The 102,390-nt window shown below is 41.8% G+C and overlaps 7 protein-coding genes across 7 annotated transcripts; 2 read left to right on the plus strand and 5 right to left on the minus strand.

The window, feature by feature from the left end:
- Positions 1 to 4,822: 4,822 nt before the first annotated feature.
- Positions 4,823 to 9,599, minus strand: LOC129163937 (extracellular calcium-sensing receptor-like). The gene is made up of 9 exons (XM_070543257.1): positions 9,298 to 9,599; positions 8,675 to 8,969; positions 8,265 to 8,554; positions 7,267 to 7,562; positions 6,358 to 6,563; positions 6,026 to 6,247; positions 5,800 to 5,923; positions 5,301 to 5,721; positions 4,823 to 5,216 (listed from the first exon to the last, which is right to left on the minus strand). Exons 1-9 carry the CDS (start codon positions 9,597 to 9,599, stop codon positions 4,823 to 4,825), a joined length of 2,550 nt encoding a protein of 849 aa, XP_070399358.1.
- Positions 9,600 to 10,250: 651 nt separating this feature from the next.
- LOC107374571 (extracellular calcium-sensing receptor-like) lies at positions 10,251 to 15,533 on the minus strand. The gene is made up of 8 exons (XM_054742512.2): positions 15,382 to 15,533; positions 14,748 to 15,042; positions 14,358 to 14,647; positions 12,637 to 12,932; positions 11,764 to 11,969; positions 11,428 to 11,649; positions 11,219 to 11,342; positions 10,251 to 11,149 (listed from the first exon to the last, which is right to left on the minus strand). Exons 1-8 carry the CDS (start codon positions 15,531 to 15,533, stop codon positions 10,251 to 10,253), a joined length of 2,484 nt encoding a protein of 827 aa, XP_054598487.2.
- Positions 15,534 to 18,662: 3,129 nt separating this feature from the next.
- On the minus strand, positions 18,663 to 25,461 carry LOC107374572 (extracellular calcium-sensing receptor-like). Its single transcript, XM_070543588.1, has 7 exons — positions 25,201 to 25,461; positions 24,819 to 25,108; positions 24,059 to 24,354; positions 21,248 to 21,453; positions 20,712 to 20,933; positions 20,490 to 20,613; positions 18,663 to 20,411 (listed from the first exon to the last, which is right to left on the minus strand). Exons 1-7 carry the CDS (start codon positions 25,459 to 25,461, stop codon positions 19,486 to 19,488), a joined length of 2,325 nt encoding a protein of 774 aa, XP_070399689.1. The 3' UTR covers positions 18,663 to 19,485.
- A 6,114-nt stretch (positions 25,462 to 31,575) lies between these two features.
- Positions 31,576 to 35,070, minus strand: LOC129163755 (extracellular calcium-sensing receptor-like). Its single transcript, XM_054742226.2, has 7 exons — positions 34,810 to 35,070; positions 34,338 to 34,627; positions 33,567 to 33,862; positions 33,231 to 33,436; positions 32,914 to 33,135; positions 32,714 to 32,837; positions 31,576 to 32,638 (listed from the first exon to the last, which is right to left on the minus strand). The coding sequence occupies exons 1-7, from the start codon at positions 35,068 to 35,070 to the stop codon at positions 31,734 to 31,736; spliced, it is 2,304 nt and encodes a 767-aa protein (XP_054598201.2). The 3' UTR covers positions 31,576 to 31,733.
- Positions 35,071 to 37,861: 2,791 nt separating this feature from the next.
- Positions 37,862 to 42,816, minus strand: LOC129163797 (extracellular calcium-sensing receptor-like). The gene is made up of 7 exons (XM_070543589.1): positions 42,556 to 42,816; positions 42,085 to 42,374; positions 41,318 to 41,613; positions 39,381 to 39,586; positions 39,062 to 39,283; positions 38,870 to 38,993; positions 37,862 to 38,802 (listed from the first exon to the last, which is right to left on the minus strand). Exons 1-7 carry the CDS (start codon positions 42,814 to 42,816, stop codon positions 37,892 to 37,894), a joined length of 2,310 nt encoding a protein of 769 aa, XP_070399690.1. The 3' UTR covers positions 37,862 to 37,891.
- A 14,775-nt stretch (positions 42,817 to 57,591) lies between these two features.
- On the plus strand, positions 57,592 to 65,576 carry LOC129163796 (extracellular calcium-sensing receptor-like). Its single transcript, XM_054742509.2, has 9 exons — positions 57,592 to 57,626; positions 58,658 to 58,864; positions 59,274 to 59,568; positions 61,402 to 61,691; positions 62,868 to 63,163; positions 63,464 to 63,669; positions 63,835 to 64,056; positions 64,135 to 64,258; positions 64,334 to 65,576. Exons 1-9 carry the CDS (start codon positions 57,592 to 57,594, stop codon positions 65,230 to 65,232), a joined length of 2,574 nt encoding a protein of 857 aa, XP_054598484.2. The 3' UTR covers positions 65,233 to 65,576.
- A 17,976-nt stretch (positions 65,577 to 83,552) lies between these two features.
- Positions 83,553 to 90,015, plus strand: LOC107372768 (extracellular calcium-sensing receptor-like). The gene is made up of 8 exons (XM_015940972.3): positions 83,553 to 83,626; positions 84,061 to 84,355; positions 84,433 to 84,722; positions 85,440 to 85,735; positions 86,129 to 86,334; positions 86,936 to 87,157; positions 87,259 to 87,382; positions 88,898 to 90,015. Exons 1-8 carry the CDS (start codon positions 83,568 to 83,570, stop codon positions 89,794 to 89,796), a joined length of 2,391 nt encoding a protein of 796 aa, XP_015796458.3. The 5' UTR covers positions 83,553 to 83,567; the 3' UTR covers positions 89,797 to 90,015.
- Positions 90,016 to 102,390: the final 12,375 nt, after the last annotated feature.

The raw sequence follows: 102,390 nt of genomic DNA on the forward strand, positions 1-102,390 counted from the left end.
CATCAAATGTGAGATTTACAAGGAGGGAAACCAGGACACCTCTCTGAACAGTGTCTGGGAGGCTGTGGTTGCTGCTGCACGCAATGTTGATGGTGAACAGATCAAAACACTGACAGAATCCATGGATGGCAGGCTTTTGAGTATCCTTGCAAAGAAAGGTGGCTATATTGGTCGCTGATTTGTTTTTGTATTGTTTTTGAATGTCAGAAATGTATATTTGGGAATGTGGAGATGTTTTATTGGTTTCAGTGGTAAAAAATAAATAATTGAAATGGGTGTATATTTGTTTTTTGTTAAGTTGCCTAACAATTATGCACAGTAATAGTCACCTGCACACACAGATATCCCCTAAAATAGCTAAAACTAAAAACAAACTAAAAACTACTTCCAAAAACATTCAGCTTTGATATTAATGAGTTGTTTGGGTTCATTGAGAACATGGTTGTTGTTCAATAATAAAATTATTCCTCAAAAATACAACTTGCCTAATAATTCTGCACTCCCTGTATGTACCCACACACACGTTGAGGTCGGCTAACCTTTTGCCGCTGTGTACGCTGCGGATGCGATACAAATCGCGGGGTGAACGAGCATTTGTGTATGCTGCCCCAAAGCTGTGGAACTCGTTGCCCATTGGAGTTCGGCAGGCTCAATCACTGGCGGTTTTTAAATCTCGTTTAAAGACCCACTTTTACGATTTGGCTTTTAGACAGTGACTCGTTTTAGTGTTTTATTCTGTCATTGTTTTAATGTGTTCTTAGTATTCATCAAGTTTTATCTGCTTTTGACTGGTATTTTTATCTTCTGTTTTAGTTCCTTAGAATGGTCGCGTTTTGTTTTAGCCTGTGCAGCCCTTTGGGCAGCTCCCATGCTGCATTTTAAACATGCTTTATAAATAAACCACGGCATGGCATGGTATTTATTAAATTTGTCTGATAACTCTGCCATTGTTGGCTCATCACAAGTGAGACCGACTTGCAGGATTTTGTGGACAGTTGTCAGTAGGGTTGTCACGGTAACCGGTATAGCGGTAAAACCCGGTAAAAAAGTTGACAATAAAAATAACCGTCCAGTTTTTAAAAAAACTAAATTATCTCGGTGGGTTTACCGTGGCCGCGGTTTCAGCGCGGTGACCCTTACCAGCCACCGTCGCTTCAGCTGAAGTTCCCGCGGCGCGCACACGCACTTTTTAGTTTGCAACGGCACAAAAACTTTGAAGCTGAAATAATGGCGGAAGGAGGAGACGGCAGCGCCCAGGACATCCATCAGCCCTCAAAGAAGACTAAATGGGAAGTATGGGCATATTTTGGATTTCTGAAAAACGCTGAGGGACAGTTAACAGAAGACGGCTATCCCGTTTGCAGAACGTGCAGGAAACAAGTGTCTGCAAAAGGCAGCAACACTTCGAATCTAATGGCACATCTGCGTGACCATCACCCACGTCTCTACAGCCAGTGCAAGGTAAGTTAACATGAGCATTTTAGCTTAAATGCATGACGTGAGGACTTTTGGTTGAGGGAGAATGCAACGAGTCACTATAGACTGCAGCCACAGCGTCCTCTGCCAGCATTTAAACCGTGTCACGGACACCCTGTTGCTGGATGAAGCATCTTATTTGTTGATGATGAAGAGAAATATACAATTAGTTCCTTGTCATTGATTTGTTTACTTATTCATGCCATTTATACTTGAACATTTGGATTTGATTACACAGTGTAGTAGTTATTTTAGTAATTTGTTTAAAGTGGCTATTTATTTTAAATACATATTTTTTAAGGTTGACTTGTACAGTACTCAAGTCAAGTGTGGACTGGAGTTTTAGATTTTCATTTTGATAATGAAGAAAACAAGTATATGAGAAAACAAGTGGTGTTTCTTTGATTTGTTTACATATTGTTTATGTTTTGAATGTTTGGATTTGTATAATTTAAACCTGCACTGACTACTGTAACACATCCAGAAAAATAAGCTATTTGTTCCTTTACTTGTGAAAAGTTGCACTTTTGCTAAGGCTTTGTGTTATTTTAGGTTTAATAAACACTGTTAAACCTTTTCAGAACTATTTCAGTTTGTGTAGAACAGGACTATCAATGCTTTCTGAACATATGCAACACCGTTTAAAAAATACCGCGATAATACCGAAAACCGTGATAATTTTGGTCACATTAACCGTGAGGTTAAATTTTCATACCGTGACAACCCTAGTTGTCAGCAGAACCACCTCCAGATCAACATAGAAAAAAAAAAACTAAAGAACTGGTAGTGGTGAACATGAAGGGAACATACAAGAGATAGTCCACTCTTCTAAGTACCTGCATGTTGAACCAAACAACAAACTGGATCATAACTGGAGTCACAATCCTGATAATCTTTTCAAGAAGGGTCAGTGCAGACTCTACCTGCCAAGGAGAGTGAGATTAGTTGGAGTGCAGGGAGTGCTCCTAAGGACCTTTGTTGACTTTGGAGACATCACCCATCTTTAATGACGTGGTCTGTTGGGGCCACAGCATATCTATTCCTGAGAGGAAGAGATTGGATACAGCAAGAAGGCCAGCTCTGTGCGATGATGTTACCTCGATTGACTGCAGGAAATGGGAGACAGAAAGACTTACAAAAATAACGTTATTGTTAAACAATGCCTCTCACCCCATGCATGAAACTGTTGGGGAGCTATGAGTGTTTGTCAGCTGTTTCATACTCGTTAATATCTATTCACATAATGTAGCTTAGCACTTTATAGAGAGGGAGAGACGCCTGTCATTCTATTCAGGGCAAGCGTTTCTGAGCTGGTTCAGACCCAGAAACCAGCTTCTCTGGCCCCCTAGCAATTTTTAAAAGGTCAGCATCCTCCTTGACCTCTTTCCAACACTGTTTTCTATTCTGGTCTCCAGGAGTCCATGGGGGATTTTTAAATCTCTGCCATGAGGCTCTGGATGCCAGTGTGGACCTCCCTGACCTGTTCCGACGTTGATCTGGGCCTTAGGCACTCGCAGGTATTTTTTTTCAAAACTCCACCACAAGCCTCTGGAAGGTGGGAGATATGTTGAACTCTTGTCATCACATCACTGGGATTGTAATCCTCCAGTCTGAAGTGTGCTCCACAAATGACTGTCTTTTCAGCTGCCCACAACACACCAGGATCGGAAGATAGGTCTGTTCATTCTCTTATTTTGAAACCTGCGGACTTGATGCTCGGACCCGCTGGAGTTTGTACTCCAAAGTTTTCCTTTTCCTTCCACTGCCTGACTATAGGCCCAGTTGATCTCCCCTGTGGGATCGGGAGCTCCCCATCCCACAGCTCAACAATTGTAAAGCGGAACAAGGCCCATTCAGACTCAATGTCCCCCACTGCTCTCAGGACGTGGTCAAAGCTCTACCGGAGGTGGGAGTTTAAGACCATCTGGACAGGTTCATCTGCCAGGTGTTCCCAGCAGACCCTCACAATACGTTTGGGTCTACCAGGTCTGCGCAGCATATTCTCCCGCCATCTGATCCAGCTCACCACCAGGTGGTGATCAGTTGAAAGCTCCACTTGTCTCTTTACTCGAGTTTCCAAAACATGCGGTCGCATGCCAGACGATACACAACTACAAAGTCGAGCATTGACCTGTAACCTAGGCTGCCCTGGTACCAGGTATACTGATGGGCATCCTTATGTTTGAACATGGTATTTGTTATGGCCAAACTGTGACTTGCGCAGAAGTCCAATAACAGAACACCAGCATTTTATATTAAGTTAAAATAAAATTGAACTTGCTATTTGCTTTTTGCATATGTGTATGTTGTTCAATACACAGCTATTAATTCTTTATTCTTATACTTCTTCTTCACTCTCATGGATGTGATTGCTACTGGGACAAAAACATTTCCCTACTGAGGAACAATGTAGGGATATTCTAATCTCAATTTTCTTTTTTGTTTCATCATAATCATCATCGTCAACATCATCATCACTGGTGGGCCAAATGTAGCTCAGGCGCAATAATACACATTGTTATACACAACACTGACAAATCGTCACAGTCATGTTAATTTATTGGCAGACATTTTCATTAACAAAATTTCCAACTTTAACAGCAGTTTGCTATTCAGTGAAGTTGGATAATAAGGATTGCTGTGGCCAGAGGGATAACGTTAAACACTTTGCTGAAAGGCAGCACCCAGGTTTTGATTCTGTAAACTTGTAAAATTGGTACTTAACGTAAAAACATGTTTTAAATTATTATTTCTGATTCTAATCTGTCCCTCTGAGTTTAACATGCAGGCTGAACCTGAAAATAGTCTCCAACCCTAATTTCCTGCATTACCTTCTGATAGAAAATAGACAGTGAAAATCTAGGATTGAAAAGAATGACAGATCTACATCAAACTGTCACTTAACAATCATGGGCTCATTCATATTGACTCACGACAGAGAAAGCTGGTTGGTTTAGGGTCAAGGAAACCGCAAAGAACATCTTGACTAGTAGAAGCTAACTGTTAGCATTAGCAAATCCACAGCATGGCAGAACTCTTGTAGGCTTGTATTATTTCTGGAGATAAACATCAACATTGCAACACAGTCAGTGGTAGAGTTGCATTGGTGTTAGCCAATCAGATGCAAAGTACACTAATATCAAGGAGTCAAACTCCTGCTGTGTTCAGCTCATCTCTGATGTGTCCATGACACGCTGCTTTTATGTCTGGTAGAAAAAAGGGTGACCCTTGAATTTGAACCTAAAGGTTTGATTAAATAATTTTAAGCAACAAATATTAGCAGTTTCTTCCTACAGTTTCTCTTGGCTGATATCTTGCTAATGTTGTTTAAAAAATTATTTTTCATTTAGTTTTTGTTCATTAAACACTTCTTAGAGTTCTTCTCAGGCTGAAATAAGATGATGAAACACTTTGGAGCAAATATACACAGAATCAGTCCAAAACTGGAGGCCAGAATAGCAAATATCTCCACAGCTACAGTAAATTTTCCAGGAGAGCTGACATATGCTGGGATGAAGGTGAGCCACACTGCACAGAATATCAGCATGCTGAAGGTTATCAGCTTGGCTTCATTAAAATTATCAGGTAGTTTCCGAGCTAGAACAGCTAACACAAAGCAGAAAACAGCCAGCAGGCCAATGTACCCGAGCACAGCCCAGAACCCAACAGCAGAACCTAATGCACATTCCAGGATGATCTTCTCCTTGTATGTGCTCAGATTCTTCATTGGGAATGGAGGGCTGAGTAACAACCACACAGTACAGATTATGATTTGAATAAATGTGAAAAACACAACAGTCATTCTTTGCTGTGGAGGCCCAAACCATTTCATGACATTACTACCTGGAAGTGTAGCTTTAAAGGCCATTAAAACCACTACAGTTTTCCCAAGAACACAGGAGATACAGAGAACAAAGGTGATACCAAACGCTGTGTGTCGCAGCATGCAGGACCAATCAGAGGGAGCTCCGATGAAAGTTAATGAACATAAGAAACACAGAGTCAGAGAGAAGAGCAGCAGGAAGCTCAGCTCAGAGTTGTTGGCTCTGACAATTGGAGTTGTTCTGTGATGAAAGAAAATAGCTGCTGTTATGATGGCCAGACAGGCCCCACTAACAGAGAATGCAGCCAGGATGATTGCCAGGACTTCATCATAGGAAAGAAACTCCACAGGTTTGGGGAAACAAGCGTCTCTTTGTGCATTAGGCCACGATTCACTGGGACACGGGAAACAGTCTGGAGAATCTGAAAGGAAAATAATTTTAGAGATAAATTAACTCAGAGACCAACAAAAAGGCAATTACCAAAAACATTCTATTTCACCTGTCGTGTTACTAATCTCTCCTTCAGGACATGGTATACAATCATAGCAGCAGATGGGTTTTCCTTTCTGTAATATTTTATGGGTTCCTGGTAGACATCTCTTGGAGCACAATGATACCGGTACCTGTGTACATACAGGAAGCCTTACAACTAGAAACATGAACAGTGTGCACACTAATAAGTCTGATCTGCTATTTTAGAATTATTGAAATTTCTGATAACTAACTTGTGTACTTCTCTCCACCCAGGATATATTCGTGTTGATGTGAAACTGCTGGCCTTTTGGCCGTGATGCATCATAGTACCCTACTGTTACCAGCTCGATATTTCCATTGTCACTTTTCTGCCAATTGATCAGCTCATAAAAAGCTACAGGATCTCCATTTGAATCGAAGGACACAGGATAACCATTACGAGAAAAGTTGACTTTTTGTAGTTCAGTTAAAATCTGTAAGGGAACATAAATAAATAAATAAATAAAACATTTTAATTGAAATAATTGTTTGAGGATTTGATTGTTTTAAAAAATTATTGTTATTTTTTATTTATCAAACTAACCTGTTTGGACTCCAATGTGATATTTGGCTCACACTTAGTGGTGGAATTCTTATCGTGACACACTGCCTTGTGAATCGCATGAACAATTGCATAAACAGCCTTGTACACCATGTTAGTAGCTCTCAGCTGAGATGTATCAGTGTACGGGTTCTTGAGCTTTCTGATGTCTTCAGTGCCATCACACAGTCGTTTGGCCGAGTCCATTTCTTGAAACACATCACAGCATTTCTTTTAAGTTTCGTCAGTCAGAATTTTATTATTCTTATATGTCCACATGAACCTAAAGCGGACGTATTATGCAAAACTATTTTCTTCATCACTTTTATGCTGTCATGTGGGGAGATTTGTCAACACTGGAGGAGCAGTGGCTCTATTCCAAGCCCCTCTCTTAGATATTGAAGCATCTCAACTTATGGCAGCCATGGCAGGTGTTGGTGGATAGGTGAGGCCAGCAACCGCTTGCGTCCCTTAATGCAGTGCTTTAATTGGGCCGTACGCACCAGGACCATACCAGTAATTTTGCTGTCAATTCATCAGCGGAAATCTCAGAAATTGTTGGAAAAAAAAATCCATGCACTTACCTATAAACGACAGCTGTCCACCAACACCCCCCCCCCCCCCCCCCACACACACACACACACACACACACACACCACCACCACCTGCCCAATAAGGTTAATTGAAGTTCCCTTTATTGTTTTTAGTCAACAGTTCATTATTATTATCAATATTAATATTGTTATTAGATGATCCATTGTGGTTTAAGATTAGCAGTTTGTGTCCACATCATATTTATATATATAAAAAATCCATTTAAACATCTGGTACAAAGACTGAGTTTTTTTTTTTGTTCAAGTGCACACTTTTTAAGAGAAAAATAATTCTCCATGTTCTTGTGTAAAGCCTAACCTTTAGTCAGAGTGCATTGGAATGCATCTTCCCAGAACTCTGTCAGCACTGGGGAGGAGACAACCTCACTGGGGGAAAGATCCAGTAAAAACTCCCTCAGACCTGGGATAACAGCTTTAGGAATAGTAACTCCAATGGCTCCTGCACAGAAACTGTAGCCCAGCAGTTGTTGGTCAGTTATCCATCCCTCAGTTCCTATCCACTGATGAGGAGGTGGGGGTTCTCGTGCCAGCTCCTCTAACAGAACAGGTGTGTCTCCTGCAGCTGTAAATGCTACAACAACCATTGCTGTTGACCTGCGAACACATTTATTTATATACACAATGCAAGTTATTCTAAAGCAGTCTTTAACAGCTTAAGTTTTCATTTAAATTGATCTGCACTGATCCATTCTATTTTTGAACTGAAAAAATCTGAACAATTTATTGCTTTTTGGAAACGTCTGCAAATGATGTCACAGAAGTTAGTGCTGTAAGAATCATAAAATTATTAAATAAGGCAAAAAGTCACAAAATGTTGTTGCATTTGTGTTTGAATGGCTCTCCATTAGACCTTTCTCCTGCTGCATGGTCCTCTGTTCTCCTTACCAGATGCTGCTGTAGTTTCCCTAAAAGCAGCATAATGTTTACTGATGTCCCACTAAAAAGGTTCACTCAGGTTTTACTATTTCTTCTTAGTATTTATATTAATAAAGAACTTTTAAGTGAATACTGATAAATTCCTGAGTTTTAATCTACTGCCTGGAGAGTTTTTAGTTTTTAAAACAGATTTCAGGCCATTTACCATTTTACAATGAACTGCAATGAAATGCTATTGTCATTAGTTCTCTAATGTTTTTGAGGAGCATGTAAAGTATTATTATTTTAAAGCCTTTCCATAAAACGCCACTTCTACAATACCTATTAACCCATTTCAGAATAAAACAGTTTGAATGTAAAACGTACATATTAAGCTGTTTCACTAATTCAAAAACAAATAAATAATAGTGCTGTACAAACCTGCGGATGACATCAGCTACTCTCTGGATCTTGCTCTGTGGGTCGGTTCGAAAGAAGGACACAATGTACTCCACACAGATCCCCTCTTTCTTTGCTGCAGCAAGAAACGATGCCATCCCATAATTTCCATAGTCTGAATCTGAGTGGACAGCACCTATCCAAGTCCAGCCAAAGTGTTTCACCAGCTTGGCCAGTGCGTCCGATTGATACTGGTCACTGGGAACTGTTCTGAAAAACGTTGGGAACTGCTTCTTATCTGACAGGCAGGCACATGTGGCAAAGTGGCTGACCTGAAGTCAGGGACAATAAATGTTTTCTTACATTAGAAATAAGCATTTAAAACATCAATGGTGTGCTTTTTTTTAATGCATTTCTTATATTCCATTTTGAAATGAATTTAAAACACTTACCTGAGGGATGTTGAAGGACCCAATGATGCGTGACATGATGATGGATGGTGTGGATTCAGAGGCTCCAACAACAGCCGTCACTGCACCATTCTGAGAACAATCGCTGTCTTTGTAAAACACAGGATCCTGACGATTCAACAGTTCAAATGCTACTTGAGTTGCCACAAGTACTGAAGCACAGTTATCATAGATCTGGTATCCAACGTTAATGCCTGGCAGCAGCTCTGTGCTGTTGTTTATCTCCTCAATGGCAAAAATCATCGCACGAGAAAAACGCAGGTCCCGACCGTTAAAGCTGCACAGAATCAGGAGAGTGAAATTTTAGTTTCACTAGATAAGGACTGAAACTGAGCATATTAACATTCAGACAGAGAGTGAATGATAAAACAATGTCAAAATCAAATAACATTTTTTAAATGTGGTTTCTATATTTGCTTATATATTTTAACACAAGTCTGAAATATTACAAAATTCAGCAAATTATAAAATATTACGTGCAAAATTACATTTTCAGATGCCATACCATACAAATTGACATGTTCAGATCATATAACATTCTGTAGCAAATCACATTATTTCCATTATCTGTTAGTCTTTCTGTTTTCTTTCGCTGGCTCACCAACCTTCCTTTGCACATCAGAGAATCAGGTTTGGTTGTGTAGTTGTAAAGCGCTGTTTGCATTGTGTTGTGTATTAGGAAAGCACCACCAATAACAAAGTCACCATCCTTTGAGAATGCAGGTAAACGAGGTGTACCCTGCAAAGTACATTTCATTGTTGAAGCCTTGGCACTGAAACTGTCTTGAGTTAGAGTCTCAATGATTCCTTTCTGACCATCCAGCAGAATGCAAAAGACAGCAACGGACAGTGGATCCAAGGAAATCCCTACTACACTCAAACTAATAAAAAGTGTCCAAATCTCCATTCCTCGCGTGAATGTTTGTGGGTGCAAGTGTGTTGTAACTAGTTTATAAAGCTTCCTTTGTGCATGACGTTGTGGTTCAACACAAAACACCATCAGGAATCTTTGGTTATGCCTTTTATGACCCTAATCCTCTCCAATCATAACTCCAAACCACATGTCCTCTGGGTCCTCAATGGAAAGAAAGGAAAGACACATGATGATTCACTTCCAGGAATCCAAACTGTATCCAAGTGTATTTAAGACCTAAGTTTTATGACCTTGCATTTCCTCACCCATAAAAATGTTCTTACTATTTGTTTACATTGTTGACTGTGTTTAAATGTGCTTTATAAATAAATTTGGTACAGTATGATATGGATTCCACCTCCTTCAATCCACTGACAAGGCTCTGGTTACAATAACCATGGGTCTATTGTATCTCTTTGACCACACACAGATAATTTAGCTGTTGGACATGATTAGGCTAAAAAAAGACGCCTTTTGAGCAAAGTAGAAAATATTTAAAAGATGAAAATGATTTTTTCCCCCACACATTTATTCCTGAATGCAAATTATGATTACAAAAAAATAAGTCAACAGAGGGAAGCAGTTTAACATTTTAGAGCACTGATTACATTTTGGATTTTTTTTTAAATGTTGTTTTTATTACATTTAGTTCTTGTTCATCAAAGATTTCTTAGAGTTCTTCTCAGGCTGAAATAAGATGATGAAACACTTTGGAGCAAATATACACAGAATCAGTCCAAAACTGGAGGCCAGAATAGCAAATATCTCCACAGCTACAGTCAATTTTCCAGGAGAGCTGACATATGCTGGGATGAAGGTGAGCCACACTGCACAGAATATCAGCATGCTGAAGGTTATCAGCTTGGCTTCATTAAAATTATCAGGTAGTTTCCGAGCTAGAACAGCTAACACAAAGCAGAAAACAGCCAGCAGGCCAATGTACCCGAGCACAGCCCAGAACCCAACAGCAGAACCTAATGCACATTCCAGGATGATCTTCTCCTTGTATGTGCTCAGATTCTTCATTGGGAATGGAGGGCTGAGTAACAGCCACACAGTACAGATTATAATTTGAATAAATGTGAAAAACACAACAGTCATTCTTTGCTGTGGAGGCCCAAACCATTTCATGGCATTACTACCTGGAAGTGTAGCTTTAAAGGCCATTAAAACCACTACAGTTTTGCCAAGAACACAGGAGATACAGAGAACAAAGGTGATACCAAACGCTGTGTGTCGCAGCATGCAGGACCAATCAGAGGGAGCTCCGATGAAAGTTAATGAACATAAGAAACACAGAGTCAGAGAGAAGAGCAGCAGGAAGCTCAGCTCAGAGTTGTTGGCTCTGACAATTGGAGTTGTTCTGTGATGAAAGAAAATAGCTGCTGTTATGATGGCCAGACAGGCCCCACTAACAGAGAATGCAGCCAGGATGATTGCCAGGACTTCATCATAGGAAAGAAACTCCACAGGTTTGGGGAAACAAGCGTCTCTTTGTGCATTAGGCCACAATTCACTGGGACACGGGGAACAGTCTGGAGAATCTGAAAGAAAAATCAAATGGAATTTGGAATAAGTCAAATTTTGATTGAAGTAATTATATATTGGTTTACCTGTTGTGTTACTAATCTCTCCTTCAGGACATGGTATACAATCATAGCAACATACTGGTTTTCCTTTCTGCAGCATTTTGCGTGTCCCAGGGGTACAACTCTCTGAACACACTGATGCTGGCAGCTGTTAAAGAGTAACAGGAAGTCTGCATAATAATACATTTTAAAAAGGAAAAGCATTGCTAAGATACCAACATTTGTCTCATTACCTGTGAGCTGCCATCAAACCAGGTTATATCCCTAATTATACGGAACTCCCGTCCTTTAGGCAGTGATGCATCATAGTACCCTACTGTTACCAGCTCAATAACTCCACTCTCTCTCTTCTGCCAGTTGACCAGCTCATAAAAAGCTACAGGATCTCCATTAGCATCGAAAGACACGGGATATCCATTGTGGGTAAAGCTTACTTTCTTTAGTTCAGTTAAAACCTGTGTGGCACAAATAAAGTGATTGGGAGGTGAAAAAAAACTATATTATAAATCTATGTTATTTTTAAGCTTTAATGACCCTAAAAATATAACACTTCTTTTTTCTGAACTTACCGTTTTTGACTCCAGTTTGTTGTGTTTGTCACACTTAATCGTGAGATTGGTTTTGTGACACACTGCATTGTGAATAGCATGAGCTATTGCATAGACAGCCTTGTACACCATGTTTGTAACTCTTAATTGAGATGTGTCAGTGTACGGGTTCTTGAGTTTTCTTACATCTTCAGTTCCATCACACACTCTTTTACTTGAGACAGCATCTGTAAACACATCAAAATCCAGTCCAGGGAGTGACCTGGGGTAGCACATGCAACCCATGGAATGACTGGCCACCCCAAGTACCACCCACTGAATTTACATTGTCCACAAAAGGCTTGGGATTATAAAACTCCAAAGGAGTAGGAGGCAATATGATCCTTTACCACTGGTTTCTATCCCGGCAAGCATACCATTTGTCTATTATCATTATTATTATTATTTTATATTGACATAAGTAGCATTTAGAGTCCTGGTCGCAGTCCCACTCCATCCTGGTGGCACTAATGCACCAAAAAGTACCTTGCTAACCACTAAAACAGCTTAAAGAAGAAGAAGAGAGAAAAAATGGTCATGACCTAATTTGAAACTCACAAATTAAAGCAGAACCACTGATGCCACCCATGTAGTGCCCCAACTGAATGACCTAATTTAAAAAGAGCTGGAAACGCCACTGCTGTTAAATACCATGTTAACATCATTGTTTTTATTTCCACACCGAAAAGTTTTCTCGTTTCCATCAACAGGTTGGTTATGACAATTAAAACAAATGGCTTGGTGTTTGAGAAAAGCAGCTTGCATCTATGTTATTTTTGTTTTTACCACACACACGTTTCAAATTTCCCATAAAAATAATAGCTGTTATCCATATTCTCATGTTAAGTCTCTCACCTTTTATTAATGTACATTGGAATGCATCTTCCCAGAATTCAGAAAGCACTGGGGAGGAGGCTACCTCACTGGGGGAAAGATCCAGTAAAAACTCTCTCAGTCCCGGAATGACTGACTTTGGAATAGCAACTCCAAAGGCTCCTGCACAGAAACTGTAGCCCATGAGTTGTTGGTCAGTTATCCAGCCCTCAGTTCCTATCCACTGATGCGGTGGCGGAGGATCTCGAGCCAACTCCTCTAATAGAACAGGCGTATCTCCAGGGGCTGTATATGCTACTACAACCATTGCTGTTGACCTGTACAGACAACAATTGAAATACACAATGCAGTTGTAAAATGAAGAAGTATTGGTATTACTGTTTTAACCTATGCTTCCTTTTATGTTTTCACATTTTATGTAACAAATGGAGTCATGCAGATATTTGACATTTGAGATTTAATCATTTTAAAGATTTTGGAAAAAAAAATATCAAAAGTTTCTTGCACTGATCCAAATAGAAATTTAAGATTAGGAACTTCAAGATTATTTGACTTGTATCAGTTAAGGGAGTGCTACCCTCTATGTTGTCCTAGTGTCCGTTAGTCAAAGCAAAAGTGAAGCTTATCTCCTCGCTGTGCGTTCGTCTTTTTAAAACTTTATTTTCTAACTACTGAAATGTCTCCCCAGTCTTCATTAGTTTCTACAGGAGTGATTAACCACTAAACCAAACAAATCAGCTGTGTTCATGATTTAAAACATGCAGGAAACTACAGCGCTGGCATGTCAGCTCCACTTTTACTAAATCAAACAGGAACCGAATCGGCACTCTGAAGTTGCAAATGCAATAATCTGGCCAGAGGGTGGTGAGGGTATTAGTTCATTACCCCTGCAAAAGCTAGTTTTAGCACATACTGGCTCAACAAAATGATAAAAATATATGAAAGAACATGGAAACAGCACTAATTTTGCCAAATTGTGTTTCGATTAATATTTATCTGCACTTGTATAAATAGATACTTTTACTGATAAAATTGGCTCCAGCTATGACTTTTATGGAACATTTGAACATTTTTTTTCTTCTTCTTTAAGTTAGTGTTATAAAATATCAGTAAGTCAATTTAAATTGTTGGTAAATTGTTGGAAGCACGTTGAGATAAGTGTTGTACAAACAACCAATACACAACCCTTGTTGACATCATTTTAACGGAGGTTCTGTAAAAAGACTTTAAACAATTAAAATTATAGCTCTTTAAAAGACCAAAATTCAAAGAATAGAATAGTTCTGACTGGACAGATTAGTTGGTCCGTGTAGATCCTATTACAGTGTGTTTGGGCTGTCTTGTCATTCTATCAAAAGTTATTGAAGTTTATACAGAAAAAAAAACCTAAAAAATATAAATTATATAAAAGTTGCTGTGTGGATGAACTACAATGAAATGTCTTAAATTTTAAATATTTAAAAAGTGTTCAGCTGACTCTTGCCACCCATTGTTTGTTCATCTTTTCAGTTAGATCCACTTTTTTCTACAACAATTTTTTTTAAATGCTATTTAAAGAATTAATGAAAATGTGGGTACAATAATAATATTTTATAGCCATTCCCGAGAATGCCACTTAAAAAATATTGTCTCTTTCTTACCTTGTTTCAAAATAACATTTTGAATATAAAGTTTTGCCTCAAAAATATTTAAGCCATTTCTTTATCAATTTGAGTCATAATAAAAATTATTCATGGAAAAACCTGCGGATGACATCAGCAACCCTCTGGATCTTGCTACGTGGGTCGGTTCGAAAGAAGGACACAGAATATTCCACACAGATTCCCTCTCTCTGCGCTGCAGCAAGAAACGATGCCATCCCATAATTTCCATAGTCTGAGTCTGAGTGGACAGCACCTATCCAAGTCCAGCCAAAGTGTTTCACCAGCTTGGCCAGTGCATCAGCCTGGAACTGGTCACTGGGAATTGTTCGGAAAAACGTTGGGAACTGCTGCTTGTTTGACAAACAGATGCAAGTAGCAAAGTGGCTGACCTAAAGTGAGGGGGAGAAGAGAATAACAGTCAGCATCTATGTCAGTGTTGATTTTATTTCATTTAGTTTTTTCTGTTTGAATTAAATTTAGAATTCTTACCAAGGGGATGTTTAAGGCCCCAATGATGCGTGACATGATGATAGATGGTGTGGATTCAGAGGATCCGATGACAGCCGTCACTGCACCATTCTGGGAACAATTGCTGTCTTTGTAAAACACAGGATCCTGACGATTTAACAGTTCAAATGCTACTTGAGTTGCCACAAGTACTGAAGCACAGTTATCATAGATCTGGTATCCAACATTAATGCCTGGCAGCAGCTCTGTGCTGTTGTTTATCTCCTCAATGGCAAAAATCATCGCACGAGAAAAACGCAGGTCCCGACCGTTAAAGCTGCACAGAATCAGGAAAGCTGATATTTAGTTGTTGTTTTTTTTAAATGAGGTGGGAAAAAAACAAAATAAAAACAAAAGAGTTCAACAACAAACCAGAAACACTAAGAGACAGGGCAAACAGAAAAATAAACCCAAGTCAAATGACATTTATGCTTCTCAATATTCAGTTGCTAAATCTGATTTAATTCATGCATTTTATCACAGGTATGGATTCAGTAAAAGTCCTATTAATATATATTTATACATATTTGTTGCTCACAACTTTGCAGCAAATGTAAATCACATCACTTTCACTTATGTACAACATCAGTTTGTTTCCTTTCTCTGGTTGACTAACCTTCCTGTGCACATCAGAGTATCAGGTTTGGTTGTGTAGCTGTAAGTCACAGTTTGCATTGAGTAATGAATGAAAAAAGCACCTCCGATAACAAAGTCACCTTCCTTTGAGAATGCAGGTGAACGAGGTGTACCCTGCAAAGTACATTTCATTAATGAAGCCTCCGTGCTAACACCAATACCAGTCAGAGTCTCTATTGGTTCGGTGGTGTCTCTCTGATCATCCAGCAAAACACCAAAGACAACAACCGACATCAGATCCAGGGAAATCCCTACTGCACTCAAACCAATAAACAGAGTCTGAATCTCCATTCCTTGTGTGAATGTGTGTGGGTGTAAACGTGTTCAAACTGGCTTATAAACTTCTATTGTGCATCAGGTGGATGAACAAACACAATCAACCCTCGACCAGCAAACTTTGGCTACGCCTTTTATGACGCAGCATGCACAATATGCTGCGTGTGTCCTCTGAGCTTTGAGAATATTCTCATTGTCTATATTTGTTATGCCATTTTCATAATTCACCTTTATGAAAGAATCATAAGTTTAAATTTTCCTTTACATTTTAAATTAGACATCGTCTCTGTTCATGGTCTGATGTGGGACCATGAACAGAGACGATGGGGTTTACACATTGGATCGTGCATGCGACTGCATCATCGGAGAGGGGAGAGCGGGCAGCAGAGGGCGACAACCTTATCTGTGTTTCAAAAAAGAACCAAAAATGAAATTAGACAACTCTTTTATACAGTTCATCAGCAAATAAAAACTGAAAAGGGGGTGACTTGCCTTTTGAACGCTAATTAAGAAGGGCAGCAATGGCTTGAGAGGTATAGAGCGTTGTCCAGAAACTGGAGGTTTGCTTTTTTGATCCTAGCTCATTCGTAGCCTTTGTCATTGTCTGTAAGTAAGACATTTCACCCGGCTTTGTGGCCTTACGAACACCACCAGCAGGCAAGGTTGGTTAAGTGTCTTGCCCAAGGACACAATGGCAGCAAAAGACTGAGTGAGGCTCGACCCTGCAACCTTCCGGTTACGGGGGAGCACTTAACTCCTGTGCCACCATCGCCCACATGTCCCACAGGTACTTTCAGTTAATCATATAATTATAATTAATGTAAAATAATTTATTTTGTATCTAGAGGAGGATCATATCCTATCATCCACAATATTACCAGCAATTATTACTTTTCTGGAGAAAAAAAATCTACCATGTTAAGCTAAATTCATTAAGTATCCTCATCTCATGCATTCTCTTGTCAGGATTACACTCCCTATTACACTCCCTATTTGTCCCTCACTACTCTCCGTAGCTGTTTCTTGCTTGTGGGGGGCATAAACAACTCTCCGGTTGGCAGCCACAGTGAAAAAGCTCGCTAAAACACACAAAAGTCTCAAAGTAATAAAAGTTACAAAGTTAAATGCAAAGTTTAGAGCAGAACATTGACCCAGAGGTTCCCTGATTGAGCAGACGCATGAGAATACACTTACTGACCGCCAGCGCCGGCGCTCCGCACACGCACACCACGCATAGCGCGTAGGGCACCACGCCGGGGGAGCGGCACCAAACGCAAGCTTATGAAAAAATAATATATATATGATAAAGACAGATTTCAATTAGAAGATGTGCAAAGCAAGTTAACAGCATGTTTATAGAGAGAAAACAATACAAAAAGTAAAGGAGATGGACCGTGTCCACTTTTCACTCTGTCCGGGCGTCCGGACTGGGGGTTCTTGTATTGATGAAAATGTCCGGTTTTTCATCCAGGAGCAGGGATCGAATTATGGGGGAGCTGTATATCCTACACATCCAGGGGAGCCGGAAAAAAGTGTTCTACCGATATTACATCATTTATGGACTCTTTTGAGCATAGAGCACTGACAGCAGCACAGCGCGTTATTGCGCAGCGCTCCAGGCAGCTGCGTCCAGCGCACTGTCCATTCTCAAAGTGGCGCAACCAAAAAACTATAATTAACCCATGATCGTTCATGTCCGCTCATGTTCTCAACTTTCTGTCTTATTTGTGCCTGTAGCGCTCTGCTACTGCGGACCTCATGACCTGTGCTGCGGAGATTTCACCTCACTGACGCAGCATCGAAACGCGCTCTCCGCTTTGCGGTCAGGAGATCCCTTTGATCTGCTCAGAAGTAACTGATGAGGTGAAAAAGTAAGAATCCAGGCAGCAGATTTTCTGGAGAGTTTAGAGGAGATGCAGGAAGATGAGAGACAGACAGGACAGGAAAATAGTTCAATAAAAACAAGAAAACAAAGTAAAATGTAGGTAGATTTATCTCCACTACATGTTTTCACCTGTATAAAACAATAAATTATACACATGTAATAATCATACATCTGATACAATTCAGATCACCTTCAAAACTCAGTCACACAGCCAGGGCCGTTTCAAGGCATTTTGGGGGCCAAGGCTAAATGACCCCCCCCCCCCCACACACACACACACACACAGACACACCACCACCACCACCACCCACCACCCCAAAACTGGGCTCCCCAGAAGCCTCTGTGTAATTCATACCCTCTCCAGGAGTATTAGTTAAACAGTGTTTGTAAAAGCCCCTCAGACATCACTGACATGTTCTAATATTATCAGATGAAAGAAGACTTTGTGCTTAGGGCACCAAAATAGCTAGCAACGGCCCTGCTGACCGCTTAGAGACGGAGCAAGCTAGTGGCTAATGCTAGCAGCTAGCCGCTATAATCCAGTATGGTGTGCTTCTTCAGTGGTTCACAATTGTTGATGTCCACATCTTATTGCATCAATTGTTAGATTATTTTCCTCAGCTCTACCGAGCACCCCAGCTAAAAAAACCAACACACTGCTTTAAACTCGCTCTCTGTGTGTCTGTGGTGCTGACAGTTGCAGACTAGTAAATAGAATTAAAAAAACCTCAAGAGTTTGAAAGTTGTTTACCAAAAAAAATATATATATATATATATATATATATATATATATATATATATATATGTATATGTATATATATATATATATATATATATATATGTATATGTATATATATATATATATATATATATATATATATATGTATATCTATATATAGATAGATAGATATATATCTATATATAGATATATATATATCTATATATAGATAGATAGATAGATAGATAGATAGATAGATAGATAGATAGATAGATAGATAAATCAAGAGCAGACAGCTTTCATGGACTAACACACAATCTCACCAACTCACTAATTAGATCCTGAATAAAGAGGCAAGGCAAGCAAATTTATTTGTTTATTACATTTCATAAGCGGTAATTCAATGTGCTGTCCAGTAGCAAGAATAGCACGGACATTAAAATCAACATGACATCATAATTAAGATGCACAAATACGTTAAGATCAAATTAAACACACAAATGAATTTCATATTTAAGAATCAGATGAAAATCTAAGTTAAAGGGTGAGCAGTTACAGTGCAGAAGGTGCAGCGTAAGAGGCCTCCTTCATCCTGGAAGTTCTAACTAAACGTGTCCATCTCCAGCAGACGGATGTGTTTGGTAATCTTGGGCTAAACAAAAAGCAGCAGAAATGCAGTGAATTTCCTTTCTTACCTCACGTTTCATACAATGCATTATTCATTATCCATTGCTTAGCATGCAGGTTGTGATCAAATAAGAAATTTCATCACACATGACAAAAGTTTTCACTTCAATTTTAGTGGAATTTATTCAATTTGTCTTCAATGCAAATGTTCACATTTGCATTGAAGACACTCCTGCAGGAGTTGATAAAAAAATCCAGTTGCCACAACTGACACATTAGTTTTTATGAACTTAAAAACAAACAACAGAACAAAACATTTAATCTTTTTTTTTATATAGGTTATAAGACAAAGCAAAGATAAGTCAATTTGATTACAAAAAGCTGTTATCAATTTTTGCATAGGAACACTTCACATTAGCGTTTTTCTTTTCGTTTTGTTTGTGATTTTTCAGGTCAATTGCATTCCAGATTAAATTTCTGTTTGTGAGCAGGTTTATAACAAAATGCAGATATTTAATAATTGTATTGACAAATTTCAACGGTGTCAAAAACGATGAAGGGGTATTCGTGTTTCCATCTTAATTTCCAATCTCTGATCCTTTATTTTTATGTTTGTCCAGTAAAAACTTCTTAGAGTTCTTCTCAGGCTGAAATAAGATGAAGAAACACTTTGGAGCAAATATACACAGAATCAGTCCAAAACTGGAGGCCAGAATAGCAAATATCTCCACAGCTACAGTCAATTTTCCAGGAGAGCTGACATATGCTGGGATGAAGGTGAGCCACACTGCACAGAATATCAGCATGCTGAAGGTTATCAGCTTGGCTTCATTAAAATTATCAGGTAGTTTCCGAGCTAGAACAGCTAACACAAAGCAGAAAACAGCCAGCAGGCCAATGTACCCGAGCACAGCCCAGAACCCAACAGCAGAACCTAATGCACATTCCAGGATGATCTTCTCCTTGTATGTGCTCAGATTCTTCATTGGGAATGGAGGGCTGAGTAACAGCCACACAGTACAGATTACTACCTGTATGAATGTAAATAGCACTACAGTCATTCTTTGTTGTGGAGGCCCAAACCATTTCATGACATTACTACCTGGAAGTGTAGCTTTAAAGGCCATTAAAACCACTACAGTCTTCCCAAGAACACAGGAGATACAGAGAACAAAGGTGATACCAAACGCTGTGTATCGCAGCATGCAGGACCAATCAGAGGGAGCTCCGATGAAAGTTAATGAACATAAGAAACACAGAGTCAGAGAGAAGAGCAGCAGGAAGCTCAGCTCAGAGTTGTTGGCTCTGACAATTGGAGTTGTTCTGTGATGAAAGAAAATAGCTGTTGTTATGATGGCCAGACAGGCCCCACTAACAGAGAATGCAGCCAGGATGATTGCCAGGACTTCATCATAGGAAAGAAACTCCACAGGTTTGGGGAAACAAGCGTCTCTTTGTGCATTAGGCCACAATTCACTGGGACACGGTAAACAGTCTGGGGAATCTGAAAGGAAAATAATTTTAGAGATAAATTAACTCTGAGACCAACAAAAATGCAATTACCAAAAACATTCTATTTCACCTGTCATGTTACTAATCTCTCCTTCAGGACATGGTATACAATCATAGCAGCAGATGGGTTTTCCTTTCTGTAATATTTTATGGGTTCCTGGTAGACATCTCTTGGAGCACAATGATACTGGTACCTGTTCACATACAGGAAGCATTGCAACTCAATATTTCTTAAATGGAAGATGAGACTAGTTCACAAACTCTTAATTTTTCCTAATTATTGATAACTTACTTGTGTGTTGCTCTCCACCCATGATATATTCCTGTTGATATGAAACTCCTGGCCTTTAGGCAGTGATGCATCATAGTACCCTACTGTTACCAGCTCAATAACTCCACGCTCACTCTTTTGCCAGTTGACCAGCTCATAAAAAGCTACTGGATCTCCATTAGCATCAAATGACACAGGATAACCATTGCGAGAAAATTTTACCTTCTTTATTTCAGTTAAAACCTGGAAGGTACAAGGGAGGCACAAGAGGAAAATCAAACCACTCTGTGTGTGTTTCTTTAGGGTACATGAGTGCCCCTCCCTGTGCTGCCACCTTACTGTGGTGGAGGGGTTTGAGTGTCACAATGATCCTAGGAGCTAAGTTGTCTGAGGGTTTATGCCTCTGGTAGAGTAACAGAAAACAGGGTGGGGAGAGGGACGTCTGGACCTCTCGACTTAGGCTGATGCCCCCGCGACCCGACTCCGGAGAAGTGGGAAAAAATGGATGGAGTGTTTGAGAAAAAAAACATGTGAAAATCACTTTAATCTGGTCTTACCTGTTTAGGCTCCAATCTGATGTTTTTTTCACATTCAGTGGTGAAATTTGTTTTTTGACAGATTGCATTATGAATGGCATGAGCTATTGCATAAACAGCCTTATACACCATGTTAGTGACTCTTAATTGAGTTGTATCAGTATATGGACTCTGGAGAGTATCCATGTCTTGAGTTCCATCACATGCTCTCTTCTCTGGATCAGCACCTAAAACCAATTAATAAGCACAAACCTGATTTTAATAATAAAAAATATATTTAATTCAGGCTATCTCCTCAAAGGCAGCAGGGAGTTTGGCTGTGGTGTGTCTTACGACGAAGGGTGGACCCCACAGTCTCAAACCTGAAGCTCACACAGAATTGTCAGAAACTGCAGTTCCACCCTCATCCGCTAGGGGCTGGCACCAGAAGTGAGCAGATCCTCGTTGACTTCCAATGTTTCACAACAGAAAAAAAAAAAAAAAAAAACATGTTTGCAGCCTGGTTCAAAAAAACATTTTAGGTTTAATGGATTTAGTTTCAGATATGACAACTCTGAGGGTGGTGAATTGTTTTGCAACTTTTCTGTTTTGGTGTAAATAAGTACTTGAATTATGAATAAATAGATTTGATTGACAGGTAGCAGGAGCATCAGAGCTTGCATCAGCAGTTAACTTTGGGGAAGGCCTGAGCCTCGGACTCATATTAATAGATGATGGACATTTCCACTCTCTGAACTTTAGTTGTGTCCTCTGTGTGTTCGTGTTTGGATGCTAATCATGGAATTATTTCGGCAAAGATGCTGTTATTGTTCAAACAGATCGTCCAAGAAATCTCTGCTTCATTTTTATCAGTCAGTAAAATTGTATTTCTGTACTGTATTTCGCTGGTTGAATGGGCGAATATGCTATGCATTTAACATAACACTGCTTGGTCAAAATGAGTTGAAATATAATATATTGGTGGGGCTGCTGACTGGGTAATGAAACTGGAGCTTGGTAAACTGGCCAAGGCTAGTGGAGGCTTCCGGGCTTCGCTGGTCCACCGCGGTCAAAGATCCGTGAGTTTGCTCTAGCAGAAGATTCGTTAATGTGTCTGTGCCTTGAGCAGCATTAGCCTTGCAATCAGAGGTCCGCAAGGATGCCGCTCCTTCCTCCCGGAGGCGCCCAGCTTTCTCCTGTCTCCTGACCAGTAACTGCTGCAAGGCGCAGGTGCCCGCCGGCTACCACCTGCCAGGTCAGCCAAGCTGCACGGCCGCATGGCTTCCATGCGAGGCGGTGGTCACGCTGGTCACCTGTGGAGCTCTCTGAGGGAGGCCACAGAAGCACAGCCGCTGTTTGAGTTGGTGCTGCTTCACTTTGGAGTCCCTCTATCACGTTTCTCTCACGAAAAGTGTCTGAAAACCTCTGTTAGCTTTGGGTTATCCTGTAGATAATCTTCTGCTGATCTCTGATTGTGGCGAAGGAGCGGAGCAAGAGCTCATGTGACGAGACGTGTGACACGGCCAAGATGGCGTTAGTGGGAATTGCCCATTTGGCTTCATAACCATCTTTTAGAGAGAGACAGGTAGGCTATGTCCAGGTATATGTTTATGCTTTAAAGGTATAGTGTTGAAATTATTGGCAAATGCTGTTGAAGCTGCTACATAAAAAATGAATAAAAAATTCTGATCCAGCTTCCTTTGTTCAGTATTGCCCCTAATAGTCTCAGAGTCTGATGATTGGTATAATGGTAAATGGCCCGCATTTGTATAGCACCTTTTTAGGGTTCTACAACCCCCCAAGGCACTTTACAACACAATCAGTCATTCACCCATTCACACACACATTCACACACTAATGGTGATGAGCCACAGCTGCCCTGGGGTGCACTGACAAAGGCGAGGACGGATGAACACTGGCTCCACCAGTCCCTCTGACCACCACGGGTAAACTGTCGTGCCCAAGAACACAACAGCAGCCTTCTGTGATCAGAGCCGTGATCGAACTTGCAACCTTCCGATTTTTGGACAACCTGCTCTACCTCCTGAGCTTCTGCTGTGGTTGCAGAAAACGATGCAACCCCAAACACAAGGGAACTTACTGTGGATATTGATGGATATCTCACTTTTTTGACCTGCTGTTGGCACCTTATCTGCTGTAATTAACTTTCCTAACAGTACGTACCTTTATAGTTATTTAATATGCAAGCTAATACGGTAGCATTTGTAAAAACGAGTTTGCTTTCCTGGTTTACCATTAACTTTAAAATCACAGCAGGTCACAGCCACCAACAAAAACGGAAAAAATTGTAGAACCCCCTGAAACTTCTACTCTTGTCCACTCTGCCATGCCATGTCCACATGCACGCACACACACACACACACACACACACTGCTCTGCCAGAGGACAGGCTGTGTTCACGCAACAGATAGGTCATCGAAACGTTTCCTAATAAGAACAGAACCAGACTCTACATGGGACAGTTAAACAGACAGAATTGTTAAACAATTCCTTCAATGACATTTGCAAACCACCAAACCGAGCATGTCGTCTGTTACACTAGAACAAGCACTTGCTTCAAGCTACTTTTGGCTAGCCGGTATATGAGGAACATTTCAAACCACAAGGGGGAAAACGCTCCGGAAAAACATCGTCCACCCTACCTTTAGGTTTGCCAATTATCAGTTCATAATTTTGATCATTTTGTACAAATGTTTTAAATCTTATACAGTTGAATGTTAAAGATCTTCAGCATGCGTCCATATTTCCTGTCCTTTTAACATAATAATAAAAAACATTCCGAGCACAAGCCAGCTGAAGAGCACAAAAACAGCAAATACAAAAAGCTCTCACTTTTTGTCAGCGTGCAGTTGAACGCATCCTCCCAGAACTCCGTAAGCACAGAGGAGGCAGCTACTTCTGTAGGAGGAAGTCTGAGCAGAAAGTTTCTCAGACCTGGAATGACAGATTGTTGAATAGCAACCCCGATGGCTCCTGCACAGAAACTGTAGCTCATCAAGAGCGAATCGGTGCTCCAGCTCTCGGTTCCAACCCACTGACGAGGTGATGGAGGACCCCGGGCCAGCTCCTCTAACAGAACGCTCGTTTCCCCAGTTGCTGTAAATGCCACAACAACTTTAGCTGTTGACCTGCAGACAGATTGAAGGAGAAGAAAAGTGCATTATTTATATAAATAAAAGATAAAAAATACAAGGCAATAAAATGTAACTCAAAATATTAGACAAAATAGATTTTCTGAGACCTAATAATTTTTCTGTGCAGCGTTTATTATTTATTTATGTATTTGTTCTTGTGAAGTGCCTCATGATTTTTATCTTGAGAGGCGCTATATATATTTTTTCTTCATCTTTAATTATGTTGCTAAGCAAACAGCAAAAGACAAAAATATCCATTACAATTTATATTATATAATTAGCACAACTCTTGTGCAAATAAATACTACGCATCTCCGTTTTCAATGTTCCAAAAACTGTAAAAAAAAAAAAAACCAAACATTTCTCTTTTAAAAAATAAATCACACACTTTTCAGAATTCCTGTGCTGAAAGTCTACATCAGGCTTATGTTTAGATTCATAATCAGTGTCGTAGAAACCTGCGAATGACATCAGCCACTCTCTTGATCTTGCTACGCGGGTCGGTTCGAAAAAAGGATACAGAGTACTCCACACAGATTCCCTCTCTCTGTGCTGCGGCAAGAAAAGACGCCATCCCATAATTTCCATAATCTGAGTCTGAGCGGACAGCACCTATCCAAGTCCATCCAAAGTGTTTCACCAGTTTGGCCAGTGCATCAGCCTGGAACTGGTCACTGGGAATGGTTCTGAAAAAGGTCGGGAACTGCTGCTTGTCTGACAGACAGGAACATGTGGCAAAGTGGCTGACCTAAAATGAGAAAAGCAGAACGTGATGTGCTGACAGAAACAGTTTGTATGGGTTGTTTTAATTTTGCTGTGCAGTAAATCCAGACTATTTACCTGAGGAATATTAAAGGGTCCAATGATGCGTGAAAAGCTGATTGATGGTGTTGAGCTAGAGTCACCAACGACAGCCACGATTGCATCAGATTGAGAACAATTGTTGTCTTGATAAAACACAGGGTCCTGACCATTTAACTGTTGAAAGGCTACGTGCGTGGCCACAAGCCCAGACGCACAAGTATCATATATTTGATATCCTAGTTTGATTCCCGGCAGCAGCTCTGTGCTGTTGTTGATCTCCTCGATAGCAAACATCATTGCACGAGAGAAACGCAGGTTTCGAACATTAAGGCTGCACAAAATCAATCAGATGAGAGTCAGAGAAAATTACAGAGTAATGTAAAAAAGTTTACGAATGATCACTAATTACAAATGCAAAACAGCTGATATTACATTTCATTTGTAAAACAAATATCACATTTTTTCAATGACATAATGAGTGATTTTCCTAATTTAATTGCACAGATGCATTAAAAAATAAAATAACACACACACACACACACACACACATATATATATATATATATATATATATATATATATATATATATATATATATATATATATACAGTAAATATATAATATAATATAATATTTTTATTTTTTATCTCTAGCTCCAGTTCATTTTGTGTAAAAGGTAACAAAATAAGGATAATAAGGCCAGCTTTATTTTTTTATCTATATACATTTTTAGTCTTCCAAATCACAAACGTATTTGCAGCAAATGAAAAAAATTCCATTTACATACCTATCTTTCTCTCTCTTTTTTACTGACCTTTCTGTGCAGCGTGGAGGCTCCGGCTTGGTAGTGTAATTATAAATCACTGTTTGTGCTTTGTTGTGAATGAGGAAAACCGCTCCAATAACAAAGTCCCCATGCACTGAAAATATGGATAAACGCGGTGTCCCCTGCAAAGTGCATTTTAGTGGAAACGCCACAGTCTGAACACCAGCGCTGGTTCTAATAGGCTTAATCCCATTTTTGACATCATCCAGAAAAACACCAAAGACAACAATTGACATCAGTGCCCACAAACTCAACACTAATCTCTCACCAATAAAAAATAATTTGATCTCCATTCGTCAAATGTTTGTTTCTTAGTACAAGTCTGTTTTTACTGTTTTTAAACTTCTATGGGTCATCAGGTGGGTGTTCATTTCAAAGAGACACTCCTACCAGCAATCTCTGGTTACGCCTTTGACGACTCTAAAGACCTCAAATCCACTAGGTTTCTCTGTGGTGCATAGTTTTATATTTTCTAGTCTCCTCTCTGGGCATCAAATATGTCCCATTTTACTGTTGAGTCCAAGTCAGGAACAATTAAACTCTAAGATCAAGAGAGCTCCTTCCTCAGTGGCTGGTCCCCACAAACCTTCAGACTGGCAAGGATGATGAATGCAGATCTCTGATGTTTCACATGGAGAATACCAGTGCATTCCATCGGGCAGATGCTTTAGAGTGCCCTTATGCAGAAGGAATAAATATAAACATTATGTTATCCCACATTCAGGGCCAGATTAACACTTTGTTGTACCCTGGGCAACAATATTAAAGGGCCCCATCATCACGACCCAAGGATCACCATAATATGGTCACATACAGAATATTTTACTGTAATATGTAGTAAATATACTCAAAACTTGAATGATTGATGTCACGTAACCCGCTCAGGGTAACCTTTGACCCACCTCATGTGGACTGACTAATGAGGAGAGGGTCTTAACTTGAGGCCCTCTCTTCATTGGTCAGTCTGACTCTCAACTGACGTTCAAAGTCATAGGCAGCGAAGCGTCTCTGTGCAGCGCAAAAGCCCGGGTGGACGGTTTGTTAAATATAGGGTGATCGTATTTCTATTTCCAAAATAGAGGACAGGGGATCTGTGCCTACGATGTCACACTATGGCAACGCCACACAAACCACGTTGGGACCCTTTTTTTTTAAAGAATTAAATTAATATCAGATTCTGCCAATAAAAGGTCTTTAAAACAATTCATATGTAAATATTTAGCATATTTACTGCAAAATCTCATTTTTCTGCTTTAGTGCTGCAACAAGGTTTTATTAATAAGAAATTATTATACCTTTTGTTTTACTTCAGCATCGGTACGCTTCCTGTGCACAGATTATTAAGGATGCTTGTTTCAGCTGTGAGATTAGATGACAGGGTCAGTGAAAATACAAGTTGCCACACACTCCATGGAAACTTTAGGATAATCCACAAATAGTGGCTTTCAAATGGTTTTGTTACTTTTTGCAAGTTTAGAAAAGAAGCAGATGAGACAGCAAGTCTGATCATTTATTTTTTCATCTGATAATATTAGAACATGTCAGTAATGTCTGAGGGGCTTTTATAAACACTGTATAACTAATACTCCTGGACAGGGTATGGAGAGGCTTCTGGGGATCCCAGTTGGGGGGGGGGGGGGGGGGCTGGGTGTGTAACTGAGTTTTGAAGGTGATCTAAAATGAATCAGATGTATAAACAATACATGTGTATAACTTACTGTTTTATACAGGTAAAAACGTGGAGCGGAGATAAATCTACCTACATTTTACTTTTCAACACTTTGTTTTGTTTTCTTGTTTTTATTTAACTATTTTCCTGTCCTGTCTGTCTCTCATCTCCCTGCATCTCCTCTAAATTCTCCAGAAAATCTGCTCATCAGTTACTTTTGAGCAGATCAAAGCTCTTGACCGCAAAGCGGAGTGCACGTTTCAATGCTGCGTCTGTGAGGTGAAATCACCGCAGCACAGGTGATGAGCTCCGCAGTGTGTAGCAGTAGCAGAGCACTTCAGGCAAAAATAAGACAGAAAGTAGAGAACATGTGCGGGCATGAACGATTGTGTGCTAATTATAGTTTTTTGGTGGCACCACTTTGAGAATGGACCGTGCGCTGGACGCAGCAGCCTGGAGCACTGCACACCAACGATCATCGCTATATGTGCTCTCTGTAATGTCTGTAATGCCTCACTAAAGACACAAAACACAAAAAAAAATAAAACCATCCATTCATCTGCTGCTCATATTGGCGATTGGTTTTAGGATTTACATGCCTAAAATTAGCAGTTTTAAAGAGTCCCCAATTGTGACATCACAAATGATAAAATTTGCAGACACTAAACCCTCCCTCCTCAACCGCTGACACTGGGAGAGCACCAGCTTTACATTGATCCCCTCCAGATTAACAGCCTAATCAGTATATGCTGGTGAAGGTTCTCAGTCATCCAGGTCATAGTAGCTGGAGTTCTTTGATTTCTTGTAGATGTTTCGCTCTAAACAAAACAACCATTCCCACACAATATACCCTAATGACATTAGTGGCTCCTCAGGGAGCAGTTTGGAGGGGCATTCATATGTACTTTCTGCTCATTAAACAACAACAGACTCAACACAACCCTACAACTTCCTTAAGGAACTCCGGGCGGATCTCGTCCACCCTCAGAGCCTTGCCACCAAGGAGCTTTTTGACCACCTTAGTGACCTCAATGCCAGAGATTGGAGAGCCCAACCCAAATTCAATTAATTTCAAGTTTATTTAGAAAGCGCCAAATCACGACAAGAGTCGCCTCAAGGCACTTCACACAGTAAACATTCCAATACAGTGCAGTTCATTAAGCCAATCAGTAAAACATTTCCAATATAAGGAACCCAGCAAATTGCATCGAGTCACTGACTGGTGTCAGTGTATTACAGCAATCCTCATACTAAGCAAGCATTTGGCGACAGTGGAGAGGAAAACTCCCTTTTAACAGGAAGAAACCTCCAGAGGTTCCTGGCCCAGTATAAGCAGCCATCCGCCATGACTCACTGAGGATCAGGAAGACAGAACAGACACACGCACACACCAACCCCCCCCCCGCACACACACACACACACACACACACAACATATATACCAAGTAGGGTTTCTATGGTTACATTATGATTTATTAGTAAATAATCTACTTAGTGAGAGATAAACTTTACTGTATTTATCCTAGTGAATCTATAATTAAACGGGTAAACTAGTAGTAGCACATTCAATGTCAAAGAAAGTAAAATGTTATTATCAGTAGAGGGAGAATGTTTTAGTGGTTAGAAGCAGTGTTCAATCTGATGGCCCCCTCCATGAGGCCACCACAGCTCAGCAGAACATCACTGTAGCTTCTTCTGGGAAGAAAAACACTTGGAGAAAAAATAAAGTTAACAGTTGAAATAGCAAGAAATAATACAGTTAAAGAGCAGATTGTAGAAGAAAGTAGTAGAGTGGAAAGTGGTCAGTATGTCCTCCAGTTGCGTAAGCCTATAGCAGCATAACTACAGGGATAACCCTAGATAACCTAGCCTTTTAGATGGAGGCAAAGTCCCCAGACCCTGCTTCCTCACTAAAAGAGGTGCTGGTTGGATTGATGAGGTCTTCGAAGTACTCCTCCCACCGATCCACAATGTCCTGAGTTGAGGTCAGCACACCATCCCCACTATAAATGATGTTGGTAGCAAACTGCTTTCCCCTTCTGAGGCACGGGATGGTGGACCAGAATCTCCTAGAAGCCGTATGGAAGTCTTGCTTCATAGTCTCACAGAACTCCTCCCTCGTCTGGGGCATATTCCGCTTGGCCTACCAATACCTTTCAGATGCCTCTAGAGTCCTACAGGCCAAAAAGACCTGATAGGACTCTTTCTTCAGCTTGACGGCATCCCTGACCATTGGTATCCACCAGTGGGTTTGGGGATTGCTGCCACGAAAGGCACCGACGACCCTGTGGCCACAGATCTGGCTGCCTGCCTTGACAATGGAATCACGGAACATGGCCCACACGGACTCAATGTCCCCTGCCTTCCCCGGAACATTTTGAAAGTTCTGTTGGAGGTGGGAGTTGAAACTTCTTCTGACAGGAGACTCCACCAGATGTTCCCAGCAGACACTCACAATACGTTTAGGCCTGCCAGGTCTGACTGGCACCCTCCCCCACCATCGAAGCCAACTCCCCACCAGGTAGTTGTCACCTGACAGCACCACCCCTCTTTTCACCAGAGTGTTCAAGACATGCGGCCGTAAATCAGAAGAAACGACGACAAAGTTGGTGATTGAGCTGTGGCCTAAGGTGTCCTGGTGCCAACAGCACATATGGACACCTTTATGTCTGAACATAGTGTTCATTATGGACGATCCAAGACAAGCACAGGAGTCCTAGAACAAAACACTGCTCAAATTCAGATCAGGGGGGTCGTTCCTCCAAACCACACCTCTCCAGGTCTCACTGTCATTGCCCATGTAAGCATTAAAGTCCCCCAGCAGAACGAGGGAGTCACCGAAAGGAGCTCTCTCCAACACCTCCTCCAAGGACTCCCAAAAGGGTGGGTAGTCTGAACTGTAGTTTGGTGCGTAAGCATAGAGAGCAGTCAGGACCCATCCCCCACACGTAGGTGGAGGGAGGCTACCCTCTCTGTCACTGGGGTAAACCCCAACTTAGCTCCGATATGGGAGGCAAAAAGTATGCCCACCTCAGCTTGGCGCCTCTCACTGGGAGCAAGTCCAGAGTGGTAGAAAGTCCAACCCCTCTCGAGGAAACTGGTTTCAAAGCCAGAGCCACATCTAGTCGGAACCTCTCAACCTCACCCATCAATTCCGGCTTTCCCCACTAGAGAGGTGACATTCCACAGACCGAGAGCTCGTTTTTGTAGCCGAGGATCAGACCGAAAAGCTCTCTGTTTTCGGCTACCACCTGACACACGATGCACCCGACCCTTTTGGCCCCTCCCACGAGTGGTGAGCTCATGACAAGGGGAACCCATGTCTTCTCTTCGGGCTGTGCCGGGGTCTATGGGTAAAAGCCCGGCCACTAGGCACTTGCCAACATGCCCCAACTCCAGGCCTGGCTCAAGAGGGGGGCTCCAGCGACCCACGTCCATGAATGGGAACACTGTTTCCATTTGCATTGTTCATGATAAGGGGTCTTTGGGCTGCACTTTGTCTGATCCCTCACCTAGGACCTGTTTGCCATGGGTGACCCTACCACAGGCATAAAACCTCAGACAAGTCAGCTCCTGGGATCATTGGAACACTCAAACACAACAAGCAGGTAACTGGCAACTGGACTAGATTTCTAGGCTAGAGGGTTGTCCTTATTTAGGGCACATGGGAAAATGTAAAGGTGTATTTCAGGGGACCTTTGTGTTACCCATTTTAGAACTAATCAGTTAGACTTTATTTGTATACATAGTTTTATTAGGTCAAATGGAGATGAAATTAATACAAATACAATAAACAAATCCACTCCTTTAATGTTCCTTAATTTGACACAATGAAACACCCCACATGCAAAAAACAAAAAAGAAAAAAAAAAAACAGAGCATTCTCTATCAAAGTTCAGAAGATATCAAAACGCCGAGGTTATGGTTGACTGCAGCTCCGTCTGAAATCAATTTTCATGTTTCTGAGAAAAAAAAACATCCATTTATACCAAACATAAAAAATGTCAGCAATGTCAACTGTAGTTTAGTTGTATTCCTAATGACCTTGCCCTCTTGCTTTTACACCACTGAAAATTTACATTTTGTTTTTGTCCATAAGATATCTCTTAGAGTTCTTCTCAGGCTGAACTATTATGATGAAACACTTTGGAGCAAATATACACAGAATCAGTCCAAAACTGGAGGCCAGAATAGCAAATATCTCCACAGCTACAGTAAATTTTCCAGGAGAGCTGACATATGCTGGGATGAAGGTGAGCCACACTGCACAGAATATCAGCATGCTGAAGGTTATCAGCTTGGCTTCATTAAAATTATCAGGTAGTTTCCGAGCTAGAACAGCTAACACAAAGCAGAAAACAGCCAGCAGGCCAATGTACCCGAGCACAGCCCAGAACCCAACAGCAGAACCTAATGCACATTCCAGGATGATCTTCTCCTTGTATGTGCTCAGATTGTTCATTGGGAATGGAGGGCTGAGTAACAACCACACAGTACAGATTATAATTTGAATAAATGTGAAAAACACAACAGTCATTCTTTGCTGTGGAGGCCCAAACCATTTCATGACATTACTACCTGGAAGTGTAGCTTTAAAGGCCATTAAAACCACTACAGTTTTGCCAAGAACACAGGAGATACAGAGAACAAAGGTGATACCAAACGCTGTGTGTCGCAGCATGCAGGACCAATCAGAGGGAGCTCCGATGAAAGTTAATGAACATAAGAAACACAGAGTCAGAGAGAAGAGCAGCAGGAAGCTCAGCTCAGAGTTGTTGGCTCTGACAATTGGAGTTGTTCTGTGATGAAAGAAAATAGCTGCTGTTATGATGGCCAGACAGGCCCCACTAACAGAGAATGCAGCCAGGATGATTGCCAGGACTTCGTCATAGGAAAGAAACTCCACAGGTTTGGGGAAACAAGCGTCTCTTTGTGCATTAGGCCACAATTCACTGGGACACGGGGAACAGTCTGGAGAATCTGCAAAATAAAAGAATTATGAAGACATTTTAACTATCAGACGATAATGCATATACCCAAAACATTCCATTTTACCTGTTTTGTTACTAATCTCTCCTTCAGGACATGGTATACAATCATAGCAGCAGATGGGTTTTCCTTTCTGCAGGACTTTACGAGTTCCTGGATGACAACTCTCAGAACACACTGATACTGGGACCTGTCATTGACACGAGATACATGACTACATATTTTTACACAAAGCTATTTATTTAGTCAATTTTAAGGTTCCATACTTGTGTACTACCATCCATCCAGGTTATGTTCCTGTTGGTATGAAACTCCTGTCCTTTAGGCAGTGATGCATCATAGTACCCTACTGTTACCAGCTCAATAACTCCACTCTCACTCTTCTGCCAGTTGACCAGCTCATAAAAAGCTACAGGATCTCCATTAGCATCAAATGACACAGGATAACCATTTCTGGAGAAGTTGACTTTCTGTAGTTGAGGTAAAACCTGAGAAGTAACAGTCAAAGAGGAAAAAGGAAGCTAAAAATGTGAAACAACTCATTTAAGCGACAGGAGGTAGGTTTGTGTTTTTGTGAGCTGACCTGTTTGAGCTCCAACTTTATGTCTTTCTCACACTTTGTGGTAAAGTTGTTGGGTTGGCACATTGCATTGTGAATGGCATGAGCCATTGCATACACAGCCTTGTACACCATGTTGGTTATTCTTAACTGAGATGTATCGGTGTACGGGCTTTTGAGCATTTTTAAGTCTTCACTTCCATCACATTCTCTATTTTGTGGAGCAGCATCTAAAGACAAAATGTTGAAAGTCCAAAATTGGATCACTAAAAAAATAAAAAAAGAAGTCTCTTTCTCAGAGACTGCTGAATATGTAAATACAATTTCAAGTGTGTAACTAATATTTACAAAATCTCTGACTTTTTTGCAGTGTGCAGTTGAACGCATCTTCCCAGAACTCAGTCAGCACTGAGGAGGCAGCTACTTCAGTGGGAGAAAGATCCAGCAGGAAGTCTCTCAGACCTGGGATGACAGATCGTTGAATGGCAACTCCGATGGCTCCTGCACAGAAACTGTACCTCATCAGATAGGGCTCAGTTATCCATCCCTCACTTCCTACCCACTGACGAGGCGGTGGAGGATCCCTGGCCAGCACCTCTAACAGAGCCATCAAGTCACCAGAAGCTGTGAATGCCACAACAACCATTGCTGTTGACCTGCAGAGACGTTTTAGTAAAGTGATTTTCATATTTTCAAACGTAATTTATTGAAATGTATTTTCAAAATGTACCACTTTCTATTAACAGTCTCACATCCTTAAAGTAACAAATGATAATAACATATACAAAACCATCCTATTAAAAGTGCTGTAACTGTGCTTTAAATGCCTTTAGAAAGTCTAAAAACATAATAAAAGCTCTGTAGAAACATGGTGTTGATTTGAGTATTCCCCTTTTTATGAAAAAAATGTAATAATTTTTTGGGTATTGCTGTATAATAATATAATTTCAAAGCGCAACCCATAAACAATCACATTCACATATGAGTATCAGTTCTTCTAGTGTCCTGAGTACTGTATATGAATATAAACACTTTATTATTTCAGATAAAAAAAATCTACTATAATTGTCCTTATAATGTCAATGCAGTGGATTCACTTCAAAACTAACACACAGTGAAAATCATAGAAACCTGCGAATGACATCAGCTACTCTCTGGATCCTGCTGAGCGGGTCGGTTCGGAGTAAGGATACAGAATATTCCACACAGATTCCCTCTCTTTGAGCTGCTGCAAGAAAAGACGCCATCCCATAATTTCCATAATCTGAGTCTGAGCGGACAGCACCTATCCAAGTCCAGCCAAAGTGTTTCACCAGCTTGGCCAGTGCATCGGCCTGGAACTGGTCACTGGGAATTGTTCTGAAAAACGTTGGGAACTGCTGCTTATCTGACAGACAGGAACATGTGGCAAAGAAGCTGACCTAAAATGAGAAAATTACATTGGTTTCCAAAAATTAATATGAATTCTATGTAATATCAGCATCTTTTTTTTTTCTTCTTTGTATCAAATTCAAACTATTACATTTGTAATGGGTTAAAAGGCGGAAAATGTTGTGAACACACACGGAGAGACTTCACCTCTCCGTAAATGCAGACTGCTTACCAGAGGCACATTGAAGGATCCGATGATGCGTGATATACTGATGGATGCTGAAGATGAAGAGTCTCCAACAACACCCATCACCAAACCAGATCGAGAACAGTTGCTGCCTTTGTGAAACACAGGATCCTGCCCATTTATTAGCTGAAAGGCCGCATGAGCTGCTACAAGCACTGACGCACAAGTATCATGGATCTGATATCCAAGTTTGATGCCTGGAAGTAGCTCTGTGCTGTTGTTGATCTCCTCGATAGCAAAGATCATTGCTCGAGAATAACGCAGGTTCTGGGCACTGAGGCTGCACAGGATAAATCACGACATATTTGACAGTTGGATTACTACAAAGAATAATAACAATTTTAAATTAACCAACTTACTATGTAGCTCATATACAAACACTAAAGGTTATCGGACACTTGATGAGTTCATTTGAATAAAAAAAAATTACTCACCCTAAATGAGAGCCTCAGCTGTGTTTGTACAGAATTTAATTGTATTGAATAAAAAACTAAGAAAAAAATTCTTCTGCTTTTTTATAATTAAAACCACTCGAATAACTTTGTTTTTTTCTTGGTGATAAAGGTTTCAGATGAATTTCCAACTTGTTCAGTCTTTTCAAAAAATGATCATAATCTTTATCATATTTCCATAAGATCACAGCCAACTTTCAAACAAAGCCATTTCCCGTCATTTAAGAACCCATTTAGCCAGCCCCAGTCTTACTAACCTGCCTGTGCAACTTGGAGGCTCCGGCTTGGTGCTGTAGTTATAAACCTTTGTTTTCACATTGTTGTGAAGGAGAAGAGAACCTCCTAAAACAAGGTCCCCATCCAGTGAGAACACAGGTAAACGCGGGGCACCCTGCAGATTGCATGTTATAGATGAAGCCTCTGTGGGAACACCATCACCAGTGAGAGCATCTAAAGGCTCGACCACTCGTTTCAGACTATCCAGAGAATCCACCATCACTTCAAACAAACCCAGTACTAATTGCACACCAATGAATACAGACCTGATCTCCATTCCTCATGTGTATTTTTAGCAGGTGCAAGTGGTTTTTATTACTTTCTAAACTTCCACTGAGTATCAAGGGATTGTTCAACACAAACAATTCAATTCAGTAATACTTTATTAATCCCAGAGGGAAATTGATTGCTGTAGTAGCTCAGAACAATAGTAATAATCGAGTCGTCAAAGAGTTGTTGTATATTACAATGGCTCTTGGCAGGAAGGATCTCCAGTAGCGGTCAGTGTTGCAGCAAAACTGAAGAAGCCTCTGACAGAAGACACTCTTCCGTTGTTTAACAGTCTTGTGAAGAGAACGCTCAGGGTTGTCCATCATTTTCTTGATTCTCTGGAGAATCCTTCTTTACTTTATCTCCTCCAGTGCTTCCACAGTCGTCCCCAGAACAGAACCAGCCTTTTTTATTAGGCTGCTGAGCCTTTTCAGGTCCCTGCTTCTGATGCTGACCAGCACCTCATTTATCATTGGCCATTATGATCGATGGAAGAGATGGTTTGAATTTCTGCTTTCTCTGTCTCTGTTTTGCTCCCGCTCTGCGCCCACACCTTGCGTTTTAGCGTTTTAGCTCATTTGGGATTTGTGGCTTCAGTTGAGGTATTATTTCAACCTTTCCAATGTTAATCAGCTGCTCCCGATTGTAAACCAGCTTGTTACCATGGTTACGCATCATAACAAATGCTCAAAAAGTGAAAAAATTGCAGTAAAAATCCTCCAAGCTTCACAGCACAAGAAACAGAAAAGTAAAGTGTCCAAAAAAAAAATAAACTGTTTTTCTTGAGAAACTAGAAGAAAAAATGTCTCTAAAAGGCAAAACTTTCAAATAGTCAACAGAGCTACTCCAACATGCAGCCACCCAGAGCAGCGCAGTTCCGGAAGACAAGACAACCTTCATCTGCTATCTTTAGTTACGCCTTTGATGTTATTTGGACAAGATTTCCTCTACGTCTATTTGTGTCTAACTTTTGTGTTTTAAAATCCTCCCTGAGCATCAGAAACAATATTTATTTAACTCGCACACACTAGTTGTATTCTTATGGTCATATTCTGGACCGTTAACTCTACCTTTCGCTGGAGCGGTTCGCAGCCAAACGTGGCACAGCTGGGATGAGAATCAGTTTCTCCAAATCCAAGTCCATGGTCTTGAGTCGTGAAATGGTAGGATGCATTCTTCCAGGTCAGGGTTAAGGTCCTGCCCCAGGTGGGGGGTGTATCTCGGGCTCATGTACACGAATGGGGGAAACATGGATCGGGAGATTGATAGGTGGATTGGTGCTGCGTCTGCAGTGATGCGGGCGTTATACCGCTAGAATTGAGAACATGTCACTCAGACAGCTTCTATATTCAAATTTTTGACCCAGGTAAATTGTTGAAGCTTCTGTAGTAAATCATGAAACATTCACCCCTTCACTCGGGCATCTTTCCTGATCCGCTTCTCCCAGAACGCAAAACCTGTGTTACCAGAAGGAACGAGAGAGCACTGAATACTAGTCGCTATTTTCTACTTCAAATGTTTTTTTTGGGTGGGGACTCTGGTGGGTTTTCCTAAAGTTGAAGTGGTAGCAGACGGCTATTTCTCCTTCTCTGATATTATTGAGAAAAGACACTCACACACCAGTTGTGTTCTGTTATCAAATGTGTGAGTGTGTAATGAGTGGAGGACCCAGGGAAGTACGGAAGTGCAGCAGTTCAACGAGATCGACAACTAGATGGTCCAGTGGTTGCCTTTGGTCTGAAACTTGTTATTTAGCAGAGGTTTTTAGACAAATGAGAGAAAACATATTTTACATTTTTATTTATTTATTTTTTATTCCCCCAGTAAATTCAAAGGTATCTGCATCCATCAGGCAGTGGACAGAATTTTGGGAGATACTTATAGGAGCTCTCTTTCTCAATAATATGACGGCATAAAAAAGTTGAACTTGTAGTTACAGCATGAAGACCAAATCTCTCAATGAATGTTTAAACAGTGGACGAGTTTCTGAAACATGGCATCAAAAGTTAGTAGTGTCAAGTTTATTTTAGTTGCAGTCATATTCATCTCCCCAGATGATTTAAAACCTTTTATTCTTTGTATTTAGTTTTGTCCAATAAAGATCTTTTGCAGTTTTTCTCAGGCTGAAATAAGATGATGAGACACTTTGGAGCAAATATACACAGAATCAGTCCAAAACTGGAGGCCAGAATAGCAAATATCTCCACAGCTACAGTGAATTTTCCAGGAGAGCTGACATATGCTGGGATGAAGGTGAGCCACACTGCACAGAATATCAGCATGCTGAAGGTTATCAGCTTGGCTTCATTAAAATTATCAGGTAGTTTCCGAGCTAGAACAGCTAACACAAAGCAGAAAACAGCCAGCAGGCCAATGTACCCGAGCACAGCCCAGAACCCAACAGCAGAACCTAATGCACATTCCAGGATGATCTTCTCCTTGTATGTGCTCACATTCTTCATTGGGTATGGAGGGCTGAGTAACAACCACACAGTACAGATTAGAACTTGTATGAATGTAAATAGCACTACAGTCATTCTTTGTTGTGGAGGCCCAAACCATTTCATGGCATTACTACCTGGAAGTGTAGCTTTAAAGGCCATTAAAACCACTACAGTTTTGCCAAGAACACAGGAGATACAGAGAACAAAGGTGATACCAAACGCTGTGTGTCGCAGCATGCAGGACCAATCAGAGGGAGCTCCGATGAAAGTTAATGAACATAAGAAACACAGAGTCAGAGAGAAGAGCAGCAGGAAGCTCAGCTCAGAGTTGTTGGCTCTGACAATTGGAGTTGTTCTGTGATGAAAGAAAATAGCTGCTGTTATGATGGCCAGACAGGCCCCACTAACAGAGAATGCAGCCAGGATTATTGCCAGGACTTCATCATAGGAAAGAAACTCCACAGGTTTGGGGAAACAAGCGTCTCTTTGTGCATTAGGCCACAATTCTCTGGGACACGGGGAACAGTCTGGAGAATCTGCAAGAAATATTTGTTAGCACCGGTATATTTAATACTTTTGATAAAATTAACCATTTTACTTTACCTGTCATGTTACTAATCTCTCCTTCAGGACATGGTATACAATCATAGCAGCAGATGGGTTTTCCTTTCTGCAGGACTTTACGACTTCCTGTTGGACAACTCTCAGAACACACTGAAACTGGGACCTGTTAAATTAATGAATTGTATTCATGAGTTCATGTAACACATGCATAACTATATTTTTGCTCCTTACTTGTGTGCCACCATGCATCCAGGTTATGTTCCTGCTGATATGAAACTCATTTCCTTTAGGCAGTGATGCATCATAGTACCCTACTGTTACCAGCTCAATAACTCCACTCTCACTCTTCTGCCAGTTGACCAGCTCATAAAAAGCTACAGAATCCCCGTTAGCATCAAATGACACAGGATAACCATTTCTGGAGAAGTTGACTTTCTGTAGTTGAGGTAAAACCTGAGAAGTAACAGTCACAAAGAGGAAAAAGGAAGCTAAAAATGTGAAACAACTCATTTAAGCGACAGGAGGTAGGTTTCTGTTTTTGTGAGCTGACCTGTTTGAGCTCCAACTTTATGTCTTTCTCACACTTTGTGGTAAAGTTGTTGGGTTGGCACATTGCATTGTGAATGGCATGAGCCATTGCATACACAGCCTTGTACACCATGTTGGTTATTCTTAACTGAGATGTATCGGTGTACGGGCTTTTGAGCATTTTTAAGTCTTCACTTCCATCACATTCTCTATTTTGTGGAGCAGCATCTAAAGACAAAATGTTGAAAGTCCAAAACTGGATCACTAAAAAAAATAAAAAAAGAAGTCTCTTTCTCAGAGACTGCTGAATACAGTGGGGCAAACATTATTTAGTCAGCCACCGATTGCGCAAGTTCTCCCACTTAAAATGATGACAGAGGTCAGTAATTTACATCATAGGTACACTTCAACTGTGAGAGACAGAATGTGAAAAGAAATCCATGAATTCACATGGCAGGATTTTTAAAGAATTTATTTGTAAATCAGGGTGGAAAATAAGTATTTGGCCACTTTAAACAAGGAAAATCTCTGGCTCTCACAGACCTGTAATGTCTTCTTTAAGAAGCTTTTCTGTCCTCCACTTGTTACCTGTATTAATGGCACCTGTTTGAACTCATTATCTGTATAAAAGACACCTGTCCACAGCCTCAAACAGTCAGACTCCAAACTCCACTATGGCCAAGACCAAAGAGCTTTCGAAGGACACCAGGAAAAGAATTGTAGACCTGCACCAGACTGGGAAGAGTGAATCTACAATAGGCAAGCAGCTTGGTGTGAAAAAATCAACTGTGGGAGCAATTATCAGAAAATGGAAGACATACAAGACCACTGATAATCTCCCTCGATCTGGGGTTCCACTCAAGATCTCATCCCGTGGGGTCAAAATGATAATGAGAACGGTGAGCAAGAATCCCAGAACTACATGGGGGGACCTGGTGAATGACCTTCAGAGAGCTGGGACCACAGTAACAAAGGTCACCATCAGTTAACACACTACAACGGTAGGGAATCAAATCCTGCAGTGCCAGACGTGTTCCGCTGCTGAAGCCAGTGCATGTCCAGGCCCGTCTGAAGTTTGCCAGAGAGCACATGGATGATACAGCAGAGGATTGGGAGAATGTCATGTGGTCAGATGAAACCAAAGTAGAACTTTTTGGTATAAACTCAACTCGTCGTGTTTGGAGGAAGAAGAATACTGAGTTGCATCCCAAGAACACCATACCTACTGTGAAGCATGGGGGTGGGAACATCATGCTTTGGGGCTGTTTTTCTGCTAAGGGGACAGGACGACTGATCCGTGTTAAGGACAGAATGAATGGGGCCATGTATCGTGAGATTCTGAGCCAAAACCTCCTTCCATCAGTGAGAGCTTTGAAAATGAAGCGTGGCTGGGTCTTCCAACACGACAATGATCCCAAACACACCACCCGGGCAACAAAGGAGTGGCTCTGTAAGAAGCATTTGAAAGTCCTGGAGTGGCCTAGCCAGTCTCCAGACCTCAACCCCATAGAAAATCTGTGGAGGGAGTTGAAAATCCGTGTTGCTCGGCGACAGCCCCAAAACATCACTGCTCTCGAGAAGATCTGCATGGAGGAATGGGCCAAAATACCAGCTACTGTGTGTGCAAACCTGGTAAAGACCTATAGTAATCGTTTGACCTCTGTTATTGCCAACAAAGGTTATGTTACAAAGTATTGAGTTGAATTTTTGTTATTGACCAAATTCCACCCTGATTTACAAATAATTCTTTAATTCTTTAATCCTGCCATGTGAATTCATGGATTTTTTTTCACATTCTGTCTCTCACAGTTGAAGTGTACCTATGATGTAAATTACTGACCTCTGTCATCATTTTAAGTGGGAGAACTTACACAATCGGTGGCTGACTAAATACTTTTTTGCCCCACTGTATGTAAATACAATTTCAAGTGTGTAACTAATATTTACAAAATCTCTCACTTTTTTGCAGTGTGCAGTTGAACGCATCTTCCCAGAACTCAGTCAGCACTGAGGAGGCAGCTACTTCAGTGGGAGAAAGATCCAGCAGGAAGTCTCTCAGACCTGGGATGACAGATCGTTGAATGGCAACTCCGATGGCTCCTGCACAGAAACTGTACCTCATCAGATACGGGTCAGTTATCCATCCCTCACTTCCTACCCACTGACGAGGCGGTGGAGGATCCCTGGCCAGCACCTCTAACAGAGCCATCAAGTCACCAGAAGCTGTGAATGCCACAACAACCATCGCTGTTGACCTGCAGACACGTTTTAGTAAAGTGATTTTCATATTTTCAAACGTAATTTATTGAAATGTATTTTCAAAATGTACCACTTTCTATTAACAGTCTCAAATCCTTAAAGTAACAAATGATAACATATACAAAACCATCCTAATAAAAGTGCTGTAACTGTGCTTTAAATGCCTTTAGAAAGTCTAAAAACATAATAAAAGCACTGTAGAAACATGGTGTTGATTTGAGTATTCCCCTTTTTATGAAAAAAATGTAATAATTTTTTGGGTATTGCTGTATAATAATATAATTTCAAAGCACAACCCATAAACAATCACATTCACATATGAGTATCAGTTCTTCTAGTTTCCTGAGTACTGTATATGAATATAAACACTTTATTATTTCAGATAAAAAAATCTACTATAATTGTCCTTATAATGTCAATGCAGTGGATTCACTTCAAAACTAACACACAGTGAAAATCATAGAAACCTGCGAATGACATCAGCTACTCTCTGGATCCTGCTGAGCGGGTCGGTTCGGAGTAAGGATACAGAATATTCCACACAGATTCCCTCTCTTTGAGCTGCTGCAAGAAAAGACGCCATCCCATAATTTCCATAATCTGAGTCAGAGCGGACAGCACCTATCCAAGTCCAGCCAAAGTGTTTCACCAGCTTGGCCAGTGCATCGGCCTGGAACTGGTCACTGGGAATTGTTCTGAAAAATGTTGGGAACTGCTGCTTATCTGACAGACAGGCACATGTGGCAAAGAAGCTGACCTAAAATGAGAAAATTACATTCGTTTCCTAAAATTAATATGAATTCTATGTAATATCAGCATCTTTTTTTTTCTTCTTTGTATCAAATTCAAACTATTACATTTGTAATGGGTTAAAAGGCGGAAAATGTTGTGAACACACACGGAGAGACTTCACCTCTCCGTAAATGCAGACTGCTTACCAGAGGCACATTGAAGGACCCGATGATGCGTGATATACTGATGGATGCTGAAGATGAAGAGTCTCCAACAACACCCATCACCAAACCAGATCGAGAACAGTTGCTGCCTTTGTGAAACACAGGATCCTGCCCATTTATTAGCTGAAAGGCCGCATGAGCTGCTACAAGCACTGACGCACAAGTATCATGGATCTGATATCCAAGTTTGATGCCTGGAAGCAGCTCTGTGCTGTTGTTGATCTCCTCGATAGCAAAGATCATTGCTCGAGAATAACGCAGGTTCTCGGCACTGAGGCTGCACAAGATAAATCACAACATATTTGACAGTTGGATTACTACAAAGAATAATAACAATTTTAAATTAACCAACATACAATGTAGCTCATATACAAACACTAAAGGTTATCGGACACTTGATGAGTTCATTTGAATTTAAAAAAATTACTCACCCTAAATGAGAGCCTCAGCTGTGTTTTTACAGAATTTAATTGTATTGAATAAAAAACAAAGAAAAAAATGCTTCTGCTTTTTTATGATTAAAACCACTCGAATGACTTTGTTTTTTCTTGGTGATAAAGATTTCAGATGAATTTCCAACTTGTTCAGTCTTTTCAAAAAATGATCATAATCTTTATCATATTTCCATAAGATCACAGCCAACTTTCAAACAAAGCCATTTCCCGTCATTTAAGAACCCATTTAGCCAGCCCCAGTCTTACTAACCTGCCTGTGCAACTTGGAGGCTCCGGCTTGGTGCTGTAGTTATAAACTTTTGTTTTCACATTGTTGTGAAGGAGAAGAGAACCTCCTAAAACAAGGTCCCCATCCAGTGAGAACACAGGTAAACGCGGGGCACCCTGCAGATTGCATGTTATAGATGAAGCCTCTGTGGGAACACCATCACCAGTGAGAGCATCTAAAGGCTCGACCACTCGTTTCAGACTATCCAGAGGATCCACCATCACTTCAAACAAACCCAGTACTAATTGCACACCAATGAATACAGACCTGATCTCCATTCCTCATGTGTATTTTTAGAAGGTGCAAGTGGTTTTTATTACTTTCTAAACTTCCACTGAGTATCAAGGGATTGTTCAACACAAACAATTCAATTCAGTAATACTTTATTAATCCCAGAGGGAAATTGATTGCTGTAGTAGCTCAGAACAATAGTAATAATCGAGTCGTCAAAGACTTGTTGTATATTACAATGGCTGTTGGCAGGAAGGATCTCCAGTAGCGGTCAGTGTTGCAGCAAAACTGAAGAAGCCTCTGACTGAAGACACTCTTCCGTTGTTTAACAGTCTTGTGAAGAGAACGCTCAGGGTTGTCCATCATTTTCTTGATTCTCTGGAGAATCCTTCTTTACATTATCTCCTCCAGTGGTTCCACAGTCGTCCCCAGAACAGAACCAACCTTTTTTATTAGGCTGTTGAGCCTTTTCAGGTCCCTGCTTCTAATGCTGACCAGCACCTGATTTATCACTGCCCATGTTGGATAAAAAGATGATTTTCACCTTCACTTTTTAATAGTATTGTTTTTTCAAACAGAGTTCATTACCCTTTTTTCATTTAATGTGGTAAATACAGTATTAGATGCATGGAAGATGATTTTTGTCTGTGAACCATCTGGTGTTATTAACCGGCCCCTGCCGCAAGGAAAGTTGACCTTGTAAGTCTGCAGTTCTGTTATCACAACAAGCTCCCAATTGAAGTCCAGATGGAGTGAACCTGGGACAGTTTGCTGTCTGTGAAGGAGTGGGTGTGGTAATATTTTAATGTGTGTGTGCAATGTCATATGTCATCTGTGAATAAAACCTTTTGATGGGCTCCCGCTCGTCGAGAGACTAAACCGACCTCCCTTGACTGGTGTGTGTTACTTTCTTCTCTCCGGTTTTGCTAAATCTGATTATTGATTATTTGTATTTATTGGTAAATGGTATTAATAACAATAATATCTCTAACCCCCCTTGTGTGTTGTGGACTTTCTTTGAGGTACACCTGGATTGAATAAATAAAAATACCCAACATTTTGGTGCCGTGCCCGTCGTGCGGGACGGAAGCTGGGAGATCGTCTCCAGGGGGCCGAACAGGCGCCGCTCTCTCTTCAAAGCCCGGGGGCTTGCATTGCCTCCAGGCCGGCTGGGTAGTCCTGCCGGCGATCTTTCACCTACGGCTCCGCGCGTCGGACCGAGGGTTGAGTCCACCGCGTGAGGGGGGAGTCGTGGCTGGAGTGAGTACCTTGTTTTTTGCAGCTGTGCATATATAGAGCTGGTTGATTCGACAGTGTGTTTTACGCATGTGTCTGCCTTCCGGACACGGGAGACGTCCCGTGTTTTAGCAAGGGGGGGGGGGAACCGGTTCGGTTGAAATAGAGTTGAAATAATCGAATCCGGGAGCCGCTATGCCGTGCCCTTGGTCCAGCTGTCTCACCGGGTTGGTTCTGTTTGAAATATAAGCGGAAAGACAGATCAGAAAATCCCCTGGGAAGGTTTTAATCAGGTCTGTGTCGTGGGAGATACAGTCCGTCCCGCGGTGGGAGGTCCGCCGCCGGTGGTAATACGGTCGGTATGGCAGACTGTTGGAATTTATGAGATATGATATGATAATATAATAGCGTTGCGTTAAAGCCACAGCTAATTAACGCAGTGCCAGAAGAAACGGTGGCCGTACACTGGCGTTTAGTGTAGTAAACACACTGTCACTGGATTGTTTAAAAGTTTCCTGTGCTGCTGAGGTACAAATATTTGGACACCGCTGTTTTGGCTTAAAAAAACCAAGTCGAACCATCAACAAAAATCACTCATATTTGTGTGCGTCTCATTGATTTGGTGTTGTTCGTGGTGTTTTGTCCGCCGCTGGCTGATCGTTGTTGTCTGTGTGGCTTTGTGGGTTTTAATTGTGACCGGAACTCTGTGTCATGGTCCGTGGTGAGCTGCCAGTTTGTAACCATGTTTTCTCCTGAGTATTGTCTTCACGGATGCAGCTGATTTCATCATCAAGGCCCAGGGAATTTAAGGAGCAGTGTGACACTTCACCACGCTGGATGATTACTCTTCTTGGGTAGCTCTAGCCTCCGACCCAACTTAGACATTTGTATTTTTTGCTCTTGTTAACCTGTTGCCTGAAAATCCCTTCATGCCCTCTCCTGCTCTCCTCCAGGTTCCTCTTCACCTCTCAACTCCTCCAGAACCAACCCGGATCTCAGCCTACCTGACCACACTGCTTCATCCCCTGGCCGCCCGCTCTCAGCCGCTCACCTACCAACATCCATTCCTGCTCCTACACCTCTGGACAAACAATCCCTTTACCTTGGATCTCTTCAGCTCACCCGGACCTGACAATCCGTCCAGTACAGTTACCACTACCAAGTAACCGTAAGACCAGTCTTCCAGATACATTTTCTATTTGTTTTTGCCTCTTATTCACTCTGTTTCCCTCCTTAGAATCTCTCCCTGGATTCCTGCTGCCAGTCCTGCGTCTCGTCTGTTCCTGTCTCTCCCGCTGCTCCTTATTTAGAAATAAAAACCTTTTTACTTACCTCCCTGCTCTCCGTGTTATGATTCTGCATGTCGTGGGTCAAGAAACTGCCACCCAACATGACACTCTGTGCTGAAGGGTTTCAGCCATCCTTTTTCGGGGACTTGAGGTGTGGATGAGGTTTTGAGTACAGGTGTGTGGAGCTGTACATGAACCGGGGACTTTGGAAAGTTACATCGTGTGTGTGTCCAGGGCCAAAAAACAAATTCCGTGTGTGTGAGACAGAAACGGAGGAGCGGTGATTTGCTTCAGTGGCTGCCGAATGTTATCTGAAAAAGTAATTTTAACATACGCCCTTATCTGCAGCTTAATTGTTTTTCCGACAATTTTTACTTTAGAAATAATTGGCGTTCTTGCAGCTTGTTTTAATAGACCACTAAACAAAACAACATAGTTAGAATGGGAAATACCGATTTGGCGAGATGAGACAGACACAAAGGGGGGAGAAGCTGTTGATTATCAGCAGGGGAATAACAGCAAGAATTATCAACAGAGGCAGCACCAGTGGTTCTGTTGCAAGTTCCCACATGCCAAAGACAGTGGCAAGAAACGGAGTCAACAGGTGGGCCACAGAGAAAAGATTGGACCCACACTAAAACACACTGAACTTGCTTATGCGAGTAAAATCAGCCAGAAGACAGGGGCCCAACTGCACAACAAGCATCCAAGCTGGGACAAAAGAAGATCAACTGAAGATAAAACGTCTCAGAAGTGGACAAACCCTTCATGAAGATTCCAAGGGGTCAGAAACTGTGGCGAGAAGCGAGGGTCACGGAAGGGTCGCAGAGATAATGGATCAGAACTTGCTTCTGGGAGCCAAATTGGGCAAAAGGTCAAGAAGTGCCTGACCCTACCAGCAGGAGAAAAGGTGGAGCTGCAGGAGACAGTCTGAAGAGAGCCTATCAGAAGACGGAAAGCCTTCATGAGGAATGCTGGACTTAGGGAAAAGACACCTAATGGCCTGTGTTCAGCTGAAAAGCCGTCCTGAAGAATGTGTTGAACTAAAAAAGTGTGTATCTGGTAGATGACCCCATGACCTTACTGTCATGAGATAATGGTGTATGTGTAACTAGTGAACTTTTTACCTTGTCTCAGCTGACCCAAGAAGAGTATAAAAAGGAGCAGCTAGAAGCAGAGCGGACACAACAGTTGGGGCAGACGACAGTGAGAGACAGAGCAGAGCTGGGATAGAAGAGGTCATCCTCCGTCCTCTGGACGGAGGCTGACAGAGAGAGTTTTGGGGCAGTCGACAGACACAGTAACAGGAGCAGTAGCTTGAAGACAAAGTTGGTGTAAGCCAACTCATTATTCTTAATTAATCATTAGGACTAATTTCTCCTTGGGGGAAATGGTCAGTTTTATATCTATTCATTTTTGTATTTTTTGATCTTGTAATACATTTTTTGAAAAAGAATCCACATTCCTGATTTTTTAAAGGTCTTCTTTAAAGGGACAAAGGGGAGCCCTGACCTATCTTGAGGAGAGGTAAGCACATTAATTACAGGTTCCTGAATTATCAGGATTTACTTTATGGTTTGAGACAGATTAATAAAAGAAACATTAAGATAAAGAAGCTTGTCTTCTCCTCTCCCGTGAGTAACGAGATGTCTTAAGGGTGATAAAACCAAAACATTAGTAGGTTAATTTAGGCTCTGATTGCAAGTATGAAAAAGTCTCCGCCAGCGCTGGGAAGGTTGGATTAATTAGATAAATTGATAAATCTGTTAGCCTGATCAACTAACAAGAATCATTTTATAGTTACCAACCGCCCACAAAAGCTGACAGGGACGCAATTAATCCTAATAACCCAAAGAATTGCCAGCGACAAATGGCCTCGTGCTGGGCTTCGCCCTAGTATCTAAAATCACTAGATAACGGGATTAATTAAAAGGAAGTGTGCTCTCACAAAGAAACAAGTATGGCATATCATTTCTCCTTAAAATAGGGAACTGATTCTAATTGAGGAAGTCCAAACCAGGGTCTAGTACAATAAAACTCACCGACATCCCCACGAACCCTGAGAATGCAGCGTAGTCTTATAAGTTCTAAAGGAACCAGGTTTTAAAGGAACCGACAAATAGGAAGTGCTCGCGTCAGTTCAAATCACAGGCCCGAACACAACATTCCGTTTGCTGTAACTGCAAAAGCCCATGTCACTTCTCACACAATCGCCCCTCAAATTAAACTAGATCCCTGCCATATTCTGGTCTAAAGCCCCTTTTTGTGCTCTAAGTCCTCCGTTGCCGACTTAACCGAACTGCCAGTTTAGGCCCAGAATTAAACGATTATTTAAATAAACAAATATCGAAAAGGGGTATTTGTCATTTTCCAAGGGATTATGGTTTTTATTTTGGAAAAACTCTAAAGTAGTCAAAACCGGCAAATTACACCCTTAGCCCAGAGGTGCAGGCTAATCCACATTGTGCCTGCGCCTGGTTATCACAACAAATAATATCCGATCAATTGTGTGAAGGCCCAAGGGCTCTAAAATAAAATTATAAGTCAAATGAAATGAAATTAAAAATCAAAATGGTGGTCGACAGGGAGTCTCCAAATTGTAGTTTTGCCCTAAAACAAATTAAAGGTTGAAAGAGCTCCTGCAACAAACCAAAATAAAAAGTAGCACAACTATTAATTATTTATTGCTCTTGTGACCCGAGTATTTTATTTATTTATGGTGGATGGTTAAAGGTTTGGTTTAGATTTAGTCTAGATTACACACTGTTCCCCAGCTATAATGTGAGTGACCCCTGTCCTATTGATCTTTTATTTGCAGTTAATTGTATATTGGGTTTTTCTTTTTCTTTTTACTTTCTGGGAGTACTAATTTTCCAAACCTTCATATCCAGACACGGGATTTCAGGTGGTGTGTTTTATGGTGGCCACCTTACATCTCCATGTGGTTTGTTTTTCTTTTGTTATAAAAGCCTTCAAGCGCCTAAAGGCCTGCAAGCCACGTAGGTATTGGATTTGGCTTTAGTTTGACTAATAGTTCTATGGTGGCTTGTACTGAATTAAATGGTAGAGCGATAGCGACCATCTGCAGTGAATCATTTGTTTGGTATCCTGCCGAATGTCTCAGTTTAACTACCTCATTCTTTCCCGGAATGTAAACACCAGCCAGAAAATCCCAGTCAAACCAAGCTCCCAGTTTAGGTGCCGGAGTTACACATTAATCTATAACCTTTTTCAGTGTTTCTGTTCATCCTAACTTGATTTGCTTTCACCTACAAAATTTAGAGCTCAACTTACAAGAGTTGCACCTCACAAAATCCCAAAAATAATAATAATAATAATTGACTTGCTGACTTCAGGGTTCAGGTAATGTTCTAAGATCCTTGTTTCCGTGGGTTTGATTGGATTGCATCTGACGGTGCAGAGTTTTCACCTCACAGACTCTCACGCCTTACTGCAACATATCCACCTAACAAGCGATAAATTCAGTAAAAAGAATAAAGAAATCTCCGGTCCGGTCCTTTTCTATACTTGGTGTTTACGTGTTTTATTTTGACTTAAAAGTCGCCTGAGTTTTAAACAATGAAGGACATCCTGATTTGTGATTTTGTTTTGTTTCTTGGTTTCCTGCCATAAGCAGACTCTTTACCCTGGTTGGGATTTCTGACCATGATGATTTGACTTGCTGTTTTTACAAAAAAGAAGGTGTTCAGACCTTTCGTAAACCTTAACAACTTCCTATTAACTGAGTCTTGCCAACCATTGATGGGTTATGTAAATTACTGGTGTAGGTTAGTTTACTACAACGTGGAACATGAATTAGTGAATACACTTTGGTATGGTTTATTGATAAACATATGGGTTTCCTTACTCAGGTCTTTTGTTATGACATTGTGTTTGTTTTTATTATTTTATCTTTTGCTATTCAGTCAATTACGATCAGGGGGAACACAGTGCTAAATCTTTATGTCTCAGGGCAGTTTCTGTCCATCTCAGTGTTTGCGGTCTCGATTTTAGCTTAGGATGATAACGTGTGGACTGTGGTAGTCAATTTCTGGTGAACTTCGGCCCCAATGGGGGTCCGAACTTGACTGATCAAAAAGAATGATGGATGAATGTTGCTGAAGAAAAGTTCAAATTCCACAGTGATCTTGCAGACCCTTTTGTGCTTTCTCGCCACAGACCGTGAAACCAATGAGATTGGGGTCCTGCTGCTACCGGATGAGGCGTCAAGGTCACTCATCTCATCCCTCCCACTGCTGCACACTGCTGAGAGGGCCACAACGACTGACCAACCCCATGCAGGCTCACAGAGGACGGAAGATAAGTAAACGATCTGCCTTAAGCTTGCAGGGTCCATCCACGACACCTTTGCTGATGTTTGGTGATCGCACTCTGCCCTGGAACCGGCCCTCAGCACCTGACGGAACGAGAGGAAACAGCAGCAGTTGGGAGGTACAATGGCAACAACACCTGGTGGCTGAGACCCCTCCTGGGTCCGTCCGCACAACGCTGTGACCTGCCTCCAACGATGTCCAGATCCAGTACCCCAAATCTCCCATCTGGTTTCATGGCTCCCTGTCCAAAAAGACATCCCCTCATCGTCCCAACTGTCACAGAATCTCATGTTGCTATAACACCATCAAAGTTGCTGACACACGCCTTTTGCTCAGAATGGCTCTCTCTCCTGCCACACAACTGGTGTGGCTCACACGTGCAGATTGACTCACTGCCCCCCACCTCACATTGGCTGAGGATGGGCGTCCTTACGAGGACACCTGAGCTGAAGTAAGAGAGTCTGGGTCTGTGATGTTTATGTTTATGTTTATGTATTTAGCAGACGCTTTTGTCCAAAGCGACTTACAAGTGATAATCAGCATTTTGCCCTTGAGGCTAACAACAATAGTAACAACAACAAATTGACATCAGTCGTGGAGAGGAGGGAACAAAGAGTGGACAGTAGAGAGGGGGGACGGGTGCAGGCAAGGTGCTAGTTAAGAAGATGCTCTCTGAAGAGCAGGGTCTTCAGGAGTTTCTTGAAAATAGAAAAGGAAGCCACAGTTCTGATAGTGTTAGGAAGGTCATTCCACATTTGTGGAACGATGCATGAGAAAAGTCTGGATTGTCCTGAGCGTGGTGTAGGCACTGCTAGCCGACGATCCTGTGATGACCGGAGCGGCCGGGCCGAGACGTAAGCCTTTGCAAGAGGATTCAGGTAGATGGGAGCTGTACCGTCTCGGACTTTGTATGCTAGTGTTAGCAATTTGAATTTGATGCGTGCTGCGAGAGGTAGCCAGTAGAGCTCAATGAACAGAGGGGTGACGTGTGCTCTTTTAGGCTGATTGAAGACCAGACGCGCCGCTGCGTTCTGGACCATTTGAAGAGGTTTCACAGTACAGCCTGGAAGTCCAGTTAGAAGAGCATTGCAGTAGTCGAGGCGGGAGATGACAGTAGATTGCACCAGGAGCTGGGTGGCATGTTGTGTTAGGTATGGTCTGATCTTTCGTATGTTGTACAGCGCAAAGCGGCATGAACGGGCAACAGAGGCAACATGATCTTTAAAGGCCAGGTGTTCATCAATCACAACACCCAGATTTCGAACTGCCTTTGAAGGAGCCAGAGATAGGAAGTCATTCTGGATTGAGATATTGTGCTGTATGGATGGTTTTGCTGGGATGACAAGCAGTTCAGTTTTAGAGAGGTTGAGGTTGATGGTGGGATTTCATCCATTTTGAGATGTCAGAGAGACAGTTTGATATTCGTGCTGAGATAGTGTGGTCGTCCGGTGGAAATGACAGATAGAGCTGGGTGTCGTCTGCATAGCAGTGGTAGGAGAAGCCATGTGATTGAATGATCTCACCCAGTGAGGTGGTTTATATGGCAAAGAGAAGAGGTCCTAGTACAGAGCCCTGGGGGACTCCTGTGGCAAGGTGGTGCACGGTAGAGGACTGTCCAAGCCAAGATACGCAGAATGATCGTCCTGTGAGGTAAGATTCAAACCATGCGTGTGCTTTCTCTGTGATACCCATGGTAGAGAGTGCGGACAAAAGGAAGCCATGGTTGACAGTGTCAAATGCAGCCGATAAGTCGAGCAGAATAAGCGCTGAGGATTTGCAAGTCGCTCTAGCTTCTTTTAAGGATTCAGTCACTGCTAACAGAGCAGTTTCAGTGGAGTGGCCCTTTTTGAACCCAGATTGGTAAGGGTCAAGCAGACAGTTTTGTTAGAGGTATTCTGTAATCTGCTTGAAAGCCACCCTTTCAATGATTTTGGACAGAAAAGGGAGGAGAGAGATAGGTCGGTAGTTCTCCACATGATTTGGAGGAAGAGATGGTTTTTTTAGCAGCGGTTTAACCTGAGCATGCTTGAGAGAGATGGGAAATGTACCGGATGTCAGTGATGCATTGATCACATGTGTGACTGCCTCGCCTATTGTGGGAGCAATAGCTTGGAGCAGCTTAGTTGGAATAGGATCAAGTGGGCATGTAGTAGGGTGGCTGCACGTGAGAAGCTTGGACACACTGTTCTCAGTGACAGGGGAAAAAGAGGAAAATGAAGCAGTAGGGTCTGAGATGGTTGGGCTTGAAGGAGATTGTGGTAGTGAATGTTCAGGAGTGGCCAGTTGAGAAAACTGTTTTCTTATCGCTGCCACTTTGTCAGTGAAGAATGAGGCAAAGGTGTCAGCTGATAGATTGTTGGTAGGAGTTGGAGATGGAGGGTTGAGCAGAGTTTTGAAAGTTGAAAATAGTTTCTGAGAGTCAATAGAGCTGAGAATTGTGTCAGTGTAGAAAGCTTTCTTTGCATCAGTGATGACCCATTGCCTTTCCCCACCTACAAACACAAAGCCCCACACTTTGACGGCCCAACCACTAGGATTCTTCTGTTTCATCTCGACGAAAGTGCAACACCATCCCAACGTGACCTTCTTTGCTCTGCCCCCTCTGCAGTCCCACATACATCCCCACTGCTAAGCCTTTGGCCCTCGACTCTGCCCCATTTGAAGATGCTGAAGCCCCCAGACACTTCCTGTGCCTCATAGATTGGCTGTTTTAAAAAAGAGAAATTGGTATCGGCTTCTGTAACAATGTTTGCTCATGATTAACTCAGTTTCAGCTGTGTTACAGGTAAATGGATGGTTGACAGGCTCATGACAGGTGCCTTAGTCCGTATTTTCCCCTAATAAAGTTTTAGTTCACATGTTCCCCTGATGAACCTGGTTTCGTTTTAGCTTATACAACGCAGGCTGGTAACCACTGGTAGTCAACTCAGGTGGGTTTATTACCCTTTTATTTTTACCGTTATGTTTTCTTAATCGGTTAATCTTAAAATTATTTTTCATTTTAAAATTAATCATGTTTGATCATTTTATTTTTCATCTTAGAATTAATCATGTTTGATCATTTTATTCTTCATCTTAAACTTAATCTGGTTTGATATTTTTTCATCTTAAAATTAATTATGTTTAATAAATTAATCATGTTTGCATCTTAAAGTTAATCATATTTGGTCATCTTACATTTGATCATGTTTGATATCCAATATCTATCTTAAATTTCATCATCGTTGATCTTTTTTTTTACATATTTTGTGCTTTTCTGGTGTGTTAGCTGTTGATTCTTCAATTGCACTTAATCGCAATTCTGCTGTTCCTGTTTTATTCTGCTGCTCATTGAAAGTGACCTATGTGTCCACAGGGAGGACTGCTGACATTTTTAAGCTCAGGGTTCGGTTGATACTGTTGGTTGTTTAGGATGAACTCCATTTGAAATCAGGGAGGAAATGTTGGATAAAAAGCTGATTTTCACCTTCACTTTTTAATAGTATTGTTTTTTTTTTTTTTTTTCAAACAGAGTTCATTAGCCTTATTTTCATTTAACGTGGTAAATATAGTATTGGATGCATGGAAGATGATTTTGTCTGGGAACCATCTGGTGTTATTAACCGGCCCCTGCCGCAAGGAAAGTCGGCATTGTAAGTCTGCAGTTCTGTTATCAAAACAACCTCCCTATTGATGGAGTGTTTCTCTGAACCTGGGAAGATTTACTGTCTGTGAAGGAGTGGGTGTGGTGATCTTTTAATGTGTGTGTGTTTTGTCATATGTCATCTGTGAATAAAGCCTTTTGATGGGCCCCCGCTCGTCGAGAGACTAAACCGACCTCCCTCAACTGGTGTGTTTCTTTAATCTCTCCGGTTTTGCAAAATCTGACTATTGATTATTTGTGTTTATTGGTAAATGGTATTAATAACAATAATATCTCTAACCCCTCTTGTGTGTTGTGGACTTTCTTTGAGGTACGCCTGGATTGAATAAATAAAAATACCCAACACTGGTGTGGCAAGTAATTTAAGCTCCTTTTCTAATAGCACTACTCGGCCAATAATGGCACGATACAGCTCGGGTTAACACAGCTCACTTCTAGGCTTTTGAAGGATAAACCGATGTGACCAGATATTCAGTTCAGTGCGTGATGGTCATCACGCTGCATCAGTAGCATCTTCCTCAATAGATAAGAAATAGCCATGAATTCCTTGTGTTGTGTGACCAAAAATAAATAAATAAATAAAAATAAACAGGCTGATTCAACGTCAAGTTAACAATCTTTATTTTCCCAGTGGTTTAAGACTACTGACACTGCCTCCTGCTAGGATTACTGACTGGACTAATTAGCAGTTCAGCAAAGGTGTAGGAGGTGACCAAACCAATAATATAGATAAGAGTAATTGTTAGTCCACCCTTACACTTTCCCTAGCTGCCTTAAGACAACAAAAAGCTAGTTGGGGCAGACTAACAAATTACAAAAGAAATAAACAAACAAAACAACCAAACAAGGAGAGTAGGTAGCAATGGATTACTGTAAAAACAGAAATACACATTTACAATCGAGCCATAAAATGTACCAATGTTGAACATATCCACTAAAAACAAACTTAAAACACTGTACCTCTGTCTTGCAAACACCTCACACACTGCTCCCTTCAGTCAGCGTCTCATCTGGCCATCTGACCTTAAAACTCTGTGACCCTTTTATGTCCCTCGGCTTTGCTAGGAGTAAGATGTATTTTGAGGGAGTAATGAAAGATGTCTGTGAATGAAACCCAAACCAAATTAAAACTCTTAGAAGGAAGTTTATTAACAAAACAGCGCTCTGGGCTGAAATAAGGAATAAGAAACAAAAAGGTCATCCAAATACTGGGAATTAATAAACGAAAGGGTCTCTAATAACTAAAATTAATTCTAATAAACAAAAAGCGCAGTGCAAAAGGCTGGGAATAAAACTACGCAAATAAACACCAAAAGGCTGCACCAAAAGGGTGAGCTAAGTCTCTCATGAATTGAGGACACACAAACTACTATTAACTCAAACAAATACCACTCAGGTAACAAAACAAAACCACTCAGGTATCAAGGCGAAAACCACTTGGGTAACGAAGCTAAGACTTTAACGTCTTCACCGAGGAGAGAGAGAAGTGCCAACACCTCCGCATCAATGCTCATCTGAAAATATGTCCTCGAACATCTCTAGCAGCTCCCTTTTAACAGGGAGACTTAGTGATTACAATAGCCGGCAGGTGTGCAGGCAGCATACTGAGGCCATCTAGTGGCCAAGAACAGACAGCGTCTGTTACACCCCCTCCCTCAAAACAACACCTAACAAGGAACAAACAATATTATGTGACTGAAGTTGTTGCAACAGAAATAAACTATTGAGAGCTCCCACTAACTACGGAAAAGGAAACTAACCAACTGAACCTAGTCTTCATGGAGACGGAAAGGTGGGTGGCTTAAACACTAGCCCAGCAAGAGGGAACAATGTCTCCCCCTCCCGGAGTGATCCCGAGAAGGAAGGAAGTAACCCTCCAACACAGACCTCTATGTCCTCCAACACTACCAAAAATAACAAACGGAACTCCCCCCAAAGGAGTGGAGTTCATGTGCCTACAAGAGAGCCTCAAGTGTTAAAACTGCGTGAAAGGGCATCTGCCATGACGTTCTCAGTCCCCTTTTTGTGATGGATCTCCAGGGCGAATCCTTGTAGGAGGAGGGCCCATCTCATCAGATGTTGATTTTGGTTGTACATGCGGTCAAGGAAGATCAGCGGATTGTGATCTGTAAACACAATGGTGGTGAATCTACTGATGCCAACATAAACATTAAAATGTTGCAAGGACCATATCAGGGCTAAAGTCTCCTTCTCAACGGTGGAATAGTGTTGTTGTCCCAGGTTGAACTTTCTAGAAAAGTAGCAGTTTCTGTTTCTCTGTTAGTACCCTAACCCAGCTCCAGCATCAGAGGCATCGACCTCTAGCTTAAAAGGTTGAGAAAGGTCAGGAGCTGCAAGAACTGGAGCACAACACGGCAGATCACACAAAGCAAGAAAAACGTGGTTACAATCTGAGGTCCAAGAAAATGGGACGTTAGTACTTAACATGTCGGTAAGTGGTTTGGCAACAGTGGAAAAGTTACGGCAAAAGCAACGGTAGTGACCGGTCATGCCCAAAAATCGTCTGAGTTCCCTACGGGTGGTCGGTGGCTGAAACGAAACAATGGCCTGTACTTTATCAGACAGCGCCCTCACCTGGCCTTGACCCACCTCTTTTCAAACAGAACTGACTTGTTATGGGCGTATTCAACGTCTGACTGATTTACCTTTTTCAGAACGGAACCGTTGCCAGTAGGCTTCTGGTACAAGTTCATTTGCATTCAAGACTGTTGATTTTACTTTGTCATAGCTAAAACCGTCTGTTAGAGACAAAGCAGACACCACCTGAAGTGTCTGCTTCGACACAGTGACAGCTGTCTTACCTGTTAACCTACAGTTCAGAAGTAGAGGCCAAACCTTGCGAGGCCACTGCAGAGTCGTGGCAATCTGCTCGAAAGCGAGGAAATACCCATCCAATTCAGTCTCTCTGAACGGCGGCAGGCGAGTGATGCATTTGCTGACATCAAAGTGAGGTGTAAGCAACGTAGGACCAGGCTGAGTCACTGCTTCCGGTCGGTCATCCCCGAGGGGTGACGAAACTGTGGCGTCTGAACCTTCGGCGGGTTGAAACAAAGTCCTAACAGTGGCAGGATTGAGTTTCCTGCTCTATAAAGTGAGTTCAACTTCTTGGAATCGGATCTCAGCGTCCAATCTTTTCACATCCAGCTTATGTTGTAATTTCCTTTCAAGAGCACGTTCCTCGGCCCCTATGTGCAGACGAGCCAGTCTTAGTTTCAGGCGAGCACCGTTTAGCGGAGAAGGAGGGCTCTGACGAGGCAAAGATGCCTCAGAGGAGCAGGCTTCCTTCGGTTTCTCTATTTTCTCCTCTTCCTCATGGGTCACCGGCGGTGACACATGGCGTGACACTGGTTCAGAAGGCGGCAGAAGGATCTCCTGGGAAACCAGGTAATCCAGGATGAACTGACGTAGGGCGTCTTTGGTCAGCTGCTTAGGGACGAGCAGACTGAATTGGGCGGCAACCTGCTGCAGGTCAGATTTCCTACAACTCTCCAGCAGCCGGCGCGAGGGAACCTCCACAAATGCCTGTACGTCAAAGGATGCCATGGCCTCTGCTTTGCCTCTAAGAGAAATAACAAGGTTAGTCCCAAACACAGTACAAGTGGAAATGAAAAACGGGTTATAGGTGTAATAAATAACAAAATATCCCGGACGAGCCCCCACTCTTTTACGTCTCTCGGCTTCGCTAGGAGTAAGATGTAATTTTGAGGGAGTAAAGAAAGATGTCTGAATGAAACCCAAACCAAATTAAAACTCTTAGAAGAGAGTTTGGTGATGTGACATTCACAAACAAATCAAACCTTTTGATTGAGTTTCCAAAGCGAGCGATGAGAGCCGAGTCCTTGTAGAGAACTGTTGTCTTGTCCTCAGATGACTCAGTTATCTTGTTCTTTATTTGTTGTAAGGTAACAGAACCCACTTGAATTGTGGTGGTTCATCTGAAGTGGTTTATTCTTGTAAAACATTAGTGCACAAATAAATAAATACAAAAAATGGGTGAATTCTCCTTGATTGACAGCTTCCTCTTTTGGATTTGCAACTCTACTGGTCAACTTTCTTGGCTCCAGTAAATTTTTCATTTTCCTGTAGAGGCCTGGGGAGGGACTTAGGGGAAAATTTAAATTGCTAAAGATTCCCTTTTTAGTATCATAGAACAGGGTCCGATAGCAAAATTGAGAGCAAATTGCCACAATAAAATGTCAGTTAACATCATGCATTCTCACCATTTTTCCACCGCATTAAATGTGTATGTGTGTGTGTGTGTGTGTGTGTGTCTGTGTGTGTGTGGGGTGGGGACATTAAATTCCAGGCACTGTGGATATCTTTGAATCTCTGACACGTTGTTCTAAAATATGAAAATTGGGGGAGTGATACTCTTTTAACGTCATAATAGATGTAACCAAAGATTGGTGGTTGATGGTACTTTGTGATGGGTAACCAGCTGATGCTCAATAGATGATTTATAAACCCGTAAAAACACACCAACACCCACAAGCATCCACATGAGGAATGGAGATTCAGGCTATTTTCATTGGTTTGAGTCGAGTTATGTTTTTTTTGGACGTAACACCAGTTGTCTTTGGTGTTTTCATGGATGGTTTTAAAAACAGGATTGAGTCTACAGAGGCTCTGACTGCTGCTGGCATTCCTCTTGAGGCATCATCGAACAAATGTAACCAGCAGGGCACCCCTCGCTCCCCTGCGTTCTCATTGGATGGTGACTTTGTTATTGGAGGTGCTTTCTATATTCATAACACAATGCTAACAGGGATTTATAACTACACAACCAAGCCGGAGCCTCCTAAATGCTCTGGGAGGTTAGTATGAGGGGAGGAGGATTTTTAAGGTGTTAGATATGTATTGGATATGATGTGAATTGATGCAGTTTGGTATTACTCATGTATCTACTTAGGATTTTTTAAGCTGGTTTTATGTGAAGACAAATAATATATGACTTGAACACTACCCAATTTACAGAATGCATGCATGTTACAATTGTGTGTTATTGTTCATAAACAATCAGACCATCTGTTATTTAGTTAACCACTTTTCAGTAAAGCATTTTTCAAAATGTTAACAACTCTTGAACTGAAGTATCAGCTTTTTATGATTTACCCGTTTCATATTTCAATGGTTTAGTGTTCATTGATGAAATAATTTCTAACATTTTTTGCAGTTTTTTATTGTTCTGTAAACCCATACTACCACTGTCCTATTTATGTGCAGCTTTAACACTCGGGAGCTGCGTTTTTCTCGTGCAATGATCTTTGGCATAGAGGAAATCAACAACAGCACAGAGCTGCTGCCAGGCATAAAACTTGGATATCAGATCTATGATGTTTGCTCCTCAGTGTTGATTGCTTCTCATGCTGCATTTGAGCTGTTAAACCGCCAGGACCCTGTATTTTACAAAGACGGCAATTGTTCTAATTCTGGTGCAGTGATGGCTGTTGTTGGAGCTTCTGGATCCACGCCATCCATCAGCCTGTCACGCATCATTGGGTCCTTCAACATTCCTCAAGTAAGTAATAATCAGGGCTGCCAACTTTTGAACATTTAAAAGAGTGAGACGGGGTCATGGGGTTGGGAGCGGACTATTCGCCGACCGTTTAGAGTGGGGGGTTGAATAATATTGAGACTGTTTGTGCTCTACATTTTATTTATTTATTTCCACTCTGTATGGAAGAGGATTAGCATCACTGACAAGAAAAAAAACATTAAAAGAAAGAATTCCTACATTTTTCTCAGAACTCTGACTTTTAATCTCGGAATTCTGACAAGTAATTCTGGGGAATAGGTCAGAATTCTCTTTCTTTTCTTTTTTTTAATTTTCAGTGGCCCTACTCCTCTTCTGTACATCTGACTTTACAGAGGAAACTGACCTTTGTTTAAAACAAATTTTCTTTTCGTGAGGAAATTTTATCATCCAACTCTCCTGAACTTCTTCACACTATCTATCTATCTATCTATCTATCTATCTATCTATAAGCAGTAAAGAGTTACAGGAACTTTTAATTACAATTAATGTAAATGTTTTACATTTCCATCTAGGGGTGGGCAATATCATGTCATTCATAATATTATGTTTATGTTTATTCATTTCGCAGACGCTTTTATCCAAAGCGACGTACAAGTTTTTTTTTTGTTCCTTTTTTTTTTTTTTATAACCTGTAGGGCATGTTGTGATGTGTGGGGGAAACCGGAGTACCCGGAGGAAACCCACGCATGCATGGGGAGAACACGCAACTCCACGCAGAAAGGCGAGTTTTGAACCTGCGACCTTCGTGCTGCGAGGCAACAGTGCTAACCACTGCGCCACCTGTTATTATTTCCTGTCAAGAGAAACAATCATGTTAAGCTAACTTCATGATGTAATTGCATCCACTAAACAAAGGATTGTGTTAATTTGGGTCATCAGCATGAAGTTATCAAAGCAAACATGGCTGGAATCAGTTTTACCTGTAATCTGTTTCTCTACGTGTGTGTGCTGCTGTAATGAGTGGATGTCCCCACTGTGGGAATAATACAATCTACTCTATTCTATTAATTCATGTCAGCCAGCAGAAAAATAAACGTTTGAGGAATTTTGACCTTTCCAAGCTTCCGTACAAGTAACCTGGCTATAGAGGAGGGGTTCGTCTCACAAACGAGAAACACATACTGGTGAAGCGGTGAATTAAAATACTAGGATTCCTAATGTTTTAATTCACTGCGTCACCAACTAATGTAGGAGAGGGAACGTGTGAGAGTCACCACGGTAGGAAGCCCAGCTGGCTGTGAGCGAGAGTAGCGAGCGATCTGTGGCTGATGTGTGAAAACAGAAAAAAAAAACATTTGGGACTGAAGCTCCGTCAACATCGGCAGGCGACGCGGCTGCATTTCTAAATAAAGCATGTCATTTTGGCGGCGAGCGCAGCCGCAACTCACGGTTCTGGGAGAAAGAACCGGGCATGCCCATCCCATCAACAGCAGGTGGAGCTCACTGCTCCGCCCATCTCACAACCAGAGTGGAAAAAAGCGTATAGGCTTGGATTATACAGATGGGATTCTGCGTGAAATAACACCAGTTAAATTATTACTTAAGTGTTGTTTGTGTGCATGTTGTTCAGTAGCTAATGCTATAATTAATATCATCTGGTTTTTTTCGTAAGCCCTACACACTGTGTGTGATGCACATTTGGGGAGCGCAGGCGCTGGTTTAGCGTGAGAGATTGGAGGTGTGGCATGAGAGCGTGTGAAGAGGGTCAAATGCGTGCGTCTCACGCTCAGTGCGTGAGAGTTGGCAGCCCTGGTAAACTGGAAAAAAAATCAATTCTTAACAGTACAGATCTTTAACTTTTTTTCTTTCCTACAGGTCAGCCACTCTGCCACGTGTGCCTGTCTGTCAGATAAGCAGCAGTACCCATCTTTTTTCAGAACAGTTCCCAGTGACCAGTTCCAGGCTGATGCACTGGCCAAGCTGGTGAAACACTTTGGCTGGACTTGGATAGGAGCTGTCCACTCAGACTCAGATTATGGAAATTATGGGATGGCCTCTTTTCTTGCTGCAGCACAGAGAGAGGGAATCTGTGTGGAATATTCTGTATCCTTCTTTCGAACCGACTCGCGTAGCAAGATCAAGGCAGCAGCTGATGTTATCCGCAGGTTTCTACATGAACTATTTTAATTGTATTTCCGGAATAGACGGCAAGCTCAGTAATAAACTTTATTTTCTAACCTGGGAAAAGATAATAGAATAATTCACAGTGAATTCCTGTAAAAATGCTCTAAAATCTTATCTTGTTTAGGGCTGTTTGAATGACAGTGTTGAGAGATTAACAATAACACCTAATCTGGATGGAACAAGTTCATGTTTACTGTCAAAACCTTCAGAGCATTTCATGCTGATTCCATTTTTTCCATCCTATGTACACATACACAGCCAAGAACAAAAGAGCAAAACATGGACAAAAAATAATAATCTTTAAATGGCAACAGCTTTAGCTTTATGTGCAGAGTACCCTAAACCTTGGACCAGCGCTCACATGCAGACTCCATATAAAATTAATTCATTGGTTATATAGCATGCTGGGATTGATATATTTGTCTTTTATGTGATTGTTTGATTTTTACTATTGTTTTATGTTTTCAATGTTTACTTTTGTTCCAAACTGATATTTGACCAACATTTAGTCTCTTTCCAGAGTATTTCTCTTCTCCGTTGGCACCATCTAGTGGCTGACAAGCATATCACACAAAAACTCTGCTGCTCTGTTTGTTTAAGATGGCGACTTCACGTTTCTGTTTATAAATGTGCTTCTGTAGCCGACAAACAGAGCTAAAACACGTTGTTTTACGAATATTATTTGTCATGTCGTGTTCTCATATATTTATATTTTAGAGACTTACTTGTCCGTGAAAAGTTCATCAACTCTGCATCAGCTGCGGTATTCCTTAAATTTGAAGCAAGTAAGCCGTAGTCTAACACTGTTGGTTCGTTCTGGTCGGCGCTCAGTTTCCTATTGCACAGAGCTCTGTGGGGCAGGGGGCCGTGCTTAGCAAGAAAATGAAAAATAAATTTAAAAAAGACGCATTGCTTACATTATATCACAGAACATGATAAGATAGTCACTTTAATGGATTTCTGAAAAATCATGCACGATTCCTGAAAAGAGAAAACTCTGGAAAGCAGCTTTAAATGAGTACCAAAAGCCAAACTAAGTTCTTACATTTGTAAAATGAAATCACCTTTACTAAAGACCCAAAACATTAATTCTAACACAAAATGTATCCATTTAAAGTTTTATGGATTTAAAGGTCTGCAATTGTTTTTCTCTGCAGGTCAACAGCGACGGTTGTTGTGTCATTTACAGCCAGTGGAGATATGATAGTTCTCCTAGAAGACCTGGCTAAGGATCCTCCACCACCTCGTCAGTGGATAGGAAGTGAGGGTTGGGTGTCTGATCTACACCTGATGATCTACACTTTCTGTGCAGGAGCCATTGGAGTTACCGCTCCGAAATCTGTCATCCCAGGTCTGAGAAATTTCCTACTGGATCTTTCTCACACTGAAGTAGCTGCCTCCTCAGTGCTTACAGAGTTTTGGGAGGATGCTTTCAACTGCACCATTACAAAAAGTGAGAAGTTCTTCACAAGAATTTGGATAACTGATATTGACTGCTTTTGTTTTTAGAGTATTTTGAAGACAACATTGTTGTACGGTTAAAGCTACATTAGACAATCAGGAAAACAAGGTAGCCTAAAACGTTTTTTTCATGCCTCTTAACAACCTAGTATAGTAGAAATATATTGGAGATGGAATGACAGCCAGTGGGAGGGGTTCTGAGACGGTATAGATTTTATGTTGCAACTTAAAGTATTTAAAGCAGATTTGTGATATAAAATGTTTATAACAACTTTGTTTTTGATGAATTTAGTTGCATCCCCACATATGACAGTATGTGATGGAACTGAAGATATAAAGTCACTCAAAAGCCCGTACACTGATACATCACAATTGAGAGGTACAAACATGGTGTACAAGGCTGTCTATGCAATAGCTCATGCTATTCACAATGCAGTGTGTCACGAAACTAATTTGAATGTTCAGTGTGACAAAACAACCAAGCTGGAGGCAAAGCAGGTCAGTCTAAATAATCACACACACACACACACACACACACACACACACACACACACACACACACACACACACACACACACACACACACACACACACAGACAGACAGAGAGAGAGAAAAATGATTTTTATTGTATATTTTATGTTGCAATTTTATGTTTTCACAAGGTTTTGACCGAACTACAGAAAGTCAACTTTTCCCGTAACGGTTATCCTGTATCATTTGATGCTAACGGAGATCCTGTAGCTTTTTATGAGCTGGTCAACTGGCAGAAGAGTGAGAGTGGAGTTATTGAGCCGGTAACAGTAGGATACTATGATGCATCACTGCCGAAAGGACAGGAGTTTCACATCAGCAGGAACATAACCTGGGTTGAAGGCAGCTCACAAGTAAGGATTAATTAAAAAAATGAACCAGGGAAGTTTTAAGTCACCTTATTATTCTTTCTATTTTGTTTTCCATTCAAGATCCCAGTATCAGTGTGCTCTGAGAGTTGTCCACCAGGAACTCATAAAGTCTTGCAGAAAGGAAAACCCATCTGCTGCTATGATTGTACACCATGTCCTGAAGGAGAGATTAGTAACGTCACTGGTAGAATCACACTCTTTCCATCCATTTTTTCACTATTAAATCAGTGACAACAATTGTTTCTGCTTTATTTTTCAGATTCTCCAGACTGTTTCCCGTGTCCCAGTGAATTGTGGCCTAATGCACGAAGAGACGCTTGTTTCCCCAAACCTGTGGAGTTTCTTTCCTATGATGAAGTCCTGGCAATCATCCTGGCTGCATTCTCTGTTAGTGGGGCCTGTCTGGCCATCATAACAGCAGCTATTTTCTTTCATCACAGAACAACTCCAATTGTCAGAGCCAACAACTCTGAGCTGAGCTTCCTGCTGCTCTTCTCTCTGACTCTGTGTTTCTTATGTTCATTAACTTTCATCGGAGCTCCCTCTGATTGGTCCTGCATGCTGCGACACACAGCGTTTGGTATCACCTTTGTTCTCTGTATCTCCTGTGTTCTTGGCAAAACTGTAGTGGTTGTAGTGGCCTTTAAAGCTACACTTCCAGGTACTAATGCGATGCAATGGTTTGGGCCTCCACAACAAAGAATGACTGTTGTGTTTTTCACATTTATTCAAATTATAATCTGTACTGTGTGGTTGTTACTCAGCCCTCCATTCCCAATGAAGAATCTGAGCACATACAAGGAGAAGATCATCCTGGAATGTGCATTAGGTTCTGCTGTTGGGTTCTGGGCTGTGCTCGGGTACATTGGCCTGCTGGCTGTTTTCTGCTTTGTGTTAGCTGTTCTAGCTCGGAAACTACCTGATAATTTTAATGAAGCCAAGCTGATAACCTTCAGCATGCTGATATTCTGTGCAGTGTGGCTCACCTTCATCCCAGCATATGTCAGCTCTCCTGGAAAATTTACTGTAGCTGTGGAGATATTTGCTATTCTGGCCTCCAGTTTTGGACTGATTCTGTGTATATTTGCTCCAAAGTGTTTCATCATAATATTTCAGCCTGAGAAGAACTCTAAGAAATATTTATTGAACAAGAATTAGATTAGCGCTTCCTTGTCGGTAATGTAGCTTTAGGAAGTATAATGGTCTGCCTTAACAGCTGCCCCTTCACACAGTAACACCGCCAAGGTCGGACGCTTGGTTCAGTATGTTTACATTCCAGGAGAAGAGTCAGAAGAACAGAAGAAGAACGCTTTTGATGGAGTAATCAAAGTACTTTATTTGTGATAAGCTAAACAAAACACACACACACACCAACCCGAACCATCTACATCCATATGCATCCATCATTGAGATAGTCCTGGTAGATTGTAAGAATTTATAATTATAGAAATTAAAGATTCTTAAACGATCCCAACTTTCTCTCTTTCTTGTCTCTCAGTCAATACAAAGTGTTTAAGTAAACTCCCTGATGATAAAAACAACCTCTTCTGATTGATTACTTAGATTGTATAAATATACAAAATCAGGTAATTAAATTATCTAATTACAGTATATAAATATACAAACTTCAAATCACAACATTATGATGAGCTTTGCCTGATATCTGCACAGTTTATTACACTTTGTGCCAATTTTGAGACATATTTGGGATTTTTGTTGAGTGTGAGTTCAGAGAGGAAAGGAAAAAAGCGAGCCTTTTCCTCCATTCAGCTTAGAGCGCTTTTATCTTGAAGGGGGGTGCACATTCCTCACCCTCCAAAGGAGGCGCTGTTTCATCAAAACACCCTAAAGCTGACGTAGCATCCGCGGCCATCTTGGGGCCTACATACGAAGGTATATTTTCCTGTCTTGATACGTTGAAAACTGTCTGTTTTCTTGTTTGTAGCTGTGTTTGTGACACTGTGTGAACATTCTTTAGTAAAATCCGAGATTTTACTCCCCGTCGGGACTCACTCCCTTCGGCGAGGCTACTGATCAGAGCCTGTTTATTTTCTGGTAACCGCGGTAGCATAATAGTTAGCATACCTCGCTAATATTATCAGCTTTAAGCCGTTGTTAGAGACCGCAGACCACATCTGCACACCACGGTGCAGTCAATAAAGTCCCAAATTACCTCGTCGCTGGAGACGTTTGGTCGATCGGGCATTATTTTTGCGCTGGTAGCTCCAGCGAATAGCTAGCATTAGCCGGAGAGCTAACTATTAACCTCGGTTTAGCCTCGGGTACGCGACCCGATAAGCTGTCTAAGCCGCTCCGACGCAGCGATTCTGCGTCCTAAATTCCGCTGGACCTTCCGGTACAAAGTACAGTCGGTTCAGTTCGCGGAGATTCTAGTCTCCGATCCGGTGTGGTAACACTGCGTATTGCTACCGGGAGAAACGCCGAGTGACGGACGGCGCATGCGCGGCGATCCGCCATCTTAGGTAACCCGACACGTCATCTTGGGTAGGTCAAAAGAGAATGTTATTTTTGGCATTTCTAAATGATTTTGCCCAAAATATTCATTCAAAAGCCAAGCTTCCCTGTAACTAATTCTTTAATAAGTCTACAGGTAAGGTTGTTTCAGGAGAAATTAGTAAATTAAAGAACACATTACTAATTTGGAAGATGAGCTCAGAGGAAACAATGCAATTTCCATCACAACTTCAGGCGGCGATGCAAAGCGCTTTCCTACCAATGATGACTGAGATGAGGAACATGATGAACATGATCTGCGCTCTTCAGAAAGACGGCGAGGACGTCAAACAGTTTATGCGTGATTTTCAGGCGACACGGGCAGCAACCCCGTGTTTAGCCGAGACGCCGCCCGATGAGACGAAGATGCTGCAGGCTGATGTTTTCACAGGTTCTGACTCACAGGAAAAAAACAACAACACTTCAAAGGAAAGCAACAACACCTCACCGGTCGTTCCATCCGTGGCGATGTTAGGCGATGCACCCATGGACGACGACCCCGGTAGCGCTATCGCCGTGACTGACAAAGTTTTGCTAGCACCTCTGGTCGTGAGGACGGGGTCTGATAGGCCCGCAGTTGAGTTCACTATAAATCAGGGACATCGCTGTGTCGCGTTACTGGACACAGGTGCGGACATTACGCTCATGAGCGGGGATTTTTACAACAGCATGTACGACAAAAGAGGGGAGGGCCTCTCACCCAACCCCACCCCTCATTTCCGGCCCGATGATTTTCACTGCTTTCGGTGGCGATCCAGGAACCGCGTCTTCGAAGACTGAGGTGAACATCTCGATAGGGGCCATGTCCTTCAAACACCCCGTGTACATCGATGAAAACATGCCCTTTCCCATGCTCATTGGGTTGGACTGTCTCCGGCGCCTGGACGCTAAAATCAGCTACAAGTCCGGGGAACTGTTTGCGCGTGTGAAAAAGCCTAAGCCGTACAATCCGCCGCCTGACAAGGACTTCCACTACTCCGTGGCAAGCCTGTCGGGTGAGGCCGTAGTTACGGGCTCACCACCACGCTCAAAGCCGCCCGGTAAGCCACCTGAAGTTTTGTCCCAGATTGAGAATGTCATAGACCAAGCTGATGCACTCACCAACGAGGTCGAGCGAGACAAACTACGACAACTTCTGCTAAAGTACTCGGATTTTCTTGAGAGGGTGCTCGCTGCAGAACTACAAAGGCGGAGCTGCACCATAAGGTGGAGCTGCACCAGAGTCAGCCCCGCCCATTCACGCAAACTCAGCCTAGCCCACTGACTTCCGTTTTTGTTTTCAACTTTATCGCAAACTGACCTGACCCACATGAATTACGGCTGTTACTAGTTTACAATTGTTAATGCTATGTTCTATGCTCCAATTAAACAAGATAAATATAACTTGCTACATGACAAAGTCTGAATATATCCCGAAATAAAAAGGTTTCTCTTAGCGAATATCTGCCCACAGCCGCTCTAATAAAACTCCTGTACAACAGCATGTACCACCACCATGTGGGTTCTGTTAGTCCAGTGGCAAGGTCGTCGGAGTTAAGTTTTGCTTTCCCCTCAGCTGATGTTGGTTCGATTCTCGGTGGGGTCGGCAACAATCTATTTAGCCAGCTGAAACATTTAATTTGTTCATATTTTAGTTGTAATGTTCATTTTCAGCAAAATATTTATGTCTCTACAAGTTCTTTGAATTTGGTCGTTCCTAAACAGCATTTTAGTTGAAACTCTGCTCACAGATGGACTCACACTGGCTAAATAAACGAATGAATAAATAAAAAAACACATTAGTCATTATATGTTAAACGGCATACCAATAAATTGTTGTAAACATAGTACTGGCAAGTGTAGCTAGAAATGAGGAAAATAGATTATAGGATATTTCCACTGCTGGGAGGCGAACCCGCACAAAACTGCATGTCAACCTGACACCATCACCACTACACCACCATATCTGATAAAAATCAGGTGGCGTTACATTTTATTATGCTATTTGGTGTGTCTTTGGAGATGGGATGTATGGTTTATTGGCGGTGTCTCAGTAGAAGTCATTTCAGAAATAATTTGTCAGAAAATTCACAGAATATCCAGATTTGAGAACCAAAACCAGACCCGCTTCGGGGGAGGAGACCAAATTGAAGCTGAGATGGGAAGAAAATGCATGAATGAGGCCAAAAATGGCTTTGGCGTGTTTCTTATGAGGAAATGACAATATAACATGATTAAAAGTTCCAAAATTTAGATTTTTAATTATATGGAACCTTTACAAAAACTGTTCAATTCACTTCTCAACTCCGTCCTCAATCTTGCATTTTTTAGCTATAACACCCTCTTTGGTTCCAGAATGCTATAAAGCCTGACAACTGGAAGGAATTGGACTGACTCTGATAGAATGGGCGGGGCTGATTCTGGAATGGGCGGGGCTGACTCTGGTGCAGCTCCACCTTCTGGTGCAGCTCCGCCTTTGTGGTTCTGCAGCGAGCACCACTTGATTTTCTTTCACTTGACTCCTTGGACTGTGGTCTGACCACTATCCATGAAGTCCGGATTCCTACAAGGCCAGATGCACCGCCGACCTTTGTGCGGCAATACAAGATTCCCCTGGCGTCCCAAGGACCAGTCCAGGAAATCATTGTCAGCCTCTTGGCTAAAGGGATCATTTGACCCTGCAACAGCACCTACTCGGCTCCGTTGTGGCCGGTACTGAAGCCTAATGGTAAGTGGCGACTGACCAATGACTACCGGCAACTCAACAAACAGGTTCCCTTGTCTAGGTGGCCTATGGCACGCCTGGAGCAGGAGCTTCCACGAGTGAAAGCTGCTAAGTACTTTTCCACACTTGACATTGCGTCCGGATTTTGGACGATTCCCGTCCACGAATCGGACCAACACAAACTTGCCTTCTCCTTTGCCAACCGGCAGTACACCTTCACCCGGTGTCCTTTTGGTTATTCCAACTCACCTGCTGAGTTCAACATCTTCTTGAACAAAGCCTGCCCCGATGCTCGAGAGCGAGGGACCCTCATCTATGTCGACGATATTCTTGTTCGTCAGCGTACATTAGATGACCATCTGTCCGAGCTGGACCATGTCATGGGTCAGCTCGCGACGGCAGGTGCAAAAATCTCTCTCGCCAAAGGACAGTGGTGCAGGTCGCAAGTTCAGTACGTTGGCCTCCTGGTGGGACCACAGGGAGTGCAGCCTCAACTTGGCAGAGTTCAGGGCATTGCCACCATCACCCCTCCGACAAACGTCTCCGAACTTCGGAGCTTCTTGGGGGTCTGCAACTACTCGCGTCAGTTCGTGGAACATTACGCGGACATAGCACGCCCTCTGACTAATCTGTTGAAGAAGGATGTGGCATTCGAGTGGGCAGAGCAGCACCAGCAGGCCATGGATGACCCGAAGGCTGCGATGTGCTCGGCTCCGTGCTTGGCGCTCCCCGACTGTGACAAGGCGTTCCACCTTTAGGTTGGTTTCTCAGCTCACTGTTTGAGTGCTGGTCTCTAGCAAATTCACGACTGCGACAGGCGTGTGGTAGCCTATGCTAGTAAGCTCTTGGCTGGGCCTGAGTTGAAGTACTCAGACTTTGAAAAAGCTTTGCTTTCCACCATGTGGGCAGTTAAGTACTTTGCGAACTACATTGGCGGCCAGAAAATCATCATTGAGACACAGCACCAGCCGGTGACCTTCCTTAACAGTCAGCGCATCAGAGATGGTGTGGTGACCAATTCGCGGTTCGCGTCATGGCTGCTGGCTCTTCAAAGCTTCGACATCGAGGTGCGCTACGCCCAGAACCGACGTAGCCCTCTTGGCATGGATTTGGCTGCGTGCCAACACTGCTCGGACGACGCCATCGCGTCAGTCGTCTACAAATGGGTACACAGGGACCATATCAAACTGCACAAGGGTTCCGCAGGTTTGGCCGATGACAACAACAATCTACCGACTTCAAAAGGGGGGTGAAAAATACGTCCCGTTGGTTCCACAGATTTCTGTCTCTGGTTACACAAATTTGTTTGTTTGTGAGTGTGCCTGGTTGTCTTTCATGTTATACGTCACGTGCAGACTTAGGGTGTGTTGAGACGGACGTGCTGTGGGCTCCTGGAGTCAGGTAAACAGCCAGATAACAGTAAGTGGGTTAGGCCACATAGTACTGTTGTCCAAAATTTTGTTTTGTTATTCTCTTTACTAATCACAATTCCTTATGGGTACATTCAAATGAGGGATTACTAACAACTGATTTACATTTTAGTACTGATTTACATTTCTGTTTTTTTTATAGTATCTTTGAGGTTGTTTAAAAGTGATTGCTATGATTATCAAGTTGATTTACCTTACGGGCCATACCCAATTTTGCCCCTATCCTGACAGCTTGTATTTCCAGTGAGGATTCACTGATACCAGTTAGGGTTCTTTCATTTTCTGCTATTCGCATCAACCTTTTTGCATTTTACACAGAGAGGGTTGCATCCATTTCTTCACTTAATGGGTAATTCACATAAAACTTACACATAGTACAACAGGTACTCATAGGGTTAGGTTTTTATTTCTTTGATGACATGAAATGCCATTTTGTCGTGTCTACATTGAAGTGCCTGCACTCTGCTCTCTCTCCTCTGCTGAGCTCGTGAGTATCCTGCTTCCTGGGGGTGGATCCGTGTCTCGTCATCTGCATCGACTACTCCTGGGTGGTGCTCCGGCTCGTTGGCCTTGGACGATCGTGGTTCCGGCATGGCTGCTGGGATACCGCATTCTTTGGGATTACTGTCTCCTACTCTTCCCTTTTTGTGGATTACGATAAGTACTGTTGCAAAGTTCTATTTTTATTTGGAATATCACCCTGCCAGTGAATACGAAGTTCAATTCTTATTGGGAATATTACCCTGCCGGTGGATACAAAGATCAATTTGCTATTTCGAATAATTACCTGCTCGTGGATATACACAAGATTTGCTCCTGCTTTGCTGTTTTGCCCGTGAGGATATAAAGCTGCTGTTGCTTCAATTGTGGCTTCCCTGAGGAATAATTAATAACCTGCTGACTTGTGTTCTTCTTGAGGAGTGTGCAAGACTGTTCTTCGGCGTGGGGTTCGTATCTCACCGCAGTTGGCTGTTCCAGTGGGATCGCATCCTGTCGGTTGTGAAGGTTCTTCATGACTTGGGTTTGTTCAATGACCAAGTGGTCTCTTGCAGGACCACATTGACCTTGAAAAGGGGGGATGTGTAGCGTTAGGAAGTATAATGGTCTGCCTTAACAGCTGCCCCTTCACACAGTAACACCGCCAAGGTCGGACGCTTGGTTCAGTATGTTTACATTCCAGGAGAAGAGTCAGAAGAACAGAAGAACACTTTTGATGGAGTAATCAAAGTACTTTATTTGTGATAAGCTAATCAAAGCATTTGTTGATCATTAATAATCAAGTGAATGATCTGTGAAATAAAGATGTCATGAGTTATGTGTTTAAATGAATAAACAGGGCTGCCCAGACACACTGATATGCATTACCATGGAAACGCATGACACATTGTTTTCAACCAGTCGGAACTTTCGTCTGTGGTAGGGCAGAATCTGGTTTGTTTATGAAAGTAGTCCAATCCGGTTTACTAAGATTCTCAACCAACTGGGAGATATAAAAAGAAGGCAACGCCATTTTAAGTTCAGTTCCACGTTACGTTCCACTTCCAGCAGTTACGTATTAAACTCAGCTCCAGGACATCCGAGTTCCTAAGGATTTCCATCGTCATCATTAAGAAGTTCAGACTGGCCAGCTGGACTTCCTACTTTGAGCTGAAATCTGTCAAGCTTGAGATTTTCCGTCGTTTATACCGACGAGACTACGTTCCTTCAAAATAAGAGTGAACTTGCTGACGCCTGCCAACCACTACCTGAGTCGACCCTTCAGACGGGCGTTGTTTGCTGTGACCGCTGTTTCAACCAGCTCCAGTATCGCTGAAGGTCCGAGACCTGGCGATTCCTGATCTACACTGGAGACTCCATCTAAGGTACGGCAATATGGCGGCTCATGTCATCAGCTTCTGAAGCCTCGTGGTAGCCTAGTCATAACAAACCAGACTCGCTACTCAGCCTAGAGATTCTGAACAAAACACACACACACACCAACCCGAACCATCTACATCCATATGCATCCATCATTGAGATAGTCCTGGTAGATTGTAAGAATTTATAATTATAGAAATTAAAGATTCTTAAACGATCCCAACTTTCTCTCTTTCTTGTCTCTCAGTCAATACAAAGTGTTTAAGTAAACGCCCTGATGATAAAAAAAACCTCTTCTGATTGATTACTTAGATTGTATAAATATACAAAATCGGGTAATTAAATTATCTAATTACAGTATATAATTATACAAACTTCAAATCACAACATTAACAAGATGGTGGCTGTGCTAGTGATTGCTGCTGTTACCGGCCACTTTTACAAACATTTCTCTATTAACCTCCTTTCCGCCTTGCTTCTGTTAGCGATCCTCTTCGGTTGCGTCCTGGCTACCATCTCTCACCATACTCTTTTGTGCTTCCTTTCGTACGTGATCGCCCAAGATGTGCAGAGGATTTATCTGCCCTTTTGCTTACGTGAGCTGGCCTGGAGCCAAATCCTAATTCCTGCCCGAAGGCCTCCTGCGGTGTTTATCTGATCCATGAAAACTTTGGAGAAAAAGGGGTAAATGAGTAGGAATCCAGGTGAAAATAAGGCTTCTCTTATAGCGTGGTTTATCTAGTAAACATCAGTGTGATCTTTTAAGCTTCCTGTCCTTTGTCTGGCAATGTGAGCACCATTTCTGCATTCCCACCAGGCCGCGTGGTTTCTCCGTCCATGTTTTCCAGGTCTGTTTATCCTCATTCTTCAGTGGTTTCTCCTCCTGTTCCTTCCATAAGTGGTTTTTACAAACATCGTGGATCTAACCCTGCTAACTTACATTCACCAACTCCAGCTGTTTCTTTAGTTTGATTTCTCCACCTCACTCAGCATGGCTCTATTAAATATTTGCTCCATTTACAAAAAGTTCTTCCTGCTTAATGATCTAATTCTCTCTAAAAACCTGGACTTTCTGTTTCGGACTGATGTTTGGCAGCAAACATCTCCTTATTCCGGTCTGATTGAACTGTGCCCGAGTTACACACCTGCTTAGACTCTAGTAAAACCTGGATGGCTGGGAACTTTCTACAGCTGAATTAGACAAGACTTAAATCCTCATCTGTGCCCCAGACAAGCGAGTTCCTAAAGTAAGAGACTCTCTTGGTCAACTTTCTTCTCACACCAAACTCTGTGTCAGGAATCTTGGTGTGACCTTTGACCCAGCTCTCAGCTTGGATTCTCATGTCAGTTCTCTTGTTCGCTCTTCAATCAATCAAATCAATCAATCAATCAAAGCTTTATTTATAAAGCGCCTTCCGCAACCCTGTCAGGAAGCCCAAAGCGCTGAACATGGTACAGTTGTAAGTAATTATATTGAATAAATCAACAATAAAAGAAATTCAAATTACAAAATACAAATTACAAAATACAAAATGGAAATTACAAGATAGATGAAACATTCCGGTAAAATACAAATGTGTGAAACACAATTGGATTGAGTGTACCAATGAAAACTGTGGAATGGATTCAACATAATAGAGGGCCATAATCAAACATGTTCTGGAAACGCCAAGCGGAGGAGGTGTGTTTTTAGGTGATTCTTAAAGACTGTCAGAGAAGGGGACAGCCTAACTGAGGGTGGCAACTGGTTCCAGAGTAACGGTGCTAGGACTGAGAAAGCCCGGTCCCCACGGGTACGACACCTAGACCGAGGGACAGCGAGCAGGCCTTGGTCAGAGGAGCGCAGAGCGCGTGATGGGGAGTGTCTGTTCAGGAGTGTGGCCAGATAGAGGGGAGCACCACCCTGGAAGAAATTATAAACAAAGACGAGTATTTTGAATTGTGAGCGATAGGAAATCGGAAGCCAGTGCAGGGAGGCCAGAACTGGACTGATGTGGTCCCGTTTCCTGGTCCCAGTCAGGAACCTGGCAGCGCTGTTCTGCACAACCTGTAGGCGAAGCAGTGTTGACTGACACAACCCTGCATATAGAGAGTTGCAGTAGTCAAGCCGAGAAATAACAAAGGCATGCAGTACCCGCTCCAGGTGGGCTCTCGACAGCATAGGCTTGATTTTAGCAAGGCGTCTCAGGTGAAAGAAACTGGACCGGATCACAGAATTGATGTGAGCGTCAAATTTAAGTCCTACATCAAGTTTCACCCCCAAACTGGTAACAACTGGTTTTGAGTATGGAGAAAGAGGGCCAAGATCAGCATAACGATCCACATTCCTGCTGTTGGGGTGAAAAACAATGAGCTCTGTCTTTCCCTCATTCAGATGTAGATAGTTGGCCATTAGCCAAGACTTTACCTCATTAACACAGGAGACAAAGGATTGAATAGAGTGACCGTTCTCCTGACACAATGGAGAGTAAATCTGGCAATCGTCAGCATACAGATGGAATGATAGGCCATGTTTACGAAAGATTGACCCCAGAGGTAGCAGATGAATGGCAAACAAAAGTGGACCAAGGATCGACCCCTGCGGGACCCCCCACCGGAGCCCCTCCCAAGAAGAAAAAACATCACCCAGTTTAACACAGAATGTCCTGTTTTGGAGATACGATCTAAACCAATCCAGAGCTGACCCTTTGATCCCAACCCATTGTTCCAAGCGATCGAGTAGAATTGCGTGGTCAACTGTGTCGAAGGCTGCTGTCAGGTCTAATAACAGAAGCAGCACAGATGTTCCCTGATCTAGTGATAGATAGATGTCATTTAGGACCCTCAGTAGAGCAGACTCTGTGCTATGGCCAGACCTGAACCCTGATTGGAAAACCTCAAACAGATCAGAGTCCGCTAAATGTGAGACCAGCTGCTGATAAACGACTTTCTCAAGCAGTTTAGATGTAAAGGGCAGGGTAGAGATAGGCCTGCAATTTTCTATCACAGAGACATCAGCACCAGGTTTCTTCAGGGTCGGCCGAATAACTGCTGCTTTCAAAGCAGCTGGGACCACACCTGTGCTGAGGCTCCCATTGATAATCTGACCAAGTGATGGGCCAAGACACGGAAAGGCAGCCTTCCAGAGACAAGGCTGTAGAACATCAAGTGGAGAGCCAGATGGCTTCTGCCTCGCAACAAGCTTACTCAGCTCAGAGTATGAAACTGTATTGAGGGAGCTCAGGGTGGGTGGTGATGAAGGAACTGGAACAGGGTCAACAGAGTTACCAGAAATGACTGCTCTAATGCCCGACACTTTATCAACAAAGAATTTGTGAAAAGCTTCAGAGTTTCCAGCAGCTGTAGGAGACATGGAGCTAGGCTCCTGATACACCAGAACTGAGTTTAGCGTTTTGAAGAGAATCTTAGGATTATTGGAGTTTGTCTCAATGATATCTGCAAAATAGGCCATTCTGGCAGCCCTCACTGCATCCTGATAAGCAACCAGAGATGCTCTGAACAACTCACGCGAGACCTGTAGGCCATCCTTTTTCCACTTTCTCTCAGAGGATCTACACGCCCGCCTACAAGCCCGTGTGACATCAGAGAGCCATGGCTCCCTCCTAGGTCGAGACTTGCACAGTTTGAGAGGGGCAACCACGTCCAGCACCTGATTACAAAGTACATCAAAGTGTTGTGAATAGTGATCAACGTTAGATGGATCTGGGTTAAAGGTCTCTAACCTTACAGACATACAGTCCACAAACTTTGAAATAGTTTCTGCATCCAGGGCTCTGAACCTAGTAGCGGGAGCTTCACACACAGGGACAGGACATGGCAACGTCACATCATAGAGTATTGGAGAGTGGTCAGAGAACACAGGAGGCAAAGTCACAAGGTTCATGATGGGTAGACCATAAGAGATAACCAGGTCCAGGATGTGACCCCTGGCATGAGTTGGGGATGATACCCATTGAGTTAGGTTGAATGACTCTAGCAAATTAACAAAACCTTTAGCAAGCACATTATCAGGACAGCAGATATGGATGTTAAAATCACCAAAAAATAGGACATAATCATATTTTAGGAGGCAGTCTGCCACAAGATCACAGAAATCATTAAGGAAGTTAGAGTCAGTCTTTGGAGGCCGATAAATCAGCACAACGAGCAGGCGGGGGGAGATGCACAGTTCAAATAAGCACAGTTCAAAGGAAGAAAATGACATGGTGGGTGTAAGCTGTTTACAAGGAAAGCTGGATTTAAAAACAACAACCAGCCCTCCACCTCTGCCCCGTGATCTGGGGATATTAAAACACGAGCAGCCAGGCGGTATGAGCTCGAGTAGGGCACTTGTGTCGCCAAACGGGATCCAGGACTCACAGATGCAGAGAAAACCCAGGTCATGCTGAATAAAAAAGTCACGAAGAATAAAAGATTTGTTCAGCACAGACCTGGCATTGACCAAACCAAACCGGGTCTGCAGCGGGGCTGCGGCACCGAGATCGCGCACGGACCCAGTCCCCTCTAACTCTGTGCCCGTAACCGAGCGCAGATTCTCCCAGCAAACCCCAGTCTGGCGAGATCTTCGAGCCGATCGGCCGTGGCGCGGTGCCGATACACCATCAGAACCAGCCGAGTTCCCTGGGCAGGGCGCCGAGTAATCCAAGAGACATCTCAGAACCATCGGGTCAGAAGCTGGGCCGGATCGGGCCAGCCGCTTATTCAGGGATCCAGGCCGACGTTTCACGCGCCGGCTACCTCTCTTTCCTCGTCTTCTCCGATGCTTCCTTCTTGAGCTGGGGCGGACAGAGGGCCGACACATCACGGCTTGGGTGGAGAGAGCATGCGGGCAGTTCAACCAGCAGCATCGTCCGTGAGGTTCAAAGCTCGTACAGCCCGGTTCCCAGCGCGCGCTGCCAGCTACATCAATGGAAGGACGAAGCCTCAGCAGCGCAGCTCGATCATATGTCAGCAGAGGATCCACACCATTCAAAAAAGGGATCAGCGACAAGAAAAGTGCATAAAAGCCAATAAAACGCCAATAAAAACTGATAAAATGCAAGGCAGTGCGTAAAGAGGACGAGCAGCTCGCAGCGTGACCGTGCGCAAGCGCCATCTTACTCTTACACAAGGAGACAGAAGACACAACTGCACTATCCTCTTTCGCAGAAATGCGCCTTCCGTCTTCCTTCTTCCGTCTCAGGAACATTGCTAAGCTGAGTCTGATTCTGTCTGAGATTGTTATCCACACCTTCATCTCCTCACGCTTAGACTACCGTAACTCGCTTTTCACTTTTCTGAGCAGAACCTCCCTGAACCTTCTGCAGGTGATTCAGAACGCCTGTGCTTGGCTTCTGACCAAATCGTCAAAGTACACTCACATCATCCTGCAGCTTCTCCAGCTTCACTGGCTGCTATAGTCTACTTCAGGGTTCATTTCAAGATCCTGGTTCTGGTTTTTAGGGCCTTACATGGACAAGCACTATCATATATTGGAGATCTTGTCCCTACACCCCAGAAGGTCCCTGAGGTCCAGTGACCAAAGCCTACTTGTGCAACGGACCAGGCTAAAGACCAAAAGTGACAAATAATATGCTGCTGTGGACCCCAGACTTTGGAACTCTCTCCCTGAGATCAGTGGACTCAGTGGTCTCCTTTAAAAAGCAGCTGAAAACACCTGTTCAAGCTGGTTTTTGTGTGACCTTCATCACCACCCTTTCCTTGTTCTGCTCTACCACATCTGTCTTTCCACTGATTTCCCTATTTACTATTTGTTTTTTTCTTTCCCTTTCATTGCATTTTTTAATCCCAATCATAATTTTTTTTATATTATTACTTTTTTCTTCCACTTTTAACCATATTTATTGTTTTTTGGGTGAAGCACCTTTTGATTTTTATCTTGATCTTTCATTCCATCTCTGTTAAATAAATAAGAAAATTTAAAAATAGACAATAGTAGCAAGATCTCAGTCAGCTATGACCGTGGGATGAAACTGCTAATATTTTTTGCTTAATGCTTTTAATCAAAATTTAAAGTTCAAAATTATGCTTCTTTATTTTTTGTTTATATTTTTTTTTAGAAAAGCCACAATCTTTCTTACATTTGTTTACAGGATAAGTATCATTGAGAAATAAAGTCACATTTTAAATAGAGACTTGTGTTAGCTTTTTCAAAACCCAAACACACACACACACTTAAAAACTACAATGAAAGGATAAGTGGCTGAGTGCAGATAAAACAGGCAACAAAGAAGAAGGAAAAACCATCAAAGGAGTGAAGTGCACCGGTAGCAAAAGCCACAGGGCACCCAGAGGAGGCATGAGAAGCACCCAGGTGGCCACAGCCAACCACCAGATCAGCATATTATCATCTTCATCAAATAGCATGACTCATCAGTCTCCTGTGCAGACAACCTAGAGAAACTCATTTATGCATTCATCTCCTGCAGGCTGGGCTATTGCAATGGTCTTTGGTCTGGTCTTTTGAAAAAGGCTGAATATCAACTGGAGCTTATTCAGAATGCTGCTGCTAGTCTTAACAAGAACCAAAAGAACTGAGCTCATCACTCTTGTTCTTAAATCTTTACACTGGTTACCAGTAAACTACAAAATTCCGATCAAAGTGCTTCTACTAGTTTATAAATCACTCAGTAGCATTGAACCTAAATATATGTTGGATTTCCTTCTTGTATATATGCCCAGCAGGGCTGTGAAATCCTTAGGAAAAAAAATCAACTGGTAGAAATCCGAGTCAGAACCAGACAGAGTGAAGCTACATTTAGCTACTATACTGCACACAGATGGAATTCCTTAAGACATCAAATTGGCCCCAACTCTAGTAACTTTTGAATCAAAATTAAAAACTTTCATGTATTCATCAGCCTTTGAATGGATGTCTCCTAAGTTGTACCTTCTGCACAGCTCAGCCTTTAACTTTGCCTTTCGATCTTATTCTTACTTCTAATTTTATTTGTGCTTTTACATTTGATTTTTAAATCTGCTGTTTTTATTGTCATGTTGACTTTATATTTCTGTCCTTGATGTTCTTGCTCCTGGAAAGCACATTGAATTGCATCTGTATGAAATGAGTTATACAAATAAAGATGCTTTGCCTTGCCTTGGACGCCTCGGCTGTGAAAATACAAGATAGATTTACTGAGCCTGTGCAAATTTGCGCAAAATCAGGCTCCAGGCCCCCCTGGCTTGCTCAATTGTCCCCCTTCTTTTGTTTTGCTGATGAGCCGCTAAGCAAGGGTGGAGGTTGGTTCTGCAAGAGCAACATGATTGGCATTTGTAAGCCAGGGCAAACCTGGGGGGAGGATTTTTGTATCACTGAATGTGTATAAAGGCACATCTCAGATACCTGGAAACGCTTCATCAAGAACAGTGCGTTTACATGCAGCCAGTGACCCTTTTAAAACCCGAATATTCACAATAACCCGGTTCCGCAGGTCCATGTAAACACCGCCAGAAACCCGGATACTACATCTGGGGTAACCCTTTTCTAACCTGAATGTTTGGTCGTGTAAACGCATACCGGGATATCCCCATCAAAGCGTGTGTTCTGCGCATGCTCTGTTCGCAAAGAATCTTGGTCTTTTGAGTAGCGAGACGTCTTGTATGCGCCAGAACTCCGGAAGTAAACAACAAGTTGGGAGCAACATGGTGAGTCGCAGCACAGCACCACACTTTTGGAGTGACGAGGAAACTAAAGTGCAAACAAACGCGGTCGCTATCTCTTCCGAACTGGGAAAAATGTTGTTGTTTTCACGGATACCGGAACGAGAAGAACCGGAAATGACGCATATTGCGTCTGGACGTAGTCCACACGTCCTGACGCTACCCTAACGTCCGCATTTACATCGGGTTATGCAAGTTAGGGGTAACTCTTTCTATTTGTGCTTGTAAACGGGTTATTCTGATCAACTCAGAAACCCGAATGCCGACCTTAACCCGATCATTACCCGGATATTGGCTGCATGTAAACGTAGTCACAGTTTCACTCCAGGACGACACATGACCATAGATGAACAGCTGTTCCCTACAAAAGTTCGTTGTCCATTCTCCCAGTATTTTGCAACAAAGCCGGACGAATTTGGGATCAGGTTCTGGGTGGCCACGGATTTGGAGACCAAATATGTCTGCAATGCAGCACCTTACTTGGGAAAGGATCCGAGTCATCCGAAGGGGGAGCGGCTGGCAGAAAATGTGGTCATGAAACTCATGGAGCCATTTCTTGATGCTGGGAGAAATGTACCTACGGATTATTTCTTCACCTCACTGGCACTGTAACAGAGACTGCTTCAGCGCAAAACAACCATACTGGGCACCATGAAAAGTTTGCCGTGAACTTCCTCAGCATACTAAACACACAGCACAATGTGAGGTATTCTCCACTTCTGTCCTTAGAAGTGGAGGTGTCTCTTTGACAATTTATGCACCAAAAAAATAAAAAAACAGTGTGTGTGCTGAGTTCATTTCACCAAGCTGTTATGGTTGATGCTGGCACAAAGAGAAAGCCCAACACAATAATAGACTACAACCACATGAAGGTATGTGAATGTGTGTATAATTTTACAACAGTGATACAATTTTATGATATGTACTATACAAGCCTATAAAAAAATAACATACTCATGATTGTCTCTCTCACTCTCTACTTTTACAGTGTGATGTCGATGTGTTGGGCTGCATGGTGGCGCAGTGGTTAGTACTGTTGCCTCGCAGCACAAAGGTTGCAGGTTCGAAACTCGGCTGTGGCCTTTCTGCGTGGAGTTGCATGTTCTCCCCATGCATGCGTGGATTTCCTCCGGGTACTCCGGATTCCCCCACAGATCACAACATGCCCTATAGGTTATAAATTGTAAGTCGCTTTGGATAAAAGCGTCTACCAAATGAATAAACATAAACATAAATGGCACGAATGTATTGTGTTAGAGCAGCAACACGGAGGTGGGCAGTAGCAGTTTTCTACAACATCCTGGACCTGGGGGCGGTGAACACCTACATTCTGTCCAAGCCATGCACAGGATGGGACGGCAAAAGAAGACTGTTTTTGAGTCATCTTGCGAAGTAACTCCGTTGCAGTTTCATGCAGTTCAAAGAACTAGAGGCCCAGAACAAGGCTCTGAAGCTCCCGAGGGCTCCTGCTGCCTCTGAGGCTTCTGCAGCTGCTGAACCGGGGAAGGTTTGAACAACCCAGTGTCAGGTGCTGAAGGCCTGCAAAGGGAATCACAGCAAGTTTACCTTTGCAGCATGTCAAAGAGAGCCTAGTGAACTAGACCAAATTCCTGCTAAATAATACATTTATTTAGTCTGGCTTGCCAAGCTATGTCGTATGGGCCATTCCCATCTGTACCGGGTCAGCCCGGGCCGGGTAGCCCCAGTCGGCCCCAGCCTGGCCCGGTTGATTCCACACATCCTTGTCTTAAGCCCATGTGGGCTGATTCTACCCACCAATCAGAGGCTTGCTCTAATGGAAGGTGTGAATTTGCTGTCAGCAGTGGGTGTGTTGGCCCTGGTCGGCTTGAAGCAGACCCCCTCGAGAAGAGGGCTGAGAATGAGCCTTGGTTGGCCCGGAAAAATACCAGGCCACCCAGATATGTAAACAACCTACGCTACCCGGCCCGGGCCGACCCGGTACAGATGGGAATGGCCCAAAAGAGTCACCTGTGACAAATACAAGGATGATGGACACTGGGTTTGCAAAGACTGCAAAGTTTGAAACATATGTTTCTGCTGTTGAAACTTGTATTTAGTTGTTGCTTTTTCTAGTGTTGGAACTTGTGTGAGAAAATAAAAATTGCAATTTTTACATTCTTTTGGACTGTTGTCTGACTTTATTCCAAGGACCACATGGTTTCTGCGTAGTAAAAAAAAATTAAATTCATTACATTGATTGTCACATTGAAACTCAGAAACTCACTTCCCCAAAACAATTTTCACCCAAGTGGCAAAAACATCTATTCACCTGACAAAGACATCTAATCACCTAAAAAACATCTATTCATTACATTGATTGGCACATTGAAACTCAGAAACTAGCTTCCCTCAAAACAGTCTTCCCCCAACTGGCAAATGCAAATGTGGCAATGTGTAATGGTACATTTCAGTTAATGGGCCATCAGCGCAACGAAAGATGAGCTCTGCAGGAGCTCAGGCTTGCAGGAGGAATACATTTTCCAGTAAATCCAGTGTTAAAACAAGACATTATTAAAGACAGCAAAACAGCTTCAACATCAAGCACACTCAGGTGTGACCGTCTGTGCAGTCAACCTGCCTCGGTGCCTCTGTTGACCTAGTGACTAGCATGAACCTGTGCTGGTAGCTCCTACACCTGCTCACTCGAAGCCAGAGGAGAAAGCAACAGGGTAGAACCGCTTGTGCCACGGCCAAGTACAGCATCCGCCAACACCCTTTATCCCACAGCTCACTGCTCGGCATGGGGATTAGACAATGTCCATGATGCTACATCTGGACCACACCCAGCACACTATCATGCTCCCTGTAGGCAGAGGCACAATGCTCCTTTGGTCTGTGTAGGAGAGTGAGTGGAAACCCCATGCATATAGACAATGGAGTTACAGTATAATTAAAACTCATAGGAAATAAAAAAAAACTTTGTGGAAATTATGCCCATATAAGGTCATGAAAGGCGTAACCAAAGATTGTTTGTGGTGAATAACCACCTGATCATAGTAGTTTGGATGGTTTATAAACCAGTAAAAACACACCGACACCCACAGAGATTTGCATGAGGGATGGAGATTCAGGCCATCTTTAATGCTCTGAGTCTAGTAATGTTTTTTTTTAATGTATCACCAGTTGTCTTTGGTGTTTTCATGGATGGTTTTAAAAACAGGATTGAGTCTACAGAGGCTCTGACTGCTGCTGGCATTCATCTTGAGGCATCATCAAACAACTGTAACCAGCAGGGCACCCCTCGCTCCCCTGCGTTCTCATTGGATGGTGACTTTGTTATTGGAGGTGCTTTCTATATTCATTTCACAATGCAAACAGTGATTTATAACTACACAACCAAGCCAGAGTCTCCAGTGTGCTCTGGGAGGTTAGTATGAGGTATTATGATATCGTATTTGCATTTGTATTAATTTAGTATTTGTTACATTATTTTCTTGCAAGAAGAAAAACATGTCTACGTTTTAAACACCCTAGTTAACAGTTTACAGAATGTATGAATGTTGCAACTTTGTTCATAAATGAGATTTAATTTAGAAACAAATATATTATAAGTAACACACTTCGAATTTGGATTAAAAAAGGCTCTGTTAAATCTTATCAAACAGCAGTTTTATTGGTTAGGTTAAGCAATTTTCAAAACATTAAACTCTTAAATGAAAGCATTAGCAGATTTAATTTTCTCATTTGCATGTTTTAATGGTTTAGTGTTCATTAAGGAACTAATTTCTAACATGTTTTGCAGTTTTTTTTTTAAATTATTTTTCTATAAACCCAAACTATCACTGTCCTGTTTATGTGCAGCTTTAACGCTCGGGACCTGCGTTTTTCTCGTGCAATGATCTTTGGCATAGAGGAAATCAACAACAGCACAGAGCTGCTGCCAGGCATCAAACTTGGATATCAGATCTATGATGTTTGCTCCTCAGTGTTGATTGCTTCTCATGCAGCATTTGAGCTGTTAAACCGCCAGGACCCTGTATTTTACAAAGACGGCAATTGTTCTAATTCTGGTGCAGTGGTGGCTGTTGTTGGAGCTTCTGGATCCACGCCGTCCATCAGCCTGTCACGCATCATTGGGTCCTTCAACATTGCTCAGGTATGTTTTCTGAATATGATGCAAATTTGCAAAACAGATGCATGTTAGTACAGATATTTAACATTTTTCCCCCACAGGTCAGCCACTTTGCTACCTGTGCCTGTCTGTCAGATAAGCAGCAGTACCCAACCTTTTTCAGAACAATTCCCAGTGACCAGTTCCAGGCTGATGCACTGGCCAAGCTGGTGAAACACTTTGGCTGGACTTGGATAGGAGCTGTCCGCTCTGACTCAGATTATGGAAATTATGGGATGGCCTCTTTTCTTGCTGCAGCACAGAGAGAGGGAATCTGTGTGGAATACTCTGTATCATTCTTTCGAACCGACCCACGTAGCAAGATCAAGACAGTAGCTGATGTCATCCGCAGGTTTCTACATGAACTATTTTAATAGTAAATCTGCAATAGATGCAAAGGTCACTTACAATGTATTTGAAGTAAACATGATAAATTATGTACTCAAATCTGGGAAAAGATTATAGTTGTTCACATCTTTTGACAAGAGGATTCTGTAGGAAGGTTCTAACATTATCTTGTTAGAGATCTTTGAATGGTATGTATGAGAATGAAAGGATAACACCAAGTCGAACATTTTTTGTGTCAAGACGTTCATGCAAATGTCATTTTACAATCTTTACAAACGTATTCAAGAAAAGATCTATGAAATTGTACTTAGTTTAACAGAATATTGCTTTTCATCTAACTTGTGCTGCAAGTATAACACCAAAATATCAGTTAAGTATCCATGTAATAAAAAAAAAATATATATATATATATACACACACACACACACACGTATATATATATTTTTTTATTTATTTTTTTTATCTATGTTGGCATTTCTAACATTTGTATGAAGAACTATGACACTTTTGAGACCAGAAATATTGTAAAATGGAAGAAATTCTTTGTCACTAGATAATATACCTGTTAGCTCATCTATCAGGTCTAAACAGATCAATGTTTTAACAAGAAATAAGTTTATTAATAACTTTTTACAGACACCCATTTCAAAAGATCTGAACCAAGGATGTTTTTCTCTGTTTGGGACAGAGATAAAATTCTGACAGATTATTTTCTCTGCAGGTCAACTGCAACAGTTGTTTTGTCATTTACAGCCACTGGTGATATGACTGTTCTCTTAGAAGAGCTGGCTAAGGATCCTCCACCACATCGCCAGTGGATAGGAAGTGAGGGCTGGATAACTGACCCGTTCTTAATGAGGTACAGTTTCTGTGCTGGGGCGATTGGGGTTGCCCTTCAGAAATCTGTCATCCCAGGTCTAAGAGATTTCCTACTGGATCTTGCCCCCGCTGGGGTAGCTGCCTCATCAGTGCTTACGGAGTTCTGGGAGGATGCTTTCAACTGCACCCTGACAGAAAGTGAGACGTTTTTCATAAGGACTTAAACATTTTCACTGACTGCTTTTGTTTTTGGAGTATTATCAAGACAATGTTGTTGTGCAGTTAAAGCTCCAATAGAAAAAGTTTTAATTCATAAGTATCAAGAAAAAATACTTATTGACGGCTTTTATTTTGGTGCATAGGAACAACTTTGTACAGTCACGAAATAACAGATTTGCTAAACAATTGAACATGTAATTTAAAAGAAACATTGACAATATGGATGCCTTATGTTACATTTGTGTGCAAAATTACCATATTGCTGAACTGTTGCCTAAAACGTGATGAGACGGATGTGGAAAATGTGAAATGTGTGGTCAGCAGACAATGGAAAGAAACAGCCCAGTTTTTTATTGTTTCTTTTGTTTTCAGATGTCATCCCAGAGAAGAAAGTGTGTGATGGAACTGAAGATATAAAAACACTGAAGAACCCATACACGGATACATCTCAACTAAGAGCTACAAACATGGTGTACAAGGCTGTTTATGCAATAGCTCATGCTATTCACAATGCAGTGTGTCAGGAAACTAGTGTCACCCCTCAGTGCTCCAAAACCACCAAGCTGGAGGCCAAACAGGTCAGTGTAAATGAAAACTGAATAACACATTTTTAAACAAACAATCTGGAACATGCAATCATTTTTATTGTTTAAAGTGACATTGTGTAGTTTTTAATCATTAATCTCTGGAAATATCCATCAAAATGTTGTTGAAAATGAATGAAATGATGCCCAGTTGATGAAAAATATTGGCAGTTTCTCAACATATAACCATAAAAATCAAGTCTAAAGTACATGGGAGCAGGTCTTAGTCACTGGGTGACGCTATATTAGATGCCATGTTTCCTCCTACAGGAGCCCATGAGGACAAAATCCATTTACCAATTTGTAACAAGTGGTTACTAAATTTTCACCATTCTTAAATGTTGTTTTACACATTTACCTCTTTATTCATTGCCACTGATGAAAGACAGTCTGAAAAGCGAGTTATTTTGCTGACATTTTCATGCCCCAGGCCTTTGTGACCCTAATGGGCATCCGTTGGTAAGGTCTTACTCCAACACAAAAATATAGCTTACTTGCAACAATTCAGATATCTACTGCCAGGAAAAATACACACTGTCACTTTAATGCCTGCATCCCCCAACCTGCAACCCCTGTTTCTTTATGATCTGAAAAGGTTTTGACTGAACTACATAAAGTCAACTTCTCCCGCAATGGTTATCCTGTGTCTTTTGATGCCAACGGTGATCCTGTCGCTTTTTATGAGCTGGTCAACTGGCAGAAGAGTGAGGGTGGAGTTATCGGGCTGGTATCAGTAGGGTACTATGATGCATCGTTGCCTAGAGGCCAGGAGTTTCATGTCAACTGGAACATAATCTGGGTTGATGGCAGCACACAAGTAAGGAGTCATAAATACAATTTAAGACACGTTGAGTTTGTGAACCACCTAATAAGGTTTTTGTTTTCAAAAACTGTTCAGCTCAATTTTTTCTATCTAAGGTCCCAGTATCAACGTGCTCTCAGAGTTGCTCTGGAGGAACTCATAAAGTGTTGCAGAAAGGAAAACCCATCTGCTGCTATGATTGTATTCCATGTCCTGAAGGAGAGATTAGTAACACAACAGGTAAAATCAAAGATGCTTAATAACTAAAGATGTTTGATACTGAAGTTTTTACCAACAGCATTTTTGTATACATCCTAATTTCCAGCTCTGTTACAAAACCTATCTTTGTATGTTTTTCCACTTATGTTGTTTACAAGTGTTTCTGCATCAATGGGAGAATAAACTACTCATGAATATGCTAAATGTGCTTCAAAAATGTTCCTGTCAATGTGCTTAAGAATGTTTAGCATGTTTGACATTCACTTAGCTCATAAAATGTAAGCAGTTTACACATGCTAAGCTAGGCTAGTTTTTGGGCGTGTTTAATGCAAAGCAGCTTTATTTGTGAAGCACATTTCCAACACAGAAGCAATTCAATGCAAGCTCAGCAAAAACATAAAAGTCAGTGTGACAACATAAAACAGACGATTATGCAATCTAATTTAAAAATACAGAAATAAAATAAAAGACAGAGTTAAAGGCTGAGCAGTTACAGTGCAGAAGGTGCAGCTTAGGAACTGCCATTCAAAGGCTGAACACAACAGGTAAAATCAATGATGCTTATTTACTAAAGATGTTTGATAGTGAAGTTTTTACCAACGGCATTATTGTATACATCCTAATTTCCAGTACTGTTATAAAACCTGTTTGTATGTTTTTCCACTTATGTTGTTTACAAGTGTTTATGCATCAACGGGAGAATAAATGATTCATGACATTTTCAGTGAGAGAAAATTTTGATGTATGTGTAAAAGTTGTCATTAAAAGATATTATAATTTATTGTTAATCACCAAAATGAATGGTACACCAACGATATTGCACATCCCTATAAATAAAAACACTGGGTGTTTCTCAATGTCAAGGCGCCTGGCCTTGTGAGGCAATGTCTTGCGAGGCCAGGCTCCTTGCTTACAAGGACACGGTCTTCCCTTGGTCAAAGAAAACGGTTAAATGGAACAGACTTGCATCACGTGACGGCGGTCACGTAGCGTCCTGTGGCATGGGAGACATTATATTTTATACATATTAGTTGCAATATAAATATATAACAAGCCTTTAACTTTTTAAATTGTGTATGTTTATTAAATTAAAAAATATAAGTGAGTTACTACCCGCTAGCCACTGAAGCTGCAACTACTAAATAACTAACCAACAATAGATAACTTCTTTGGATCTAAAAAAACATTTTAAATTAGTTGACTTACTTTTAAACTTGAAAATTGTCCCCAAAGTATCTGCCGGCTTCTGATCCGCCGTCCATTTGAAAACACAGCGGTGTATTCTGGGTAATTTTTGACCAAGGCTAGGCTACAAGACACCTCCCATGTATCCTCGCTCAGCTAGCTAAACGGCTAACAAACGGAGAACACACGCCTCGGTAGACCATGAACATTGGAACACGTCTTGGCGGCTCCCTATGATGTATCTCCTAGGCAACCGGGGCGGGGCCAACACATCAAGGCAAGGTTCCTTGGCATTGAGAAACACCCACTGAATAGTTGGTTGCTAAAAGTTCCACTTATTATTTCTTTCAGATTCTCCAGACTGTTTCCCGTGTCCCAGTGAATTGTGGCCTAATGCACAAAGAGATGCTTGTTTCCCCAAACCTGTGGAGTTTCTTTCCTATGATGAAGTCCTGGCAATCATCCTGGCTGCATTCTCTGTTAGTGGGGCCTGTCTGGCCATCATAACAGCAGCTATTTTCTTTCATCACAGAACAACTCCAATTGTCAGAGCCAACAACTCTGAGCTGAGCTTCCTGCTGCTCTTCTCTCTGACTCTGTGTTTCTTATGTTCATTAACTTTCATCGGAGCTCCCTCTGATTGGTCCTGCATGCTGCGACACACAGCGTTTGGTATCACCTTTGTTCTCTGTATCTCCTGTGTTCTTGGGAAAACTGTAGTGGTTTTAATGGCCTTTAAAGCTACACTTCCAGGTAGTAATGTCATGAAATGGTTTGGGCCTCCACAACAAAGAATGACTGTAGTGCTATTTACATTCATACAGGTAGTAATCTGTACTGTGTGGCTGTTACTCAGCCCTCCATACCCAATGAAGAATCTGAGCACATACAAGGAGAAGATCATCCTGGAATGTGCATTAGGTTCTGCTGTTGGGTTCTGGGCTGTGCTCGGGTACATTGGCCTGCTGGCTGTTTTCTGCTTTGTGTTAGCTGTTCTAGCTCGGAAACTACCTGATAATTTTAATGAAGCCAAGCTGATAACCTTCAGCATGCTGATATTCTGTGCAGTGTGGCTCACCTTCATCCCAGCATATGTCAGCTCTCCTGGAAAATTCACTGTAGCTGTGGAGATATTTGCTATTCTGGCCTCCAGTTTTGGACTGATCCTGTGTATATTTGCTCCAAAGTGTTTTATCATCTTATTTCAGCCTGAGAAGAACTCTAAGAAATATTTAATGAACAAGAACTAAGTGAAAAAGAAAGATTTTAATGCAGAAAAAAAACTTGCAAGATATCAGCTTCAGCAAACTGTGGAATCAAACTGCTGATATTTGTTGTTTAATATTTTATTCAAACTTTTAAGTTCAACAATAATGTAGTACGTATATATGCCTTTGCTTTTATCTTTGGGCAATTTTAGAATTGCAACGACCTTCTGTGTTTTTACAGGATAAGGGTAATTGAAAAATAAAGTCACATTTTTTTAAAGAGACTTTTGTTATCTTTGTCATTAAACGTTTTAGTTTGTGGAAGGACCCAAATGCAGAGCATCCAGGAAGTGGCAGATAATTGCCTTAAATATGTAATGTATTAAAGATGAGGTCAGGAGCACTCACAGGAGGCAAGACTGAACAAACTTAATGGAGGAATCAACAGCGAGCAGAGAATTGGGCAGAGTATATATAGACTGAGCAGTGATGAGGGAACAGGTGTGATGATTACTGATATGTTGCAGGTGTGACTGGTTAACGGGGCACTGAGGGAAAACAAGAACAATGGGAGAACAGAACATGATAAACACAGAAATAATGAGTATAGGAGGAGTAATGAAGTAAAAAATAAACTGGACACTTGGGGTGGACCCTAACCCTATAAAACAAGGCTAAATTAGGAACAGAAAACAGAAGAATGGCTATCTACTGGAATAAAGAAATGTAATGACAAGGGAACAAAGAACATAACACTAGAAGAGAATCTCTAAATATCGGGTGCACCTGATACGTCAGAAGAGACCTATGTTGAGGATTCCCCCTTCAGTGGGCGGGGATCTCTCACACTGGGGGAATCCCTGCGTCCTCTCACATGGGGTCCCCATCGGACATCCTACGTCACACGTCTCTGTATTTACGGATGCGTCACTGTTGGATGGGGAGGCACGTGCTTATCCCATAAAGTGGCAGATCCCTGGCCCTCCCACACTCACGAGCACATAAATGTGTTGGAGCTTATGACATTGAGGAATGTTATCAGACACTTCGCTGCCTTTCTCAAAGGCCATCATGTCGAAGTTCAGACAGACAACCAGGTGGCGGCAGCCTACATAAATCGCCATGGGGGAGTTCGATCCCTCCCACTATTGCGCGTAGCCACAGATTTACTGTGTTGGGCTCATGTCCACCTGCTGCCCATCAAACCCATCTACATTCCAGGCGTCCTAAATGTGGCAGCAGACATCCTGTCAAGACCCTGCGACTCTGACTGGCGTTTCATCCCGCACTGATATCACCGACCTGGATCAGATCTGCGACATCAGATTCTGTGGATCTGTTAAACTCACAATACCGCCTGTGGTTATCTCTGAGACCACGGGACCACCCCCCGCTCGGAGCGGATGCCTTCTCACACCAGCCCTGGCCTCAGATGCTCCTGTATGCATTTCCACCAGTCCCACTGATTCCCCGACTCCTGGACCAAGTTCGGTCGGAACAGCTCTCAGTGATTCTGGTAGCTCCCAGACACTTGTCTGCATCATGGTTTCCAGATCTACAAGCGCTGGTGTCCGGCTCCCCGTGGATGCTCCTGTGGAGGGAGGACGCCCTCCTCAAGGTGGGAGGAATAATCAAACATCCTCCAGAAATAGGCCAACGACTGTGGATCTGGCCGCTGAGCGGTCAGACTTAGAAGCTTCTGGGCTGCCCCGTGATTTGGTCAACACGATTCAGAGTGCAGGCGCAACCTCTACCATTGCATCTTACGCTGCTAAATGGGCAGCTTTCCAAAAATGATGCACAGAGCAAAACGTGCAAGTGCTCTCCTGCCAGCTGGCGGATGTCCTTTCATTTCTGTAGATATTGATGGACAGAGACCTTGCATTCAGCACTTTTAAAACATATGCTGCAGCTATCTCATCCTGCCACCAAGGTTTTGGAGATAGATCTGTTTTCAATCATCCCCTCACAAAAGGAGGAAGGAACAAACCGGTGTCCTGCCCACAATTTCCCCAGTGGGACCTAACGGTGGTTCTGCAAGGCTTATCTGAAGCCGCATTTGAGCCCTTGGGCTAGGTCTCACTCATGTTCCTGTCACTCAAAACTGCTTTGCTGCTGGTACTGCCATCAGTCAAGAGAGTGAGCGACCTAACCGCCCTCTCAGTGGCTCCTGCATGCCTCAGGATCCAGGAAGATGGCGGGTCTGCTATTTTTATCCCCCAACCCAGCCTTTGTGCCCCAAACCATTAATACTTCCTTCAAATCCGGGTCAATTTCATTGGCTGGACTTTTTCCTCCTCCCCATAATTCTGACGAGGAGGCAGCTTCCCACTGTTGGGTATAAAAAGTATTGGATGTATGGAAATGATTTTGTCTGGGTACCATCTGGTGTTTTTTAATTCATACGAAGGTTCATTCCAGGCTCGTATTTTGTTGTTATTCTGTGGCTCCAGCAGGGAGGTTCGACCTTGCAGGTCTGCAGGATCTGTTATCACAAAAAACTCCTTAGTGAAGTCCAGATGAAGCTTTTCTCTGTTATACCAAGCACCTGGGAAAGTTTTTTTTTCTGTGAGTGGGGTGGGTGTGTTTATCCTAGGTGACCAGAGGTTTAATTGGTTTTTGAGCACTTTAGCCGAAAAATATAAACGCAACTTATCAGATTCCTGGAATGCTGTTTTGGTATGGTTAAGAGAATGCACCAGAGTGGCAGAGAGTAAGATAAACAGATTCCGGAAATGCTGCATTGGCTGGTTTTTGAGCGTTTTAGCCTAGAATGGAACTGCTGCCATCCTCCGTAACCCCACCCACCCTACCCACTGCCTGTTTGACATGTTGACCTCAGGGTGCCGCTGCAGATCAGTTAAATCACATACCACCAGACTTTCCAACAGCTTCTTCCCTTGGGCCATCAGAACAATCAACACAACAGCACCATTCAACCCCCGACATCCCCATCAGTTATGTAGACTAATCTCTTTTAAATCCGTTTAAATTGTTGTTTTAGCAGATCTGAATGACTAGTTTACACTGCACTTTCTTCGTGATTTGCTAAAATGTTTTAATGGTTTTTAGTCTGTTATGGTTTTGATATTTATTGTTATTTATTGTCTTGTGCACCGTTGATGGTGGACCATCTGTAATTTAATTGCCATTAGCAATTACAATAAAGTCTATTCTGTTCTACATTAGGTTTAAGGACCTTCTTTAACTCGATCCTGGTTAGTTGGTTTTGCAACTTATCAGCAGCTGAGAGGAAGATATTATATGAACTCATCAACGGGGTGTATGTACTATATCCTAGGGAGCCCTCTCCCACCTCCTGCCCATCTGGTGCAGGAGGTGGGAGACAGGAGGAATCTAGCAAGAATAACGTCACTATTATTAGTCAGTGCATCCCACCCATGCATCAAGCTGTTATGGAGCTGGCGCGCCCCTTTAGCAACAGACGTCTGTATCCAGGGTGTATGATGGAACACTAGTATAGGTCCTTTCACCTGGCAGCTGTTGGGATTTATAGCGACCACTGCTCCCAACCCAATCACTAAACAGTATTTAATTTACATGTCTGCTGCTTTTGTCACGTGCACAGTTTCTGTTATTTGACTTCCATATCCTCACTCCCTGTAAATATTGTGCTAGTTTTTCATAGTATATATTTTTTTATGTGATAAATTAAGTATTTTGCATATTTGGTTCTCTACACAGCTTTATTCTTTAATGTCTTTGGGCCTGTTTTGAATCTTACTCAATACTGTGAATCTGCTTTGCTACTGTGACACCAGAAACTCCTCACTGAAGAACAATGAAGACAGTTTCTATTCAATTTTATTTTTTCTCTGTTCTATGCCACCTAAATGTCATCAATATATAAAATTTGATACTGCTAACCGCTGAACAGCGCTAGCCTGAGCTACTACTATAAGTAGCTCAAGCTACTGCTAATATTGTTTTTGGATGAGAGAACAACAAAGAACAATGTTGAAGCACTCATGTAATGTTAAAGATAATAGTGGGAATATCCAGATGAAACAGTTTGTCTCTCGAGTTATCCGGATATGGTACACGACTGTTCACATAGTTTCTTTCTTTAGGCTATCAATGTAAACTGGCCAATCAGGCTTCACTAATAATTTATTATTAATGTCTTGACCAAGTAGGTGAACCAGTCTTTCCATTGTAGTACTTATTATGGGGATGTATTTGGACTTTGATCAGGGCTCCTTGGCCATTTAGAGCCCCAACAAAGTATAGCATATAGAGGCTGAAAATATATATCTCTCATATAAGCTCTTTCATATATTATTATAAGCTCTTTTATATGATTAAATATGTATCTCTCACTTTTGCCCCTTATATATTATCATAAATACATTATTATATGCCTTTTCATGGAATCTTGTTATAATATCAAAGACCTCTCTGTGCCTTTTCTGCTCAAGCTGAACAGCTGCATAAGGGAGTGAAAGCGTTCCTTCCTTCAGTTCCTCAATACAAGAACAACTGTCTTTGTTAGCAAAGGATGTTGCAGGATGTGTCCTGATCATCTCAAGGTTGCATGTCCTTGGGATGAATTGGTCTTTCATTAACAAGGCTATTAGCTGACGTGCGTCTGCAGGTGCAGATGGCAGAATTACGTGTGTGTATGGCAAACTACGTATGTAACATTCCTGTAATCTTCAATAAAAATCAGCCGTTTTCAGCAGAACGGCGAGAGTCTGTCCGAAGCATCTGGCAAGAGCAGGTCGCGGGACTTGCTGCAGAGACTCTCCCCCTCATGAGCGGCGAAACAGTGAATGGACTTCTGATCATTTGTCTCCTCGTTCTGTCAACTTAAAAGGTGTTTAACTCCATCTACTCCGTACCCGTGCTTGGTCTAACGGAAGAGAGACCAACAAATTTGGCGTCACGAACAGGATTTTTTCTTTTTGAAGAAAAAGGAGTTTTTGGAGGATGATTCGACCTACTGACCCAGCGAACGATCTTGGCACAGAACACCGCGGTGGAAAACAAGGTGAGCAGAGCCTATTATCTAAAATCTGCTCATTGGATTTATCCAAAGCATTTGTGTCCAGAATCATAGTAGCTGTGGTCCTAAAATAATAGTTGGAGAAGAAAGTGGAGACAAGTGCAGAAAGAATAAGAGATTTTTTTGTAATGGTTTAATGGTGAAATGAAATGAGGATTTTCTAATGATTTAATGAGTAAATGAGAAAAGGAAATAGTACAGAAATAGGGGTTGGAGGCCCAGAGCATTAATAAGCTCTAAATTCCATAGGGGTTGGAGGCCCAGAGCATTAATAAGCTCTAAATTCCATTTAAAGAAGGGTTGGAGGCCCAGAGCATTAATAAGCTCTAAATTCCATTTAAAGAAGGGTTGGAGGCCCAGGACAAGGTCCTAAATTCCATTTTCCAGGTCGTGGCTGACCACACTATTTGCTGACGAGCGGATAGAATATATAACGAGGTTATATAATGCTTGGCTGGATCCATAGGTGTGGGAACCCTAAAAGTCCACAGGTCAAGGACCTGGTTTTATGCTAAGGGAAGGGGAGGCTAAAGAGAGCTCCCTGGATTTTAAGGTCAAGGACCTGGTTTTGTGTTAAGGGAAGGGGAGGCTAAAGAGAGCTCCCTGGATTTTTAAGGTCAAGGACCTTTTGCATGAGATGAGAAAAATGTTCTGAGGTAACTGTTTTTGCATAAGATGATAAATGTTTTGACTGCTTCTGTGTGAAGAGAGCAGTGCTTTTGGCTATTTCTGCGTGCTTTTGGCTGTTTTTGCATAAAATGAGCAATGTTTAAATATGACAAGCAGCCCAGTTGAAGCCACGAGAAATAAGGTTTTATTGAGAAAGTCAGCGGAAGAGGCGATGAAGAAAAAAGGGGTAGATGTTAACAGTAGAGGTAACTGGAGAAAGATTTGGGAAGTGAAGGCTGCAGAATCGAGAGAAAAAAGGCACAGCTGTAGACAAGCTTCACTGTGTGTGTAAGCTGAGTTCAGCCTGTGTGTGTGAGGCGCAGCAAGAGGCTGCTTACGGCTCTGGATTGAAAGTGCAGCACTAGGAGAGTGCAGAATGCAGAGCAGAGTTTTGGGAGCTCCGTGTGTGTGTGTGTGTGAGTGTACAGCGCTGGGTGTGTGTGTGAAGGCCTGATGCGGTACCAGAAAATAAATAAATAAGATAAATAAGAGCTTTAAAAAGTTGCAACTCGTATATGTAAATTACACTGCAGTGCTAAAATTAATGTTTGGAGCTACGCAAAATTCAAATTCTGCAACCCTGTTCTGATCAGTCTTTGAACAGAACACCATAAGTTAATAAATAAAAGGTTTTTAAAGTAACATATGCATATGTATGTGTGTATGTATGTATATGTGTATACATATATACATATGTAGTGTAGAAGCGTGATAATCATTTGTGTGTGGGGCAGCATGTGAGTGACCCCGATCTGGGGGTTAAGTGACCTGGAGATGAAAAAAGGGAAAAAACCACCAAGAAACGCAAGTAAGGATGTAAATGACAGCTTTATTTTAGAAATATAGTCATATAGCTGCTAAACAGTAAAATCAAAACAGATCTGCAGAAAATAAATATATAAACTATTCCTCAGAGCGCTCTCAAAAAAATTGCAATTGGATTTGCTCTAATGTTACATAAGGCCTGCTTAAAAGCATAGTAAGCATTAAATTCTGAAAATAACCAGTGCAGTGTTAAATAAATTCTGTGCTTAAAATATTATATATATATAGAGAGAGAATAAATAAGTGACGAACTGACTTACCTTAAAAAAATAATAATAATAATAAAAAGAGACTGTGACAAACAAAGAATGTCTCTGTGCCTTGTGAATGAGTGAATGTGTGTCTTCTTGCATGAGCTGCTTTCGCTGGATCTTCTGAATGACTCAGTTTTTAATAGAGGGAGCAGCTGCTTGAGAAACAGGGTGCGGTCCATGTTTTTACTAGACGGTTATTTAGTTCGAGAGACTGTGGAAACAATAGAAAAAGAATTTATCGTTAGTGTGAGGACAAGAAAATCCTTTAAAATACAAAAGTTGTATGGTCGTGGTTATAAAGGAAGTATTTTGTCTGATTATGGGCCGTGGAGTCAGCTGGACTCCCTCGCTCTCACAGTTTTCCTGTGTAACATGCAGTTTTAAGCAATTTGTGACTTTAGAAAGGATATTTTTCGGTGTTTTGGACGTACCTTAAGGCTTCTGGTTAGGGTATTCAGGAGATCCTTCCTCTCGGACAGATTTAGTGAGAATGACTGGAGTTTCAGCCTGGGGACCTGACTCCACCCACTTTTACACACAGGAGTCCCGCAGTCTAAAAATAGCACAGGGTACTGCGAAAAGCAGCTCTGAACCTCTCAGGATCATCTTTATGAAAACCATAAAATTAACAAATAATCAGTCAGGAAATAAAATATTTGTTAAATCTTGCTATAAAACAAAATCCAATAATTGTCTTGCCTCAACTTTAAGAACCATTAACGTTAATGGCTGGATTTTGGGACGCTGAATAATGAAAAAACAGATAAACTAAGTATTATTTCCTGTAACCTGGCTAGAAACTGTACTAGGCTGTTTTGAGTTAAAAACTGGTAGTTATTTTCCCAAAATAAAATAGATAAATAAAAAATGAAAGGAGGGATCTTGCATTTGGGATAGATTGTGCCTAAAGTTTAAAACCTGTGTAGAACCGATTTGACGAGTCAGAAAAATTGTGCATAGGAAATAGTCTAGATTTACCTTTGAGTCAATAAAGTCGACTAAATATTAGAAACCTTCGTTGATTTTGATTTGTAAAAGAGAAAGTTCTGTCCTTTCAACTCAATCAACATATTTAAGGAAAACGTTTGCTGTGCATTGTGGGGGCATGAACTTTACTGGGTGGGCCTGTCACAACCAGCTGCAAAGAAAGTTTGGCTCTGACTTCTATACAAAGAGAACCTGGAAGCCCTCACCAAAAACTGTGACTCATAACATCAAGACGGGGAGCACTACAAGATGGACAAAGAGGCAGAAACTTATTTGCCCTGCTGCTGATGAAACAAAGTACAAAAGGGGGAGCATGTGTGCCAACATGTGAACTTCAATCAATGACGGTGGTCATCCTGGACTTACAAAGAGAGGCTCAAAAGAGACTGTTTCCTATGGTTACACCCAGTAAAAGAGTGCTTGCTGCAGTCAGGTAATGAACAAGGCTTTTTGGCAACAACCAGTTGAATTGATGAAATGTCAGAACTGTGGAAAATTTACTAAACTACTGTAGAACATAGTTAACTGAGAAAGTTAGCCTAAAAAAAGATAATAATAATATCAATAAATAAATAAATAATAGGATTAGTAACCTGGATTTCAGCCCAACTCATCATTGGACGTCAATATAATCTTTATTGTCTTAGGATTCTCAGCTGCAGCGGACATGCAGTAAAGCCTTATTTTCTTTTCAAAAAGTCATTCATCGGCGTCATCACTTATCTTCATTAGTTAAGGAAACGGTGTCTATTTATAAGTCTAGGAGAACGCTTTAGGCTTCAACAGTTCTCTCCTTCGAGCAAACATGCGCAAATTTCCGGATAGTTTATAGTAACGTTCCATCCCATTCCATTCATTGCATAAAAATAAACATTAAATGAATAATTTGGCATCCAGCTGACTAAATGATTCATGGAACATCTCATCCGAGACAACAGTGTTGTTTCAGCTCCGTTGAGTTTCCCAACAGATCTAGCCAAACCTAGCTGATCCTATATTTTTCTATCAGCTGTAAGTTCTAACGTAGAAAATAATGTCACAAAAATATTGAATAATTGTACCCCTCATTCGATAAAAATTATGTTCACATTTTTATCTTGTGAAATCTTTAACATAATATTTTTAAATGGCCTTTTTGACGACAATTGGCTAAAAAGTCTTTAAGATTATCATCACAGGATGGCATGATAAATAAGTAAATAACATAAATAAATAAATAGACAAAAATAAGAGAGAAAAAGCAAAATTAATTAAATGAAACGTAATAGTGATAAAACGTTAAATTGATCTAAAATCTGTCATTCAGCGCCACTGGAAAAAGGAAGAGGATAGGGGAGTATTTCTTAGCACAAATCACGTTATTGATTTAGCAATGCAGCTTAATTTCAGATGCTTTAAGGATGATACTAACTTGTGTTATAGATGGAGGAGTAGCACAGAAACACTTCTAGATGAGGAGATAAGGAAAAAAGCTGCTGATTACCAATACTATGCACAAACAAACCTGTAACTGCAGTTTCGTTATTTATGAATTAACCTTAAGTAGTGAATTAATTTTTAGGATTTCTTGTGCGAGTAGTGTTCCTAAAAAAGAAAGAAAGAAAGAAAGAAAGAAGGTAAGAAAGACAGGTAGTTTAGGTAAGGGACAACCTGAAACTTTTTGGTTGAATTGATAGTAAAGTGATTGTCCTAATTTCTAATTGGAGAGATCACATCGCAACGTGAGTTTAGAACAGCAGTTATGGGAAGTTTTGTTGGATTAATTTGATTACACGCTTTAGGTCTTATTTTTTCTTTCCACTGATTTAGCGTTAGGTTAAGTATTTCACACTTTCGCTTCAGTCTGACATTTGCTTGGTGTGTGAGGGCACAGAGACGTGTATGGACCGTGTGTTTGACTGTGTTTGTCTTGTTTGTTTGCTTATTTATCTATATGGGCATGGCCGAGCCTTGAGAAACATCAACAAAGACATTGGACTATTCTGAGTAAATTAACCAATTCAAATTCAAATTCAGGATCCTGAAACAATTTGGTTATAACCTCTAATTGATGAAGGACATCTTAAGAATTCATTATACAAGGCATCATCTCCAGTGTTGCTGGAACTGTTATAAAACCCATGCATGGTTGTATATTTTAGTTTGATCATTTATACTCATTGAATTATTGTTGTTTGCTTTATGTTTTAATTTCTTTGCAATTTTTTCTCTGTGACACAGGTGGAGATGCTGGTGGCAAAATGGATCCCACACATTTCTTTCTCCCACACACATTCTTACTCTCTCCCTCTCTCTCTGTGTATGTGCATGTGTATGTGTTTGTGTGTCTGTGTGTGTCCATGTCGTGATGTCACTGTACCTTTAATTGCGCTTGCTGTTCGTAACTGTATGTGTCTGATGTTGAAGGTATCAGAGGCTAGGGTCAGTAAGAGCTAGGACATTTTTGTGCATAACCTCTAATCCCTAGGCGATCGGTCCGGGGAACTTCTGGTCCGGCCGGAGTGTGAATCTTCCTACCAACTATCTGACGAGATCAAGGACTGCACAAGCCGAGAAAGCCTTCATTGGACCAAAACTACACACACGAAGAGGCTTCGTCTTCGGTGCCAGGCGTCTGGGTCCTGCTAAAAGTCACCAAAAGGAAGTGGACGGAACCGAGGTGGACCGAGCCATACAGGATCACGGAGAGGACGTCACACGCTGTCCGGCTGGACGGGAGGAGCCTAACCTGGAAGAGAAGCAGCTGACATCTGCCTAACCAGAGAAAGGATCCAAAAACCAGGAAGAGAAGTAGCTGACTGCAGTAGCATGCCAAGCTGCCACCACATCCTGCAGGACGAGAATCATGACATCATCACCCCCTGCAGCTGCCTGGAGCCAGTGAAGGGTCCTCAACAGGGGGAAGAAGTAGCCACCCTATGAACATTCTACAAGGGTTGTATTTAACACCCTCATTTATTTTACAAGGGTAATATTTTACACCCTCCACCTGCTGACCCAATTATCCAGATGCCCTTGTTACTAGCCAATCCTAACATCTATTTGGGAGGGGAACTCTCTGATGATAGTGATGACTCTCATGATGAAGAAGATGTTGTTAGAGTGTGAGAATGTTCAGTGATTTATGTAACCATCCCTTCACCAGTTCATTTTTATGATTTTTTTGTTTGTTTTGTTTTATTTTTTGTTGATCATTGATGTCCTAGGCATGCACACTCTATGCCAACAGGTGTTCGCCCCAAAATTGAGATATGACAAATGGGGGGACATGGGGGAATTTTCCCTATAAACATATGATAATTAGGGTTTTTCGCCCTCATATGGAGTTGCATGCGATCCATACATGTTGTAACATGTTCTGTTGAAAGTATGATCATGTTTTTTGTATTAGTTTACTGCTAGAAAGATGAGTAAATGTAATCTGATTGGTTGTTTGTATTGGTATTTTAAAACTTTGCTTATTGGATTCTTTTTGATGGAATTTGGTGTTATTGTTTTGATTTCTTATATCTTTATTGAACTCTTAAAAGAGTTCAAAAGGGGGATTGAAAATATATATCTCTCATATAAGCTCTTTCATATATTATTATAAGCTCTTTTATATGATTAAATATGTATCTCTCACTTTTGCCCCTTATATATTATCATAAATACATTATTATATGCCTTTTCATGGAATCTTGTTATAATATCAAAGACCTCTCTGTGCCTTTTCTGCTCAAGCTGAACAGCTGCATAAGGGAGTGAAAGCGTTCCTTCCTTCAGTTCCTCAATACAAGAACAACTGTCTTTGTTAGCAAAGGATGTTGCAGGATGTGTCCTGATCATCTCAAGGTTGCATGTCCTTGGGATGAATTGGTCTTTCATTAACAAGGCTATTAGCTGACGTGCGTCTGCAGGTGCAGATGGCAGAATTACGTGTGTGTATGGCAAACTACGTATGTAACATTCCTGTAATCTTCAATAAAAATCAGCCGTTTTCAGCAGAACGGCGAGAGTCTGTCCGAAGCATCTGGCAAGAGCAGGTCGCGGGACTTGCTGCAGAGACTCTCCCCCTCATGAGCGGCGAAACAGTGAATGGACTTCTGATCATTTGTCTCCTCGTTCTGTCAACTTAAAAGGTGTTTAACTCCATCTACTCCGTACCCGTGCTTGGTCTAACGGAAGAGAGACCAACAAGGCTCATTTGGAAAAAAAATGTAACAAAATACTTCACTCACACAAATACTAAATGACAATTTAGAGTAAAAAATTAAATCACATATCTTTGGTCTAAAGCCGGGCGGACACTGTGCGACTTTTTCACTTTTTGAGCCGATTTTCCACTCGTGCAATATTTCACAAGATCGGGGCGAGTTTTGCGCTGAGCGTCGTGTAGTATACAGGGGGTTATGAGAGGTGATTAACACCATGTGACCAGCTACCGATCAGCAATCGTGAGCTTGCACGGACTTCTGGAGTGTTTGATATTTTGCTCGTCCCTCATGAGGGTTGAAGTGGCGCAGCAAGCGGCTGCGACCCAAAAAGTACCAGAACCGCTCACGGTGGCAATCATGCGTCAACACCGCTCAACCGCTATTTCCTTAATAACACACGTTGTTTGTTTTTATTTCTACACGTCTTTTACACATAATGACAAGGATTGTCAAAAAAGCGTGTTCGTCATGTTTATGTCAAGTTAAACTGATCACAAAACACAGATTTACTTTCTTTATTTTGTTTTCCTCACCCAACCCCCATAAATCCCTGTGTGTCCTCCTGCAGAACTCCTGAAGGACAACAGGCAAAACAAGACAAAAAAAAATACTCCAACGTGTTGTGTAAAAACTGCTATTTTTGGCATATTTTTAGGTCCGACGTGTTGCTACCAGACGT

The sequence above is a fragment of the Nothobranchius furzeri genome, chromosome 13 (assembly GCF_043380555.1).
Source record: "Nothobranchius furzeri strain GRZ-AD chromosome 13, NfurGRZ-RIMD1, whole genome shotgun sequence".
NCBI lineage: Eukaryota > Metazoa > Chordata > Actinopteri > Cyprinodontiformes > Nothobranchiidae > Nothobranchius > Nothobranchius furzeri.

Excerpts from the sequence above, each read along its gene's own strand:
- LOC107374571 (XM_054742512.2), bottom strand. The coding sequence starts at position 15,533 with ATGAAATGTACTTTGCAGGGTACACCTCGTTCACCTGCATTCTCAAAG. Across the intron at positions 14,648-14,747 it reads GGGCCTTAAACATCCCCTTG|GTCAGCCACTTTGCTACTTG; the intron begins GTAAGAATTCTA and ends CCCTCACTTTAG. Across the intron at positions 11,970-12,636 it reads CCAATGTACATTAATAAAAG|ATGCTGTCTCAAGTAAAAGA; the intron begins GTGAGAGACTTA and ends ATGTGTTTACAG.
- LOC107374572 (XM_070543588.1), bottom strand. The coding sequence starts at position 25,461 with ATGATGTTTGCTATCGAGGAGATCAACAACAGCACAGAGCTGCTGCCG. Across the intron at positions 21,454-24,058 it reads CAACTGCACGCTGACAAAAA|GTGCTGATCCAGAGAAGAGA; the intron begins GTGAGAGCTTTT and ends AATTGGTTTTAG. Across the intron at positions 20,614-20,711 it reads GGGTGGAGAGCAACACACAA|GTACCAGTATCATTGTGCTC; the intron begins GTAAGTTATCAA and ends GTATGTGAACAG.
- LOC129163797 (XM_070543589.1), bottom strand. The coding sequence starts at position 42,816 with ATGATCTTTGCTATCGAGGAGATCAACAACAGCACAGAGCTGCTTCCA. Across the intron at positions 41,614-42,084 it reads GTAGCTGATGTCATTCGCAG|GTCAACAGCGATGGTTGTTG; the intron begins GTTTCTATGATT and ends ACGTGTCTGCAG. Across the intron at positions 38,803-38,869 it reads AGAGATTAGTAACATGACAG|ATTCTCCAGACTGTTCCCCG; the intron begins GTAAAGTAAAAT and ends TATTTCTTGCAG.
- LOC129163796 (XM_054742509.2), top strand. The coding sequence starts at position 57,592 with ATGGCCTCTGCTTTGCCTCTAAGAGAAATAACAAG. Across the intron at positions 59,569-61,401 it reads GGTCCTTCAACATTCCTCAA|GTCAGCCACTCTGCCACGTG; the intron begins GTAAGTAATAAT and ends TCTTTCCTACAG. Across the intron at positions 64,057-64,134 it reads GGGTTGAAGGCAGCTCACAA|ATCCCAGTATCAGTGTGCTC; the intron begins GTAAGGATTAAT and ends TTTCCATTCAAG.
- LOC129163937 (XM_070543257.1), bottom strand. The coding sequence starts at position 9,599 with ATGGAGATTTGGACACTTTTTATTAGTTTGAGTGTAGTAGGGATTTCC. Across the intron at positions 8,555-8,674 it reads GGTCCTTCAACATCCCTCAG|GTCAGCCACTTTGCCACATG; the intron begins GTAAGTGTTTTA and ends CCCTGACTTCAG. Across the intron at positions 5,722-5,799 it reads AGAGATTAGTAACACGACAG|ATTCTCCAGACTGTTTCCCG; the intron begins GTGAAATAGAAT and ends TTTTCCTTTCAG.
- LOC107372768 (XM_015940972.3), top strand. The coding sequence starts at position 83,568 with ATGCAAACAGTGATTTATAACTACACAACCAAGCCAGAGTCTCCAGTG. Across the intron at positions 84,356-84,432 it reads GGTCCTTCAACATTGCTCAG|GTCAGCCACTTTGCTACCTG; the intron begins GTATGTTTTCTG and ends TTTCCCCCACAG. Across the intron at positions 84,723-85,439 it reads GTAGCTGATGTCATCCGCAG|GTCAACTGCAACAGTTGTTT; the intron begins GTTTCTACATGA and ends TTTTCTCTGCAG.
- LOC129163755 (XM_054742226.2), bottom strand. The coding sequence starts at position 35,070 with ATGATCTTTGCTATCGAGGAGATCAACAACAGCACAGAGCTACTTCCA. Across the intron at positions 32,838-32,913 it reads GGATGGATGGTAGTACACAA|GTCCCAGTATCAGTGTGTTC; the intron begins GTATGGAACCTT and ends TGTCAATGACAG. Across the intron at positions 32,639-32,713 it reads AGAGATTAGTAACAAAACAG|ATTCTCCAGACTGTTCCCCG; the intron begins GTAAAATGGAAT and ends TTTATTTTGCAG.